The sequence below is a fragment of the Nelumbo lutea genome, chromosome 1 (assembly GCF_056320005.1).
Source record: "Nelumbo lutea isolate HS-2025 chromosome 1, American lotus-T2T, whole genome shotgun sequence".
Classification (NCBI taxonomy): domain Eukaryota; kingdom Viridiplantae; phylum Streptophyta; class Magnoliopsida; order Proteales; family Nelumbonaceae; genus Nelumbo; species Nelumbo lutea.
The window spans coordinates 211,228,827-211,373,005 of record NC_142684.1 but is presented as its reverse complement, the minus strand read 5'-3'; the positions used below and the strand labels follow the sequence as shown (position 1 = coordinate 211,373,005).

The following is a 144,179-nucleotide window of genomic DNA, read 5'->3' as shown; positions in this document are numbered from 1 at the left end:
ATGCAATTTCTGTGTATAGTGAAACCCATTCTTAACAGTGAGACTGCACAGACGAACTTTTTCCTTTATCAGTAACAAGGCACAGATTAGCCGAACACCATACAAGAAACAAAATCTAAAAGTTGTCATAGTTTAATCAAAACCCTATTGATGGTAAAAAATCTTGTGTACTAGAAGCATACCAGAACTTTCTGGATAATGCTTGGCTATTCAACTTGTTCTCTTACTGAAAATGAAAACAAAAAAAAAAAAAAAAAAAAAACAGGATAATAAAGCTCCGATTGATATTTCGCTAATAATTTAAACTCAAAGATCCAAATATCCCCTACAATCAAAAAACAGAAAATAAAAAGACAGTAACCCTAAAAACTAGAAAAAAAAAACCCAGAAATGAAAAAAAAAAAAACGTTGCCATGACTTATTTAGCCCATAATAATTCTTAAAGCAGAACCCAACCATCCAACTTGCTCTCAGTTTTCTCAGGTTAGGAAAAGTACATGGAACTCAATGTGCATTTGCAGCAAGTTTCTTCCCCTTCTTGCCCTTCTGGATGCTTTTCTCTCCCATGATCATCCTTGAGAGAATATCTGCCTGCTTTGTATTTCCCTCTGCATTTAGGCTCCTGATCAAATCCTCACAACTACTTCTATCAGTGATCCCACCTTTCTGCATAATCTTACACATTATTGCATATGCATTGAGGCTCTTTCCTGCTGCTAAAAGTGCACCCAATACCTTATCATAGGTTGAAAAGCTAATGTTACAATCTCTATCCAGACCAAAATCTAACAATTTGAAAGCAGCAATTGTCTTTCCTTTTTCACAGAGAACTGACAGAAGACTATCAAAATCAGGAATGCAGTCATTATTCATCAATAGTTCAATTCGACCCAGGGCTTCCTCAACATGACCCCTCATGAGAAGGGCCTCCGAAATTTTAGGAACCAAGTCAATATTCTCCTTCACCCCTTTCTCTATCATGCATTTCATCACCCGACTAGCAGTTTGAACCCTTCCATCATCAAATAGACTTTCCATAACTGACCTAAACAGTGATGGGTCTGGAAGATGTCCACTTTCAATCATACCATCCAAAGCAGTCTTTGCATCAGCTGGCTCACCTTTCCTCAAGAAACCCTCAACAAGCAACCTGTAGGCATCAGCAACTGATGGTACTGCACGTCTGTTCATGATTATAAGTATCTCAAGAGCAGATTCCGGATTCCCCTCCTTTGAATGACCACAAACCAAGTTATTGAATGCAACCGGATCCTGAACACCCCTTTTCATCAGGTGTCGGAAAAAAGTTTCTGCCTTCCCTGTCTGCCCATTATTGCATAGATACTCAATAATTGGATTGTAAGCACTTGGCTCCATCTCTGATGAACTAGATGGGTTCAATAGAATCTCCTTCTCAATCACCTTATCCAGTAACTTAACAGCCCTGTCAAACGCCCCTGCCTTGCAAAAGTTTTCAATCAAAACACCATAATGTGCTGCTTCTGTTGGAATATGCAATCGAATCATCGCTTTAAGCACGTCATCACCGCACTCCAAATTACCTGATTCGCACTGGGAAGATATCAACCTTAGGAAAACTGAATTGTCCTTTGGGGCAAGGTGTCTTTCCATCATCTCCTTCACAAGGTTTCGGGCTTCAGTCATTTTCTCTGCATCACAGAGTCCCGGCAACAGTGTTGAGTAAGTATTACTATTTGGCTTAATTCCGAAGGAACCCATCTCATCAAACAATCTCAAAGCATCATCAACGCGGCCCATAGAGACATAACCTTTGATCATAGTCGTATAACTAATCACATTTGGAATTAAATTCCTAGCCTTCATTTCCATGAAGAGCTTCTCAGCCTCTTTCAGCATCTTAACCCGGAAATACCCATTAATCATAGTGTTGTATGTGATCACATCAGGATCAATCCCCCGGTTCTTCATGTCATCGAATAACCTATTTGCAGTTTCCACCCTCAACGACAGGAAGAAACCCCACAGCATAATATTGTATGTATGGCGCGTAGGCGTCACCCCTTCTCTGAGCATTGCATTGAAAACCCGTTTCGCCATCATATATCGTCCCCGGCGCATGATCACCTTGAACAAGGCATCATAAGATTTGATCGTCCGTTCAACACCCAGTTCGTTCATCTTCTGAAAAATCTTTACCGACTCCTGGACAATTCCAGCTTGCCCGTAACTATTGATAAGAACAACAAAAAAGTCTTCATCCCATTCGATGCCCTTCTTAGGCATGTCGAATAGGATGCACCGGGCATGATTGAGCTTCGAATGTCGGCCCAGGATCTCCATCATCTTCAAGGTGGTCGAACGGTCATGGCGGTAGCCAGTCTTTACAACCCACCTGAAGAATTGCAGAGCGTGTTCCCAGTTCCGGGCGCCATGCAAAACATTCCAAACAAGCGAGTGATCGAATTGAGGGACCAAATTTCTGATCGAATTCTGCAGTCTAGTCGTCCACTCTCGATTCGCCATCATTCGGCAGATTATATCTTCTAACTTTTCTGGGTTTCGAAGCTTAGCTCTAGGGGTTCTTTTAGGGATCGTTCCTTCTCCGGTCGCCGCCGTATCTAGTTCAGCCCCCACCGGCGGCGGCTCTGAAACTGCATTTGCTTCATTCAAACTTGGGCTTCCTTCGCTGGCAGAGATGGGTTCGCTTGGAGGAGGCTCCGTGAAGGAAATTGTACAAAACCCATGAAGCAAGTTGAATGATGACAAACTGAGAACTTTACAGACCCTAGACGAAATGGAATAACTCCATGGAGATATCATGGTAGCAGATGAGGAGGATCTGTAAGCCATTATCTTCGGGTCCTTGCAGGATCTACAAAGTGAGTTCTTAGGGATGGAAACTGAAACAGCTTTGCATCATTTGATATTTGCTGGGAGGCTACTTCTTCAGTTCTCCCAGTGTTCTAGCCTACCAGGGTTTAAGCTGATGCAGGGGAGGGGAGAGCCGGAGAGCGGAAGAGGGTTTACAATTTGCCGGGCTGGGCTCGTCATAATTGTAAAGTGTGCTGGGCTGGACCAGAATGAACTACAATGGCCTGGCTCCAAGGCCAAGATGAGCCTTGATTTGGTCAATGGCCCCCAACAGCTGGGCTGTACATCTACTGACTACATGTCACAACTTACAACGCGGGCTGCACTTCCATCCGCGTTGTAGCAAGTAGATGGTTTAAGTGGCGTACAAAAAAGAAGTAAAGACGGGAGTGTCTTCCATTACTTATTTTATTTTTTCAACTTAAAAAATAGAAAAGCTTTAAGTTTATTCATAGTTTTTGAACCGTTGTTGAATTGCACGGTATTTAGACAATCAGTTTCGTTGTACTTTAAATCCGGTTTTTGGCCTAAAATCTTTGAATCGGTCAACGATTTTGTTTATCTGGGTGGTCAAATCATCGACCCGTTTAATGATTTTTTGCTATTTTTTATTTTAATTAATTTTTTAAATTTTTATGCCAATCGTTTGAATCGGATGATTGAACTGTCGACTCAAAAACTGGTGGCCAAAATAGACAAAACTGGACAATTGTCCATTTTACTCTAGAACCATTATTTTGCCAAAAATTGTTGATTTGGTCAGCAAACCGTTGACCTAAACTTTTGAACCATCCAATGATTTTTTCCATTTTTTATTTATTTTTTATTTTTTTTGTCAAATGGGTCGTCATCTATTGGAAACCTACTTGGAGACCCATTTTGACAAAAAAATAAAAAAATAAAAAACTGGCAAAACCGTTGGATGGTTCGAACGCCTGAGTTAGCGGTTTGTTGACCAAATCAATAGTTTTGGGCAAAATAACGGTTATGGGGTAAAATGGACGATTTTTCCAGTCTAACAGTTCAGTCCGATCCATTCTAGCCACCAGTTTTCGAGTCAATGGTTTGACTGTCCAATTCAAATGAATGGCCCCCATTTTGACATAAAAAAATTTAAAAAATTAAAATAAAAAATGGCCAAAAATCATTTGAGCGGGTCAACAATTTGACTACCCAGATCAACAAGTCATTGCTTGATTTAAAAGTTTTTGGCCAAAAACCGGGTTTGAGGTAAAACAAAACCCGTTGTCTAGACGGTTCTCAGGCCGAATAGTCTGACTGTCCAATTCAACAGCGGTTCAAAAATTATGAATAAACTTAAAGCTTTTCTTTTATTTTTACGTTGAAAAAATGTAAAAAAAAAAAAAAGTAACGAAAGTTAACACTGTCTTTACTTTTTTTGTACGTCACTTAAACTAGGTAAGTGTTATAACGCGGAGTAACATGTAGAAGGGTAGCCCAGCCGAACCCCAACAACCAAAGTTTTTCCCTGAAAGACTGCTTCTTGGGTCATAAACAATTATTTATTAAATTAATGGAATTTTTCTATACGCATTAATTTGTATTTTAAGATGATTTTCTTAACATGTATTCATTTTCTAATTAATGATCTAAATCAAGTTAAGAGTCTTCATTTTTCTCTTTGGAACTAAAATCCTGTTTTATAAATAATAATAATAATAATAATAATAATAATAATAATAATTCTTTATTACTCTCTCTGGCGTTTGCTCCCTAAATGTTTAAAAGAATCCTAATTTTACATGACAAAATAATTTATGTGGAAGTGTTTTAAATAACCGGTGGATGGCCTTAGGGAAAATGAGTTCAAACCATCTCATTGTTATTATGGCTCAGTTTGGAAGGAGTATAAATGCAAATATATAGACTGCAAAACCTTACATTTTGTATTATTTTGTATGTATTTATATTGTATATATTTGTACTTGTACTCCTTCCAAACTGAGTCTATGAAATAGTAAAGAGGGAGAGAGAATGATATAAATAAGTAGTTAGTTGAATAAGTACTTATTTTAATTATGTATTCAAATAAGTGATTATTAGTGTTTGGGAGGTTCTCTCTCTCTCTCTCTCTCTCTCTCTCTCTCTCTCTCTCTCTCTCTCTCTCTATATATATATATATATATATATATATATATATTTATTATTTTTAGTACTTATTCATTTTGTGATGTTTGGCGAGCTATTTATCACATAAGTACTTCTATTTGGGGAATAACAATTATACCCCTAATTTAACATAGGCATATATTTCTTATGTATGTATTATATTGACACACTTTGATGAAAAAAAAAAAAACAAAGCAAAACAGTACATGGTACCAAAAAAAACTAATTTATTTATAATAAGCTACCTCGAAACCCAAAAATATTAAAAGATCTCATCATGAATTGAGAAAAGAGAAGAAGAACAAAGAAAAGAATATAAAATACATTTTTATTTATATAAAATATTATTGGGTCGGGCTTTTTTGAGAAAATCTGATCCCAGACCAAAAAAAAGTTGGGTTTAGTCTTTTAGGCCCAAGCCTGAGCCTGAGCCCATAGACCTAAAACATGTCCATGCCTAGGAAATAATAGGTCGAACCAGCCAAGCCCGTTGGGCTGCCCAACCCATGAATAAGTATATTTCTAGGTTACCTCAAATTTTATGCTATGAACTGAATTTTCATTCTAATGTTATTCATTTTTATTCATTATTGCCTATAATAAATAAGAATGGAAAAAATGAAGCCTCAAATGTTGTGCAGACTATGGTCCCAACAGGTACACATGATACCTCAAATGTTGTGCAAACTAGGTAAAAGGCTTGACCTACTGATAATGGATTACAAAAAAAATTCCTAGCTGCCAAATTAACATCAATAGCTCAGAGCAAACACTGCCCTCCATCCATGTGGTTGCCAGCATGGATCCCCAACACGGACGTGAATGGATCAAGCAGCAAACCCTTGGCAATTAAGTTTGAACTTTTTGGATGGTGTACACATCAATACTGACCCAAAAAACAAGTTTGAATCACTACCAATTCATTCCAGGCACAGATGATTAGGTACTTCGCACCCTTAACATCGATAGCTTTTATTTCCATTACACTTGTGCATGAGAAATTACAGACAATCCAACCCAATGCTATCCCGACACATGAAAAGCTTTGTACACTCTTTCATGCTATCCAGTTTGGATTTTGTAGGGCCCACTTTTACATGGATAAATGGTCAATAGGGAAGTACCAAACTAGTTGGATCTATTCCCAGAAGCCATGGTTTAACATGCACCTACCCATTATCTCCTCAGATCATGCACCAATAAAGCTTACAACTAATTGTCAAACTTCAACAAGAAGACCCCAATTTCACTTCCTCCCTATATGGAGCGAAAACCCAGAATGCCAGCAACTCATAACCCAAGTATGGAAATTGAAATATTTATAGTTCACCAGCCTTTCAAATCAGCACCAATAAGCTCAAATTGTGTAAACATTCACTAAAAGAATGGAACAAGGAAACTTTTGGAATCATCCCAAACCACCTCACCAGATTACAAAGCTCAAACAACCAAGATACAAGTGGAACCCGCCACTAAAGGCAGAGCAAAAGAGATAAGCTCCGTACAAAGTCAGTATCACTAATGGCTGAGGAAAAAAGAACAAATCTAGATAATGAAATCTAGAGAACTATGGCTCAGGGATGGTGATAAAAACATAAAAATTTTTCACCAGACAACCAACAGGAAAAATAGAAAAAAAAAATGGAATAGAATTGATAAAAAATTCTGATGGAATTGAAAATGGGTAACTGGCTGGCCAAAGGTAGCTGAAATACTTTAGAACCACACGGGCAGTGGAGAGAGTTAGTGAAGACTTTGACCCAACACAGCTACCTGCCCTCCCCTCCACAAATTAAATGAAGAACAAATACAATCACTCTCACAACCATTCTCTCTTGAGGAAATTACAAGGGTGGTTAAACAAAGCACCCCCACAAGGCACCGGGTCCCAACAGATTCACAACCTTCTTCTATCAACAATACTAGGATACACTCAGCAGTGATGTTTTTAATGTGGCACATCACTTCTTCGCCATTGAACACCTCCCAAAGGAAATAAGCAACACAAATCTAGTGTTTGTACCCAAAGCTAGTCATCCAATAAATGCAATTAGCTATAGTCCAATAAGCCTATGCAATATAAGTTACATCAAAGTGGCTGGTCATGAGAATGCAACCCATTATACATGATATCATCTCTCCCTTTCAAACAGGCTTTCTCAAGGACATACAGATCGCAAATAACATATTTCTTACCAAAGAAATTACTCAACAAGGTTCAAAAAATTGATATGGGCATATCTTTTGGGTCCTGAAACACCTTAACCCAACCCTTTTTAATAAAAAAAAAAACCCATTTTTACCTCTCCAAAAACCAAATTAAAAAAAAAAAAACTAAAAAAAAAAATTATTTCTGTGTTTTAAGTATCGATTCACAAAGGTGTATCATACTTTGAACCATGCATTCACATGATGAAGTGCTACACAGAACAAGCTTATCCACAAAATGGTGTAAGCTCATTCACTAGTGAATTAACACACCCACTTTATCCATCAAATTGGGAGGTGATGCACATGGATATTTCCACCTGAAAAGAGGATTTAGACAAGGAAACCCTCTCTCACCATACCTCTTTATTCTTGGAATGGAGGTTCTCACATAGATGCTAAATCAAGCAATAACAAATGGAATTATAGAGGGAGTTAGACCATGTAGAGGAGGCGCCCCCATTACTCATCTGATGTTTGCTGATGATTGCATTCTCTTTTGTAAAGCATACATTTCTCAAGTCAAAGATCTTAGCAAAATTCTTAAGGATTTTGAAGAGCTATTAGGCCAACAAATTAACCATGAAAAATTAAGCCTACTCCACAGTAGGAATGTCCCTAGACAACACTAAAAGTTCCTTTCAAGGATACTTAAAGTTAGAAGATCTTTATAAGATACAAAATACTTGGTATATTGAATCAAATTAAACACTAGAAACCAAGCAACAACAACATAAAATCTTGTTCCGAGTCCAAAGCCGAATAAATTCATGGAACTCAAAAAATGTCCATGATCAATTGGATAAATTAAACTAGCAAGGGATTTCTGGTGGCAAGCTGAATCTCATAACATGAGGCACAATAAATTTTGCTTAGCAAAACTCCAAGGGAGACTAGGGTTCAGGCAGAGTAAAATGATGAATAAGGCCACGTTTAACAAGCAAATCTAGAGAATGATGTCAAAAGAAAACAGTCTATGGTGCAAAATAATCAAAGAGAAGTATTTCTCAAAGACTAGTCTTCTAAATGCAAAAGGACAACAACAGTTCCAAATGGTGGAAACAAGTTTTTAATCTGCTTCCCCATTTCAAACCAAACATCCTATGGTCAATAAAAGAGGGAACTTCCATCTCAGCCCGAGAAGACCCCTGGATTCACACTCTAACTGGCGGAATTCCACCATTGAACATGATAAGCCACATAAGCAAATAAATCCACAATCAGATCTTGAAAAAGATAAAATCATATGAAAGAAAACAAACTCGGGCTTGTTTTTAGTCAAGTCATCATATAAACAATGTCAAGCTACTACGCTCTCGTCCTACTTCAGGTGGGAGCTTTTATGGAATCTACAAATCCCATACAGATGCCAAGTATTTATTTGGAAAGCTTTATGGGAAGGCATCTTAACAAAGGATAAATGTGCCAAATGGCTTCAATGGGAGGAACTACTTTGTAACTTTGTGGATAGGAAACAAAATCCATACAGTGCCTACTTTTCACATGCCCATATGCTCGAGAAATATGGTGTGAAGCGTAGATTGGAATTACTTCTTTAGGCTCAGTTTGGAAGGAGTACAAATACAAATATGTACAATGCAAATACTTATAAAATAATAAAAAATACAAGATTTTGCATTCTACATATTTGCATTTGCACTCCTTCCAAACTGAGCCTTAGTGATGGAGCAAAAGTCAATCAACTTAATCAGCTGAGCAAATAGGAAGTTTCCTGCTACTTTAGTAAAGTTTGTGTAATAGTATATTTAATTTGGAGAGCAAGGAATAAAAAAGTGTTTGAAAATTAGACTCTCCAACCATCAGAAATCATTAATAAATACAACCACATGCAGAAAAAATGATACATGCCTTGTATTGCAAAGCATATCCTTAATTATTAATTATTCATATTGAAGGCTCACTCAATCTTGATACAGGTTCCGCAAGATTTTCTTTTGTCATCCAACACCCCAGGGATGTCTCCACACAAGCTAAAGGTCGGCCATGTTAGGCCATCAACTGTTATGACGCTGAACTGAGAGTTCTAGCAACTAGACTTGAAGCAGCTTCACAACTTTCTGCTAGTACTATAGTAATTTACTTAGACTGTCTACAGCTAGTTCAACTTTTTACTTCCATCAGTAAGCCAACAATATGGATTGAAAAGCTCCACTGGAAAAACATCAGCAACTAACTCTGGTTATTTAAAAGTTATCATTTTGAACATGTAAATAGACAACATAACAAGCTAGCGCACCTTTTTGCTTATTTTGCATGTAAAGGTCAACTCACTATCTCATATAACTCAACCTCTCAAAAGCATGTATCCATTAGTTATGATCAATGAAGCTGCTTCTTCACTTTGAAAAAATACCCTTGTTGTATTTATACTGTACATATTTGTATTTATACTCTTCCTAAACTGAGCCTAAACTGAGAATTAAAACAAAATTTATCACTGATATTGGATGTCCTCATTAAGATTTCACTGATAAAAAGAGAAAGAAGGAAATCCGATATTCAGAGCAGTGTTTTAAAAACCGACTGAGATGCCGAACCGTTTTGCCTGTAAGTCATGGGTCATCGGTTTGATTAGCCGGGTCGAATGGTTCAGACCGTGCCACATCAGCGTATATATATTAAATATATATACATATATACATACATGCATGCATGCATACATATATGTGTATATATGTATATTTTATCAATAAATAATGTATAATTATGTTTTCAGATATTATATATGTATTATTTTATATTTCATTTATATTTTTTAATTCAGTTTTTAATTTTTTATTTGTAAAAAATATTAAAGATTACAATTTGAAGCCAAAAAAGGTTTTTTTTTTAATAGCGAGGAAAGGTGCCTATGGAACCTTGGGACACAGATCTTGAAAAATTTCTCAAAAAAAAAATCACCTCAATTGGGACATCGGAGTGCAAAGTTATGGTCTTTCGAAGTTTGCATACATAATTAGTATGCATCCCATAACCCAGTCACTGGGTTGATTGGATCAACAATCCAACCGTTTGGGTCAAACAATTTTTGACAAAGTCAACAGTTTTTAGCATTTCTCCGAGTGATGGTTTGAACGGCTCAACTAACCTAATCAATGATAGGTTGAAAACACTGATTCAAAGAGAGGATTCTCGTGAAGTTTTACGGGCTACTATGAGTATTTTTGTCAACCTAATGGGCCACTTGATGATAGCTGAAGTTGCTGAACTCAAAGACTTATTGTTAGTGCTTAGTCTTTTAGTGTATAAAATAATAAAATAATAAAACAATCAAGTGTATAGTAATGTACCGGTTTTAGGCATTCAGGAGCTCACAACCTCTTTAAAAACTTATTCACCAAAACATCATCAAAGAGCCCCTAAGACTTGTATATGGGATGTTTTGAAGTGGGTAAAGGTTTTTTTTGGTTTCTAGCCGATAGAGGTAACTTTTCACTCTTAATGTCATTAAAAGGTATGCTCCTTTGAGAATGTCGGCTCTAAGGCATCTTTTTCAAAGAAATATCAGATTGGGGCATTGACATATGAGATGTATTCACGTACCACATACACATTGTATTTATATCATAGAGACAAAATTACCCTCTCCGTTAAAAACCCCCTCCCCCCTCTGGACTGTTGTTAGAAATTAGGAAGTTGGTAATCGCCTGTTGCTCTCTGATGGCTTCCCAACATGGGTCTTTGCTGTAGACCGGAAGTTGCTTTAGTCACCCAGTGCAGCTTTACGAGCTGATGTTGTGGTGGCCGCAGATGGGTTTGGTAATTACATGACCATCTCTCAAGCGGTGACTATTGCTCCAGGAGGTGGGTCGAAGAGATTTGTAATATATGTGAAAAGGGCAGTTTTCAAAGAAACTGTTGAGACTAAGGAGCCAAACATCATGTTAATTGGAGATAGAATCGGTGTTATGTGACCTCTTCGGGGATCACTGGCAATGGGTTCATTGCTCGGGATATGACGTTTGAAAACACAGCAGGACTCCAGAAGCACCAAGCAGTTGCCCTTCGCTCAGGTTCGGATCTCTCAGTGTTCTACCGGTGCAATTTCAAGGGTTACCAAGACACCTTATAGCGCACAGTAAGCGCCAATTCTACCATAACTGCGACATCTACGGCACAGTTGATTTCATCTGGGGAGATGCCATCACTGTTCTCCAGAATTGCAACATCTATGTTAGAAAACCCATGAGCAGTCAAAAGAATACGTGACTTCTCAGGGACGGACAGACCCCAACAAGAACACATGCATTTCAATCCACAATTCACTAGTAACAGCCTCTTGACTTGAAGGCTGTTCAGGGTTCATTCAAGAGATACCTCGGGCGGCCGTGGCAGAAGTACTCGAGGACAGTGTTAATGAAGACATCTCTTGACAGCCTGATCGACCTGGTAGGGTGGTTCGAGTGGAGTGGCAATTTTGCATTAAGCACCTTGTACTATGGGGAGGTCTTGAACACCGGTCCCGGTGCAAGCACAAGTGGGCGAGTGGGCAGGTTTCACGTCATGAGCAAGGCTGATGCCCAAAAGTTCACCGTCGGGAGCTTCTTGGGAGGAAGCTCTTGATTGCAGCTGCCAGAGTTTATTAGCAACAAAAAGATGAACAGGGTTCCATATGAAGAATAAAGGTTACAATAGGGTTTATTTTTAATTTTGGAGAGAGAGGACTAGGATTTCTTATAGTTTTTCATTTCTTTAGAAAGAAGAAGAATGGAGTTTCAAAAGTTTCAGTCGATTAGCAGGAAGAGAAGGCGGAGAGATGGGTTTTCGATACATTTTGCAGAAAAAGAGGAAGAGGGGCAATTTTGTCATAAAAAATGCATCAAACGCATTTCCCATACGTCGGTGGGTGCACCTCGTGTTTTACTGCCCTTTTGTGATATTACCTTGCAAAAGATGCCTTGTCTATGATATTTCACAAAAGAGCTACTTGAAATGCTAATAGAGGTGAAAAGTTAACTCTAAGCTAGAATCCTTTTTTTTTTGTCTGTTTGATATTTTGTATGTCACATGCCTTGCTTTTTTCACCTAATCACATGATACCTAAGGGAGTAAGGGATTAGAGGGAACTTATTCTATATATCCATATATGCCCACGTCACCTTATTTTCTCTCTTTCTCATATTGCTTCCCAACCTCCATAGAATTTTGTAGTTTTTTGAATATTCAAAAAACGAAATTCAAACATGTATCAATTTAAGCTCACCCACAACCAATTTTGTTTCCTTTTTAGTAGAAAAAAATCAATACCGGATTCTGATTAGTTTGTAGCCAGAATCGAAATTGAATTCATCAGAATTGGAATGGTCTATTCCTCTTATATGTTTGGTTTAGATGAGAATTAGAATAAAAATTAGAATCAAGTGGAATAGATTGTCATTCCCAAGAGAGGAGGGAATGACCACTCTCTCAAATGGGAATGTCATTTCACCAATAATGGAATTCCAATTCCAAATCCCTATTCCTATGAATTAGGGATGCAGATGGGTCAAATCATATTCGAATCAGGATATATCTGAATCTGATATGATAATATAAATAGTAGATTCGATTTGATACGATCAAATCTTACAAACACTACTTTGAACTCAAATCTGTTAAGGGCGCTTCACTTGGGGGCATTTCTAGAAAATGAAGGGTATGACTCCAAAATTCAAAAAATTTTATTTGGCGCACCATTCATAATATAGCTCCTTTTTGTAATTCTGAGGACGAAACAATGTATCACATTTTTCTTTACTATACAATAAACAACACAGTTTGGAGATGCATCTCAATTATTTGGACCCTTTGGATGACTCGTAATGATATAGTGTTCAACCAAAGTAGATGGAGTCCCAAAATTAGTGATAATCAACTTCATAGCCAGTTTTTGTCTAGTAGCTAGGTAGAGTTCAGCAGTAATTAAGTCTGGTATTGGTTTGATTGTTCGTGATGACAAAGGAGCCTTAGTGGTTATTGTTCGAGTTATTCCAACTGCTGCTAATTCGACGTTAACTACTGGAGCTTAATTAGCCTTTCTTGAAGGCATTAAACTCACCATGCAGTTGGACTTGTACTCCATCGATCTCTTTTGAAAGTGATGCTGAAGTGTGAATCGATTCCTTGTTGGAGGTTAATCCAAATCCTCTCTCATTTCTTCTTGCAAAAATCTGATAAACCACCTTTCAAACTGTTCAGATCTTGCAATAAGGCAGCCCACAAATTAAGTAGCAAAATATGCATCATCTTGTTCATCCCCAAAACATGGTATTCTGTACCAGTTTTTTGGAATGATGTTTATAACTCAGATGTAACTGAAAGTTTATGATGAATGGATTAGCCTTCGGGCGCTTTAAGAAAAAAATAATTAAAATTGTATTAGGGCACCAAAAATATGACTTGTAAGTAATTACGTGTAAACAAAATTATTTGACAATTTTATTTAAGGGTAAAATACGAAAATCTTCCCTGAAGTTTCTGACAATCATAAAAACCTCCCCTATAATTTCATTTTAACAAATAGCTCCCCTGAATTTTTGCGAAATTCGACAAAAACCTCCCTTCCATCACTGTTTTAGACGGAAAACGTTAGATTAATGCACCATTTTTTTACAAATACCCGTTCTACCCTTTTATAAATTATTTTATATACAAAATTACTGAAATAATCCCATTTTAACTCAACAAGAAAAACATATTTCAGTAATTTTGTATGTAAAATTACTGAAATGATTGTTAAAAGAGGTTTTTGTTGAGTTAAAATGGGGTTATTTCAGTAAATTTGTATGTAAAATAATTTATAAAAGGGTAAAATGGGTTCCATTTGGAACAGTGACGGAAGGAAGGTTTTTGTTGAATTTCTCAAAAATTCAGGGAGGTATTTATTAAAATAAAATTATAGGGGAGATTTTTATGATTATTAGAAACTTCAGGAGAGATTTTTATATTTTACCCTTTATTTAATTTTAAGGACCAGCAATATTTTCGTGTTAAAAGAGATATTACGAGCGGCTTTTGAGTTCAAATTATTTTGTTTTATTTATAGCCAACCAAATAATCAAAGCTTGTTGAATTTTAGGGAATATTATTAATAATTAATATATTTTGAAATTCTCATTGTTTCTTTGAAATTTGTTGCTCTTTATGTGGAATTGTGCACCTTACAACACACATGAGCCGATAAACTCTTAGCCCAAAATGAAGATATATGCGCCTTCAAACCTTGCAACTTGCTGACCATGTCAAACAATTCAACGGTTACTGATCAGTAAACAATATTGACAAGCAGTTCAATGGTAAAGAATGACTGGAACCCTTAACCGAACCAAAATTCCAGTATTGCCCTAGACCTTGGAGATAGATGGGCAAAACTGGAATATTACACCTAACCCCTAGACTCGATATGATACTGCACTAGGTGTCGAATTGGGTTGTTTTTGATATACAATCAATGAGACCCTTAGAGGGGGTCAAAACCTGGGTATGTTGGGACAGTTCGAGAATTCATCTAAGTGGGTGATCACAGTGACAAGATCAGCCCCTTTGTCGAACAAAGTGAATGATTGGGGATGCACTCTCTCTAATGAAACCTAAACTGCCGGCAGTTGATTTCAACCATGAAATTTGTTTTGCAAAATATAAATATATATATATATATATATTATGGTTTCAAAATGTTGGCAAAAGGTTTTAATTCCCAGAATCCATGTGAGTAGAGAGTGCAACATTGTAGTTTGCAACCGAGGGAAAGGTCATCTCTTGTCGGGTAGTGATTGATCATTATGGACTAAGAGGTTAAGTGTAAGACCATTGAGGATTATACTTGATGGGCTAATCTTACATCTGCCCATAATCCTTGGGCCTTCATAAGATAGCTGGACCCAAGAACCATTTAGTGTAAATGTTGGGCCCATTAAGAGCCCATAGTGATGGACTTAGGGGTTCACTGCATTTAGTAGTGAATTCGGCCAAGCTTTGTAACAGAGGCTAGGCTAAAACCATGTGGCTGATGTGTAGATCAATGATAGGGTCCCACGCCATAGAAAAAGAGCCAAGATAGCCAGCATTAAAGTGGAAGTGAGCCTGAAAGCTTAATGGGCCTAAAAGCCCATTTCAAACTGGGTTAATTAGATTAATTAAATAGGTGTGGATCTGGGATTTGGATTAGCAAATAAGATAATGGATTATTTTTATCCACTTAAAGAGTCCAAATCCAAATAAAGATTTGGATCAAAGGAACTCCTAATTTGATGATCTTTATCTGTAGATAAGATAAGGGATTATCCTTATCACTTAAAGAGTCCAGATCCAAATAAAGGATTTGGATTAGGAAACTCCTAATGGGATTAGGAAATTTTCTTTTTAAGGCTATAAATAAGAGAGTAGAGCGAACCTCAAAAGACACATTCGTTGAATATAGAGAGAAGACAACACAGTTAGACTGCTCTTGCCTTCTGGTCTTGATATTGTTTTTTTCCAGAAGAAACAATTTATAAGCTGTGCTCACTGTACCATTTGATTCTTGTTGAAGAATCGCTAATTCTTGGTGAAGAACTACCTGTTGATCCTGCCTCACCCTAAGTTGTGTCATCTTCAGTGGATGGAGGATTTGGTACTCTCTTTGTGCATCAACACCTACGTTGGGAGGAGCATTCTTGCGTGGATTGTGTATCAGGTATATCCCTCCTTTGATTTGGTTTTAGATTTTGTCTGGTTTGGTTACAAGAACGAACATTGAAAATGCAGTTTTCTAAATTGGGAATAGGATTCCGGGATGGGAGTAAAGAAATTTTTTAAATTCCGCCCAACTCCTCTGCAGGGTTCGGCCATCCATATGATGGATCTCCCATCCCTTAAATGGTATCAGAGCCAATTTCAAGTCTTGAACCAAAATAGAACAGATCTGAACCTGCGCAAATGGGTAGAAAGCGTCCTACCCGATTTACACAGTTAGCGCTTTTTCTGGGAATTGGTTCCTAGATTATGGGCAGATGATCTGGAAAATAAATCTTTATTATTCTCTAAAGTTTATAGAATTGTTCTGTGAATTTTTCTTGATTTTTTGGGATGCACATGTGATGGAGTTTGAATCTTTATGGTGCCAAGATTGGCACACCCTGCGATTTCTCTTCTATTCAATTCTGGTCTATAAATAATTTTTTTTTAGAAAAATTATATAGGAATTTGATGTGATGTAATAATAGAAAAATTAGGTTTTTCTATTTTATTTCCATCTGGAGATCATTGGAGCATGCAACAGAGGAGAATAATTTTTTGCAAAAACAAGTTTTGCGATCTACTATTTTGTAGATATCGATTCTGCAATCTTCGATTAGCTGTTCTTTGCAAGTTTGCTGGATATCCAAGAAAATCACAGTGCAACCCTCTGATATTAGTTTCTTGATAATTTGATTATCTTGAATTAATTTATTTTAATATCATTATTCTTGAATTAAATCTTGAACTGGACACCAAAACTTGGGCCGATTTACACCATATTTGGTCTAAACTGGTTGGACCGAATTATTGGTTTGATGGGGTTGGTTTTTGTAACCCTAATTCGATTCAGGCCAGAGAGTTGATAGCCCACTTCAATCTTTAATTCGGCCCACCTCTGTAAAACCTAATTTTAATATGATAATGACTGAATCAGCCCTAAATTAGTTGCTTGGGTCGAACTGCTTTTTGCGGTACAACCCATATACCTAGATAATGTTGTATGATAACATTATGGGCTCTGTTGGGCTGATATTGATTTAATCTAATTAATTAAGTTTTTTATTGATATTCTAACTGAATGGATTAATTTATTTCATGCATGTGATGTTTGAATGTTAATGTGCTCGTACATGGACCATAAGTACTTGGCCCATGATTATTTTGATAGTGGCTCTTTCACACACCATGGCTGAATGCACATAATTTCCAATGGTGTCCATAAGATCATTGGATGATCTCCCCATTTTGTGGGCCCCACATCAGTTTCCTCCCCAAGAGGAACCCTAACTGTTTAGGGCCCATTTAAATATGGCTTTGAGAAAGTCATTTGGTGCCACTTTGTTTGACCTAAATAAAACTAGGGCATAATATTTCATTCCCTCCACTGAAATATGAGTGCATGTGATAGGAAGATTCATATGATGAAGTCTCAAAAGGCCTTCCATCATTAACATGAAGATGGGTCCTTCAGTAATGAGGAAATGCACCATAAAATTGGGCTATCCATTTGCAGCTAGATCTATTAAATTGTTTCATAAGATGATAGGGACCTCATAGACCGATGTAGGAGGGGCCTATCCTAAAATGGAAGACACTCTCATAGTACCTTGGCATTCACGAATATAATGGGTAAACATTCACTGGACATAAAGGTTTAACCTAAAATGGGAATGAACCTTGTTTGACAAAGGCCAAAGGGAAAACTCATGAGATGAGTGGATGTGATCCTTCATAGAAGGTGGTGGGGTTATGCAGCTGAAACAGTTGGCTCTATGCACCCTATGTGGTTTTCCACATTTCTAGAGACGTAGTTCACAGTCTCCGTCACTGAGATATGAGGGAAATCTCAGAGATGAACAAATGAAAATGGAACATAGATTAAAAGACGTATCTATGTAGATAACATGAATCAAATCAAATTGTGGACTAATATTTGTTTTGCCTTTATCAGAAATGGTAAACAGACAATTCGCCAAACTGTTGGACGATTATAAGCTTAAGGGCCCAAATTATGTTAACTGGTATTGTAACCTTATGTCGGTCCTAACGTTCAAGAAACTAGACAAGGTTGCTAAAAACCCTGCTCCGGATCGTCCGGGTGATAGGGCTTTTGAGGCCCGTAGGAGGGAATATCAAGAATAGAAGGAGAAAAACTCTTTTGCCCGGTGCTATATCATAGTCTCCTTAGACAATCAAATGTAGCGACAATTCGACCAGATCGAAATGTCTAAAAATATCTTGGATAGTATAAGGACAATGTATGAGGAGCAGAATCATTCTACTCATCAGAAGGTCATAAAACAATTTATGACTGCACAAATTCCAAGAACTAGCTAGTTCATGACCATTGCCTTAAGATGATGGGGTACATCAATGAACTAGAGGCTCTTGGATCTGGGCTAGATCATGTCACCAAAGTTGATGCCATCCTGAACTCTTTGCCTCTTTCCTTCAATCAATTCATAATGAATTACAATTTGAACAAGCTAAATGTTAGCCTTCAAGAACTCAACAATATGTTGAAGAGGGCCGAAGAACTGATAAAAAAGGATGAACCCATTGCCATGTTTGTTGAAGGTGGCAATCAGGCAAGAAGAAGAGGAAGGCAAAGAAGAAACCTCAGAAGAAAACTAGCAAGCCTAAAAGGTAGAGGAAGGATAAGGCATCAGATGCTTATCACTTCTGCAAACAGGCTGGCCACTGGAAGAGGAACTGTCCTTAGTACCTAGAGACCAAGAAACAAGGTAATTTTGAATCCTATGTCATAAAAACCAATATGTTGGTGACTTTTGCTTCTTGGTGTATTGACTCTGGGGCTTCTACTCATGCATGTAACACATTGCAGGGGTTTAGGACAAGCAGAAGACTGAGTGACGATGAAGTGATTCTTTACTTGGGGACTTCTACAAGCATTGCAGCTACAACCATAGGAACTGTAGAATTGTATTTTAGAGAATGAACAATTACATTATAAGATTGTCTTTATGTACCCAATTTGAGAAGAAATTTGATTTTTGTTTCAAAACTATGTGCGGATGGATATTCTATTCTCTTTAGTAATATGATTACTATCAAAAGAAATAACAAATTCCTCGCATACAGAGAACTTGAGAATGGTCACTATATTCTCCATCATTCTCTGAAAACAAATATAACCGAAACTATGTCGGATAATAACCCCAAGAAAAGAACTCGTTATACAGTTAATCCCATGTGACAATGGCATTACCGACTTGGCCACATTAATATAGATTGTATCACAAGGTTGGTAAAAGATGATCTTTTGGATTTTCTAACTATAGAAGATCTTCCCACTTGTGAACCTTGCCTTCAGGGTAAGATGAAGAATCGACTATTTAACGGTAAGCCTGAAAGATGTACTGGCACGCTTGACCTTATACATACTGATTTATGTGGTCTCATGAGTGTTAGGACTCGTAACCAACATGTGTATTTTATTACATTCACCGATGATTATTCTCGGTATAGTTACGTGTACCTAATGAGACACAAGTCTGAATCCTTTGAAAAGTTCAAGAAGTTCAGACAAGAGGTCAAGAAACAATTAGGGAGAGAAATTAAGACCCTTTGATCGGATCGAGGTGGCAAGTATCTCTTTGACGAATTCAGGGACTACTTGAAGGTCAATAGGATAGTATCACAATTAGCTCCTCCTACTACACCACAACTAAATGGTGTTTCAGAGAGGAGGAATAGGACCTTATTGGATATGGTCCAGTCACTTCTTGTGCACTCAGAGTTACCCACATCCTTTTGGGGTTTCGCATTGGAGACTGCGATATACGTGTTGAATCGGGTTCCAACCAAATCAGTTCTGAAGACTCCCTATGAGCTTTAGACCAGAAAGAAACCAAGTGTAAGACACTTGAAGATTTGGGGTTGTTTGGCACATGTTAAAAGAACGAGTGCAGACAAATTGGAATCTAAGACTAGCCGTTGCCTATTCATAGGCTACCTCAAGGGGTCTATGGGTTATTTATTCTATGACCCAAGAGAACAGAGGGTGTTCTATAACCGAAATGCCCATTTCTTGGAGGATGATTACATCCTAAAAAATCATAGTCAAGAAGTTATTTTTGATGAGGAAAGCTTAGGAGTAGTGGGAGGTGTCCCACAAGTTTCAGGTAGTGACCAACCTAGAAGATCTACCCGGGTTTTCAGGCCTCCAGTCTGTTTTGGTTATGACCAGGATAGTTACCTGGTGGAAGCTATGACTTGTGAGGAGGATCCCGTGACTTAAACGGAAGTTATGTTGGACATAGATTCTTTGAAGTGGGTAGATGCCATGAGAGCTGAGATGGACTCGATGGAGACCAATGGAGTCTGTACTTTAGTAAATCCGCCCCCTGGGGTAAAAGCAATTGGTTGCAAATGGATCTACAAGAGGAAGAAGGGCCCTGATCGTAAGGTTGAGACCTACAAGGCTCATCTGGTGGTGAAAGGGTATACTCAGAAAGAATGCATCGATTATGAGGAAACCTTTTCGTCGGTGGCCATGCTTAAATCCATTAGGATCCTGCTATCTGTAGCAGCATACCATGACTACGAGATTTGGCAAATGGATGTTAAAACTGCATTCCTGAATGAATATCTTAGTGAAGATATCTACATGCAACAACCGCAAGGTTTCAAAGCTGTAGGTCAGGCACATGGTAATCCAGTGAACTTAAGCAAGTTTCTAGGAGTTGGAACATCCGGTTTGACTCTACTATCAAAAAGTTTGACTTTGAGTAGAATCCGGATGAACCCTGTGTTTATAGGAAATCCAGTGGGGATAAGGTTACATTCTTGGTTCTATATGTAGATGACATTCTACTCATTGGGAATGATGTAGGAATGTTGACTACGGTGAAAGAATGGCTTTCACAGCAATTCTCCATGAAAGATCTTGGAGAAGCCTCCTATATACTGGGTCTTCGACTCTATAGAGATAGATCGAAGAGGATAATAGGATTATCCCAATCTGCTTACATTGACAAAATAGTCAAGAGATACAGCATAGAGAACTCCAAAAGGAAATGTTCCTTTCAGGCATGAAGTCACTCTCTCCAAGGGAATGTCTCCCAAGACTCCCGAGGAGATTGAGGGCATGAAGGATGTTCCCTATGCCTCAGCTGTAGGGAGCATCATGTATGCCATACTGTGCGATTGTCCGGACATTGATCAAGTAATGAGTGAGGTAAGCAGATTCCAGGCCAACCCAGGGCAGGAGCATTGGACTGCTGTGAAAAACATACTTAAATACCTTCGAAGGAGAAAAGAGTTTTGTATGGTATTCGATGGTAGTTCACTACAAATCCAGGGGTATAATGATATCGATTTTCAATCGGATCCAGATGATAGAAAGTCTACATCTGGGTATATTTTCACGATAGGATCGTGTGTTATTTGCTGGAAAAGCAGCAAATAGGGGTTCACGGTGGATTCCACAACCGAAACCGAATACATTGTTGCAAGTGAAGCTGCCAAAGAAGCCATATGGATGAAGAAGTTCATTCATGAATTGAGAGTATTTTCATCTAGTAGATCACCCATTCCGTTGTTGTGTAACAACAATGGAGCTATCGCTCAGGCTAAGGAGCTAAGAGCCCACTTGAAATCGAAGCACATCGAGAGAAAGTACCATGTACTACGAGAGATAGTTGGAAGATGGAACGTCTTGATTCAGAAGGTAGCATCGGTAGAAAATGTAGAAGACCCATGACTAAGCACTAACACAAAAAGTGTTTGAGAAACACGTTTTAAGTATGGGACTCCAGCTTATACCAGATTGGACCTAAGTGCAACTAGGAGCTGTTAGGCAGTGTATGCCCTTAGCTCCAATCAGAATGATGTACATTATGACATTTATTGTAAATGAATAAAGTACATATTTGATTCATGTTATTGTGGTGTGTTTCTGTGTAATACCCTTAAACTAGACACATATGAGACACGTGTTAGTTTAGAATGTTGATAGCCATTGGATAAGTCTGAGGAAATTTATCCTGCCAAGGTTGACACTGATGTGCCACCAAGTTGGTTAGGGTGGCTTGTCTCAGCTGCCAGAGTGAACCCGAGGTACATGCAATGTGGGTTTACTTGAAACCTTGAACCGGATCAAAATTCCAGTATTGCCCTAGACCTTGGTGATTGGTGGACAAAACTGGAATATTACACCTGACCCCTAGACTCGATTATGATACTGCACTAGGTGTCGGATTGGGTTGTCTTTGATATGCCAATCAGTGAGATCCTTAGAGGGGGTCAAAACCTGAGTATGTTGGGACAGTCCGAGAATTCATCTGAGTGGGTGGTCATAGTGACAGGATTAGCCCCTTTGTCGGACAAAGGTAATTATCGGGATGCACTCTCTCTGATGGAAACCAAAGCTGCCAATAGCTGATTTCAATCGTTGAAATTTGTTTTGCAATATATATATATATATATATATATATATATATATATATATATATATATTATGGTTTCAAAATGTTTGCAAAAGGTTTTAATTCTCGGGATCCATGTGAGTAGAGAGTGCATCATTGTTCCTTGCAGTCGAGGGAGAGGTCATCTCTTATGGGCTGAGAGGTTAAGTGTAAGACTATTGAGGGTAATGCCTGATGGGCTAATCTTGCATCTGCCCATAGTCCTTGGGTTTTTATAAGGTGGCTTGACCCAATGACCATTTAGTGTAAGTGTTGGGCCCATTAAGAGCCCATGGTGATGGGCTCAGGGGTTCACTATTTCCTACAGTGAATTCAGCCAAGCCTTGTAACAGAGGATGGGCTGAACCCATCTGATGTGTAGATCAATGTTTTGGTTCTACACCATACAAGGATACCCAACTGGGCAGTAGTTTGGAGGAAAAGTGAGCACATGGACTTAATGGGCCTAAAGCCCAATTCAAACTGGTATAATATGACTATTTAAAGGAGGGGCGGTTTTGAGATTTAGATCAATAGATAGGATATGGAGTTATCCCTATACACTCAGAGAGTCCAGATCCAAATAAAGATTTGGATTAGGAAACTCCTAATAAGATTAGGAGGTTGATCTTTATCTACATATAAGATAAGGGTTTATCCTTATCTCTTAAAGAGAGTCCAGATCCAAATAACATTTGGATTAGGAAATTCCTGATGGGATTAGGAGAAGCTCTTTTTAACGCTATAAGTAGAGGAGGAGGGCGAACCCCAGTTCACCCAACAAGATTACTGATACAAGAGAGAAGACAGGCACAATAAGACTGACGCCATCTTCTGCTCTTGCCTCCTCTTGCTGCTGCCGCCATTGCCAGTTCGATCTCCACTTGTAGGAGCGATCAAGAAAGGTACTTGATATCAGTTTTTGGTGAAAAGTTGATATGAAGTCGTGCTCATACACTCTCCATCGAATTCTTGCTGAAGAGTTCAGTTCTTGCTGAAGAACCACCTACTGGTTTTGCTCCACCCTACGTTGTGTCATCTTCAGTGGGAGCAATCTTTGGCGTTTTCCTTAGGCGTGAACACCTTCGTTGGGAGTTACTACTGCTCCATATCAAGTACATCCCTCTCCTACTTTTTAGTTTCAGATCTGGTCCAGTTTAGGTTCAAGATTGATCATTGAAAATGCAGTTTTCTAAAATAGGGAATGTGATTCCCACATGGGAGAGAGAAATTTTTTAAATTTCCCCCTACCTACTTGCAGGGTTCGGCTATCCATATGATGGATCTCTCATCCCTTCACCCCTAGACTAGGTGTTAGATTGGGTTGTCTTTGATATGCCAATTAGTGAAACCCTTAGAGGGGGTCAAAGCCTGGGTATGTTGGGACAATCCAAGAATTGATCTGAGTGGGTGATCATAGTGACAGGATCAACCCCTTTGTCAAACAAAGTGAATGATCGGGGATGCATTCTCTCTGATGGAAACCTAAACTACTAGTAGCTGATTTCAACCGTTGAAATTTGTTTTGTAAAATATATTTATATAGAACATATATATATATATATATATATATATTATGGTTTCAAAATGTTTGCAAAATGTTTCAATTCTCGGAATCCATGTGAGTAGAGAGTGCAACACTGCACCTTACAACCGAGGGAGAGGTCCTCTCTTGTCGAGCAGTGTTTGATCATTATGGGCTGAGAAGTTAAGTGTAAGACCATTGAGGATTATACCTAATGGGCTAATCTTACATTTGCCCACAGTCCCTGGGCCTTCATAAGATGGCTGAACCCAATGACCATTTAGTGTAAATGTTGGGCCCATTAAGAGCCTATAGTGATGGACTCAGGAGTTCACTACATTCAGTAGTGAATTCGGCCAAGCTTTGTAATAGAGGCTAGGCTGAACCCATGCATCTGATGTGTAGACCAATGATAGGGTTTCATGCCATACAAAGAGAGCAAAGATATCCAACATTAAAGTGGAAGTGAGCCCGAAAGCTTAATGGGCCTAAAAACTCATTTTGAACTATGTTAATTAGATTAATTAAATAGGGGCAAATCTGAGATTTGGATCAGTAGATAAGATAAGGGATTTTCCTTATCCACTTAAAGAGTCCAGATCCAAATAAAGATTTGGATCAAAGGAACTCCTAATTTGATTAGGAAGGCTGGTTTTTATCTGCAGATAAGATAAGGGATTATCCTTATCACTTAAAGAGTCCAAATCCAAATAAAAGATTTGGATTAGGAAACTCCTAATGGGATTAGGAAATTTTCTCTTTAAGGATATAAATAAGAGAGCAGGGTAAACCTCAAAAAACGCATTCACTGAATACAGAGAGAAGACAACACAGTTAGACTGCTCTTGCCTTCTGCTCTTTTTCTTCTTGCTCTTGCCGCCCCACCCTATTCGATCTCCAATTCTTGGATTGGATCAAGATTTGATCTTAATATTGTTTCTTGCCAGAAGAAATAATTTAGAAGCTATGCTCATTCTTCCATTCGATTATTGCTGAAGAATTACTAGTTCTTCATGAAGAACTACCTGTTGTTCCTGTCTCACCCTAAGCTGTGCCATCTTCAGTGGAGGGAGGATTTGGTACTCTCTTTGGGTGGGAACACCTACGTTGGGATGAACATTCTTGCGTGAATTCTGTATCAAGTATATCTCTCCCTTGATTTGGTTTCAGATTTGGTCTTGTTTGATTACAAGAATGAACATTGAAAATGTAGTTTTCTAAATTGGGAATAGGATTCTTGGATGGGAGTAAAGAAATTTTTGAAATTTCGCCCAACCCTCCTGTAGGGTTCGGCCATCCATATGATGGATCTCCCATCCCTTCAAGAACGAGATCCCCGAGATGGGGATTGGGCTATGGAGCGATCGGATGTGTTTCTTGGAATGGTTCTTGATTGCGCAAAATGAGTTTTGGGAATGACTTTTCGTACGTTCCCCACATATGGTGCCAATCTGATGCTGTTCGATCCGAGGTGTTCCAAATCAAGGTCGCGGCTAGATAAACCTGCCAACTAGTGAAACCAAGGTGGAAGGATGAAGCCGTGCACCAAGATCAATATCTGAAACCAAGAAAGAGATCAGAGGCCCGAGGAGTTGTTCCCTGGGTAGGCACTCTGACACTCAAGTCAGTAATGGAAGAGATGGGTGGTCGAGCAGAGTAGTTGAGAAGAATTCCTGTCCAAGCAGAAGCAGAATAACAGTATGGAGTCTGAAGAGTCTAAAGTCCTTTACCTTGAGTGGAGGTTACCTATTTGTAGCCGAAGATCCGTGTTCAATTCGGATGAGGCTTCTGAGGTTGTCGGGATGAGGTTGTTCGTCGAAGTCTTCGGGATAAGTCCTAATCCCCGATAGAGTTGTCCTGCTTATCCGCATGAGACTCCTCTTCTTGGTTGCACTCATCCGTCCTATGTGGTGCTGGTGCGGCCGAAAAGATAAGATGGCCAGGGAGGTGTCACGTGGCACCCAGAGCCAACTCAACCATAACCCAATTGGTTAAACCATGCGCTAAAAACACTATATCTTTGTTGTTTGAGCTAATTTTTCATTTCCTTTTATGACTAAACAATGGAACAAAGATCATCCCACCAAAATCTTACTACAAATCAAACATAACCTTGATGGCTGCACAAAGATCTAAATTTTGACCATCCCTAAAATATTTTGCTTGGGTGACAAACTATTAAATTTTTTTTTTCCAGAGAACTAGTAATCTCTTGAATAGAGTAGAGGTGCCTATAATCATATGATATACTCATATAATTAGTGGTGATAGAAAATAAAGAGTGAGGGAAAATTTTCAAGGAATTACAAATTTTGTTAAGAACTTTACCTCAACTTTTTATTTCTCTTATTTTCTATCAAACCTAACATAGCCTAAATGTAAGAAAGCATAGATAAGAGTTTAAAGAATGTCCAAGTAAATTTTTGTTTAATTACCTAGTACAAATGCATGTGAGTGCAAATGTAAAAAATGCAAATTATTGTTTAATTTTGTTTTGGATTTTAATTTATTCTGCTTCATGTCTTAATTTACTTCATTGGTACTGCAATCAAACAAAATAAGCTAAAAATTGAAACAAAAATAGGTCAGAATTTACACTCAAATCATTTGCACTGCCATGATTTTGTACCAGTGCAAATTTATTTGCATTGCAACCAAACACAACCTTAGGCTCAGTTTGGAAGGAGTACAAATACAACTATGTACAGTGCAAATTCATACAAAATACAAAGTATTGTACTCTACATATTTGTATTTGTACTCCTTCCAAACTGAGCCTTAGGCTGTGTTTGGTTGCAATGCAAATTTATTTGCATTAGTACAAATGCATGGGAGTGTAAATGTAAAAAAAATGCAAATTCTTGTTTAATTTTGTCTTGGATTTTACTTTATTCTGCTCCATGTCTTAATTTACTTCATTTGCACTGAAATCAAATAAAATAAGCTAAATTTTGAAACAAAAATAGGTCAGAAATTACACTCAAATCATTTGCACTGCCAGGGTTTTGCATCAGTGCAAGTTTATTTGCACTGCAACCAAAGACAGCCTCAAGAAATAAAATTCGGGACCACTTTCTACACTCAGCAAATGGAATCTCACCATATAAAAGAGTGTGCTGGCTAACGGGTGTTTTTCACTCGTGTGGCACGTGTGAACTGTGAACCATTGTCTCTTATCAAGAAACTTGATAGGTTCCTTCCCAATAGTGGTTGAGTGGTTACTCTTTCCGTCTCCAAGGGAGCTGTTCATCTCAATGTTGATAGTATAGCTTTCAGAAATCGGTATCTTTTTTGGTTACGTTTCCTGCGAAGTATAAACTCAAACCTCTAGACCTAACCTCTCTCTTGACCATTCTCTGTTTCTCTCATTCTTCTCAACTTCTAGGCAAAATCCTAGCCTCTATTCTTCATCTATCTCATGCCTCTACTGTTTCTCTTCTTTGGACTAACCTCCCCACTCTTTTTTGTTCTCCTGTCTCTTTGTCTCTCATTTTTCTTCCTTATCTTTCTTTCCAATGCAGAAAAGGGGGTTCGACTGCTTCTTTTGCTTTGTTTGGTATGATTGTTGATTTACAATTTCACACTCTTGAAATACCGTTTCTTCATTGTCTTCCTTTATTATGTAATCGTGGTTCAGGCTGTTTTGTGAAGATGGATTTTTGAGCCAAAGTAAGGTTTTTGTCCAACCGTACAGTAGGTCTCAATCTTTGCCAATCTCGAAAACAATGTTAGTAGGGTGTTGGAATATATTTTATTGGTATGAATGCATGCATGTAATCCACCCATCTCATGCCATGTGCCTCTTTTTCAAACAATAAATACGTTTTTTTTAGTATTTTGTTTTTTTGCATATATTTGAATGAAATAAAATAAAAATTCAAAATTTCAATTGATGGCTAGGGAGAGAGAGAGAAATCGCTAGCTGCTGATTGCAATTGTAATAATTATTATAAAGCAAAATCCATGTTGTGGCTATTTTAATAGAGTGCACTATATATTTCGCCCAAGCATAACTTTGAAAATTTTCTAAATAATTCAATTAGGTAAATTAACCAAATTAATTTAGTATACTTTTATTTTGGTCTCATCCGAACACTTTACAAGCCAGGTTTTGCCTCTATATTAACATAAAGTGTCTAAGTTTGAGCCCATGCCCAACCTTTATATAAGGTCCAAAACTTGATCTAAGCATAAATAATCTTACCTATGGTGCAATTAATAAGCTAATATTATATTAATTTAATAATAATATATACTTTTAATAAATTAGTATTTAGTAATAATTTAATAATTAATATATTATATATTATTTATTATATATGTAATATTATCAAGTTGGGCTCAAGCTGGGCTTATTTGAGAAAGCCCTAGTTTGTGGGCTTGAAATTTTGTTCAAGCTAGCTCAAGAGTGGGTCTGACCAGGGCCAACCCGCTGGGCTACCTGATCCATGAATAAGTCTACATTAAAATAATTAATAAAGATTTTGAAAAATTACATTATGTGAAATTAAATAAAGTATGATGTGCACTGTTAGACTTTTTTTACCAAGTCTATATTGTTGGAGGGAGGGGAAAAGGGAGAGGGGGAGGGGGTTGGGAGGGGGGAAGTAGGGGTTTAATGGGATTTAGTAGTTTTTTTAAGGAAAATGTTGCATATCCCTATAAAAGGCTATAATAGGGATATAGACATTTTTATTTTGTTATTTTTTATTTTGGATAACCTATTTTTTGTTGATTTATTTGTAGGATACTTCCACGATGGCTCCGTATATCCACAAAATAATTAGGTAATATGTTTTTCAAAATGGTTTTACTTTTGCTCTCAAATAACATTAGATTATATAGATATCATTTTTGGCAATGAATTTAATTTTTAGTTTTCATTAGAATTTTTATATAATCTGAACTTCAAATTTTACAACCAAGGTGGTGTTCTTTTTTAGATTTTGAGAGAGGGGAAAGTTGGTCAATGGGGTTTTAATTCCCATTGACCATGAAGCCCACATTCTTTTTTTAGATTTATGTGAGGACAAGGAAAAGTTTTCCTGGGTATCACTTGTAAATGATACTCATCTCCTAGGTGGGTAGATAATTTTCTCACCTGGGGAGAAAGTTGCTAACACTTAGGCCTTATTCGTCTAGAAAGAGGCCATTTACCCATATAAGTGCACTTACCTAGGCAAGTGTTTCCCAGGAAACATTTACCCGAATAAATGTATTTTCCCATGTTCTTTTTTGTTAAATTTGCCCGAGTAAATGAGCATTTTCAACTTCCCCATGTTCTTTTGCCTTACCCACTTTCCCAGGTAAGAGGTTAATTTTTCTATGTTTTATCATTTTTACCCTTCGGTCAAAGTCCATGCTTTTTGAATTATATTTTTTAAATGAGCATTTTTGACATATTATATTTTGAACATTTACTCTCCACTTGGTACCAAGTGGGAGAAAGGTAACACTTTTCCAAGTAAGTGATACCGAAGGAAAAGGCATTTACTGTGAGTCCCACCTAAATCTTGAAAAAGAACATGGGAGAGCTGGTCAATAAAAATCAAAATCCCATTAACCGACTTTCCCCGCTTCCAAAATCTGCAAAACGAACGAGGCCTTAAATAGAAAAAATGCCCCTTTTAATAATAATTTTTTTATGGTTAAAATGGTCATTGCTTTGTTTATATGAAAAAATAAAAGAAGATGGGTAAATGCACATCCAGGTAACTGTTTTCTCCTAGGAGATTAGAATATACAACTAAGAATATACTTTTTTTTTTTCATTTGTTGTTCTGTTATGAAGATAAGTCAAGTGCATGTTTCGAAAATAAAATTTGAAGAACAGTCGAGAGAGAGAGAGATTAGAAAATGATGTTATTTAAAAGAAAAATCATATTAATCTTGCCTTTCCCTTTACATCGCAGGGGCCACCCTCGCTAGTTTTTCCTTAAAAAAAGGAAAGCTCATCCCACTATTTGGCGGGCGGACAAGTTTTCTAAGTCTGACAGTGACAGATGAAGCACGACTAGAAAGGCAGGACAGTGGCCTGGACCAAAGTTCCATTTGTGCAGAGTCTGTGTGAGAGATGAAGCCATTGCTCATTACACAGCAAAAAAATGTTTTACAGGTACCAATCGCACCATACAAAACGAATTTAGATGAAACCACTCGACCAGCCATCATCTTACATGTACCCGCCAGATAATTGTGCCAGATCAGCCCTCCCGAGAAGCACTCTTCCACTATACAACTTTACTAGACATGTTAGTCGCCACATATTTACATCAAATCATCAATACCTATAGACCAATGTGTCAGCAAATAAAAACCACGATTGTCGCCAATTAACACATGCACCAAAGTGCCCCCATCTTATCTCATTCAAAATCCAAATGAATCATTGCTTTCACCATCTGCATCTGTAAACTTGTCTATTTTCTTCAAGTGTGCACCTTATTGAAGCTTTTTCATTCTTCACAACCCGCTCCCTCAGTTCTTGAGGCCAGCCCTGGTGTCTTGCTCCTTCCTTGGAATCTTGGATGTATACAATTCCTTACTCGACAATGACTAATTTCCAGGTCAGGGTTTATGGATAGAGTATCAAAAATTGCCTGAATAAGACAAGCCAGAATAATCAACTGTGTTTCATCAATATCAATATCACCCCTGATTAAATGAAGCTCTGAGGTTCTCATCTTGAAGAGTCCAAGACAATAGATGCCCACCAGAATCCCCACTCAACAACTGCTTGAGATCACTTGTAAGACGAAGAGCAGTAACTGGATACTTATGGGATTTGAGTACCTTGTAAAGGACCAACCTGTACTCTGGCACCTTACCACTCAGCCCCACTCTTCCCATCCAATTAGTGGCCATCTTGTTCAAGCTGCTAGCCTCATCAGAGGAATGCACCATGTGCCATACCTTGATAGCACCACTTTGATGGCCAGTAACATACCAATTTGTATCCATCCAATCAGAGAATACTGCACTAGTTACTGAGAGAATGAAATCAGACGGAAGTTGGGAGGCGTTGACCACCGCAAGGCAGTCACCGTTAATGCTCCAGACTGAAAACAAAACTCCTGCTGCTGTCATAATCTCTCCTGTAAGATCATTTACATAAATAGCTGAAATTGGTGCAGGAAACTCAGGTAGCTGCTTTATGAAAACCAAGGAGCTAAGGTCCCATAAAATAATGGTGCAATCATCTGAACCACTCACTATCAACATGTAAGGTTGGCTGACATAGAGACATGTGATCTTTGCTGTGTGAGCACAAAGAGCCCGCTCTAAATGCAAGTGTTGCAGACTACGGGGCCCACCGGTACTGATTCTCCAGACACAAACCAACCCATCATCAGCACCAGTGACCAAAATTTTGCCATCATGGCTAACTCCAATACACTGAATCTGGTTGCCCCCATGAAGACTTTCATGTGTAGAGAGGAGTTTGTCTTGATCATAACTAATGAATCTCAAGCTACGATCTGGGAAACCCCATGCAACATATTTGGTGAAAGTCCGGGGTTTAAGCAACTTATTTGCCCCAGCTACAAGGATCTTATCATGAAACATGATGATCTGAGTTATTGAAGATGAACTCTTACGGATTTCATATGGAATAAGATAGTTACAGTTTCGAAGTGGATGAGGAGGAAGCTTCTTGTCACACCGCCGCTTGACATGGGGTTTCAGGAATAACTGCTTTGGTGTCTGCCCAAAGTGATTAATCTGTGCAAGTATGGAGGCCTTCATACTAGGGTCTGTGATAGAGTCAATGTCCACATTGCCTTCGTATGTATAATGGTAGAAAACATTCACAGCTTCTTCAGCCGCCTGTGAATTATTGAAAGAAAATAAAACATTGTAAGAAAAATGAAAATAACAAAGGAATACCAAGTTAAGATGAAAGCTGCTAGCAAGGATAAGTGTAATCTCATTATATGCATAAGGATAAAAGATAAAAACTCCAAAATGCCCAAAGATGAACTTAAAATTATTAAGTGCTTGTGTAGCATATGCAGATGAAAGAACCCACCAATTCATGAATTCCACCTAGGAGAACATATCCTAGTTTAACACCTGAGCCCATCAAAATTTCCAGGCTCCCAATCAACCTCATCTTTCTGAAATGTTGCATTTCATCATTAATGGTCTAACAGAAATAAAAAAAAACTAATAGTTAAGCCATCCCACTCCAATCTCAATCACCATTATGGAAGGATGTCCATTCATTCAATTCCTCTCCAATTTAGTTCATCAGATTATTGAGGTCAGATCATTCCATTAATGATGATATTATTCTTCTATTTTCCTTTTTTTTACTTATAGGTGTGTCATCATGATCTATGATACCCTGATACCTGTACAATGGTTCTGTACCATGTTGCATATCATATCCAACACTGTGTCTAGCAATGTCCTTGCTGCATCTGAGTAACATAAAATTCAAACCACCTCTACCTCTTTCTTTTTATATTTATAATTTGAGCTAACAAATTTGAATCCAGGGCTTGCTAATGGTATTTTATTTAAAAAATGTGACACATTAATGTGCAAATGCTCACATGCTTTTATTAACTGATCATGTTGATACAAATGATAAGCTACTACTTTTGTAGGATATACATGGATCAATAGACATGTATATGGTATTATGTGCATGTACATATACATCATATGCATATGCATATAATATGTATACATTTATATTTATCTTGTTCCTTCACAATGAACATATTTTGATTTTTCCCTCCTATTGGCTTCCACTTCTCCGTTGTGCTTCTTCTCTTGTTTGCAGGTTTGTGGATGTTCTTCTCTTTGTATTTATTATGTTTTGTAGGCCTGTGTATATTCATTTGTTGAATGTCTTCATTCCTTCTGTTCTTGTCAATGTTTTGCAGGTTTGGTTCTATTGTGGCTTCTTCATTGAGTTCATTCTATTTCTTTATTTTTTTTGCAATTAGACACTCCACCTTCTTTTCTGGCCGCATGTTCATTGCTGGAGGTCCCAATTCCTTTCATTCTTCTCAATGTTTTGCACAATATTGTTTTTTTGGAATTGGGATTAGTTCCCAAGTGGCTTCTTCTCCCTGCAAAAGCTCGCTGGTTCTTTTTCTGCAGGTTTCACTGTCACTTATTTCTCCTGTTTCTTGATTGTTTTATGTTTTTATAGCCTCTTTGAACCAAGATAGTATTTTTATTTTTATGAATAATAGTAAATTTTATTAGTTCAAAAGCTGATTTAGAGTTGTGAATTCATACAACATCCCAGCAAGAGGTGCGAGCTGCAGCCCCTCCTTGAATCTTACAAGTAAACTAGGAAAGAAATACAGGAATCACAGCTGAGCCGAAAACAATTCTTCCCGATTTACCCCTTTCTTAGCTAACACGTTGGACAAAGTATTTGCTGATCTCCCCACCCACTGTAAAGAGACCAACATATTCCTTGTCAATCAATTGAATTTTCTGTTAATTTATTCATTATTTAGTCCGGGTTTTTCATGTTTTTGTTTATTACTTAATTTTATTTATCAAAACATAGGTCTTTTCATATGCTATGTCCTACTTCCAAGACTGGTGATGTGATGGGCAAAGGTGGTACCATTCTATCAGCAAATGTTAGAATTGAGAAGGCCTTCCTGGGTGTGATGATAAGAGTGATTGTTATTTCTGGTCCTGATAAAGAAACAACAGTTGGCCATGAGCACAACAAAGAAGATGGTGCGGAAGAGAATAATGAAGCTAAAGTATGATTTTTAAACTTCAATCGAACTCCACTATGTGTTCTTTGGTTGATTATTTGTTGGATTTATTGAATTAGGGGTGGTCATGGGCCGGGCCAGGCTTTGCACTTATGATAAGGGCTATAGCCTAGGCCTGGGCCTGGCCCGTCAGCCCCGTCCTGAGACATAAGCCCTAGCCCAGGTCTATATGGTCCTTGGCTGGGCCAGGCCTGCTTTGGGGCCTATGTCTTTCATATATAAAACATTACACACACACACACACACACACACACACACACATATATATATATATATATATATATATATATATAATATTTTATACTAAATGACATATAACATTTATATAAAATTATTTTATACATTATATAATATAAAATATTATATGATATAAATTATACATGTCATATTATAACATTTATATATAAAATATATAATATAATGTAAAATAACATGTGTACATACTACATATATATACATTATACACAAAATGTGTATGTTTAAATATATGCGGGCCATGCCGGGCTCAAAGTATTAGGCCCAGGCCCAGACATAAAATTTGCAAGCCCGATGTGGGCCCAGGCCGGGCCTGAACACAAAACACATGCCTTAGCCCGGAATTTCTGGGCCGGACTTGTGCGGGCTTGGCTCAAATGATCACCCCTAATTTATTGTGCAAAACAAAGAGGCTAAACAATCTATTCATCTTTTTTTTCCCAATTGTTCATGTACCTATGCTTATATGGTTTGCTTCTTCTGGTTTCAGGTTCAGGGTGAGCAACCATCAGAACTGGAGACAACCTACTGTTTTCTTGATGGATAGAATTGATGACAAGGAAATTGTCACTGGAAGCTTTAAGTTGGATTTCTGTAACTTGCTATTATATTTGGCAGTGAGAAATTATATGGTGTTTCAGCAGTGTCAAACCTCAACTCAATGGGTGCTAACTCAAACTAACAGATCACTAGTAGCCAAGCTCCAGGTGATATTTGCTGTTAACTTCAAAGTCTCTTCTGCATCAGGTCTATAACACTAGCTTACATTTGTTATGCAGTAGCCACCCAAATATTGACTCAGTTTGCATCTGGTCTCCTAATATTGAAGTTGCAGATCTGGTAGGGTACTCAAATACCGATATATTTCATGGGTGCTGCAGGTTGGAGTGAGATTAGAAGTCAGAAAATATATAGGCTAAAGGTGATTTCGATGGTTGTTCAACAGGTTAGAGATAAAACATGGAATTATGTAGCATTTTTTTCTGATTCTCAAACAGCTGTCAAACCTATCAATAGTTCTTTTTTTTTTTGGTTAATCTATTTTGGCACACTCTTGGTATTTATAAATTTTTAAACAATATATCTATTTCTTTTTGTTATGTTCCTAGGTGAGCAGTGAGCTGTTGAACCAGCAGATATAATGGCTTCCTATATGAAAAAACTCTAACATACAGGCCACATATGACAATCCACCATATGTTCCTCTACAGAAAATGCAGGCGCACCTAATTCCTCCAGATACTCCTCCGTAATCATGTCATCTTGTTGTATTTTATTTTAGCGAAGTTATTTTAAATAATTTCTATTTTCAATTAAGATTTGTTCAAGCTGGTTGCCTTTTTTGTTTTTTTGTTTTGATAAATTATTCAAGCTGGTTGTCCTTCCATATCTTACCCCAGTATGACTGGAACATGATAAGATTTCTTCTATGTTAAAGTTAGACTTCAGATTGATGTAATGATGCTTAACGTTTTATTTTCTTTTGCTGCATGGACTTCAAAATGTTAAATACTTCAAATTTAGAGACATGGCAAAACTAAGTAAAAGACTTAAACCTCCCCTCAAGTTTATGCTAAATACTAAGACCTCCCTTACCTTTTCAAAATGGACTAATACCTCCCATGACACATTTTAGCTGTTATGTCCAATGGAATGATTTAAAAGACAAATATGCCCTGATGGGTTTATAGGTTCAATGCTGGGTGAATTTGTTGGATAGTACCTTCCTTTTAGATAATGAAGGATGCAAACTGCTTCCAAATTCCAATGCTCTTTAACAGGCAAGAACAAGCTGGATGCACAACCCAAGCTCTTCATCCATATCGTTCATGACAAGACCATTGAAAGTGGCATTGGCATGACAACATCTGATCTGGTGAAACAATCCCGGTACCATTGCAAGGTCTGAAACCAAGGAGTTCATGGAAGCCTTAGCTGCTAGTTTTGATGTGAGCACACTTGGATAGTTAGGTGTTTGATTTTACTCAACTTAGCAACAGAAGGTTATTGTGACAACGAAGGAGTGAAGATGAAATAGATTTGGGAATCTCAGGATGGTGGGTCCTTCATCGAATCACTGCCACCGGGGAGAAATTGGATTTGGTCCTCACAGCCCCTTGCAGATTGGGGGTGCCTCTTGGGAGAGGTGGGCTGGATTATGCTCTCACCCGACTACATTATGTACAAGTGTACATTATCAGAATCACAAATGAGAAAATGGAGAGAGAGGAGAGCTGATTGGTCAACTTAACACTCATACAGGTGGCTAAAGCAACCTAGGGGCAAAAAAGGGTTTTTGGAAACATTTATCTGTAGGTGAGGTCCCATACAAAGATGGGGGGATGTTTTTGTTCCATGATATCACCCACTAGGGGAGGCATTAATCCATTTTAAAAAGAGGGGAGGTCTTAGTAAATTTGAGGGGGATGTTTAAAATTACAAAGGTGGGGTGAGATAAACCCTCTTAACCCCCCCCCCCCCCCACAAAGGTGGGAGGAGATAGGTGATCCCTTTCCACCCCTTGTTTTAAGTTTTTTTTTACACTAAAACTATTCCATTTTTGCTGTTAATCATATCGGCATCGAACCTTGGAAGTTGGCATTTTTTTTAATTTTAATCCTTGTGCCAAGGTTATTTTAATCTTTATTTTGAAGCCCAAATTTATTTCAATAGTTGGAAATGTGCATCAATAATATCTTTATTATATAGTATATTATATCATGGAATATAGTTTTTTATATATATTTATGTAAAATTAAATTCACACTTCCCTCTCCTTTTTTTTCTTTGTGTTTTGCCTTCTTAAGTTTTTTTTTTTTTTGAGACCCCTAATTTCTTTCTTCCAAACATTTTCGTTCTTCAAATTCTATCTCATCCCTCTTTTTTTGTGTTGCATAACTATTTTTCTTACTTAGTCATGTAATTTCAAATTTAAATGTTTCTTTTATTTACAAAATAATATTTTTATATTGGATTTTAGTTTTTATTTTTTGTATTTTGTTTTGCTTTTACATTTTATGCTTTTAGTTTTACTAGCATTAATTAATAATAACTATTTAAAAATTTACATTCTGGTAAGTTAATTAATTAAGCGCTTCCATTTAATTACATTAAGTAATATTACCTTTAACATTAAGTAATCTTTCTCGGTACATGATTCTATAGTAATCTGTTTTGGGTAATTGCCCGTGCTTAGCACGAGTCCCCCTTGCTAGTAAGAGTCAATTCAAATCCCCAACAAAGTTACAAAAGTTATAATAACGCCCAAAACAACTTTTGACTATGTAACCCTTGTTTTGCTAGAGAATTTGCCATCCCATTTGCAGTCCTTTCCCAATTGAAAGTAATATTCAGCTCCTGTGTGGTGCTCTCTGTTTCCCTAAACTCATGCCTATAGATCCATGGCACAAGCTCTTTATTCCTGGCCCAAGAAATGATCAGCTTTAAGTCTCCCTCTACTTCCAAGTGCCGAAATCTTGATTGCTTAGCAAGTCTCAAGCCTTGCAGCAGTTCCATCAGCTCAGCCTTTAGTGAGTCTCCCAATCCCAAAGGTCCTGAAAACCTAGTCAACACTTTCCCTGTAGAATCTCTAAATACTCCTCCAATACCTGCCATTCCCGTGCTTCCCATGAAGTTTCCATCAAAGTTTAGTTTTACTTTATTAGCTGTTGGGCGTAACCACTCCATAAATAACTTTTCCTTTTCTTTAGAAGAAAATGCCACTCAGTCCATGCCCTTAAGATATCATTCACTGAACAGTCTTTGAAAAGATCAAGTGTCTTTAACCAATATGCTGCTCTGATTTTTATAGCTTCAAAAGTTTCCTCTTTTGATCTACTTTTCTCATTAAAGATCCTCTCATTCCTTTCTTCCCAAATAGTCCACGCTACTGCAGCCCAAATTGCTTTCCACATAATTCTTTCTCTCTTTCTTGATTGTCTTAGGAAACTTGGGCTGAAAAGGCTCACAATATCATGCGGAGAATTCCACCTATAACCAAAAAGATAACAACAAAAGTCCCAAACACTATTGTAACTTTCAAGGCAAAGGAAGCACATGTGAGGCGATAGACATTTATTTGGCCTTCTGTTTTGAAACATATCACAAGTGTTTACTTTCCAAGAAATACATCCCAACACAAAGCCTGAATTTGGCCCTCTCCCAAGGTGTTGGACTGCAAGAGGGCATTGAGAAAAGAAGCACAAGTAACAGCCCCATTAGGAGTACAGGACCACACTCTAGTGTCCTCCATTGACTGATCCAAAAAGGTTAATTGAAGTTTGTCCAACACTTGGAAGTAGAAGTAGACTCAAAACTGGTTGTTTCTTGAGCCAGGAGTAAGTTTCAAGTGCCATGGACCTATAGCCACACTTTTAGAGAAATGGAGAGCCTGTCACAGGAGTTGGATGTTAGCTTCAATTGGGTAAGAAGGAAAGAAAATGGGCTCACTTTAGCAAAACAAGGGGTCTATAGACAGCAGTTGTTCTGGGCACTACTGTAACCTTATTCTAGAAAACTAGACAACAGTTTTGGGCACTACTGTAACTTTGTTCTAGAAAACTAGACAGCAGTTGTTCTTTTTTTTTTTTTTTGATAAATGAATATTGACGGTTAGAATGTTAGAGTGATGTTCGGCTGATAAGAGTTCTTATTAGCCCATTCTTATGTTTAACTTATCTTGTAACTGGGCCTGTGTTAATGGGCCTAATCCTGTTTAATGATTTAAGTCATCTGAGTGTCCCATCAATTTCTTGTACCTTGTACTACATTCATCTATAAATAAAAGACTGGTCGACTGGCTAGTACAGTTCGACATTCTCTTCATTTCAGTGGTTCTCTTCTCTTCTTTGCTACTTCGAGTATAGCTCCTCAGATTACATGGTATCAGAGCATTAGCTCCTTCCTGGTTTCAGCAGGCGCGCTCTCTTCTCTTGCTGTCTTTTCATCTTCTCTCTTCCTTTTCTGGGTTGCTGCAGTAAAGACCTAGGAGTATAAGAGAGTAAAGCAAGTTTGAACCTAGGGTTTCTCTTGGTTGTAGGACTCAAGGGAAGTAGGACCCAGAAGTAGATGTCCTACTAGGTTATTTCCAGCAAGTAGTAGCTATTGGGCTACTAAGAGAGGTCTGTATAGGACAGACCTAGTTGAGGAATGATTTCAGCAGTCCTAGCACTAGCCAAAAGGGGGAGAGCTTCCTTTATAGTTGCAGCTTCGGTGCTCCAGCAAGACTTCCGCAGAACAGTGGTAAAGACTTAGCCTCTTCTACAGTTGCAGCTTCGGTGCATCAGCAAGACTCTTACAGAACTGTGGCAACTTCAGTTACAGATTTTTTTTTTTCAGGTCGGTTACCAGCCCTACTTCAGCACTGCACAGTTGCAGCCTTGAACTTTTACCAGCACTGTGAACTGGTTTAGTTACAGACCTTTACTTGCTACTGTACCCAGCACTGTGAACACTTCTACCAGCACTGTGAACACTGTGACCACTTCGGCCAGTCCTAAACAGAACCACCTACAGCACTGTGAACAACTCTTGGACTGAAGTTATCTGGTGAATTTTCCTCTAGAGATAACAAACCTGTCACAAGGTCCTCAAACCTGGAAAACCCTAATCTGCACAGCTTGCAGATTACAAGTGTGCTGCTGGATGAGTATAACTTCAGAGAGTGGTCTGTCTCAGCAATGCTGTTCATTACCTCTCGTGATCTCACAGACTATTTGGATGGAGACAAGAAACAACCAGAAATTGGCAGTCCAGAATACACCGTGGCGCAAGGAAAATGCCACAGTCATGTCTTGGTTGCTGGCCTCCATGACTCCTCGGGTGGCCAGAACTGTTCATCACTTCCCTACAGCCGCTAAAATTTGGGAGAAAGTATCTAAGACATACGGCCAGAAAAAGAACAATGCTAGAATCTACAGGCTGAACCAAGACATTGCAGCCCTAAGGCAAGGAGACCTGTCCGTGGCAACATACTTTGCAACACTGGAAGGCCTCTGGGAAGAGCTTGACCACCACTTGATTTGGGATTGGGAAAATGCCAAGGATAAGGAGAGGCATGACAAGTAGATTGAGGAGGGCAGAGCCTTCAAGTTTCTGGCAGGCCTTGACCCTGTATATGAAGGTATAAGGTCATAGATTCTAGGGAGAGATGAATTACCTAAGCTTCACCATGTCTACTACCTGGTGAGGAATGAAGAAGTAAGGAGAAAGGAGATGCAAGTTGACTCCCAGACACAGTCAACAGAACTACCTGGAGAACATTCAGCCTTAGTCTCCACTAAGGGGAATAGATTTTCAGACAAGAAGGCCCTCAAGTGTACCCATTGTGGTGGTGAGAAACACACAAAGGAGAAATGTTGGGTCTTGTACCCTCATCTGAAGCCAGTTGCTCTGACAAAGGACAAAAGACAACATAAGGGCCACACAGCAAGGGGGAATCTTGCCACCAACAACAGTAGTGACAACTCACAGAGTACTCAGACAGTGTCCTCTTCCACCGCAAGGCAGGCTGCCGACTCCTCTGGACCAAGTACTTCGGGCTTCACAGCTAGTGAGGTAGAGGTTCTCAGCTGAGCATTAGCCCGTCTGAAGAACAATTCTTTAGCTTCCACCTCTCTTGCCAAATCAAGTACAGCCTTTGCATTTAGTGCAACTAGTTCCATTAATTCTACCTCTTGGGTGATTGATTCCGGAGCCACTGACCATATGACACATATGTCCTCCTTATTCTCTACATATCATTTGTTGTCTGGCCAGGATAAGATGAGAGTAGCTGATGGGTCCCTCTCCACCATCTCTGGAAAGGGGGTGGTTGACCTAAGCAAGGATCTCTCTCTTAAATCAGTCCTACATGTTCTTAGTCTTACCTCAAATCTGTTGTCTGTTTCAAAGCTTACAAAAAATTTGAACTGCAGTATAACTTTCTTTCCTTCTCATTGTGCCCTCCAGGACAGATTGACGAGGAGAACGATTGGGAGTGGTCATGAGTATGGGGGCCTCTACTATTTTGATGAGGATGTCAGCTCAGCGTTGCAAGTTTCTGCTACTACTAGTCCGGAAAGTGTGGAGTCAATAGCTAGGCTGCACTTGTGGCATGCTAGGCTAGGTCATTTGTCTTTTTCTTCTTTAGCAATGTTGTTTCCCGAACTTGTGGCTGCACTTTTGATTTGGTTCATTCTGATGTTTGGGGTCCTTCACCCATTGTTTCCATTGATGGCTTCCGTTACTTTATCAGTTTTATTGACCATTATTCTCGGTACACTTGGATTTATCTGTTGAAAGGACGTGATGAAGTTCCCCAGATAACTATGATGTTTTGCAAGATGGTTGAAACACAATTTGATAAAAAGATCAAGCAATTCTGTTCAGACAATGCAGCTAAATACTTTGAAAGATCCCTGAACTCATTCATGGAAGATGCAGGCATGTTACATCAATCATCATGTGCTTACACCCCTCAGCAAAATGGGGTTGCTGAGCGCAAGAACAGGCACCTATTGGAGACAGCTCGAGCCCTTCTTTTCCAGCACAATGTGCCCAAGCAATATTGGTCTCAAGCTGTTCTCACTGCATCATACCTGATAAATCAAATGCCATCTAAGGTACTGGGTATGAAGACTCCTTTCTCTGTTTTGTGTCCCACTCTTCCAGAATTTCCTCTTCCCCCACCGGTTTTTGGCTGTACATGTGAAGGATCCAAAGAAAACCAAGCTGGATCCTAAGGCTACAAAGGGAATATTTTGGGGGTACTCTCCTACGCAAAAGGGGTATAAGTGTTATGATCCTGTCTCCAAGAAAAAATATGTCACCAGAGATGTAGTCTTTTTTGAGTCTCAACCCTATTTCCAATCTTCTCAGAATCCTCTTCAGGGGGAGAGTAGTGAGTTGGAAGAGGATTCTCATTCTCCCTTCTTTTTTGTTCCCCTTTCATCACCCTCCACTACTCCTAGCTGTAACATTCCGGGTCAACCTAGTGAGACTCCCACTGTGCCAGTTACTTCTCCAGATTTGGCTGATGCTTCTGAAGGTTCCAGTAAACAAGAGAAAGAGATACTTACATACAATAGAAGGAAGAAGGGCCCTCAACCTCATGATTGCAACCAGTTGAACTTAGATCAATCTGTCTTTGCAATCCAAGGTAATTCAGACTCACTCAATTCAGATTTGGATCTTCCTATTGCTCTCCGTAAGCCTGTTCGTTCTTGTACCACTCGGTATCCCATAGTTGATTATGTTTCTTACTCACACTTATCCCCTGCCTATCATTCCTTTGTGTCTGCTTTTTCCTCTGTATGTGTCCCTTCCAGGTATTCAGAGGCAGCATCTAATCCAAGGTGGAAAGAAGCCATGAATGAGGAGATGAAAGCCCTAATGAAAGCAGGAACGTGGGAATTGGTGGACTTGCTAGAGGGGAAAGGCACTGTTGGGTGCAAGTGGGTATTCACAGTAAAGTACAGGGAAGGTGGGTCAATTGAGAGGTACAAGGCCAGACTTGTGGCAAAGGGGTTTACACAAAAGGAAGGAATTGACTACAAGGAAACCTTTGCCCCAGTAGCAAAGTTCAACACAATCAGGGTTCTACTGTCACTAGCAGCAAAATTCTCTTGGGAACTTCATCAGCTGGATGTGAAGAATGCATTCCTAAATGGTGATCTTCATGAAACCCCCACCTGGATATGATGTTGGAAAGAAGGTATGTAAACTAGCAATCTCCCCGGGAATGGTTTGAGAGACTTTGTTTGGCCATGAAGAAAGTGGGGTACACTCAGAGCAGTGCAGATCATACATTGTTTACAAGGAGATAGGATGACAAACTTACAACACTCATTGTGTATGTGGATGATATGGTGATTACTGGAAATGATGTGAAAGAGATGAAGAGGCTGAAGGAGTTCTTAGCTTCAGAATTTGAGATCAAAGACTTGGGAAATTTGAGATACTTTCTTGGGATTGAAGTTGCTAGATCAAGAGAAGGAATCTACATATGTCAAAGAAAATATGTGCTAGATCTCCTAGAGGAAACAGGCATGAGGGGGTGCAGGCCAACAGAAACTCCAATAGAACCAAACCATGGATTACAAGAATCAATGGGTGAGGAATACTGTGATAAGGAAAGGTACCAAAAATTGGTAGGAAAACTGATATACTTATCCCTTACTCGGCCAAACATTGCCTATGCAATGCATGTTGTCAATCAATTCATGCACTCACCAAAGACCCCTCATATTAGAGCAGTGGAAAGAATTCTCAGATACTTGAAGACTTGCCCAGGGAAAGGAATTCTATTCAGGAAAAACAACAAACTTGAAATTGAAGCCTACACTGATGCTGATTGGACTGGGTCTGTTGGAGACAAAAAATCAACCTCAGGTTATTGTACATTCTTGGGAGGAAACCTAGTCATATGGCGCAGTAAGAATCAGGATGTTGTGGCTAGACCAAATGCAGAAGCAGAATACCGAGCTATGGCACACGGGGTTGTTGAACTCTTATGGCTCAGAACTCTCCTTAATGATCTTGGTATCAAGACCGAGGGTCCTCTCAAGCTGTATTGTGATAATAAAGCTGCTATCAACATTGCCAACAATCCCGTGCAGCATGACAGGACCAAAACATATTGAAATTGATTGACACTTTGTCAGAGAGAGAATTATTTCAGGAGAACTCTGCGTGCCTTATACTCCTTCAGAGATGCAGATTGCAAATGTATTAACAAAAGGGCTGGCAACAACAAAGTTCAGGGACATACTTGGCAAGCTAAACATGATTGATATCCATGCTTAGCTTGAGGGAGAGTGTTAGAATGTTAGAGTGATGTTCGGTTGATAAGAGTTCTTATTAGTCCATTCTTATGTTTAACTTATCTTGTAACTGGGCCTGTGTTAATGGGCCTAATCATGTTTAATGATTTAAGTCATCTGGGTGTCCCATCACTAATCAGGGGCATCCCAATAATTTCTTGTACCTTGTACTACATTCATCTATAAATAAAAGACTGGTCGACTGGCTAGTACAGTCTGACATTCTCTTCATTTCAGTGGTTCTCTTCTCTTCTTTGCTACTTCGAGTATAGATCCTCAGGTTACATTGACAAAACATTAAAACTGTTATATAGGGGTGCAACTTGGGCGGGCCCATCCCGAGCCCGAACCAACTCAACCCGGAATTTTACACGGTCTGGGCTCGGGCCGAAGAAGTCAGGTTTTTTTATTTTTCAGACCAGGCTCAGGCCTAGCCCTTAGATAGCCTGAACCTGGCCCAATTATATACATTTATACATATATGTGTATTGTAAATGTTGCATACATATTTACAAATATATATATATATATATATATATATATATATATACATATTTGTATATATAACATTTGTATAAATATTTTGCATACATATTTACATACATACATAAATATATGAATATATATTTGCATAAATACATTTATATATGTGTAATTTTAGAGTGGGTTCATTGACCAACCCGAGCCCGGCCCGGGCCCAAACCCAACCCGAGTGCATCAAATTACAATGCAAACTGGGCTCGGGATGAGATAATCGAGCTTGACCTCGTGCTCAGGCCTTAAGCCCAAATTTTAGGGTCGAGCCTGAGTTGACCATAAACCTGGCCCAACCCGCCTGACTTGCACCCCTACTGTTATAAGCTCCCCTTGGGGGGCACAAGATACAGCCACACCCTTGAGCCCAAGAAACTGAAATATTAGGTATTACAAATCAACCACAAAAGGAATCTCCCTAATAGTCCCTTGTTTAGCCAAGACATTAGCCATAGCATTGGCTGACCTGCTCACCCATTGTATTCTGATTGTCATATTTCTTGTCAGTCACTTAACTTTCCTTAATACACCCCTGTATTTCCAAATAGAAGAATCTGGATCCTGTCACCACCCTACCACCACCTTAGAGTTTCTTCAATACATAATCTGTTGACACGTGGTTGACTTGCAATCTGAATTCCTTGTACAGCAGCTTGCAGTTCAGCTCTAGTAGAATGCCCTGATCCCACTGGGCCCGCCTCATTCTTCAAAACTCCCCACCCACACCTGAGTGCCCCGGATTTCCTTTATTGTTTCCATCGAAGTTCAATTTTATGAACCCATCCACAGGTGGAGACCAATTTGCAATACTTCTGGTGCTTCTTGTGGAGCTATTAGCCACTGCCAACCAGTCTCTCCATAGATCATGAAAGTTATAAGAATGAAATGAGTTAAGGGTTATCAACCAATGTATTTCCCTTGTTAAGATGCACTCCTTAAGTCTGAGAGACTTCTTTCTTTCTCACAGGAAATTCTTCTGTTCCCTTCTTCCCAAATTGTCCATAAGGTGGCTGCTCTAACACTCTTTCACATAATTCTCCCCCTCTTTGTGGGCCAAACAAAAAAAGCCAGCTCAAAAAGTAGGCTTACTTATGTATGTAGGCTCCATCTGCACCCAAACAAAGAGAAAATCCAACTCCAAATAGCTGCAACCAAAGGACAAGATAGGAATAAGTGAGAGCAAGTCTACCCACTAGCTTTGCACAAAAAGCACCTGTTAGGGGACATACACAAGAAAGGTCTTCTCTTTTGCAGGTTATCCAAAGTATTAATCTTTCCATGAAACATTTCCCAACAAAAAGTAAAATTTCTGGGTGGCAATGGCTTAAACCAAAGTTCCTTAACTAGGAAAACCCTAGGAATAGGGTGGGAGCAAAGGGCCTTAAAAAAGGAGGCACAAGAAAAGGTACCTTTTGGGCTAGGTGACCAAAGCCTTCTATCAGGCTTGGAAGGGTCCAAACAAACACTATCAAAAAGAAGCAAGAGTTCAGAAACACAAGAAGCCTTAGCATCCCTCAACCCCCTCTTGAAGCTAAAATCCCAAGTCAAAGACAAAGGAAGAATAGGTGAGGAGAGCAAGTTGGAAACAACCACTTTCCTAATCAAAGAAATGGAGTAAAGAAATGGGAAAAGATCCTTTAAAGACTGATTACCCACCCAAATGTCCTCCCAAAAAAGTAGTCACCAAAACAAACGTCATACCTGACAGTTGAGAAAAAGAGGAAGGATACTATGAATCGCTTTCCAAGGTGTAGCCACAGTAGCTTGACAAGAGACATCAGCACCCCAGCCATTTTACAAAACATCGCGAATACTCACAGCTACCTCATGCCACAACCTATCTCTCTCAAAAGGCCATCCCATAACCACTTTCCTAGCAAAGCAGAGTTCCTAACCCGTAAATTCCCTTTCTTCCTTACTCTAATACACTATCTCCTAGCTGACTAGATGGTCCTTTTTTTACTCCCCTTGTTCCCACAAAAAGTCCCTCAAAGTTTTTCTAGCTTCTTGGCCTACCTTGAGGGAATCCTGAAACACCTTGAGGTAAAAAAGTAGATTGGATAAGGTGGCTATGATCAAGGTAACCCTACCCCCTATGGAAATGCAATTCCTTTTCCACGATGCCAATCTCTTTTCAAAATTTTCAACCACTGGATCCCAAAGCCTACTCTCCCTTGGATTTGCTCCTAAAGTACTTCAGCGGCCAAGAAGAAATGGAACAACCTAAGCAACTTACAACAGACTCGATAACCCCATCTTCCAACTTGAGACCCACCTTGCAACTTTTGTCAAATTAATCTTCAAATTAGAAGTGTTTTGAAAATAAACAATTAGATATTTAAGGTTTCTCACCTTTCGTGGGTTGCTTCCTTAACAAAAAATTATGATATCATAAGCACACTACAAGTGGGTCACTAGCACACCATTTCTACCCATCCTCCAACCACTTATTGCCTCAACCCTATTGGCATTTGTAATCAACCTGCTGAAGACATCAGCCACGAGTGTGAATAAGAAGGGGGCGAGTGGATCACCTTGTCTAAGGCCTCTACAGGCTGGAAAAAATTCCTTTACTACCCCTGTTAACTAAAACCGAGTAGTGACAAGAACTCAGACATCCATTTATCCACTTGCACCATCTATCTCCAAAACCACAATTGTGGAGCACCTCAAGAAGGAAATCCCAATCCACCAAATCATAGGACTTTTCAATATCCAATTTACATGCAATCCCTTGATGGCCAGACCTCATTTCCTCTACACACCCGTTGGCTATTAAAATCTGGTCAGTTATTTGTCTACACAAAGGCCCCTTGAGGTTGGCTAATGAGAGAGGAGAGGACTTTTCTCTAATTCTAAAGGAAAGGACTTTGGCCCTAATTTTGTAAATGCTAGTCACCAAGCTAGGTCTAAAATCCCTAGGTTGACAAGCCCCTGATTTTTAGGAATTAGGGCTATGAAAGTTGCAGCAACTCCGCGACTGATTATATGCTTGTCCTCAAACTCTCTAAAAACCACAACAAGATCTTATTTCATTATATCCAAACAATCCTAATAAAACACCATAGTTGAACCATCTGGGCCTGGGGCCTTTGATCCATCCATTAAGAAAACTCCCTGTTTTATTTCATCTTCTTTGAAATTCCTTTCTAACCAACATAGGTTATCTTGAGTCAATAGTGGCCAATTCACACCTTCCACACTCAACCTAGAACTCAAAGGCCTTCTAAAAATTGACTTAAAATGCTCCACAAAAGTCCTTGCTATTTCATCCTGAGAGAGGATTTCCTGCCCATTGACCTTTAATTTATTCATTGAGTTTTTCCTTCTTTTCTCATTTGCAATAGCATGAAAAAATTTGATGTTCCCATCACCTTCCTTAATCCATCTGTCTTGACTTTTGTCTCCAAGATATTTCCTCTCTATAGAGAACCTCATCTAGCTCTTTCTTCAACTTCCATCTCAGCTCCCTTTTTTGTTCATTAATGAGCCTTAAATATTCCTTCTCATTCAAAGCCTCGATCCAAGAAAACAGGGAAGATTTTTGCTCCTCTATCTACCCAAAATGGATCCTATTCAACTCTTTGATTTTGGAACGGAGTCTTTCAGTTTTTTATGAAATGACTCATTTCCACTTTATCCTTGTTAGCTCCTCATTCCTTGATCTTGCAAACAAAATCAGAATGAATCAACCAGATATTCTCATATCTGAAGGGTCTACGTCTGCTGCTTAGGGGTTTCGGGACTAACTTAATTGGGTAGTGGTCAGAGGTTAATCTAAGCAAGGCTCTAGCAACTAAACCCCCCAAATGAGTCTCGTGACCTTCATTGAAAAGGAACCTATCCAACTTTGAACAGATTGGATGTTCCTGAAAGTTGCACCAAGTGAAGTTGGCCTACAACAAGGGGATTTCCTTTAAATGGAAGATATTAATGAATTCATTGAATCTCCACATAGTGGTTGTTATAGATTGAGTACGGTTATTTGACTCATTACAAAATCTGATCACATTAAAATCTCCTCCCAAACAGTTCTTCCCGCATATCATTTCTTTCTCTGCAACTCTTAGGTCTGTACACATTAGTTAGAACCAGTGAATCCATCCTCACAATTTTTGAGCTTTAAGGAAACTGAAAAACTACCTATTAGCTCTTCCACTGGTTCTACCGCATCATCCCTCCAAAGAGTAACCAAGCCCCCCGGGGCACCCCAAGAGGGAGGCAAGGTCCAATTCACTCCTCTAGCTCTCCACACACTTCTAACACATCTCCTTTCTAACTTTGCTAGCTTAGTTTCCTACAGCATCACTATGCCTGGCCTTTCTCTTCTGAGTAAATCCTTGATAATCCTTCTCTTCCTAGCACTTCCTAGACCCCTCACATTTCAGCTGATTATTTTCATTATTACCAGTCATGTAAGTGACCCACATGTAATTCCTCCAACCCTACTTTAGAGCCTTCTTCCTCCCCCCCCCCCACCCCCACCCCGCACTGAATTCAAGGTCTCCTTCAATGCTAGAGATTAATCTTTCCACTACTGATTTTTTTTTTCTCTTTCTCTCCTTTTCCACATTCCTTTTTACAGTCCCACTGACTACTGCTTCATCAGTGTTGGGACAGCCCCTTGGAGGTTTACCTGGGATAAGGTCAGTCAAATTGGTATCTAAATCTACTCCTTTCTCTATTCCCCAATCTGTAGACTGACAGATTTCCTCCTATTTATACTCCTCTAGAAGAGTACAGATACGCACCCAAATGTATTCAAGCTCCTCCTCTTGTTTCCTTTTAAGAATTCTGACCTCCTCCTTATCACAACTTATAGACACCTCCCTTTCCTCTGTTATTCTCAACTGGGAAGTTGGAGTCTCCGTAACAGGCACGACACACCCATTAGTACAAAAACCGGAAAGGACAAACCTACCTGGGACATGAAGGGAAGGACCAACAACAGGGGGATGAGGCTTATAACCAGGAAGAGGGTCTGAAAACCCACCCACACTTTGCTCTTGCAAGGAAGGAGATTCATGAAGATGAGATCCTTTGTCGTCCCTGACAATTAATGCATCTTTCAGAGGACTTTCCTTTTCTGATGCTTCAGTAAAAAACTTCATAGGTTTAACCTGCCCCTCCTGGAGACGTTGCATCCTTAGATGGACACTCTTTGCCAGTCGAGAGATCCCCTGTACAACATTCATAGAGCCTACCCTCTGATCCAGGCTTTTGTCCACCTCACAGAGATCTCGAGCAATCACATCTTATTCCAAGAACAAGAACTCAATGCAGAAGCTTTCCTCACTGTCTTCTGATTAAAAAAAAAAAAAGCTTTCCTCACTATCGATGAAGTTCTTGGAGGCCGGTAGGTCAACGGTACCAAACTACCAATACTTGTTGTATCTTCTGTATTTGAATCTGAATCACTAATCTCTTCTTCCTCCCTCCAATTCTCCAACCCTACTCTTTTCTAGATCACTACGCCTAACACATCTTGGGCTACGTCTGACCTAAGATAAACACCGCAATCCCGACGTTGGAACCCATTGAAATGAGCTTCTACTTAAAGCGGAGTTCAAGTCTTCTACCGCATGACGAGGAAGCTTCGAAGAGGACTTGGGTTAACTTGAACCACTTTAGCAATCATCCCCTCTGGCCCAACTAAAAGTTGAGGCCCATCCAAATCATGTTGAGCTCTCACGTGACCATTTAAGGGCGCCACTTCCCCAGTTTGACCTGCCGGTTTAAACCTTTCCTTAAACCAAACCCTTCCTTCAAAGCCAAAGAATGGTTCCAAGAATTCAAACTGCTGGACTTGGCACCATCTCCAACTACCTAAGCAAAGGTTCTGCCAGCCTCCAGAGTTTTACCTTGTTCTTCACGTTTTGGACTTTCCATTTTCTCCTTCTTCCATGGCCTTTCCATTTTGTCTGTCCAAAAGTGAGAAACTTCTGATATCACCTGCTGAATCCAATCTCAGCTTGCCACGTAACACCTTATCTTGTACCCATTCATCTTCCTCCTTACGAGCCTCCTTCCACAGAGCAGCTTCTATGAATGAGGCTAACCAGACTGGTACGAATATACCTCCCAATTTGATATCCAATCTCCTTGGAATGTCCTCCGGTCCAACTCTCCCAAAACAGGATAGCTTCTGATCGTAGATCTCCCCAGAAATACCTTCCAATCGAGCTCCACACAGTTCTGCAATAGTGGCTGCTACTTCATAGTTCCAGATATGGAAAAGCAGCCCTATTAAGTGCACCACTACCCCATCTACTACATGAAACTCCTTGGAGTTGGAACTCAGAGAACACTTAGAAATTGTGAAGGTCCCCAGAACATCATGAAAGCAGACAGCTTCTACTTGTGCTGAGTTTTCTAGAAGATCTAAAACAGCTTTGCAACTGCTAAAGGGGGTGAGGATGAAAGTGTCTCTTAACTTCAACTTTACCATCAAGAACTCAGCAACCTTCCTCCAGTCAGTGACAAGGTTGTTTGCTTCAACCACTAATTTACCTGTCCACTTTCCTCCTCCCAAGTTCGCAGCCAAGGAAAACTAATCTTTATTGTGTGCCAACACCAAGAAATCCCAGTTTGAAGTTGTGCACTGCCTTCAGGAGCAGTATAACCAACCTCTTCTACTGGAACCTCTGTTGTTTTAATACTCCGTTGATCCAAAATGTTCATAAGCACACCAGCTACTGCTTACATCCTTGACCCTTTCTTCCCTCGGGGAAACCTACCAGTTGCTTCCTTCCCTTTGTAAAGTATTCCGAGAATGCAATAAAACATCCTTTGGCATTCTTCCGACATTCGACCACATATCTTCTCCCTAATTCTTCCAGTCTATCCTTCCAGTAAGTAGGGGTACTCACGGTTCGGTTAACCGAACCATAATGTTTTTTTTTAAATCGAACCAGTCCTACCATTTTTCCCATATCCCCAAACCGAAACCAAACCGATACTACCAGTTAACCAGTTGGTTGGTTTTGGTTTCTGACCAGTTCAGTTGTTCGGTTTTTTGGTTTTTTTATTTTATAACATATATTATAAATGTATATAATATTATATTATAAACAATAAATGGCATATAGTATATTATAAATATGTATATTTATATTATAAATGTTATAGATATATATAATATATATATTTATATATATAATACATATATATTAAGGTATAATATATAGATAATATGTGAAATATATATATATATAATATACATATAAATACATATTGGTCCGGTTCGGTTCGATTCGGTTTTTCAATTTTTTTTTATGAGCACCCCTACCAATAAGTCTGCTTGCCCTTGGAAGCTGCCTCAGACACAAACGTAGTGAGCCATTTTACTGTCTCTATACCAGTGTTTTAAAAGGCGTGGGAGGCATCCCCAGGTGAGGCGCTCCCAAAACGCCCTGAGGCGTATGCCAGAGGCGCTGACACCTCTGAGGTGTACACCTCAGGTGCAAGAGGCTTGCGTTTTTTTTCATTAGGCGTGCTAGAGGCATACACCTCATGCGCCTCATGCACATCTGATATAAAAAGACAGAAAAAAAAAGAAAAAAGAAAAAAAAGGAAAAGAAAAGAAAGGGAAGGGAAAGAAAAAGAAAGAGAAGAAAAAAAAAAAGAAAAAAGGAAAGAAAAGGCAAGGAAGAAAAGATAAGGGGAAAGAAAGTGGTTTGCCCCTTGCCCCCTTCCTCTTAATATAAAAGATTTTTATTAAAAATAAAGAAAAAAATGAGATCCCCCCTTCCTCTTCATCCTCCTCCTAACCCCCCTCCTCCTCTTAAGGAGGCTTATGCCTCCTTGTGTTCGGGAGGCTTACACCTCTTGCGGTTTGAACTACGCCTCACGCCTCTAGGTAGTGGAACGCCTCGCATCCCGCCTCCGCATTTTAAAACATTGCTCTATACCTTCTACCATGACTATTGCCTTCTTAGCATCCCTTACCTTCACACTACAAGAGCCTTTAATCCTTATTTCATTGAACAAAAGATCTGTTGCTTCTATCTTCAATTTTTTTCTCCATCTCTTAGTCTCCTCGAAGCCTTCTTCCATCTCTTAGTCTCACTCCAGTGGTCTTTCCAAGGTTGTTTACTATCTCTCATTAACTAGACAGCAGTTGTTTTGGGGCACTATTGTAACCTTGGTTGAGGTTAGCTAATATCTTATTCACCAATTAATATAATTAATAAGATTTCTTTTGCTGATAAAAAAAAGTTTGTCCAACATTGATTAAGTGCCTCAGACTCGTTGTCCCTTAACCCCTTCTAAACTCGAAGTCCCAATTTACCCCTAAGGGAGAGAAGATAACAAATTTCGAGACAGGCTACTTTTTAAGTTAGAGAATGAGTAAAGGCTAGGAAAAGCAAACTAAAGGGGGGTTTCATCCCAGAACAATACTTGAGTCCCACATTCACATAATATCTAGTGAACTTAATAGAAGTTGGGTATACCACTGTATTGATTTCCAAGGAGAGAATGATGTTGAAGAAGAGGCTAATTTTGCATCCCATCTATTATTCAACGTCCCGTGAATGCTTGCAATTACCTTATGCCAAAGTCTATCACTCTCCAAAGGAAACCCCCATAACCATTTCCCTAACAGTGTTGTATTCCTGCAAATTAGATTGTCTATTCCAAGCCCACCCTGTGCCTTGGGTTTGCAAATTTGCTCCCACATCACCAAATGGTCCCTCTTCTCATCCCCTAGTTCCCAAAGGAAATCCCTCATGATCTTCTCTAGTTGACCCGCAACTCTAACTGGAATCCTAAAGGTGGAAAGGTAGTAAATAGGTAGGTTAGCTAAAGTTGCCTCAATTAAAGTTATTCCTCCACCCACTAAGATGTAACTTCTTATCCAGTGTGCTAGTCCTTTAGTATATCTCTCTACTATTGGTTTCCAAAAATCTTCTATTCTCGGGTTTCCCCCTAACGGAAGACCAAGATAATCCAAAGGCCAATTCCTCACCTCACACCCTAGAATCTCTGCCAACATTCTTAATTCTTCTTCCTCTACATTAATCCTTGCTACATATCTCTTTCCCAAATTCACCCTTTGATCAGAAATAGGCTCAAAAGTAGCAATGAGTTCCTTTAAATTCCTTAAGTCATTTTTATTGCCTCCTTCACACAACAAGATTATATCATATGCAAACTACAAAAGGGTGACTATCACCTCATTTCTCCCTACCTTCCAGCCTCTAAATAACCTCTCTTGATTAGCCTTAACAGCTGCCCTGCTTAAGACATCTGCTACTAAAGTGAAGAGGAAAGGGGATAAGGGATCTCCCTATTTCAACCCCCGCTTAGCTGAAAAAAATCTCTGGCCACTCCATTTATCAAAATTGAATAATGAACTAAACTTAAACACCCTCTGACCCACATCCTCCACCTATCACCGAACTCAATTTTCGCTAAGATTTCAAGAAAGAAAGACCAATTCACCTAGTCATATGCGTTCTATAAATCCAATTTGCAAACTAAACCCTTTCCCCTCAATCTCTTCTCTGTTGCACATGCATTTGCCACCAAGATTTGATCAATGATCTATCTTCCTTCGATGAAAACTCCTTGAAATTGTGAGATCACCAAAGGCAATATCTTTTTAAATCTTCAGACATGACCTTTGCTATTATCTTGTAGAGACTATCCACTAGGCTTATGGGTCTAAAATCCTTAGGTACTTTAGCTACATTTTTCTTGGGGATCAAAGCAATAAAAGTTGAATTTGCTCCTTGAAAGGTTTCCCCTTCATGAAAAAGCTCATTAAAAACTTCCACTAGGCCATTATGATTTCCTAACATTCTTGATAAAAATCCATGGAGAATCCATTCAGTCTCGAGGCTTTAGATCTTTCCATCAAAAACACTACCTCCTTAATCTCCCCAAGTGTTAACATACTTTCCAGGCTTGCAAAGAGGTCCTCTGACACTCTATCCCAAGCCAAGTCTGGGAGGTTTGACTTCGCACAATTGAGGTGGCAAAGCAAGCCTTAAAATGGTCCACAAAAACTTTGATCACCTCCTCCTCCCTTGTTACCCCTTGACCATCCACTTCAATGCTAGCTATTAGATTCTTCCTCCTTCCACTAGCTAGAGAATAAAAGAAAAATTTGTGTTACTATCTCCCTCCTCCAGCCATTTACATCTAGATTTTTGCCTCCAGGAAATTTCCTCTTGTCTCAATAACTTTTCCTGTTCAAACTTTAAATTCTGCCTTTCGTCTCTTTCCTCTCACTGATTCTCTAACAGCTTCTTTACCATCCAACTCCACTATCCTTGAAGAGATTGTCTTCTTTGTTTCCTTCACCCTCCTAAATTGTTCTTTGTTCCAAGCCTTAATTTTCTCTTTCAACTTTTTCAAGCATTTAGAGAACCTTAACCCCTTCTTTGTACCACTACCCTTAACTTTTCCCTACCAACTCTTACCTTCTCACAAAGGTGGGGTCCTCCAATCACATGTTTTCGCATTTGAAGGGTGAGGGACCTTCATTGGAAAAATTCTGAGCTAGGCTAATAGGGAGGCTACTCTAGGCAAGGCTCGAGAGGCTAAACTTTCTCAAATCTTTTCCAATCTACTAAAAAAAGGAATCTATCCAATTTAGAGCAAGTCGAGGACTCCTATAAATTTGACCAGGTGTACTCTACTTGTAACAGTGGGAGCTCCTCCTTCAACTCAAAGATATCCATGAAAGCATTTAACTTTCTCGTGCTTGTAGTTATTCTTTGGTTAGGTTTGTTGATTCCTGATGTAAACCTTTCGACATTAAAATCACCTCCCAAATACCAAGGCCCCTCCCATAAACCTCTAATTGCCCCCAACTCTTCCCAAAAAAATCCTTGTCTCTATAGGAATTTGAACCATAAACATGTGTCAAAGCCCACTCTCTGCCATCATTGGATCTCCTAATTTTTATTGAAATGGAAAATTGCCCCACCAGTCCTTCCAAGCATTCCAGTTGTCATGTACCATGGAGTAAGAGATTCTTTGAAAGCTGAATTAGTGGCATTACTGCAAGGCCTAAGAATTGCAAAGCAATTGGGCTTCCAACAATTGGAAGTGGAACGGAACTCAAAGTTAGTCATATCTTGGACAAAGTGCATCTGTCATGTACCTCGGACATTCAGGCATGCTTTCAAGGAAGTTGAAAGCCTGACAATGCACTTAAATGCTAATTTCAAATGGGTGAGAAAAACAGGAAACGGGATGGCTCATGCTCAAGCAAAACAGGGGCCCATGAGATGGTAACTGTTTTGGGCATCTTTGTAAACCTCTTATGAATTTGTGTTGTTGGATATTCCAGCATACTTTACTAAATTTAAATTTCAATAATAAAATCTACTTTCCTGATCAAAAAAACAAAATAAAATAAAGTCTTAAAGTAGATGAAAGCATATCCTCCAACTATGACAAATAGTTATCAGAGGATCCATTCAATGTGAGTTAGCTGCTAATCAAATATCAATGCAGAAAAAGGCTTAAACAAAGGAAATTTCAATAACTACCTTTCCCCTCTGTTTATATCCAAAGATAAGATCTATCCAATGATGCAGATTTTCTGAAACATAATCTGATTCCAAAGCTTCCCGGTGCTTCCTGATGAACTCTCTGGCACTACCTTTGGCCCATGGTGGCAACAGAACATCACCAACCTGAGCAAATACCAAATTACAATTTTCAGCAAAATGAAACAAGTCAAAATTTTGCGACCAATGGTACCCTTCAACAGTACAGTTCTCAGAAATATCTGTTAGAAGTCAAAATTAACTAAAGATTAGAAAGCAAAATTAACCTTCTCTCCTGATTGTTTCTCCCCCAAATCAAGATTAAACCGGTTTTCCAGGAACTCGGGCATGTAAAAGAATTCTGGAATGAGCTCTTTCACATCTGATGTATTACCCTTCCCTGCTGCACTTGACCATGTATCTCTTACACTATTGAAAAGGCGATCGGCATGGTCAAATTGGCCTCCTTGCAGCTTCTGATTCTCTGTACTGAATGGTGGAAGGCGTAAAAGATAAAATAGTACAATTCCCGCACTAGAATAATGTGAACCATAGTGAAACTTCGGAACATCTGGGTCATCCCAGCTCTCATATCTGATATAACAAGAGAAGACAAAAAAATAAAATAAAATAAGAACATCAGGGTGGTTGCATAGATCTCTTTGCAGGGAAGATGATATTAGCATCATGCCAGTGAAGCAAGTAGCAGATGATCAATTTATTTAACCATATAGAAAATTTGGTCACAGATGAGAAATAAAAAATAAAATCACATAAAAAGAAAAATAATGGTAACATGATAGATATATGTTATAGCAACCTTTTCTTAAATTCTTCTTCCCCCTCTGTTGTTTGGCATCCCATTGGCTTGTCAAGCTTACGGAATGTGTTGGGATCATCCAAGTTCAGAGTTTTACTCTCATAGTCTGCAAGAATCCATGGGAACACTGGATACTGAGTAAGATCACTATATCCACGTCCTGCTAGGGTGTTGAGATGCATGAGGTATTGGAAATTGCTAATCTCGCCATTCTGCCACCTCTTTGAGAAGGAATTGGCCATAATCTTGAAAAGACGACTTCCTTCATTCCCTTCTTGTTTCAGTGTTCCTGAAATAGTTGTATCTAACCTGTTGCATGAATGGATATTATGAATTTGTTATGATCTTGAGTTCCACAATCAAAAGGGTTTGCTAGAAGCAAGTCAAAGAAAGAAGACAATGAACACAGATAAATCAGAATAATTTAAAGTCACAGATTCAGACAGACAAGCTGCATGTGTTACAATCAGTCTACCATACGCTGCTCTATTGAGCATATGTATTGTTTAACATATTTCCCAGAGAAGATGTTGTGGAATGAATAAACTAATATAGAGATAATGTACTCTCATTAAAGAAACAAAAGGCATGGCAGACCTACTATTACATAGAACAAAATATTCTCTGACTTTATAAACCATAAGAACAAAAATATGGACCAAGACAGCATGGCAGTAAAACAAAGAAAAATACATAAAGAAACAACTGAGCCCTTCAGAAGAGGAGGTTAAGATACATACATGCTATTCCTTGGAAGATTCAAGGAAACCAAATTTTTGAACACTTCCTCTCTCTCCCATTTATGAAAGACTAGAAGGTCATTACAACCATCCATGCTGAATATCTCCACAGCAACAGGACGCAATTGATAATCTCGTTTCAAAAGCTCATGAACACTATCAAGCTTCCACATGCGCCAAGCATGGGGCAGATTACCACTAGTACAAACTTTCTCCTTCCCCCATGCACCACCATTGTATGCCCATGCCCTTCCCCCAACCCATGCCTTAGAAGTTAAACCCCATGAAGAAGGTGATTTTGACTGGAAATCTGCACCTGTAAAATCCTTCTTTACACCCAAAGCCTGATCTATCACAGAGAGCTCATCTTCAAATTCCTTTTCACATATGCACCCAGAGTCATCAATGTAGAAATTCTCGATAACATACAGACAGAGCTCCCCTATGAGAAATATACCATCATGCTTGTCAAGACCTACAACACGCTCACAATTATATCTGAACCTTATCTTTTCAAGAGGTTCAAGGTAAGGCCTAATTAGATATTCACCATTGTCATGCAATTCTTTATCCAACTTATCATCTGTAACTTTCATCTCATCAACTTTTGCAGATGAGAAGAGCCTTGGAGAACCTAGGTCAGATTTTCCATAAATGCTTTCAGTCATTGGGATAGAAACAACACTGGACTTGACACCAAACTCAAGTGCAGAGTAAAGACTAGCTTCATTTATACTGCTACCTCGGTCATCATTCAACCCAATGAAACCATATGCAACATCTCCTTCTTTAACACCATCTGTTTCCTTAAAAAATGACTGATCATACTCAGCACCATCAAATAGCTTCCCTTTGGCACCAGTGGATATGTGGTGAAAAAATGAGGCAGAATCAGTTTCATCTAGACCATTCTCAGTCTTCCCCTGAGATAGCTCCACTTCTCCCAATTCAAACTGTGCAGCAAGAACATTCTGAATTATATCAAGTTTTAATTTGCAATGTTCAAGCTTTTTGCGCATCCGGTAAGGCCCTTCAATGGGACAAAGCTGCCATTCAGGTTCTTCAGTTGAGGTATGCATTGGAAATATTCCTCTCTCATGCACTAGTTGTTGGAGATGAGTTTTCCATTCACTCTCAGCATGGAGAATCCAGCCATATTTGTCTTGGCGAACAACTCTCAATTCAGTTGACATTGCATCGCGAACCGATTCAAGAGACTCGCGCCGCTCATTTATTTGCTCCCAGCGTTTTATATCTAACTTTGATGCATCCTTTGATCTTCTTGTCATTTCTCTCTTACGACGATCCTCCATGCCTTTTATTCTTACCCCAGGAAACTTTGCCGATCCAACAATATACTGCCCCCACATAATAGCTGCACATTGCTCCAGCACCTTAGTGATCACTTGCTCAGAACTATAGAGCCATTCAAAGAACAAGGAGGAAGTTCCAGTCAATAGTTTGTCAAAACCACCACGAAGAACATCAAAATTCTGCCCTTGGTTTGATCTAGATACAAGTAAATCCTCTAATGCTGCCCGACGATGCACCAGCATATATTTAAAAATATCTATTGCCATGTTCTGTGCACTGCGTCTATGGTCACAGAGAAGAGAGATTAAATATATACAAAGACAACAATTTAGATCTGTATCAAGATTGCTAGGGCAGAACACTATTCTCTTATGAGCAACTAATAACTGTAAGACTGTACAGATGTCAACCCTTGACTCCTCTTGTGAAGAAAATGAAGCTAGACTTTTCTTAGGTTTAAGATGCAAGCCTAGAGATGAAAGAAGGTCATCTTCCTTGATGATCATTAAGAAAGATGGCAGGAAACAGTACATTATCATACGATTTGTATTTTTCAGAAGTGCATGGATGTATGTGTCAAGTTGTCTGCTTGTTCTTGTGATGGATAGAAGAACTTTTCCTGGAGCTGCCTCTTCAATTCGACCATCCCTGTTGGCTAGTTGTAACATGGATAATAAGAATTCCAGAATTGCTAGTACACCACGTGGATGAGGAAATGCACCCATGTATACACGATCTACAATCATCCAGCATAATGTATCCAAATTTGCGGTCCACCGACTCCTATCTAGTTTTTTCTCATTTTCCTCGTCGTCACGCAAAAGGCGCCTTTCGAGAAAGTTCACCAGTCTACTTAGGCATAGACCCTGGAAAACCAATATAGACTCTGCATCCACATACAAAGGAACAGTTTCCAAAATGCTCTCAATGAATTGTGTTGCTTTTATTTGCTCCAACACAATATCAGCAAGAACTTCAGCCATGAAATCTAAAATGGCAGTAGCTCCAGCAGAACATGGTCCACCACCATAACCAGATTCATCCATTTCAAGTAAAAGCCTTGGATTAACAGCTAAAACAGTGTAGGCAGCAGATGACAATTGAGGGCTTGACTTTAAATCTTGAGATGCATCAAATTCATTGATGGGCATAGAAGGCACAATGGATGGAGTAGCAACTGGTTGAGCTTTTACTTCACTATTGCTTGTGCTTCCAAGCCAAGATGTCAGAGCAACCACTGTGGATGGTGATGAAGAGGGCAAGAATGAAACTCTAGGATTAGACTTCTCAGATAAAGTGGGAGAATCAGGGACAGAAAGTGAATATGTTGGATGAACAGAACCAGACATCCCATTAATATTGGGGAAATTAAACTCCTTATTGCCTGAAGTGACTAAAGATATCTGATCAAGACTTTCAACATCAAAATTCTGCACAGCCTCACCATCTTCTTCCAGAAGGGGTTTGCTTGATTCCTCGTGAGGTAAAGCTTCCTTTTCATCTACCTTATCACTGACCAAATAACTTTGAGGCCCAGGCACATCTTCAGAACCTCTGGTTTGCTGTCCCTGAGGAAAATTACCAACACTTATGGATGTTTTGGCCGATTGTTCCTGTTCATGAGGCAAGCTGGAGATTGTATTCCGAGAACTGTGGGTTTCATCAGAACCATTCAAGTTTTTCTCCTCTATTCCTACTGAGAGGTCTTTTGCCATCTTCACTGCACAAGCAGCCCTGCAAGGCATGGATATCTATTCAGAAATACAAGCAACTGGAAACTGCAAAAAACTAAACCTTGAGAGTAAAGTGATATCTTTGATAATAGCTGGAAGTGGCTGAACTGCAAAGCTTGTTGCTTTGTCTTTTATTGAATATGTTTTTGAGGTTGTGGGCTCCTTAATGGGTGAAGCTGAAGTTGGGTGGATCACTAGATCACTACACCCTTAAAAATTTTATTGTTTAATTTTATCACTAAAAGAAAAGGCAATAAGTCTTTCAGTTTAGCAACTTCAGCCATTATAAAATGGCCCCTGAGTGCCCTAACAAATTCTAGAAGAAAGCCATGATGCATATCTATAAAAATAGGGCATCACAAGATACACCTTACGCAAAAAAAAAAAAAAAAAAAAAAAAAAGAAATAAAAGACACACCTTACACAAGAAAAGTACAGATCTGTGCAACCTTCAAGAAATTCTGCTCGTCTACATACAGAAGAAAAAGGGGAGCACATTTTTGCCAGATCAACCATGAATCTTAAGATTGAAGTCGCTGCTGCAGGAGCTGCTACCTCTCCACCCATTAGACGTGCTGCATATGTCTTATGCATCAGAGCTTCACCCTGAAGATCTCCTGACATGTCTGTTGTTCCCTCTACAAGTTCAGCCACAAGGCTAGCACTGACCTGTGAAAGATTACCTGTTTGGTGGGCAAGCATTGCATGCATGCTTAACCTATCAAATGTAGATTTTGCCATAGAAATCACAGATTCCAACAGCTCCACAAACTTAAGTTCTACAGAACTTCCATCATTTGGCATAAGGGCATGGAAATCTAACATCCGGACTTCTGGCAATCTTGGATAAACAGGCCTCCCAAATATTAGACAAAAGAGGATGTAGTATATTTCTGGGGAATCATAGAAGCTTGGAAGCACATGTGCCAATCCATTATAACCTGTATTGCTACGATACTTAAGTGAAAATGTAGGAGAAGCAAGACAAACACCAAGAAGAGTCATGATCCATCTCATACTGGTTGGATGAACAGCTTCATCAAGAAAATAAAAGATCAACTTGGAGGAAACAATCTTATGCCACTGCTCAGACAAATCTTCAGAATTTATAGTCACTTGTAAATCAATAAGCATCTCCAGTAACATATTCCGTACAATAACATGTTTCCCCATTGGCTCTCGAACAATTTGTTGTTGTGGTCTTAGTTCAGGGGGATCAAATGTCATAATCACAAACTTCACAACATATTCCAGTTCAGAGGCTAAAAAGCCATCCTCTAAAATGACTCCAAGCAATACAACAAATTTTTCCAAAACAGGAACTTCCACATCGCCCCTTTGCAAAGTTACTAGTAAATGTTGGACAAGGTTGATTCGGCGCAAGACTGTAAGATTATGATTTCTGTACCAATGCATGGATACCAAATGTTCAAAAAATCCAATTAGGGCAATTTGAATTGGAATTGAGGCCATCACCCACAAAGTCCAATCCAATAAGACATGCTCAACCATATCTGTATTTGACAGAACAATACAGTTTGACGTTTCTGTAGGCATATCGGCATTTTCAAGCTCTGAAATGTGGCTAAATGAATAATCTTTCTGCCCAGAAAAATCATCCAAATCTACATGAGATCCAAATGAGGAAATTTCATCAGAAAACTTTAACAAAGTAAGGTCATCATAGACAACATCCTGATTAGCTCCAATAGGAGAGGCAACAGGTTGATTGCCTTGCAACTTCTGTGGTTCAGAGAATGAAGCCTCACAAGCAGCAATCTGAAAAAATATCTCAAGACACTGCATGTCAAACAATGACAACCTACGGCGTAGAAAGAGAGCAAGTAAGTGATATCCTCTGTAGGCTTGCATGTCTCTCACATTCTGAGGATTCTGACGAAGTGCACAGTCAAGTAGTTTCAGGGACATGTGTAACATGTCCCTGGTTTCAGCAGCTTCAACAAGAGCCAGGACAACAGCCATCCCCCCAACTGTGCGGATGCTATCACCAATCACGCATTGCCTACATATGTAAATATCCCCATGAAGACGACCAAAGCGTGGTATACCTGAAAATTACAAAACAAGGAACTTTAATAAAAACTCGGCACGTTTTCCTGAAAGAAAGATCAAATTACAAATAAGTTTGCTGCCAAAGTTGAGGCCTAATAGCATACCCCCAATAGGAGAAGCAGCAGCTGACAATGGATCAACTAAATTGAGAATAGAAAGAGTCCCAGTGGCTCGAAAAGCTTCTGAGGATGTTCCATCGAATGCAAATATAAGCTTCTTTCCAGAAAGCTGTAATGAAAGGTTTCCAAGTCTCTCTAAGTCCCAAACAATCCCACTACCATCAGACTTAGGGTTCCCTTGTTTAGCACCATTGTCAAGCTTTTGAATGTTTGATGTCATAGGTAACTCAGCATCCAATGAATCCAAGATAGCCATGCTACCCCCACCACAAGCATGGTTAGGAACAAATTGTAAAAGATCTGTATCTTGGAAGAGTCCTCTATATCCTCTACCAAGAACATACATTAAGCAAATACTACCTGATGTCAGAACCTCATCAAAAAGATAACAGCAGCGGAGTCTCCATGACAATTCACTAACTTTTGCACAAGTAACTGGTGTCCCAATTGTTACCTGCAATGATTTTCCAGATGGGGATGGTGAATACCCTAATTTTCCTGTATGTCTCAGTTTTCCATTGATATACACATATGCTACACTAGCTTGGAAAAGTCCAGCTAAAGCTTTAGGTTTACTATGGACAACAGCAAGATGATGCCACCTGCCTTCCTCCAATTCCAATCCAGAAAAAGACAAGGAACAGGAGCTGCTGGTAGCAAGAGTTAAAACACCATCATCCTGAAGATAAAATTCTGCATAGAATGTGTTGCTATCATCCACTGCACCAACAGAAAAGATCCGGAGAATATGGCATCCCAGTTGCTGCCCATTAGAGGTACTTTGCTTTTTAGAAGAACCAGTTGGCAAAGGATTTTCTGGATCCTTTGTCTGTAATTTGAAGAAATTTCGATACTGAAACCAACAGACAAATGAATAACCAGCAGCAGGAGGCCATGTTCTTTCTCCCAAAGATACTTGAACAGAAGCATGCCCAATCTTGCTCATATTCATCTCTAAAAATGGTGCTAGAGAAACATTTTCAGAGGCCATATCTTCCATTTGAACTAACTTCTCCATCATTTCAACAAGAATATTACCCGAATTTATCAGCCTCATTTGCAGAATATATCTAACAAGTACTCGGAGCTCTGATGAAGACAACCTATTACAAGAGGGATATTCAGTTTTAAATTTTGTAGCCATAAATTCATCATTCTAAAATAGATTATGCAAAATATACCAGTTACATCGAGCAAGGTAACTACCTGTATGCCCCAAGAACTCCCACAATTTGCAAAGCATGGGTAAGCAATGGGGATGCCCCCATAAGAAATGGTCTCACTGTCTCCAGAAGAAGTCCCACACAACCTACATGAAAAAAATGAGAACAGAATTTACAAACTAAGCAAAGTAAAATAGAAAAACAAACACCATACTCACCCACAGAAGTTAGAGTTTCCTGATTAAATGGCCCAGCATGAGCAAGCTTCTCGATGAAGCTTAGAACTTCTAGCTGTGCCTTTGGGGTAAACAGTAACAAAGACCTAATCAGCACTCCTATGGCACCAGCATTATAGACTCGTTCCCTCTGAGGATTAAGAAAACAAGGTGAAGCACTAAAAAGAAAACTAGCTGACCCAGATTCAATCATATCAGATGATGGAGCAACCTCTGGCATTATGCCAGAGAATGGTGGAAGCACAATCTCTAGAGCAAGTTCCAGCAGCAACTGGATGATCTGGTTTTCATAATCCACACAGAGCAAACCAGATTCAGACAGAAGATCAATTAAGGTTGGAGACGATATAACTGTATGTAGCCTCGTCCTGTTGATGGCATTGCCACACACTCCAGCTGTCACAGCCCGCAATAGAAATGTAAATACCTTCATGTGAACAAGTAAAGATGATTGGCCATCCATCTGTTCACCTTCACTCTGGAAACTATGGAGTATTGTTAGTAGAAGAGAAAATCCAATGGCTTCACCAAAGACCCTCTGAGCAGAATTGTTTACTCCTAAAATGCGCCATAACGCTCCCAAAGTATCACATCTTGCATTATTTTGAAGCTTAAACTGGGATCCAGAAACAGTTGTCATCATTCCACTTTTTAAAACTTCAACCAGCAAACCCAATTCTTCTGGATGAGCCTGGTAAAATGAAAATAGATTGATTATTGACAGAAAATGGTTTAGCAAAAAAATAAAATAAAACTTTAATTTGAGGGGAGTGGAATTTGATGCCAGGTTAGTGGGAACTGCATCCACTGACTTTACCAGATGAAGCGACTGGAACCTTCAATTTTTTGGATACTCTTCATATTGTTAATGGTGATGTATAGTGGATTTTCTCATCAAAAAATTTGGATCATACACATACACTTTTATATAAATGCAGATGTACATGTATATATGCATATATGCATGACTTCTGCAAAAAGATAAAAAGCTCATCTTTGAAAACTAGCAGTCAGACTCATAGAGCCATATGCTTGAATAAGACAAGAGATGAGAACGCAAAAACTCAATGAACATAATTTATCTGATTAAAGTTATGGAGTTGCAATCAGTGTAACATGATAACAAACCTGCTTAACATCTTCGGTAATCAAACAGGATAGTATCCGAAGAACCCCTGGACGGTGAATATCAGAAATTAAAAATGGGAGAACAATGTTCACACCATTAGATGATCGGAATGATGATTGATTGGCTTCAGAGTTCTTCAATAATGAGACCATACAATCCCAAGCAACAGCTATCGTACCCACAGTTTCGAAAAGGGGGATCTTCCCTGAGCTGGATTCAATTAGTTTGGGAGAGGAAATGATAGTATCCTTATTGTCCATGTGCTTCTTGAAGTTGCTTGAATTCTCCAGTTTATTAGGGCTTCCATTATTCTGATCTGAGCCAGAAAAAAAATTGTATTGCTTCAAGCCGTCTATAAGAACTTCCAAAACACCAACTTCTCGCAGAATTTTCTTGTATTGTTGATCAAATGACAAAAGTTTCACAAAGAAAGAAAGAATTGTGTGCTTTAATTCAGATGATGTTGGCTGCTGCAATAAGCAGCAAAGTGAAAGCAGTTCTTGTTCAGGAACACAATTCACAACAGTTACAGCATATTCTAGAATTTTCAAAATTATCTCCTGCAATGATGAAGGAAAGCTTGCCATGTTTAGGATGAAAAGAGGCACTGTACGTAACTGCTGGCACAACTTGTAGTTCTCAAGGTGACTAGAAAATATTTTAAACATTCTATTCAAAACCTCTGCTTGCAGTGCTACATTGTCTGATTTGAGGAAAATATCCTGCAACATTTGAATTGCTTCGAGATCTTTTACTTTTGCATTGCCCTTTTCCCAAGTTTCTTCACCATTCCCATCAGAAGATAATGTATTTCTTCCATGGCCACCTGCCTTGCTATGGGAATATTTGGAGCCTTTTCCTCCAACTGATCCAGTTGGTTCAGTCGGACCAGTTTGTGCTAAATTAACAAGAACATCAAGCAACCTGGAAAGTGATGGAGAAATTTGTAGAGATGAAGCATCCCTAGATTTGTTTTTTGAATCTTGAGTTCCTACACTGTAAGATATATTACCATCTGAAGGAGAATTTTCCTCGGAAGAAAACTTGGAATAATTAGATACAGTTTCCTGATTTTTATGCAAGTTTGAAAGACTTAAAGCAAACTGAACAAGAATCTGGTAGCCATGAGCATTATGAATATCCTCTCTGAGCCTGATACCACCAGCCTCTGCAAAAGACAAAACAAATGTTGCCAAGTTAGTACTAGTCCATGGCTGTACAACTACTAAAAAAGCAATGCAATTAACAAGATGTTGCAGCACTCACTAAGTACTTTATATCAACATAAAAATTACAAAAATCAGATGGACATCAAACCAGAAGGGGCCATAGTCCAAGATTAATCAATTGAACTGCAGTTCACTGGTTCAACTGTGACTAAGTAAAGATCAAGAGAAAGGAAAGGTAGAAAAATATATAAACAAGTTGAACTATTCATGGTGCAACCTCATTTTTACCAAGGTTATCAGATTTAAGGTAGAATCTGGGTAGTCCATATTTTGGACCAAAAATGCCACCAGATCTGGTTCCACAGTTCAACCAGCATTCCAGTCAGGTTTTCAAAATATTGATCAACAGACAAATATATGACATCTATATTGATGATCAACTAGTTATGGTGTAGAACATGGGAAAGTGAATATTGCCTAAAGATATCATTGGTCATGAAAAGCACGAGAAGTAATTAACACTTACCAGGTCTGAATGACAGTTCGACACATTCAAGCAACAAGTCTACAATCCCCATGGTGTAAGCAGAGTCACCACTTTCAGGGTCAAAATCCTTGACAGCCATTAAAAGAACATTTATCTGATCATAATACCAATAAATCAACAGATGAGATGTATTTGAAATAAGAAGAGAAATGAGTGATTTTTAAAAACAAAATTCAAAAGAAAACGACCCCAGAATGAGGAATAAGAAAATTAGGAATTGAACTGATAAAAAAGTTAGAAGTTGGCATCTAAACCTGGAAATAAATGTATACATGACATACCAGATGATGTTTGTGCATGTACTTTGCAGTGCTTCCATTGTCATTGACCAAAAGAAGACCTAATATCTGTAAAGAAACACAAAAACATAGGGAAATAAAATGTTGAATATTAAGCATACCAAACTGAAAAAAAAAAAGAAAGTTACTAGGGCCTCTAGGGCCTCAAATCACCGCACATAAATATGACCATTGATGTGAATACCTGCATGGCATGTCGATGAAGCTGAATGGTGTGCAAGGGTACAAGGCCCTCTTTAAATCGAGAAAAAACAGTCAAAGAGCCATTAGCAACCATCTGAAACAGTAATTGAAGTGAATCATCCTCAATCAAACTCTGTGCAGCTGAAGGATGGTTGCCCAATGCTTTCATAATATGCACAACACTTCCCTCTATCTGCACAATTGCATCATCCAGTAAGCAACCAAATCCACAATTATCTTAGCACTTTCTTCATGGTCAATGTCAATCGACTTAATCCTTTATGAAAAGTAAATTTATAATCTCTTCATTCCATGGAGGCCAACTATGACCTATAATACTGAATACTACTACATACCTAGCATAATGGCATTGGACACAATGCTATGGAGAGTCACTAAAGCTGCAATCTGTTGGACAGCTTGGGAAGAAAGAATTAACAGGATTTTCTCTGAAAAAAGCAGAACTCTGGAGGAAGTGATAGATAGTATAAAAGCAGACCTTGGATTGCTTTCAAACTTTTTCTATATCTGACATCTTAAGAGCTTGGACTGAAGTAGCTCATTCTTCAAGAAGTTTACATAGAGTATGAGTGATTTGGAAACCTCCAGAAGGCAATAAAGTTAATCTGAACTTTGATGGGAGCTCCAGTGGAAATCCGGGAATGGAAGGAATAGGAGGGATAATAAGAAATTCTAAGGGAAGGATTCTGGTATTATTTTCAGGACCGGTTGGCTTAGGAAACTCAATGAAGGCTGAATCGTTGTCTCTTTTGCAAGGCCTCAGATTAGCCAGACAACTGGTTTACAGGTTGATTGAGGTAGAAGGGGATTAAAAAGTAATCATTTCATGAGCAAACACCAGCAGACATATCCCTTGGATTTTAAGACATGTGATGAGGGAAGTGGTTGAGATTGCGAAAGACATAAGGACTGAGTTTAAGAAGGTCAAAAGGAGTGCGAATGGGTTTGCTGGTTTTTTGGCTAAACAGGGTGTAACAAGACATCAGTTGTTCTGGGCTGGTTTGTAATGGGGTTTTGAACATAGGAATAAATGTCCAATGATCGTGTTGTATTAAGTACCTTTTTAATCCATTAACTCGACTTTTTGTTGATAAAAAAACATGGATGCTTCTATAGTATGCTTTATAACAATTAGAACTTAGATAATATGTAAAATGTAAAATGGTATTTATTTAAATCCATAATGTTGAAAGTTTAACTAATTCTTCAAGATACAAGTCCTGAGAAATGACTCTTAGCTTCAAAAATAGATAAATAAACATAATATTAAATGGGATACCTCTACTCATATCCATGTCTGGGATATTAGGAAATGGAGAGTCATATCACCATTTCCTATATCCATAACCATGTTGGTATCCGTATCTGGGCGTCAAAGACAACTAGGACCTGATTAGCTGCATTGCTTAATGATGGTAACCTCCAGAGTCAGTTTTATAGGTTGCTCTCCGATTAGCTTAGATGTATATGTTGATGTTTTTTCTTTGTAAAGAATGACCAAAAGAAGAAATACAATAAATCAAGGTTACACATATCCCCCTCTACAGACCACTCAGTTCCAATGAAGCCTAATGTTTGATGCAGAATACCTCACCAAATTAATCACAAATAGAATTTTCATTAAGAAATTCTATTCCAAAAGGATCCAATTTTTGTGTAGAAGAAATCTGCCATCTGAAGAATAATGCTAACTTACCCAGTGTTTTAAAAGCACAAAGCGCAATAAAAAAAAAAAGGCACAAGGGCCAATTTGCGCCTGAGGCGGAAGGCACAAAATTATAAAAAAAATGTTAAAAAATGAAAAAAAAGTCAAAATTTTCAAAAAATGCCAAAAATTTTAAAAAAATGCAAACAAATCAAAAAAATATATTAAACAATGTTAATGAAAAATATAAACTTAAATTTTAAAATAAATGTTTTAAAAAACCTATTATCTAAAATTAAAATACATAAACATAACATGTAAAACATATAAAAATGAAAATTTAAAAATAAAAGCAAGCATATAAGGCATTTTCAAGCATGTAAAACCCACAATCTCTTTTTTTCCTCAATTGCATTACTTCAAGTAGCTAATGTGATGTAAAGCATATTGCATTCTTGATTCTATGAGTCATCTTTGTACCACCGCCCCTCGAGGCAAGCCCAAACAAGTCCATGTTAGGGTCTTAAATTCTTATTTCTCACATAAAAAATCATGATTTTATAATTTTAATTGCCTTTTAAGAAGATATTTTATTGGAACGAATGAATAAACAATATTAGCAAATAGGGGGTTCTCGAAGCTTCGGTGAGCGAGCGAACCCCCTATTTGCTAATGTTGTTCATTCATTCATTCCAATAAAATATCTTCTTGAAAGGCAATTAAAATTATAAAATCATTATTTTTATGTGAGAAATAAGAATTTAAGACCCTAACATGGACTTGTTTGGGCTTGCCTCGAGGGACATGGGCAAGGGGTCTGGGGACGGGGCCCCGGCCCAGCCATTAGGCTCAAAAAAAAGCAAAAAGCACAAAATTTTTGTAGAGAAGATGGGTCGAATGGCCCATAGGCTGTTTATCCTTTCTTACTGTTTATGTTCCTTTCTGTAATGGGCCTTATTCTGGGCCCATCCTTTCTATGTTATGTTCTTTGTAATTTCTTGCCCAACTAAGGGCCTCCTTGTAATTATTCAAATTTAACTTAATAAAATAGTGTTAGAGAGAGAGTAAGGTTCGAAACTCTCATACTCTAAACCCTTATTGCCACCATCTCCTTCTTCACCCTATACTCCATAGAAGAAGTATTTTCTGTTGTTCTTTTCGATTTCTTTTGATTTCTGCATCTATTCTAAACAGTCCCACACTCTCAAGGACTGTTTTTCTTCTTGGTATCAAAGCAGGCCTGAACTTGGCTTGGGCTCTCATGTGGGTGTAGTCCAGCCAACTACATGAGAGTGTTCTAGGGCTGGAAGCTTCAGCTTGTGTTGCCTGATTCTTGGAGGTCATTGGAGGGTGCCCAAGACTCAAATCTCTTGCAGAGTCGTTCAGTGACCAGGAAGAATCAGAGAAAAAGAACAGTTCGGTTTCTGATTTGGAGCTTAAGTCAGAGATTGTAAGTTGAGCTCAGTTATTTCTGGGTTATTTTTCTGTTTTTGGACTGTTGAAGTGTCCGAAGTTTCTTTGAAAACTGTACAGCTATTCGGCTGTTTTTAATCTGGTTTAACCCAGAGATTTCTGGGTTGTTTTCATTCCTTTCCTGGACTATCAAACTGCCAAAACATCTTTGGATTCAGTGCTGTGAAATGTTGCTTCTATTTGGTTGTTTTTTGGACCCAGTACGGACTGTTCCTGAGGTGTTTCTCACCTTTGACAGTGGGGTCTTCTCTGCTGCCCATGCTGTGTTTGTTAAAAGGCCTCTTCATCAATACGAACTGGTCTTTGCTCTTTTTGGGGTACTTTTTGGTGAGTACCTATAATTTCTGATTAGAAAAGGAGCTTCGGCTGGGTGCACAGTGCTTGGAGGTTTTCTGATTACTTCTTGAAGGCCGAACCAAGCTGTTTAGTGTCTTGCGTAGACAACAAGGTGCGGCTTCAGACTTGGTTCTCATAGTTTCCGGGTGTGGTTTGGCTTTGTGTATTGCTGTTTTGAGGCTGGTTTAACACAGCCCTTGCTCCATCCTCATTCAGTACACTTGTAGAAGTCGGCTGAAATCCTATTTGAAGTGTTTACATGATGGACTCCTCAGAGATTGAAAACAAGAATGTTGCTGAATTTGAACAAGTTCAGGGGACTCCAGTTGATTCTTTATTGACTGTGACCACAGTCAAGCTAGATGGAACTAATTATCTGGCATGGTCACAATCGGTAAAGATTTATATATGTAGTAGAGGAAAGTGGGGCTTTATCTCCGGGAGCAAGTAGGCTCCCCCAGAGGATGATCCATCCTATGAGAAGTGGATGCAAGAGAATTACACTGTTATTGGGTGGCTTGTGAACTCAATGCAGCCACAGATTAGCCAACACTATCTATGGATGAATTCAACAAAGGAAATCCGGGACAGTGTTGCAGAAACCTATTCCCAAAAACTAAATGTGGCTAGAGCCTATAAATTGAGAAGTGATGTGAAGAATTTAAGGCAGGGGGAGAAACCTTTAGCTATATACTTCTCAACCCTGAAGTCTCTGTGGCAAGAAATAGACCTAATAGAAGCTGTAACTTGGGACACCACCAATGATGCAAAGACCTACAGGAAACTAGTTGAAAGAAACAGGGTGTTTGAGTTCTTAACCGAACTAAACCCAGAATATGATATCACAAAACAGAGTATTTTATCCAAGGAGAGTGTCTCATTGTCACAAGCATATGCATTGGTGAGCAATGAAGAGAGCAAAAGGATTGTCCAGGTTCAAGGGGCTGCTATTAGTCATCACTTTGCGAAGATGGGGGTTAAACCCAAAGGAGTTGCAGGGACTTCTAGTGGCTCTGGGAAGAAAGAGGTTGTATGTGAGTACTGTAAGAAGCCAAAGCACACCAAAGACAAGTGCTGGAAATTACATCCTGATCTTGTTCCCATTCGGTTTCAGAAAAAGCATGATAGTAAAAGGATAGGGAGTGCAAATGTGGCTACTGGTCCAGATAGTGACAAGTACTATACTGAAGAGATATCTGCTTGTGCACAGTTGGCAGCCATGAAAGCAAAATATGAAAAGTTTGGGAAGATGATCAGTCATCTAGAGGGTGTGACTTCTTCTTCCAACCCTTCAGGAAATTCAGCTTATTCTGCATTTGCTCATTCAGGTATAAGGGCTTTTGCCAATCATGCAACCACTTCAGGTAATCTTAAGATCCCTTGGATTATTGATTCAGGTGCTTCTGATCATATGACCAACCTTTCTACCTTGTTTGTTTCATATGGTTTGCTTCCTGGACGTGATAAAATCACCTTAGTCGATGGTTCTCTTGCCCCTATTTCTGGCAAGGGAACCATCAAGGCTACAGATTCCTTGTCCCTACCTTCTGCCCTTCATGTACCTCGACTAAATACAAATTTCTTATCTGTAAGCAGTCTAACCAAGTCATTAAACTATTGTGTAACCTTCATTCTTTCCTACCGTGTTTTTCAGGATCTGGAGTCTCTGAAGGTGATTGGGAGTGGCCATGAGGCAAACGGAATATACCTGCTTGATACTCCAAGACAATGCCTTAATCATCCTGGGAATGTTACTTTTGGGTCTGTTTCTTCAGAGTCTATTAGTCGAATTATGTTGTGTCATCTTCGTTTGGGTCATCTTTCTTTTTCTGCTTTGAGTCATTTATTCCCTGAACTGTTCAAGGGAATTAGTTTGTCCAGTCTTCATTGTGAATCTTGTGAGTTGTCAAAGCATTGTAGAAACAATTATCCTTTGAGCAATAAAAGATCTTCTTTTCCTTTTAATATTGTGCACTCTGATGTGTGGGGGCCTTACCACTTACCCTTTATGGGTGGCTACAAATATTTTATCTTGTTTATTGATGACTTTTCTCAGTTCACTTGGATATTCTTGATAAAATCCCATGATGAAGTTCCAAGACTTGTAAGACAATTCCATGAATTTGTTCTAACCCAGTTTGATACCAAGATTAAAATTTTCAGATCTGACAATGCAAAAGAATATTTTGAGAATAACTTATCCTGTTATCTCTCTGACATGGGGGTTATTCATCAAAGTTCCTGTGTCAGGACCCCAGAACAGAATGGAGTTGCTGAAAGAAAAAATAGGCATATTGTTGAAGTTGCAAGAAGTATTTTCTTTGCCTCACATGTTCCTACAAGGTTTTGGGGTGATGTTGTTCTCACTGCTACCTACCTTATGAACCGTATGCCATCCAGGGTTTTAGGGTTTAAGTCTCCCTTCAATCTCCTTCATCCGAACAATGACCTTTTTCCTATTCCTCTTTGTGTCTTTGGCTGCACCTGTTATGTACATGTTCCAAGTGTCCAAAGGCATAAATTTGAACCAAAAGCCCACAAGTGTATCTTCCTTGGTTATTCCCCCACACAGAAGGGTTACTGTTGTTTTGATCCAAAGACTGGCACTCGGTATGTCTCAATGGATGTTACCTTTGATGAGCTTTCTCCCTTTTATGGTTCCTCTCTGGAAGGACATTGTCCACAGGAGGAGGATTTGTCACAGGTGTTTGCTCTTCCTCTTCCTGTCCCAGTTGAGTCTTTTGATGAGTTTGCTTCTACTTCAAATGAATCAAGGAATAATCAGTCGTTCCATTCTCCCTATCCCATTGTTCTTCCTCCTTTACTTCCTCGTCCTATCCTCAATCCCAAGGTGTATCAAAGGCAAAGATCCAGAAATGAGCAGGTCGTTTCCCTTACAACATGAGCCTCATGCACTTCCAGTCACAGATGAGACAACAAGTACTGTTTCAGCCCCCTTGGAGCCATCTTTCCCTGACCTTGATATTCCCATTGCTGTTAGGAAAGAAAAACGAAAGTGTACTACACATTGCATTTCCAAACACCTTTCTTACAGTCTGCTTTCCCCTTCATACTTTGCCTATCTCTCTTTTGTTGCCTCTAACCCTATTCCCAGGTCTGTGTCAGAAGCCCTTAATATTCCAGAATGGAGGGATGCTATGAGATCTAAAATAGATGCCCTACACAAGAATGACACTTGGAAAGTGGTTAATTTGCCTGAAGGGAATGATCCAATTGGTTGCAAGTGGGTCTTTACCATCAAATATCCGGTTGATGGCACCATTGAAAGGTACAAGGTCAGGCTGGTTGCAAAAGACTATACACAGACATATGGGATTGATTATCTAGAGACCTTTGCACCTGTTGCCAATATGACATCTGTGAGGGTTCTTCTATCTCTAGTTGCTCACTTTGACTGGCCCCTTTATCAATTGGACGTAAAGAATGCATTTCTGAATGGTGAATTACATGAGGAGGTTTATATGTCTCTTCCTCTAGGGATGTATGGAACAAATATGTAAGGAAATGTATGCAGACTGAAGAAATCTCTTTATGGACTAAAACAGTCCCTTAGAGCATGGTTTGAGAGATTTAGAACAGCACTTGTTAACTTTGGCTATGTACAGACACAGTCTGATCATACTCTTTTTGTGAAGAGGAGTGGACCTCTGGCAGTATACCTCATTGTGTATGTAGATGATATTGTTGTGACCGGTAATGATGTTTCAGGAATTCATGATCTCAAATCTTTCCTCCATACAGAGTTTGAGATTAAAGATTTGGGGGAATTGAGATACTTCCTTGGCATAGAAGTTGCTAGATCCAAGGATGGGATTCTTATCTCCCAAAGGAAGTATGTTCTTGACTTGCTCTCTGAAACTGGGAAGATGGGTGCTAGACCAGTTGCTACTCCTATTGATATGAGTCATAAGCTCTCTGCTTCAGATGGAACATTGTTAGAAGACAAAGGAGTCTTCTAGAGACTTCTTGGGAAACTTCTGTACCTATGCATGACTCGGCCAGATATTACATATGCTGTCAGTTGCATTAGCCAATTCATGCATGCTCCCCGAGACACTCATATGGCAGCAGCAGAGCGAATCCTGTGTTATTTGAAGGGCTCCCCAGGGAAGGGGATTTTGTTTGCCAAGCATTGATGACAGAAGATCTACTTCTAGGTATTGCAGCTTGGTGGCTGGTAATGTTGTTTCTTGGAGAAGCAAGAAACAACCAGTTGTTGCTTGATCTTCAATAGAAGCAGAATACAGGGCCATGGCACATGGAGTTTCTAAACTATTGTGGCTAAAATCATTGATGGAGGAAGTAGGGGTTGAGCATGACAAGCCAATGATGTTGTACTATGATAATCAGGCTGCCATCAACATTGCTCACAACCAAGTGCAACATGATAGAACTAAGCATATTGAAGTCGATAGACACTTTATTCGAGAAAGGGTCTCTTCGAGTGAAGTATGTCTTCCTTTCATCACATCTGAAGGACAGTTAGATTTTCTCACCAAGGGCATTGCCAAGGCAAAACTTCAGCATGATACTGGCAAGCTTGGCATGATTGACATCTATGCTCAACTTGAGGGGGAGTGTAGAGAAGATGGGCCGAATGGCCCATAGGCTACACCATCTCCTTCTTCACCCTCTACTCCATAGAAGAAGTATTTTCTGCTGTTCTTTTCGATTTCTTTTGATTTCTGCATCTATTCTAAACAGTCCCACACTCTCAACACGCCTGGGCTGAGGTACAAGGTGCATCAAGCACATGCCTAGGTGCACCAGGCATGCGCCTAGGACCTAGGTGAGGTGCATACCCTAAAATGTGCCTCACTTGTGCACCTAAGGAGTGCTTAAATCACTGAACTCACCATGCTCAAAAAAAAATAAAAAGTTTTCCATCAACAGTTAGAAAAGTAAAGCTCCTTGGCAATGTTAGCATTATGGAGAAATGGTCAAACATATGGGTGTTGCCTATCACCTCTTGGTTGGCAAAGATGCACTATCTAACCAAAATTGGTGAAAGGCTGTTTTAGATGCAAGAACAAAAAAGTATGATAATTTAGGGTGCAAAGACAGATTCACATACATCAGAACTGTTTGATCATCAAAGGAGAATTTATTTGAAATTAAAGTTAAAATGTTTTACAACTTTGTGTAGGGGGCTAGAAGTCCCACACTATTACATATTTCTGTCCCTTTTTACAATGCAACCCAAAACAATCGTTGCATCAAAACCCCTTGTTTAGCAAGACAATCAGCTAGCCCATTTGCACTCCTTCTAACCCATTTGAATTCTGCCTCTACCTCCCTTGCAACCTTTTCCACTTCCCTTATTACTTGTTTGAAAGTCCACGGAGTAGTTCTATTGTTTTTAGCCCAAGAGATGATCACCTTGGAATCCCCTTCAACATCAATATGCCTCACTCATAGTTGCTTGGCTATCTTCAATCCTTGTAGCAATGCCATTACCTCAGCTTTTAGAGAGTTGCCCATGCCAATAGGTCAAGAGAATAATGCTAATATTCTCCCTTCAGAATTTCTGATTACTCCCCCAATACCTGACAATCCCGGATTTCCAAATGAACTTCTATCAAAATTCAGTTTAATTCTATTACCATCTAGAGGTTTCCATTCTGTCCTTCTTCTCTTTCACCATTGAAGATTGTGCTACTTCTGTCCAGGATCTTATAATGTTTGTGACTGAGAACTCTTGGAAAATATGCAAAGAACTTACCCAATGAGCTACTTTAACTTTGATTGTGTTAATTACCTCCTCCATTGTTCTACTCTTGTCCAAGAATATTCTGTTATTCCTTTCTTCACATATATCAGAATTGTTAAAATACCATCATCATCATCATCCAAGCCTTATCCCAACTATATGGGGTCAACCACATGAATCGTTTTCGTCATTCTATTTTAATACCATATCCATTGTTATATTATGGGAACTCATTTCTAACTACTTCAACACATATCCCTTTTGGTTTACTCCTAGCCATTCTAGCCCCTTCAAGAAATTGTTAAAATATCAAGGGCCAAAAATAATGTAGCAAAATCATCATTATAAGCATCTGATATAATTCCCCTATTTATGTCTTCAGGAAATGCCAAGCAAGAAAGCAACCAAGATATAGACTGCTTCAGAATGTAGGATGAAGACGATCAAGACTGCTATCAGTCTTGGGCACTAAGGAATTTCAGGTTCGAACAGAAGAGAAAGTGAAGAAGAAAGAGGAGAAAGATTAGTGAGAGAGCAGTAGAACACAGGTTTGAAAGGAATGACAGATTCTGAATGATCTGTCGCCGCCACTTCAATTTAATATTTATATGTTATGCTAGTTACATGAAAGGACATATCTGCCCTTGGTGTTTACATCAATAACACTTAACAATATATTAATGGCTGCTTGATTATCACAATACAGCATCAGAGGCTTCTCATACTCAATACCCAACTCCTCAAGTAGAGATCTTAGCCATAGTATTTCAGCCACTCCGTTGGCCATGGACCTGTATTCTGCTTCAGCATTAGACCGGGAGACAACACTTTGTTTCTTACTTCTCCAGGAGACAATGTTTCCTCCCACAAGGGCACAATATCCTGAGGTAGACTGTCTGTCATCAACACTCCCAGCCCAATCGGCATCTGTATAGACCTCCACCTTCATGTGGTTATTGTTCTTGAACAGTATACCCCTACCCAGGCATCTCTTCAAGTAGGCTAGAATTCTTTCTGCCACAAGAAGATGTGTGGTTCTAGGAGAATGCATGTACTGGCTGAAAACACTAACAGCATAAGTAATATCAGGCCGAGTGAGGCAGAGATATAGGAGCTTTCCTATCAACCGCTGGAACATAACTTTGTCTTCAAGAAGCTTCCCACTCTCTGCACTAATCCTGTGGTTCTGTTCAATGGGTGTATCTACAGGTTTGACACCCAGATTTCTAGTTTCAGCCAACAGATCTAAAACATATTTCCTCTAAGAGACAAAGATCCCCTGTTTAGATTTAGCAACCTCAATGCCCAAAAAATACTGTAGTGTACCCAGATCTTTCACCTCAAACTCTTGATGAATGAGCTGTTTGAGGGACTCAATCTCATGGCCGTCATTTCCTATCACCACAATATCATCAACATATACTGCAAGTAGTGTCAGTGAAGACTCCACCCTCTTGATGAATAGTGTATGATCTGACTGGGCCTGTACATAACCGAACTTTCCAAGAGCTAGTCTGGATTTGTCGAACCAAGCTCTAGGTGACTGCTTCAAACCATACAATGCCTTATTGAGCCGGCAGACCTTCTTACATGTCTCTGTATCATAGTATCCAGGAGGCAACTGCATGTAAACCTCTTCCTGCAAGTCCCCATTCAGGAAGGCATTTTTAACATCCATTTGGTACAAAGGCCAAGTGTGGCTTGCTGCAAGAGATAATAGAACCCGAATGGTGGTCATCTTGGCTACCGGGGCAAATGTCTCCAAGTAATTTATACCATAAGTCTGAGTGAACCCTTTTGAAACTAGCCGAGCTTTGTACCTCTTAATGGATCCATCCGCATTGTGCTTCACAGTAAATACCCATTTGTATCCAACTGGTTTCTTCCCTTTGGGCAAGTCAACTAGCTCCCAGGTATTATTTTTCAACAGGGCATCCATTTCAACTTGCATTGCACCTCTCCACTCTGAGACTGATAGGGCCTCTTGTACTGTTCTTGGAATAGGGACATTGGAAATGGAACTAAGGTAGGACTTGTAGGTAGGAGATAGGCAATCATAGGATAAAAAATGGGAAATACAGTGGGCTGTAGATGTGGTACAATGTCGTTTCCCTTTACGGATTGCAATCTGAAGATAGTGAAATGGCAACAATAAAAGAAGTCTTTGTGGGTCCTAGGACTGTAATGTCTGGACCTGGGGCCGTAGATGAGATTGGAGCTGGCCTGGACTACTAATGATCGGGATCAACCTGCCTGCACTGCCTGTAATAGACCCTCAACTCCTAATCCCTCTGACCATCCTCACCATTGCAGCTCCCCCTCAACTCCTGATCCCTCTGGCCATCCTCACCATTGCAGCTCCCATCACCCAATGGAATAGGTAAAGGAACTACTCCACTCTCACTGCTCTCCCCCTGAGGAGAAACCCGAGGATAATAGGGTGTCTCCTCAAAGAAAGTGACATCCATGGAGACGAACTTCCTCCCTGTGACAGGATCATAGCAGCAATACCCCTTTTGAGTTTGTGCATAACCAAGGAAAATGCATTTGGAGGCCTTGGGTTCAAACTTGGAGTGATGGGGTCCGAGAAGCTGAACAAAACAGGTACAACCGAATGTTTTAAGGGGAATAGAAAACAACTCATGTGATTATAGAAGGGAAAAAGGAGATCGCAAATCAAGAACCCGGGAAGGAATCCGATTAATAAGATATACTGTCGTGAGGATAGCATCACCCCAGAAGCGAATAGGGACATTGAAGGTAAACATAAGACTTCTAGCCACCTCCAAGATGTACCTATTCTTCCTTTCTGCAACCCCATTCTGCTGAGGTGTATGAGGGCAAGAGCTCTGATGGATAACCCCATGAGTAAGAAGGTAAGATGCCAATGACTTAGCAAAGTATTCCTTTGCATTATTAGATCTAAGAATTTTAATCTTGACATCAAACTGGGTTAGGATCATTTGGTGAAAGTTTTGGGTCAGGGCGAGAACCTCATCTCGTGAACGCATAAGATAAACCCAAGAAAATCGGGTATGGTCATCAACAAATAACAAAAAATATTTGTACCCACCCATAGAAGGAATGTGATATGGCCCCCAAACATTTGTATGCACAAGATCAAAAGGACAATTACTCCTTTTATTACTCAATGAATAAGAGTTTATACAATGTTTAGCAAACTCACAGCTTTCACATTGCAACTGGGACAACTCAACAGACTCGAACAAAGTAGGAAACAGACTCTTTAAGGACCGAAAAGACAAATGACCCAATCGGTTATGCTTTGGCATAACCTAACTCACACTTTGGGAAACAAGTGACCTCTTACCCACTAACTCTTCCCGACGAGAACTCTCCCTGAGTAGATAGATCCCATTCGTCTCACGGCCAGTCCCAATCACCTTCTTCGTCTTCAGGTCCTGAAAAACACACCGGTCAGGGAAAAAAGTTACTGAGCAGTTCATGTGTTTGGTAATACTACTAACTGAAATGAGGTTAGTATCAAGCTTAGGAACATGTAAGACAAAAGACAAGGAGATCGTATCTAATAAATTAATGTCCACCTTCCCAAAAATAGGAACCAGGGAGCCATCAGCAATAGATACTTTATCCCTACCAAATGACAAATGGTAAGAGGTAAACAGTGAAGGCAAACTAGTCATGTGGTCGGATGCACCTGAATCTATTACCCAACAAGGTTCAGTAGTACCTGGAGCAGAGGCATGGTAGGTTGAAGCTAGAGTATCTGAATTTACGGTTGTAATCTGACCACCCATCTCAGAAACACTACCATATTTGATGCTCCCAAAGCTACCTTCCGCCTGATTTTTAAACTCTATCTCGGTCAAGTCTTAAAACAGCACTTGGAATACCAATCACAATCAAAAACAGTATAGGCCTGATCTGTATTCACAGTGTATGTGCACAAAACTGGGATAACTCTGATCTGAAATCAACTAACAAACACAACAGTGGCTGTCCATAGAGCTCTAACCCCTTTAAGAGAGTTCGAAAACCCCAAAAAACTCTGAACAACAGCTTAGAAGGAGGTCTGATTTGCCTTTGCAGAATTAGGGTTTTAATCAGTCCTTAAAGTGATCAATTCAGTTGCACAATCTAATCAGTACTGTATAGATAGACTTGCAGTAGGGTTAATATGAAACCCTAGAATCTGATCAATGCTAACAATAAACTTGAGGACAGCTCTAGATAGATCACAAGATTCAGTCCAGCACTAGGTTTTGCCGCAAGATCACATTCAAACTCTAGTGCAGAAAGAAACAAGGCTGAGACAGTTCGGTGTAAAACAGTAGGGTTTTAATCACAGCAGAACAGTAGGGTTTGATGTAAAACCCTGAATCGAAGTGTAAAACAGTAGGGTTTTAATCACAGCAGAACAGTAGGGTTTGCTGTAAAACCCTAGTGAATCGAAGAGATGAAAACCTAGAACGGTTCAGCCTTCCTCTCCAGATAGGTCCAACCTATCTTTTCTTAGAAAAATAGATGACTTACAAGAAAAGAATTGTTCGCTGCCTTCTAGGGTTACCTGAACCCTAGTCTTCTCTGATCCTTCCTGACCACCAATACTCTGCTACCATAACAAAACTTCCAACAGCTGCTAGCACTTCTGGCGATCTCCAAGAATCAGTTTGCGAACTCCACCTTTTCAACTTCTAGTCCTAGGAGATTCTCATGTGGTCGGCTGGTATTAGACTCACATAAGAAACCCTAACTTGGCTCCGATACCATGAAAATGATCAAGACTGCTATCAGTCTTGGGCACTAAGGAATTTCAGGTTCGAACAGAAGAGAAAGTGAAGAAGAAAGAGGAGAAAGATTAGTGAGAGAGCAGTAGAACACAGGTTTGAAAGGAATGACAGATTCTGAATGATCTGCCGCCGCCACTTCAATTTAATATTTATATGTTATGCTAGTTATATGAAAGGACATATCTGCCCTTGGTGTTTACATCATAACACTTAACGATATAAAAAACTGAAAATGTAAATAACAGAACTAGAATAACAGAATAACATAACATATAGACTAGGTATATTCTACCCTACGGATCAGTTTCTCTACATAGGACTGTGTTATAGGTTTGCTTTCAAACTGCTATTTTGCTTAAACCATCCTGTGACGGTTTGACCATCTAAAATTGCCTCTAGATTTGTCACCAGGTGGCAACTTCGTTTTGGTTTCTTTCTGCATACACACCAAAATGGAGCTTTCCATAATTTGGACGCAGAGTTCACATCAAGATTAACAAAAGCTCATATTTGTCTTCAGAAAGAAATAATGAGTATGAACTTTGCATAACTATTCAGAAAAAACAATAAAAAGCTCCTTGTTTCAAAACTATTGCTGACAAACTGGCCAGGGTAGGTTTAGACCTTTTTGACATACTTCCCTTTCTTACCACCAACTCACATTGAGACATGAGTTAGAACTCAAGAAGGAAACATGAATATGTGGAGAAGACTGTGGACTGAAACTGCCTAGCTCTCGAGTCTAGTTGTGCTGAGTAGAATGTAAATTACCATAACCAGGTTTAGACAAGGTGTCAATGCCATATGTTTGTGTCATAAAAATGTTAGAAAAAAATTAAAAATCCAAAATTAAACACCTAAAAGATTTAGCATAATGCATATTGTATAACTCAGCATCATAGTAGAAGATGAAATAGAAAGAAAACTACCTCAAGCCGACGAACTTGTTCAACATCCTCCCCATCATGGCCTTTTTCAGCCAGACCTGATTCTTCTGAGTTAGCTGGTGTTTTCCTTAGGCTGACCTCATTGGGACTAAGAAGAGCATTGAGAATATGAATAAGACAGCACAAAATCCCAGAATCAATGAGAGATTGTTTGTCAACCGGCTGCAAACATGAAGGAATAAAAGATTTCAAAAGTGTGAATAAAGACTACTTATTACATGTATGTGTATTCTCAACTTCCACCAATAACAGAACAATACAAAAGAACAGTCATAAATTCAAAAGGTCATAGTTACTTAAATATAATGCCTTTAATAACTTAAAAAGTCTCTTTTTATCTAAATTGCTTTTCAGCCTTTTCTTAGAAAGCATCTGAATTGCATATTGAACCTAAAAATAATGGAGAACAGAATATAAGTGATCATTGTCAAGACAGAGTATCGGCATTTTTTTTTTGATAAATAGTATCAGAAAAAATTATTGCTAACAGAGTTCAGAATATTTAATATTTAATATATATATATATATATATATGTATGTATATGTATGTATATATTGCCAGCAACATGGGAGAGATACTGGCATGCTCCCAGAATTCAATTTCAGATTATGATAGCCTCATTCAAATTGAGCTTCCTGACGGGCATTACTTCAACCTCAGGATAAGTAGGTAAAAGACATTCAACCTGTTCAAATTAGTTGGCTTCAGTTAAAGGGTCAAACAACAAATCAATGTAATTAATCATTTGTTCTAAGGTCTAATCAGGACCTGCCTAACCCACTTTAACTACCCAAAAAGGCATTTTCAAATTTTTCTACAATTGTCATGCCTTAGAAGAGCATGTCTACTATTGAAACATTCCAATTTTCATTGAAGACTACTCGGTTTAAAATGTCCAGAATCTTCCAAAGTTCATACTATGACAAAACATCATAATCATCACATCAAGTGTTAGGGTTGGATGGATAAGGGCAAAATCAATGTTCAGAGAACTGGACCAGGCATAGAACCGGAAAAGGGAGAGGTTAACAGGTCAGAGGTTCAAGCGGGGTCAAGCCATGATGACGTGGCATATATGTATATATACCGTGGGTCATATAGACACTATATATTATATATTTAACAATGTATATCATGCTTGAATGTGGTGGACAGATGGCAAGTTTCTTACTTTTTAAAGTAAATGACCATGGTTCAAGCCTCTTAACTCATATTTTCTTTAAAATATGTGTATGATAAAGTAATATATACAATAAAGAGTCATTAATTGACACAAATAAAGGAATGAATTAAAGGTAATTGACCAACACACATAAACAAGAGGTCATGGGTTCAAGTCTTGCCATTGCCATTTTGAAATTTCATCTCTGTTAGTGACTCGGATGGTTTTATGAAACTGGTTTACCGGTTATCTAGTTAAACTGGCTGATCATCCGGTTTTGGTGGGTTTTATATCAGATCTGGTTTCCAGTGTATGATCGAACTGCCCAATGCCCCAGGTCATGGTTCAACCAGTCCGACCGGCCAGCCCAATCTAGTTTTCTAAATACTGGGCAAAATCAAGAAAACTGTATTGATTATACTAGGTGTCTAGGTCTCATTTTTACAAGGAGAAAAGAAACAGTTAAGTTCTTCCAAAACCACTATATAAAAAGATAAGAAAAAGAAACGGTTAAGTTCTTCCAAAATCACTATATAAAGTTAGATATGCAAATTTGACAAAGCTCATAGAGATACCTCAGAAACAAGGACTTCAACTGCATGCAATAAATTTGAACCAGGACAAATGTCACCCTGCATAAAAGCATCCATTAACTAAATTCAGGGCACACTTATATTACAGGAAATTGGGGACAACCAGATAAAAGCATCTAAAATGCAAACCTTTGTGACTTTTGAAAAGAACCTCAAGACTTTTAGAGCGTCTAATGATCTTGTTTTGCTACTGATTTTCAACTTCTCAATATCTGTTACAAATGCTCTTCCCACAACAAAAGAGAAAATGTGCGCTTCAACTAACCTGTAGGTTGTCAGAAATTCAAAGATTGGTTAATGGTATTCACTCAAAAAACCAACCATAAAGATTGAGAAAAGACAATGTTTTTTTTTTCTTGTGGCATATCTCACCTGTACTCAAGAAGCAACAAAACAAGCTATACACAAATACAAAACATGTTTTCTGAAATACCTCATATTACATGATAACTGATAAGCATATTCTATACAACAAGGCCAAATTATTTGTCAATCATTTCTCTCAGATGAAGAAGAAAAAATTCAAAAGACAGGAAAAGTAACAGATAAGTCCAAATGAATTAGAAGCATATATTTTCTTAACAGGTTTTCTACTAGAAGTTCATGCAACCTATCATGTCTTTGACATAATTGTTGATTGATTGATGAAGATACTACATACATAGAAACTAGAATTGCTTGTTTGCATAGGTTTTACTAAGCATGATGCAAATGGTACTCGGAGTTTATATGTCAATTTGCTGATCAGAAACTCAAGTTATTAAAGATAAATATTGATGTCTTTCCCTACCTCTACCATTTCTCTACCCATGAATTCATATGTTCTTGGACAGAGAGACAGATCTGACATGGTACAATGAAGTGTGTGACACAAATAGTCATTACGCAGGTCAAGATGTTGCCCAACTAGGCACCTTCCTGACCCCTGGATATGCAAAGGACAAGGCAATACCTCTTTATCTCTAGACCTTGACTTTTATAACCATGTTTTAAGCATAATATTTAACTACTTATGCAACTGATTACTAAAACAATTAATAGTTGTGATTTGGTTTCCCGTACAAAGTGTTGAAGATCATTATTAATGTTCATGCTGCCTTTATGAAATCTCCTCGCCTTCTCCATATGGAAACACATGCTTATATGTGCAAAGATAAGATTATAATTCCATGTATTATTCTTTTCATTATTATTCTGACCTACCATAATAGGAACACTTCCAGGTATACATGGAAAATATTGTTTTGGGGTTTAGCTTGCCACTTGTCACAAGGAACCTGCCTATGTATGCACCATGCTGGCAGATTTCTGTATTGACAACTTTGACACTTACAGAATGGTCATTTCACAAGCAGAATAAAAAGAGGTATAATAAGAAAAATTAGATTAGATTCCCTGTTCACATACTATAAGGTTATAAGCATATCGAAACCAGAAAAGCTCTATATCTAATTCCTTTTTTGTTGAACTTTCAGCAATAAATCGTGCAAACATCAGCACCTTTACAACATGAAGCATAAAAAAATCCCCATTTATGGCAAGGAATAGTTCTTGCAAATTTGGTATGCATGGAACAATGGGTTAAGTCAATTGAGGAAGAAAAGAGAAATGCATACATGCTAACTAACTGAGATATGTTTGTGTGCTGCTTCACTAGTCTACAAAAAACATCTACAGCCATGTTCAAGGCCGCTTCTTTCTCCTGCATGGAAGATTTACAAGCTGTTAGCACTAATTACAGCAACGATTGAATAAATTTCAATGTATCACTGTAAGAGGTAACCTTTTCGGAGCTGGACAATCGGAATTCCTCCCAAAATCTCCTGAAATCCAACTCCAGTTCATGTTTATTTCTGCTTTCACAAATACATCAGACAAGCAAAACAATATTGGATCTATTCATGGCTATTTGCATACAACAAAGTAAAACAATATAAAAGTTTGACAGAGATATAATGAAAAGGAAATAAGCAACCGAAAGATATTTTTTAAGCTTTCATTTCAAAGATATAGGAGACCATAAGAAAGCAAGGAAGTATTTATGTATGAATTGGCTGAGTACAAGTAATGGAAAATAGTGGCATTCTTCCATGGAGCTCCAAGTTTAGGCTATAAAGAAACATGAATTGCACAAATATATGACCCTGAGGAAGAAGTGAAAATGTAAGGAAAAAAAGAAATACTTGGCAGTTTGTACCAATAAATATATTTTTATTTATTAAGTTGTGATAAAAGAATAAGGTCCAAAAATTAGATTGTGCAAAGCAGCCCTTTTTAATAGACTAGTGCTTGCTCTGTACCTGCTCCTCAATCTCTTTCTTTTCTCTTATTTTATTGTAATACAATCATCGCCCTGATTGACAATCCCCCAATACATCTGATTTCTAACATCCCCTTGCCTTGCTAATGCATCAGCTATACTATTGGTTGATCTATGAATCCAGTCAGAACTTTTACTTTCCTCATAGTGTGCCTATATTTCCAGGAACCTATAGTGTTATCCTTCATCCATCCCACCACATCACAGCCTTGCACCAGCAAAAATCTTTCAGCACTTTATCTCACACAAAAAATGTTTTACTATAACCAAGTATTTGCAATAAAGCCAATATTTTCCCATTTTAGAGATTCAAGCTGTGGAATCCACAAGATCAATACCAAGGGTGTATCCCTTATACATGGTTGATATTTCAGTGCCACCACAAATCACGACACACATTTTCTAAATTAAAATTCCTTATTAGCAAATGTTGGGGAAATTGTACTGGTGTTAAGAAGATACTGATAGTCAGTTAGATCCTTCTACAACAAATTAAATGAGATTGAGATCAGTGTTTTAAAAGCGCAAGGGCCAATTTGCGCCTGAGGCGCAAGGCGCAAGGCACAAGGCAAGGCACGTGCCTTTTTAAGAAAGGCGCAAAATTACAAAATAAAAGGCTAAAAAATCAAAAAAAAAAAAAGTTAGAAAATTCAAAATAATGCCAAAAAATTTTAAAAAAATGCAAAAAATATTAAACATAATGTTAATAAAAAATATAAACTTAAATTTTAAAATAAATGTTTTAAAAAACCTATTATCTAAAATTAAAATACATAAACATAACATGTAAAGCGTATTTAAATGAAAATTTAAAAATAAAAGCAAACATATAAAGCATTTTCAAGCATGTAAAATCCACAATCTCTTTTTTTCCTTAATTGCATTGCTTCAAGTAGCTAATGTCATGTAAAATATATTGCATTCTTGATTCTATGAGTCGCCTTTGTACCACACCCCTCGAGGCAAGCCCGAACTCCAAGAACCCCCTATTTGCTAATGTTGTTCATTCATTCATTGGAATAAAATACCTTCATAAAAGGCAATGAAAGTTATAAAATCATTATTTTCTATGTGAGAAATAAGAATTTCAGACCCTAACATAGACTTGTTTGAGCTTGCCTCGAGGGGCGTGGTCAGGGGTCCAGGGGCAGAGTCCCCAGCCCAACCATTAAACTCAAAAAAAAGCAAGGTGCACACCTGCACTGAGGCGCAAGGCGCATCAGTCGCATGCCTAGGCGCACCAGGCATGCGCCTTTTGAAAGGGTGCGCCTAGGACCTAGGCGAGGCGCATACCCAAAATGCGCCTCGCCTATGTGCTTCAAGCACGCCTTTTAAATCACTGGTTGAGATGGTAAATTTTCCAGAGGGCAGTGTATGGAATATTGTTGCTCCTCTCAAAGTGACCTTTTTTTGTAGACTGCAACTCTGGGCAAGTGCTCAACAGCAGATAAGTTGGCTAGAAGAGCACTGAGGGTGGAGCCCAGCAAGTGTGTTATGTGTGCGGAAGTTTCTGAGGACCTGGATCATCTTCTTATTCAATGCAGACAAGCAAGGACTGTACATGTTAAGTTCTGAATGTTTTCTAGCTTCAGTTTTGTTTCCCAAAAAGTTTGATTGCAGAGGTTGCTTTTAGTTCAGTGGAAAATTTTTCCAGTTGTAAAGCTTCTTCTAACATCCAGTGGGTGTGGGAAGGACTCAAGAATTACAGAAAATAAATCTTAGCAGGGTATTGACTGTTTTCAGTCCAGTAACAGCCCCAACAGGTCTTAAACCTTGTCTTTCTCTTTGAGACTACAGCTGTAGGTTGCTATTAGAAGTAGAACATGTCCACAATATCAGGAGAAGTGTCCTCTAAGGACAATAGGACTGGTGGGAGATCCTCAATCCTGGAAAACCCAAATCTACGTAGTCTGCAAATCACCAGTGTGTTGTTAGATGAATACAACTTCAGAGAATGGTCTGTTTCAGCCAAACTTTTGATTACTTCCCGGGAGATTATGGGTTCTATAGATGGACAAAAGAATGAACCTAAAGAGGACGATGCTGAATACTAAAACTGGCGCAAGGAGAATGCTATTGTTATGTCCTGGTTGTTTGCTTCAATGACTCCAAGGGTAGCAAAGACTGTTCAACACTTCCCTATAGCCTCTAAGATTGGGGAGAAGGTGTCTAAAACCTAAGGACAACAGAAGAACAATGCAAGAATTTATAGACTAACCCAAAATATTGTTGCATTGAGGCAAGGGGATATGTCTGTTGCAACTTATTTTACAACCTTAGAATGGCTTTAGGAAGAACTGGACCACCATCTTGTACTTGATTGGGAAAATGCAAGAAATAAGGAGAGGTATGATAAACAAATAGAAGAAGGCAGAGCTTTTAAGTTCTTGGCTAGCCTAGACCCGATAAATGAAAGTGTAAGATCCCAAACTTTGGGAAGTGATGAGCTTCCAATTTACATCATATTTGCTATCTTGTAAGGAATGAAAAAGTTAGAAGGAAAGAGATGCAAGTAGACACCCACGTGCAACCTATTGAGCATTCAGCCTTGATTTCTTCCAGCCAAAAAGGGGGCAAGGGTTCAGACAAGAGGTACCTCAAGTGCTCTCATTGTGGAGGAGACAGACATCTGAAAGAGATCTGTTGGATTCTTTATCCTCACCTGAAAAGCCAAACAGCAAGTGGAAATGTTGTCATAAGTAAAAGTGTTGAAATCCCAAAGAACACACCCACAGTTGTACCTCCTCCAACGGGACAGACCACTAGTTCCCACACATCAGGATCCTTTTTTGATTTCACAGCTGATGAGGTAGAAATCCTTAGCCGAAATCCACTTGCATCCACCTCTCTTGCCAAATCAAGTATTATCTCTGCTCACAATGTGACTAATCCTATAGTATCTAACTCTTAGAGTTATTAATTCTGGTGCTACCAACCATATGACACACATCTTCTTTATTTTCTTCTTGTCGTTTGATGTTTGGACAAGATAAGATGAGAGTTGTTGATGATTCCCCCTCCACCATCTCTAGAAAGGGGGGGGGGGGGTTAACCTAGGCAAGGATCTCTCTCTTAAATTTGTTTTGCATGTTCCCAATCTTGCTTCAAACCTATTATCTGTTTCTAATCTTACAAAAAACTTAAATTGTAGCATAACATTCTTTCCTATTCATTGCGTCTTTCAGGACAGATTGACAAAGAGAATGATTGGGAGCAGTCATGAGTCTAGAGGTCCTTATTATTTTGATGCAGACATCAATTCAGCTTTACAGTCATCTACTTTTAGTGGTTGAGATAATGAGGAGCCAATAGCTAGGTTACATTTGTGGCAAGCTAGGCTAAGTCATTTGCCTTTTTCTTTGATGCAATGATTGTTTCCTGAGTTGTTTAAGTATGTTTCGAGTCAGAGTTTGGTCTGTGAAGTGTGTCAACTGTCAAAACAATGTAGAATTCTTTATCCAATTTCTAGTAATGAAATTCAATCTCCTTTTAATTTAGTTCATTCTGATGTGTAGGCCCTACACCTCTTGTTTCTATAGATGGTTTTCGTTATTTTATCAGCTTTATTGATCACTATTCACGATTTACATGGATCTACTTGTTAAAAGGGCGTGATGAAGTTCTCCACGAATAACCATGGTATTTTATAAAATGACTAAAACTCAATTTAGCAAGAAAATTAAGTAGTTTCACTCAGACAATGTTGTTGAGTATTTTGAAAGCTCCTTGAATCTATTCATGAAGGATGTAGGTATTTTGCATCAATCATCTTATGCCAGTACCCCTCAACAAAACGGGATTGCTAAGCACAAGAATAGACACTTATTGGAGATAGATTGACCCTACTATTTCAGCAAAGGTTTCCAAGAACTATTGGTCTCAAGCAGTCCTTATTGCATCGTATTTAATAAACAGAATGCCATCTAGGGTATTGGGTATGAGAACTCCGTTTTCTATCCTTTGTCCTAACCTCCTAGATTTCCCTCTTCCCCCCAGAGTCTTTGGTTGTGTGTGCTTCATCCATGTCAAGGATCCTAAGAAGACAAAGTTGAACCCTAGGGCTATAAGGGGGGTCTTCCTAGGGTACTGTCCCACACAAAAAGGTTACAAATGCTATGATCTGGTTACCAAGAAAAAGTATGTCACCAAGGATGTGGTGTTTTTCGAATCTCAACCTTATTTTCAGTCCTCTAGGAAACCTCTTCAAGGGGAGACTAATAGGATGGAAGAGGATCCTTCCTCTCCTTCCTTATTTGTGCCACTTTCAGCTTCAGGTCTTCCATCTTCTCCTCCTGATCCCCCTAGGTCTAGCTGTCCAGGTGAATCTAGTGAGACTCCGGTTGAACCTGTTACTACTCTAGATGTTGAGGATGGGACTGATCCCATTAATAAATAGCAGAGAGATATGAGAATTGTCTACAGGAAAAGGAAAAGAGATCATCCAACTTGTGGCAACAACCAACCAGACTCGAATCAATTTGTTATCTCCTTGTTACTATTCCTTTGTGTCTGCTCTTTCTTCTGCCCATGTTCCTACTAGATACTCAAAGGTAGTATTTAACCCAAAAGGGAAGAGCACTGTAGGGTGTAAGTGGGTGTTCACTATGAAGCACAAGGAGGACGGCTCCATTGAAAGATACAAGGCCAGGCTGGTGGCAAAAGGGTTTACTCAGAAGGAGGGTATTGACTACATGAGGAGGTATTTAAGAATCCTCCATCTGACTATGATTTTCATGGGAAGGTATGTGGGCTAAGGAAACTAGGAAAGCATTATATGGGCTTAAGCAATCTCCTTGAGCTTGCTTTGAGAGGCTTTGTGGGGCCATGAAGAAAGTGGAATACATTCAAAGTGGTGAAAATCATACCTTGTTCCTAAGGAAACAAGGTAATATGCTTACAGTCCTCATAGTCTATGTGGATGATATGGTAATTATAGGGAACAGAGAATGATTCGAAAGAGATAAAAAGATTGAAGGAGCTCTTGGCATCTAAATTTGAGATTAAAAATTTAAACCATCTAAGGTAGTTCCTTGGAATTGAAGTTGCGAGGTCACAAGAAGGCATATATATACATATACACACACATACATACATACATACATACATACATATATAAATATATATATATATCAAAGGAAGTATGTTCTCGATCTTTTAATCTTTTAGAAGAGACTGGTATGATGGGGAGTAGACCAGTACATACTCCAACAGAGCAAAATCATTGTCTCTAGGAATCGGTTGGTGAGGACTACTCCAATAAAGAAAGGTACCAAAAGCTAATGGGAAAACTAAGATACCTATCTCTTACCTTACCTGATATAGCTTATGCAATGCATGTTGTCAGTCAGTTCATGCATTCTCCCAAGATTCCCCACATGAAAGAAATTGAAATGATCCTTAGGTATTTGAAGACATGTCCAGGGAAAGGAATTCTATTCAAGAGGCACAATAAACTTGAAATAAAGGCATATACTAATGCTGATTGAGCTGGATCGATTGGATATAGGAAGTCTAATTCTAGATATTGCACATTTGTTGGGAGGAATTTGGTTACTTGGAAAAGTAAAAAGAAATATGCTATTCATTTGTCTATTGCCGAATTATTATGGCAAAGGAACCTCCTAGGTGAGCTCGGGGTGAAAGTTGATGGTCCTCTCAAGTTGTATTGTGACAACAAGGTTGCCATCAACATTGCAAATAACCCAGTACAACATGATAGAACTAAGCATATTGAGATTGACCAACACTTTGTAAGAGAGAGAATTGTCTCGGGCAAACTTTGCATTCCTTATACACCCTCAGAGATGCAGATTGCTAATGTTTTGACAAAAGGACTGTCTTCAATGAAGTTCCTAGGCTTATTTGGCAAGCTAAACATGACTAACATCGATGCTTAGCTTGAGGGGAAGTGTTAGGTCGAGTGATTAAGTGTTGGTGGCTTATTTATCGTTCTATGTTTTAGTTCTATGGTCTATTATGGGCCTTTAGTTATTGGGCCTAAGCTTGTTTTATTTTGTACTGTCTAGGTGTCTAGTGTCCCATCACTAATTAGGGGCATTCTAGTCTTTTATTGTAATATCTTAATGTTAACACATATACTAGCTTCTAAAGCCATCTGAGTAGATTGCCGCCCATTCACTGATCTCTCCTCTTCTCTTCTCTTCTTCCTCTTCTACTTCTCCACTTCAGCAAATAGGTACCAATGGAAGATTGAGTCCAGATTCGACTATCAGGTTTGGAAGGATCCAGGAAAGCCCCCTCAAGTATTTAAAGCAAAGCCGAGATATTTGTTTAGTTTCAGACCTTAGACCCCTTCTCAAGCCCAAATCCCAATCAAAACCAGTGTTTGAACTAGAAGGAACAAGAAAAATGGAAATAGGCTCATCTTTGTAACTTGAGAGGGCAAACAAAAAAGGAAATTGATCTTTCAAAGCAAGATCCCCCACCCAAACATGTTCCCAAAACCTTACCAAATTACTAGAGCACAAATCATACCTGATACATGGTAAGAAGGAAGGAAGGAAGGAAGATTTTACTAATATAAGAAGTGAAAGAGAGGCTAGAAGCCCGCTATACAAAAACAATTAAGGCCATCTGATTCCCTCTCAATAGAATCTTCCTTTTGATCGAACCCTCTAACCACCATTGTATCGCTAACTTTCTTGAAATCCTTGATCAAATTCACCTTTACATTCTCTGGGTTTAAACCACCGACAAACCTATCATCGCTATTTCCTTGAAGTGCATCAACTTCCTTGTATTTGTATCTTATAGTATACCATAGGAAGTCACCTTCCTCTCTTACCTCAATCTCCTTGCTAGCTAAAACCATCACTCCAGATAATATTTCTTGACTTCCTTTTGATTGAGAGAATCCTTTCTATTTGGTTCCTCATTAAGACTTTGAACTTGGGCATTACTTGGGCCAACCCACTTATCCCCTCTAGTGGACCCAAGTAAGTTAGTACACCTTGTCAGCCCATTACCAAAATTCCTTTTAAAACTTCACCCCTCTAATTTCTCGTAGTTACTTTTTTACCCCCATTCACCCCTAACCTTTCAACTTCATCTTCAACCTCTTTCCTTGCCTTTTCATCTTCCCCTTCCCCCTGCAGAACTCTAGCCCTATCCTTTAATCTCTTTTTCATTCTCTTAGTAGAAGGAAAATCAAAGTCAAGTGGAATCACTGCCTTCCACAACTATCCTTAGTTCAAAAGCTTCCCTAACATAGAACAGGTAGAGAATTGTGGGGATCAACTTGGCATCCTCAGTTTCAACCAAGCTTCGAGGTTGGAGGAGAAAAAAGTGATTTTGTGTCTCTTAGCAGCGCGATGGAGAAATATATCAACTTGTTCATCTGGCTAGAGAAAGCTTTATTATTATATTGAGGCTCAATGCCTAATAGTGGAATGAACATTCCAAAGGCAACGGCATCCAACCATATATTCCATTTCCATCATTTTCCAGTAATTCATCATTATCCACAATACCTAATCATCTAGCCCCAATTATGGACAGCTACCCATAACTTGAGCATGCCTCGTACAATTATATTAAGATCATCTGCTCCAACTGTGGGGCAATGGATAGGCAATGGCCTGTGGCATTTCTAAAAGTTGGAGGTAGCAATGGAATTGGTGCCTGGAGAATGGGAAGGAATTCCCAATCTGCAAAGTAACGTAGTTGGGGTTTCTAAAACTCTAAAAGATAGAGAGGAAGTTGTGTCCTTCCTCTGAGTGTGTAAGGCGGTGGAGAGCTCTAAGGCCTCTCTGGATGTCTGAATATTCTGGAACATCTGGAATGGAGAGAATGAAGATGATTGAGGTGTCTCTGATTACCAAATGGGAGATAGACTCTTATCCGTATTATTACATATTAGTGCCTTGGAAGGTTCTTGATCGACCATTTTTTTTAAGTCATTCTGCCTTTCTGCATGTCCTTGGGTGTCACGAGAAAGGTGAGGGTCTGATTAGCACAAGAATATCCTTTATCAGAAAAGCATCTTAGTTAGTTATGCCAGGGTCAACATAGTGGTTACAGGAAATGCACAAGGAAACTTGGTGCCAAATCGGATATCTTACCCAGGTCTTTGTGTGTTTTCTTAGTGCCAACCCAGCTATGCACCACCATCTAAAATTCCGTCTCCCATGTCAGGGCATCCATGAGAAGGTTGAAGATGGGCTCTGGAAAGAGGCTGGCTTCATCCATTGAAGCTGGGCTCTGGAAAGAGGCTCGTTGGGGAGGAAGATGAGAAGGTTGAAGAAGAAGAACTGCGTGGCAATAAAGGATTGGTTGGTGGCAGCAAAGGATTGGGGTTTCTGCACGGAAAAGAAAGTTACACAAAAAAGGGCGAACATAATTTGAGAAGTTCAAAAGATTTGCAGGAGGAAAGTTTGGAATGTGCTCTACAACGAAGCTGCTGGGCCTCTGACAAATCTTATGTCCATGCAGTGACAACTGGCTTCAGTCCTAAACCTTCAATCACACTTGCTGTTCTGCGAGAAGACCAGAAAGGGTTAGGAAAACATGCTGAAGTTAGAAAGATTAAACAGGTGGGTCAGGGGGAAAAGACAAATCCAGACTTGGGGGCCCAGAACTCAAAAATCTGGGCTGACTAAGTTGGGAGTGGGGATTAATGGGTTTTATAAAGGAGGCCCTTATAAAAGAAAAGGGGCGGAAGTGTTCAATGGACCTCAAACTTTAAGCCCATATAAGGTGGGTCAGGCGGACATAAGGAGCCCATTTCAGGGGCCCAACTTAAAAGAGGAAGTGTTAAAGAGGCACGTGACTAAGGGTGCACGTCTGATAGATGGTAATAACCATCTATTTTCTTCCTCTTCGAGCTCAGTAGACCGAATAGCAGGAAGTTCGACTTCTGCGCATGCTAGAGGTTCGAAGCAGTGAACTGCGACAACAAGATTAAGAAAATCGTCGCCCAAAAAGCGTAACCCAATGTGTGTTAGACGAAGTGATCCAGAGATAAGAGATAAGAAGGAAGGACTTCTCTGAGTTTGAAGATCTTAGTGATTCAGAATCGGACGATTCTGTGAGTCTGGGTAGCATCGACCTAAGCAGATCAAAGGACATCTCTGAGGAAGACAACTTCGGAACAAAAGTTTTATTTCTGGAGGAGGAGGGAGATGGTTCTCAACGTTTCGAGGGAGAACCAAAGTTTATGATGGATCAGCAGAAGGATACTACGGATGAGACCCAGGTTCTGTCGTTACCCGCAAGGGAGGCCAGCCCGGTAGCCCAGGACGAACAGGTTTTTGGTTTGGAAAGGAAAGGCTCTACCGAAATAGTCTGTAATGTCTCGCCTGAATCCAGACAGCAGTGGAAGCCCAACTCAACTGCGGAAGGTGGCAAGGTGTTGATCTCCTACGAAAAATCTCCTATGCAGTTCAAACCATAGGAAACAGGTTTAGACTTGCTTTCCTATGCTGGTCTGACTCCCTTGGAAGAAGCTCACCTGGTCCCCAACATTGCAGGTATTTTTGTTCATTCAGATTTAGTTACTGATACTCTTCCTGTGGTTGAAACAGATACTCCAGCATCCCGAGAGGATTTATTAGGCAGGAAGGAAAGCAGAGAGATGAATACGGGTGAAGGTGAGAGGAGTGAGGGAGAGTTGGAGGTTAAGAGAAAGCGGGAGGAAGAGTTAGAAATAATATGGGAGCAGATCTGTGCATTATTGGAGGATTATAAAGCAAAGGAGGAGGGACTAGAAGGTGGGGAACATGAAGCAAACCCTCAGATTAAGGAGTGCTACAAAAGCCCTAGGATGGGGGGGAGGTGGCCCAAGTGGGTGGAATCAGTGGGCCAGCTAAAAAGATAGAAGGGATTGTCCAAAGGAAAAAGAAAAAGAGATCAGAAGTGGAGAGATTAATCTCAGATAGGGGTGTCAGAAAGGAGTTTTATAATGAAAATCAGTAATTGGAATGTGAGAGGGTTAGGGAGTGCAAGACAAAGAAGGGCAATTAAAGACCTGCTTAGAAGAGAGAAACCTGACATTGTCATGTTACAGGAAACCAAGTTGGCAGATTTGGATAGAAGATGGGTCAGAAGTGTGTGGAAATCAAGAGGAGTTTGCTGGACTTTAGCTCCTTCTTGGGAAGCCTCGAGAGGGATAGTTACCTTGTGGAGGGAGGATGTTGTAGAATCAGCGGAAGAACTTATAGGGAGATTCTCTGTGTCTTTAAAATTCAAAAATGTGGAAGACGGATTCACTTGGGTGTTAACTAATGTGTACGGGCCAAATAGTTATAGAGAAAGGAAAGAAATGTGGGAGGAGTTGTATGGAATACAAGGCTTGTGGGACAGTCCGTGGTGCCTTGGGGGGGGGGGGTGTTTCAATGTAATCAGGTTTTGTAATGAATCAAATAATCCCCAAAGAACGATTACTACAAGCATGAGAAATTTTAATGACTTAATTAACACCTGTGGTTTAAAGGAATTACCCTTCCTACAAGCTAATTTTACATTGTCTAATTTCCAAGAAAACTCCTTGTGCTCCAAACTTGATAGGTTCCTTTTTAATGTAGAGTGGGAGGATCATTGAGGGAATTTGGTGGCTAGATCTCTTCCTAGAGTTACATCTGATCACTGCCCTATCCTATTAGGTCAAGAAACTCTAGGCTTTGAACCTCGACCCTTTAGATTTGAGAATATGTGGCTGACTCATCCAGATTTTGTATGATTGGTGAGTGAATGGTGGAATGAAGATTTGAGAGGGGTAAAGTGGAAAGGTGTAAGGTTTCACAAAACGTTGAAGAGATTGAGAGCCAAGATTAAAGAGTGGAATCAGGAGCACTTTGGAAGGATAGAGGATCAAAAGAATAACCTGTTGTCCAGGATTGAGGATCTAGATTCCAAAGAATCTCAATGAATCATGAATGAACAAGAAAGGAATTTGAGAAGAAGCTCAAAGAGGAATTGAAAGAAGTTCTTCTTAGGGAGGAGATTTCCTGGAGGCAAAAGTCAAGGCATAAATGGATCAAAGAAGGGGATGGCGATACAAAATTTTTCCATGCGTTGGATAATGGGAGGAGAAGAAAAAACTGTGTGACCAAATTAGAAGTGGACAGAGAGGAAGTAACAAACCAAGATGAGATAGCCGAAGTGTTGGTGGATCACTTTAAATCAATTGTAGGGAAGCCATTGAATAATAGACCAAGCAATCAATCTGGTTAGAGAAGAGCTTTGAAGAAGAGGAAATTAGGCAAGCAGTTTTTTCTATGGATAGATCCAAAGCTCCTGGCCAGATTGATTCACCCGGGAGTCAATGCTACTTTCATAGCTCTAGTCCCTAAGAAGAAAGAAGCAAAAAAATCCTAAAGATTTTAGGCCGATCAGCTTGCTGGCTAGCATTTACAAAATCCTGGCTAAAGTGTTATCTTTGAGGATTAAAGTAGTGTTACCCTCCATCATTAGTCAAGCCCAAGGAGCATTTGTGCAAGGGAGACAAATAACAGATCGGATCCTAATAGCTAATGAGTGTGTGGAATATATGAGAAAGTCTGGAAATCAAGGTTTTGTTTGCAAGTTGGATTTAGAAAAGACCTATGATTTGGTGGATTGGAGTTTTTTATTAGAGGACATAGGGTGTTGTGGGTTTGGAGCAAGATGGTGTAATTGGATAAAGAGCTGCATAAGTTCTTGCCATTTTTCGGTCTTGGTTAATGGGGTAGTTAAGGATTTCTTCCCAGCTGTTAGAGGATTAAGGCAAGGTGACCCCCTTTCCTCTTTCCTTTTCACCCTAGTTGCAGATGTGTTCAACGGTTTGATTTCTAAGGCACACTTGGAAGGAATAGTGAGAGGTTGGAAGATAAGAAGTGGAATCAAGGTGACCCACTTACAGTTTGCTGATGACCTAATAACTTTTGTGAAGGGGGTGACAGGAGAACAGTAAGGAATCTTAAGTCTCTGATAAAACACTTTGAGAGAGTTTCAAATCTAAAAATAAACTTGGATAAGAGTTGTGTGGTGGGTGTGAATTTGGATGAGAGGACTATTGAGTCTGTGGCTGAGTGTCTAGGTTGTTCCATTTCCTCTTGACCCTTACAGTATTTAGATCTCCCTCTAGGAGCCAACCCTAAGGAGAGCAACTTTCGGGCCCTGGTTTTAGAAAATTTTGAGAAAAAGGTTTGCCTCGTGGAAAAGGAACTACATCTCATTAGGGGGTAGAGTAACCTTACTGAAAGCTTCCTTAGCAATCTGCCGGTATACTACTTCTCTGTGTTCAGTTGGAGAGATTAATGAGAAATTTTCTTTGGGAGCCAGGGGAGGATAAAAAGGATCATTTAATAAATTGGGGAATAGTATGCAGGAGGAAAGAGGAGGGTGGGCTGGGGTTAGGGAATTCAGTTTTGAAGAATAAAGCTCTCTTAGGCAAATGATTGTGGAGGTGGCCCTTCGAACAGGAGAGACTGGCATGAGGTGATAGAGAGTATACAAGGTAGTTCGGGAAATAGATGGGATGCTGGTGTATCGCGTCGAGCCACTTTGGCAACTCCGTGGAAGGCAATTCAAAGTATCCTCCCTTTTTTTCCTCAACTTTATCAGGTATGATGTCAATTTTGGTTCTTCTGTTTTATTTTGGGAAGACATCTAGGTGGGCAATTCTGCCCTTAAGGACAGTTTCCCTTCTCTTTATTCCCTTTCTTGTTACAAGAATAAAGCAATCTCACACTTTCTTCCAACTTTTATTTCTCCTTCCTCTCTGAATTGCCCTCTCAGATCTGATGTAGGAATTTGGTCCCCTAATCCAAAAGGTTACTTCACGTGTGCCTCCTTTTTTAAGTCCATTTGCTCTTCCTTGGGACATTTGGGTTTTCCAGTTAAGGAGATCTGGTCTAGACCTGTACCTCCTAAAATAATAATTTTCTGCTGGGAGGTGTTCTATAGGAAAATCAACACTTCAGACCTACTGCATAAGAGAAGGCCTTCCATGTGCTTGTCTCCTAACTGGTGTGTACTTTGCAGGGTTAATGGTGAGGATTGCTCTCACTTACTTTTAACCTGTTCCTTTTCTATTGCTATTTGGAGCTGGATCTTTGCCTTGTTTGGGTGCAGGTGGAATTTGGCTACAACTGTAGATCAGCTCTTTGACCCCTCCTTCTTTGTGTTGCCCACAAAAATTGGTAAAACAATGTGGAGATGCATTAGAGCTGCTGCTCTGTGGACAATTTGGGAAGAAAGAAATGTGAGGATTTTCCAAGAGAATGAGAGAAATATTCAGAACGTAAAGGACTGCATTCTGACCAGGACAATCCATTGGCTCAGATCTTTGGAATCCTTTAAAATATACTCCTTTGATGACATATGGAGGAATTGGATAGTTGTGGCTAGTAGCAGAACAAGGAAGAGCAGGGTACCAGCAGTGTGGGTGCCTCCTTCTGAAGGCTGGACAAAGATGAATTTTGATGGTAGTGGCCAAGGTAATCCAGGCCCTTCAGGAATAGGAGTGCTGAGAGATAAAGACAGCAATATCTTAGCTTTATTCTCCGGCTCCATGGGTATAGGAGACTCTATTAGAGCTGAGCTTCTAGCGACGGTACAAGGTATTCAGATTGCAGATCAGTTAGGAATTCAGAATTTGCTTATTGAAGGAGATTCCAAAGTTGTTGTGGGTTGGTTAAAAAATCCAGATTCAGTTATTTGGTGCTACAGGGACATTATGAGAAAAGTTAAGTGGTTTTCAAGGAACATGATTGTTAATTCTCAGTGGATGGGTAGAACAGCTAATGCCATAGCGGATGGGTTAGCTAAGCAAGGGGTATCAAGGGAACTTCATTTTGGGCAGCTCTGTAATTTTTTTTCCAAGCCTAACGTAATACTTTGTTGTTGTTGAGGAGAGGAACTAGCTCGTGCCTCTCCTCGGGCAGTCTGTTTTGTAACATCACTTTATTATCTTTGAATAAATTACCCTTCATTTATCAAAAAAAAAAAAAAAAAGGATGTTAGGTTGATTACTAGAACTCTAGGTTATCACTTCTATGAGAATAGCAAACCTAAGGTTCTCCTTTGTCAGGTATTAAGAAAACACTATGGAGCTCACCAATAAAAGAACCATCATCTCTATGAGAATGGAAAAAATAACAAATATAGCAAAGCATCATCAGTTTCAGGGCAGGAAACTGAAGGAAAGCATGGGTTTACATGTTGTAGAAGAATCAATGAGTCAAATGTGAAAAAACCAAGACCATTTTGATCTTGCTCCTGACTTACAGAGTAAGAAAAAAATGACAGTGTAAACATTAACTGACAGAAGGAAGAGAAAGGCCAAAGAAGCAAATAGATAGAAGTATCAAATATTTGTAACATAAGTACTACTTGTTCAATTAAATAATGTAATTTGTATACCAAAAATTAACAGGATTTATAGGAACTTGTAAAGGGCCTATGCAGATTATGAGAAGCCGAAAAAGATCTATCTAGTTCACTTCAATAAGTTCAAGCATTCAAAATTATTAATCCTTTGTGTTGTAAGTACAAAAAAAAATTGAATCTATATTTGACACACTCATATATGTCATGTTTCTTTGAATAGATTTATTCACATATTATCTTTTCTTTCTGTTCTTTGTAATTGATTTCAAGAAACTACTTATTGATCAAAAATCCTCAAATTACTATCTACTTTTTTTTTCTTTTTTGTTATCAGTAGAAAAATGATTTTATTAAAATTTGGAAAGAAGAAATAATAAGTACAACTTTTTAGCCCACTTTACTATTCCAGATTAGAATGATGCCCAACACAGTCCTTGCCTCATAGCCCCTTGTTTAGCTAAGGTGTCAGCTAAACCATTTGCCCTCCTTCTAACCCATTTAAATTCAGCCACTATTTCTTCTGCAATTGTTTCCACTTCCCTTAGAATATACTTTAGGGACCAAGGAATACTCCTATTGGATTTAGCCTAGGATATGACTGCTTATGAATCTCCTTCCACCTTAATCATCCTAAATCCCAACTGTGTAGCTAATCTGAGGCCTTGCAATAAAGCCATCACGTCGGCCTTCAAAGAATTTCCAAAGCCAATTGGTCCTGAGAAGATAGTCAATATCCTCCTCTCTGAATTTCTAATAACCCCCCATTCCAGTCACACCCGGGTTTCCAAGAGAGCTCCCACCAAAATTCAGTTTTACTTTGTTTCCTTCTGGGGGTTTCCAATTCATCCTGATTTTGTCCTCAAATTACTATCTGTAATTCAAGGAAGGAGTATCACAAGTTATAAAGACATATTTGCAATGACTTTCCAGAAACCACTTCTGTACTTTAGTAAGTTCCAAAGAACCCTATTATAATAAAGAAAGTAAGGGTCAATTTACTTCAACATCGCAACTGTAGCCCTTAAGAACTGCATCCTATCTTTGATTTTTTTCTTTTTTTTATAATTATCTTTGATTTTATTCTCATCTCAAACTAATAAACCGCCATTATTTCTTTCAAGTTAAACTTGGGAGACTTGAAATCTCCGATCATTATTTCTTTTACTGCGGAATCTAAATACAAAAGACATAGTTGCATTTTTTATTTCAACGCTGGTGAGATAATATGTCAATGGTCAGTCTGACCCGTAGACCGACCTTCCCATTGCTTAGATTCTCTAAGGAACAATGCACTGAAAAATGTGAATTTTGGTTAAGAAAACTAAAGTCTCTATTCTCTACAGAGATTGAGATGAAAGACAAAATACCAAAAAAAGATAGAACCTTGAATGAGAGAACAAGGAGGAAGAGGACGACGACGATGCAGCGAGATCATGTTTCGCCAACGATACAGCTTCTCTACCGGCGACAGCGGATGGAGACGAAGATGTGGAAGAATGTTGAGATAGCCCGACCTTCTCTTTGAAGTCCTTAAGCAATGTAACCCATTTCATTGTTTTCCGAGATGACTGAAACGTGCGAAGTTGTCATCTGAAGAAGTTACTCCTCCAACGATCCATCAATACTTGAAGAAAACCCCTCAGATCCTGGCCTTTCACCACGATCCACAAGGTTTTCAAACTTCAAAAATATTTTCTTAATTTCTTCACCTAAAAAATCCAAATGTATACAGTTAATTAAATTAATAGGAGTCGTAAAACAACAGATCGAACAATTGAAGTGATCGATCGAAATGGATAAAGGATTTTAGAGCAGAAAGATCTGAATTTTGGTGTTCGGTTGTTTTGTCCTTTATTTTTTCTTCGTTCTTCTTCTTTCCAGCTACTTTTTTTTTTTCTTTTTTTGTTTTTTTTTTATTTTATATTTTCGACGATATATGTGATATTTTGATGTATAAATTAAATTATGTTAAAAAACAGCCTCTAATAACGGTTAATGCAATTTAGACAAATGGCAACCTATTTTTGATGTAAGAGTACCTCGCATAAAAGCCAAGAAAAGTGAGAACAGTCAACTCCACTCCCAGAAAAAGTGCTAACAGCATACATGTGGCTATTTATATATATCTATACTATATATATAAAATAAGGTTATTATGTCACATGACCACTTCTTTTTCCAAATCCCACTTCTTCTATTCTCCTTAACTCTCTCTCATTCCCACCATTCAATACCCACCGTTAAACCACATGGCTGGGCAGCTAAAATTTCCCTCAAAATCCCCACCCATTTATTTTAATTCATGTGAAAACTAGTTCAATATTTTAGGAGCATAAGGCTTAATTTGGGATGTAAAATATATAATATTTGTATTTATACTCCTTTCAAACTGAGCCTAATAAATTACCTATAAGATTCTTTATGGTCCATCATGTTCTCTCCATGCCAACGTAAAGAGACATGTTGCAGGCTTTCCCTATTATAACACCCATAGATTTCTCTCCATTACTATTAATCTCCGTTAGATTTTGATAAATTTACTTTATTTTTTTCTTTTCAAAATATCGCAAAATACAAATTCCTAATTCTCCATTCTTAATACTTTCTCGACTCTCAAGGAAATAGTAACAGAGAAAAGAAGACTTCTCCATCTCAACTACGGACCTACTATGACTACAACCTCACCATTTGATCATAATAGTGTTTCAAGAGGGAGTAGATTAGGTGGACACAAAATCATGTACAACGAATTTGGCTATCTATCACGAGTAAACACACTAATGTTCAATACAGATGGGCCTGAATGTTCACTCGTTATTTGTCTCATCTTTTGTTTAGATACAACATTGTTTACTGTGTTGAATGGGTATAGTGCTTAGTTCATTATATTCTTCTACTTACTGATCCTAGGAGTCCAAAGAAGATGGGACAGACCTTTTTTTTTTTTTATACATTGGGGAAATAAGAAGAAAAGAACCAAGGGATGCCAATGAATTCACAATGGAATATTCTCGATTGGTGGGGCCTCCAAGAATTGATAAGTGACTTAAAAACTAGCCTTCAAGGTGAGTCAGATTTATAACATTTTCGGTGAATAATAACTAATAAGTACGGAAGATGTTCTCAATGCATGGTATGTGTGTGTGACGGCACCTATAAGATAGCAGGTGTAAAAAGCAGATTGGATCTCATCTAAAGGCTATCTATTGGGAAGGGAGAGATTCATTTTTGAATATTTTATTATTCTTGTTCTTCCATAGGAACCAGAATAAGGTCATTACCCTTTCTAGAATCCAGAGCCTGGACTCGTACCAGTTTGACTCCAAAACCTTGCTCCACCAAATCATTTAGGTTCCAGTTAGCCTCCTTCATGAGGATTTCATTAGTTTGATAGATTAGGCTCCAAACTTGATCTTCCACTTGGCATTTGTCTATATGTCTCTATCTTCCACCTGGTCACAGAAAGGACAGCTTTTCTCAATGGATAGCCCTCTTCCTACCAACATTTTCTTGGTTGGGATCTTATTTTGAATAAGGAGCCAAAGGAATATTTTTATTTTTTCAACACAGGATATAGCGAAACTCTTTATTAGCTTAATCATTTCAGCATTCGAGTTAATATTGTGTCCCAACAAATTATAGGCCGACTTCACAAAGATCTTACCACTTGGGCATCATCCCCATACTTTCACATCATCTCCGTTCTTGAGTGGGATATGAATTGTCGTTATCTTTGTTACACAATCCCCATGAAATGTTGCTTTTAATTTTTCAAGGTCTAAGCTATTGTTATTCCTATCTATGAAGTCTCCCACTTTTAAGTCTGAGTTAACTTGAACCTGAGCCCTTTCAGCACAAATTTCTTTTAGAGATTGTCCTCCACCCAATTATCCTCTCAAAATTTGCTTTTGGGGGTTTATGATTTAGGAATTCTTCATTTCTCAAGTAATTCTTGGTCACCACTTGCACCCAAAGGTTGTTACAAACTATTATGACTTTCCATCATAGCTTCATTAGATTGGTCACCACTACATCAATCTGATTGAGCTAAGGGCATACACTATCTAACAACTCCCACTTGCACTTAGGTCCAATCAGGTACAAGCTAGAGTATCATATTGTCCACGTGTTTCTCAAACACTTTTTGTGTTAGTGGCTTTCTCAACGGGTTTGTCACATTCTCCACTGATGCTACCTTCTGAATTTGGATGTCTCCTCTACCAACAATCTCCCGTAGTACATGGTACTTCCTCTCGATATGCTTTGACTTCGAGTGGGCTCGGGGTTCCTTAACATGAGCAATGGCTCTAGTGTTGTCACACAACAGTGGAATGGGTGATGTGTTGGATGGAACTAATCCTAATCCTTGAATGAACTTCTTCATCCATACTACTTCCTTGGTAATTTCACTTGCTGCAATGTATTTGGTCTCAGTCGTGGAATCTGTTGTGGACCCTTGTTTGTTGTTTTTCCAACTAACTGCACATGACCTCATCGTAAAGATGTAATCAAATGTAGACTTTCTATCATCTAGGTATGACTAGAAGTCAGCATCGATATACCCTAGGATCTGTAGTGAACTACCATCAAATACTAGACAAAATCTTTTGTCCTTCGAAGGTATTTGAGTATGTTCTTCACATCTGTCCAATGCTCCTGTTTTGGGTTTGATTGATATCTACTTACCACATTCACAACATGAGCAATATCTGGCCGGGTGCACAACATGGCATACATGATGCTCCCTACAACTGAGGAATAGGGAACCTATCTTATGCCCTTAATCTTCTCGGGAGTCTTAGGAGACATACCCTTGGAGAGAGTAACTCCGTGTCTGAAAGGAATAAATCCCTTCTTTGGGTTCTCCATGTTGTATATTTGACAATCTTGTCAATATAAGTATATTGGATAATCCTATTATCCTTTTGATCTATCTCTATAGAGTCAAAGTCCCAATATATAAGAGGCTTCTCCAAGATTTTTCATGGGGAATTGCTACGAAAGCCATATCTTCGTCATAGTTAACATTCCTACATCATTCTCAATGAGTAGAATGTCATCTACATACAAAACCAAGAACGTAACCTTATCTCTCAATGCCTTCTTGTAAACACAGGGCGTATCCGAATTCTGCTCAAAGTCAAACTATTTGACAATAAAGTCAAATCGGATGTTCAAACTTCTAGAAGCTTGCTTAAGTCCATAGATGGATCGGTTAAGTTTACACACCATGTGTCCCTGGCTTGTAGTAATGAAAACTTGCAATTGTTGCCTATAGATATCTTCAGTAAGATCTCCATTCAGGAACACAGTTTTGACATCCATTTGCCAAATCTCATAGTCATAGTTTGTTTTTACATCTAGTAGGATCCGTATGGATTTAAGCATGGCCACTGGCGAAAAGGTTTCCTTATAATTGATTCTCTCTTTCTGAGTGTACCCCTTCGCTACAAAACGAGCTTTATAGGTCTCAATCTTCCCATTAGGGCCCTTCTTCCTCTTGTTGATCCATTTGCAACCAATTGCTTTCACCCTAGGGGGTGGGTCTACAAGAGTCCAGACCTTGTTGGTTTCCATCGAGTCCATCCCATCTTTCATGGCATCTACCCATTTCAAAGAATCTATGTCCAACATAGCTTTCGTATAAAATCATGGGATCTTCCTCACTAGTCGTGGCTTTTATCAATTAATTTTCATAATCATAGCAGTAACAAACTGGAGGTCTAGAAGCCCAAGTAGATCTTCTAAGTTGAGTGTTATTTGGAACTTGTGGGACATCTCCCACTACTTCTGGGTTCTCCCCATCAAGAACAATTTCTTAATGATGATTATCCAGGATGTAATATTTTTTCCAAAAAAATAGGCATTTTGATTGCAAAACACCTTTTGCTGTCTTGGGTCATAGAATAAGTATCCTATAGAGCTTTTGGGGTAGCCTACAAATAGGTAACAACTGATATTGGATTCCAATTTGTCAGTACTTGTTCTTGTAACATGTGTCGAATAACATCAAATCTTAAAGTGTCTTACACCCTTACTGGTCCAAATCTCATAAGGAGTCTTAGGAACGGATTTGGTTGGAACTCGGTTCTGCACGTATGTCGTAGTCTCCAATGCATATCCCCAAAAGGTATAGGTAGTTCTGAGTGGACAAGAAGTGAACAGACCATATCTAATAGAGTTCAATTTCTCCTCTCCGATACACCATTTAATTGTGATTTTGCAGGAGGAACTAACTGTGATACAATCATGTTGTCCTTTTAAGTAGTCCCTGAATTTGTCGGAGAGATAATTGCCTCTTCAATCTGATTGAAGGGCCTTAATCAGTCTCCCCAACTGTTTCTCGACCTTTTGTCTGAACTCCTTGAACTTTTCAAAGGATCCAGACTTGTGTCTCATTAGGTTCACATAACCATATCGAGAGAAATTGTCGGTAAATGTTATAAAATAAACATGTTGGTTATGTGTCCTAGTATTCATGATCTCACATACATCAGTATGTATCAGGTTAAGTGTGCCCATAGATCTTTCAAGCTTTCCCGTAAATGGTCATTTCATCATCTTGCCTTGAAGGAAAGGTTCACAAGTTGGAAGATCTTTTACAGTTAGAAAATCCAAAAGGTCATCCTTTACCAACCTTGTGATATGATCTATATTAATGTGGCCAAATCGGTAATGGCACAGGTACGTGGAATTAACCGTATCATGTGTTCTTTTTTTAGGGACAATTTCTGACGTAGTTTCAGTTATATTTGTTTCTAAAGAATGACAGAGGACAAAGAGACCATTCTCAAGTTCTTTGTAAGGGAGGAACTTGTTATTCAGTTTAATAGTAATCGTATTACTAAACAAAATAGAATAACCATCATTGCACAATTTTGAAATAGAAATTAGATTTCTTCTCAAAGTAGGTACATAAAGACAATCTTTAAGCCTAACAACTCCTCTAAAAATTAAATCTACAATTCCTATAGTTGTAGTTGTAACTATCGTAGAAGTCCCCAAGTAAAGTGTTACTTCATCGTCACTCAGTCTTTTGCTTATTTTGAAGCCCTACAATGTGTTACATGCATGAGTAGAAGCCCCGGAGTCAATACACTAGGATGTAGAAGTGACCAACATGTTGGTCTCTATGACAAGAGATTCAAAATCACCTTCTTTCTTCTTGGTCTCCAGATACTGAGGACAATTCATCTTCTAGTGTCCGGTCTGCTTACAGAAGTGACATGCATCTAATGCCTTGCCCTTTTCTGCTTTTTAGGTTTGCCTACTTTCTTCTGAGGTTTCTTCTTATCCTTCCTCTTTTTCTTGCCTGACTTGCCACCTTCAATAAGCATGGCTATTGCCTTATCCTTCTTTATCAGTTCTTTGGCCCTTTGCAATATATTGTTGAGTTCTTGAAGGCTAACTTTTAGCTTATTCATGTTATGGTTCATGATAAACTGATTGAAGGAGGGAGGCAGAGAGTTTAAGATTGCATCAGTTTCAGTGTCATCATTTAGCCTAGAACCAAGAGTCTCTAGTTCATCAATGTAGCCCATCATTTTTAAACAATGGTCATGGACCTGTTGGATCTCAGTCATCTATGTGGTCATCAATAGTTTGAGGACCTTCTGTCGGGTAGAACGATTCTGCTCCTCGTACATTATTCTTAGACTATCCATGATATCCTTGGACACTTCGATCTTATCGAATTGTCTTTGTATCGGATTGTCTAAGGATGCTATGATGTAACACCGGGCAAGAGAGTTCTCCTCCCATTCTTGATACTCTTTCTTATGGGCCTTGAAAGCCCTATTACTTGGACGTTTCAGTGTAGGATTTTTGACAACCTTGTCCAATTTCTCGGATGTCAAAACCAACATAAGGTTATGAAACCAATCAGCATAATTAGGTCCCTTAAGCTTATTGCCATCCAACAAGCGAATTGTCTGTTTGCCATTTCTGATAAAAGGCAACATAAATTGTCTGTTCCATTTCATTTCTTTATCTCTAAGATTTCTCTCCTATCTCAATGACGGAGATGCGATTATGTCTCTGGAAATGTGGAAAATCACATAAGTGCATGGAGTCAAATGTTTCAACTACAAAACCCCACCACTTTTTGTGAAGGATCTTATCCACTCATCAAATGAGATTTCCCTTTGGCCTCTGTCAGGCAATGTTCATTGTCATTTTAGGTTAAACCTTTTTGCCCAATAAGTGTTGACCCATCATATCGTGGACCCCAAGGTACTATGAGAGAGATCCATTTTAGGATAGGCCCCTCTCACATCGGTCTATGACGCCCCTATCATCTTATGAAGCAATCCAACAAACTGGACCAGTAAATAGATAGCCTAATTTTATGGTGCATCTCCTCATTGCCAACACATTCCATCCTCATGCTAATGATGGAAGGCCTTTAGAGAATTCATTATATGAAATTCCCTATCACTTGCACTTATAATAAATGGGGGGAACAAATTAAAATGTCCCTAGTTCTGATTTAGGTCAAACCAAAGTGACTCCCACTGACTTTAATAAAGTTAGAGTCAAATGGCCCCAAAATGGGCTATGGTTCCGCACGGTTCTTCTTGGGGAGGAAGTTGATCTGGGGCCCATTGAGAAGGGAGATCATCCAATGATCTTATGGGCATCATGGCAATGATGTGCATTCAGCCATGATGTACATAGAGAGTCACATACGGTTAAACATGGGCCAAGTGCTTATGGCCCATGTGCAAATCACATTCAGCACATCACAAACAATCATATCCACAAAAAGATCTAATCAATTAAATAATCTGTAAACCCTAATTAATTAAAGTTAACACATTATTAGCCCATTAAGGTCCATGTATCATCAAATTATATCATCTAGGTATATGGGCTAAACTGCAAAAAGCAGTTCGACCCATATAGTTGTTATGTTGAAAATGGGTTGATGCTGCTTTAACTTAGAAAAACATGGTTTTATGGGTATGGGATGAATTGCACCATGTGATGGGCCATCAAAATCTTGGCCCATTACCAAATTTGGGTCACCTAAAATGTGACCCATGGGGCTAAGAATAGACCCCATCGAACCATGAATTCGGTCCAACTAGTTTGGACCGAATTAGGTCAATTCGACCTAGGGTTTGGTGTCCAAAACATGTTGCAATTTTTCAAGATTATGATCTGAAATTAATTACAATTGATTATTGACATTCAACCACAACAAGAAACAAAAGCACTAGGGCTACAAGCGTGATGGTCCTAATCTGATCTGGACAAACTGCAAACCTGCAGGAAAAGGGTTAATCGTAGATTGTAGATTTCTTTTCTGCAAAATCTTCTTCTTCTTCGCATGCTCTAACAAATCTTCCAACGTAAAAAAATAGAAAAACCTAATTTTCTATTAATTACATCAGATCGAATCCTATACATTTTTCTAAAAATAAAAAATAAATATATATATATATATATATATATATATTTATAGACCAAAATTGAATAGAATGAAATTACAGGGTGCGCAAATCTTGGCACCATAAAAGAATTCGATCTCCACCACACAAACAACCCAAAAGTTAAAGAAATAATCATAGAACCATTCCAAAATTATTGTATAATAATAAAGAATTAATTTCAGATCAAGCGCCCAAATCTGATAACCGAATTCTCAAAAAAACTACTAATTTGCTCAAGTCGGGTAGAATAGCTCTACCGATTTGGCCTGCTTTAGATCTGATCTAAATTTGATTCAAGACTTGAACCTAGGCTCTAGTACCATTGAAGGGAATGGAAATCCATCATATGGATGACCGAACCATGCAAGGTGGCTGGGCGAAATTTCAAAAATTTCTTTTCTTCCATCTGGGAATCGTATTCCTAGTTTTAGAAAATTTGCATTTTTCAATGGTCGTTCTTGAAACAAACCAAACCAGATCTAAAACCAAAAGAGAGGGAGAGCAATACCTAATATGGAATTCACACGTGTAGCTTCCAATGTAGGTGTTCACGCCCAAAGTGGGTACCAAAACCCACTTCCACTAAAGAAGACGCAATTTGAGATGAAGCAGGTTCAGCAATGCAGTCCTTCAGCAAGAACTGCAATCCAATGGCTTGGATCAACCAAGGGAGTGTAAGCACGAAATCTAATATGATTTTCTTGCAAAATCAGAGGTAGGAACTGATCTCTATCAGTCCAAGAAACTAGAGATCGAATTAGGGTTTGGGCGACAAGAATAGAGGGAGAGAATTGAGAGTAGAAAAGGTGAAGACTGAAGCAGTTCACCCCCTCTATTTATAAGCCTTAAAGATCAAGTTCTCCTAATCTAGTTAGGAGCTTCATAATCCAAATCTTTATTTGGATCTAGACTCCTTAAGTGGATAAAAATTATCCTCTTATTCTATTGTTGATCTAAGCCCATATCCATACCCAAATTCTCCCAAGTCACATAACTACTTAAGTTGTCATGTGACTTCTTAATTAATCCAGTTAATTGTGAGCCTTTGGCCCATTAAGCTAGCAGGCTCATTTCCCCTTTTAATTGCTATCTAACTTGGCTCTCTTTGTATGGTATGAGACCCTAACATTGACCTCATAAAAGCCATATGGGTTCAACTTAGCCTCTGTTATAAGGCTTGGCCAAATGCAATGTTAAATTTCCCTAAGTCTATCCAATGGCTGAGAACATTCTAAACTAATATGAGTCTCATAATTGTCCAGTTTAATGATAATTACACAAAAATATACCAAGTATAGCATGAATCAATTATGTACTTTTATTCATTTACAATAAATGTTTAATGCACATCAATCTGATTGGAGCTAAGGGCATACATTGTCTAATAGTTACTCCAAGCCATGCCTTCCCGATTTCTAATGTGTGCTTGGAGCACCATTTTCTATGGAAAAATGGTTCCAAACAAAAGGTTGTTTCCTGGAGCACCGTTTTTTCCTACATGGCGCTGATGTGGCACCGTTTTCTGGAGCGACATCAATAGTTTCGAATAGACGCTAGGTAAACCAAACTTGTTTATTTGGTATTGAGCTAGATTTCCAATGATGGATTTAAGGAGAGTTATGTTTCCTCCTAGAGAGAGTTTTGCTCTTCTAGCCTACTAGTCTGGTTTGAACTTTCTCTTCTAGATCCATAAAGGTGGTTTTTTTTTTCACTCTCTTAGTGATTAGGGGGGCACCTAGGTATTTTACCTCTCTGTTCAATCTTGGACTCCTAGACATTCTTGCTAGAATTCTTTGAAATCTATTTGGTACATTTCTTGAGAGCATGTTTATTGATTTGTTGTAGTTTGGTTTCTACCCTGATACTTTGGCAAAGTCGCTTAAAATGTTATTAACCAATTGACCCTTGTTCCTCTCCTTGAGATTTTAAACCCTATTTTTGTTTTTCTCTCTTGGTCCTCTCCTTGAGAATTAAGCCCCCAGATGACTTGAGAGGGCTTCATTACAAAGGAAAAAGAGGTAAGGGGAGAAGGGATCTCCTTGTCGTAAGCCTCTAGATGGAGTTTTAAATAATCCCATTTTCAATAGGAATCTAAAGATGAATTTAATTATGACCACAACCCAATCGGTTAATTGTTAGAAAATTATAACTTGAAACCCAATAACTAATAATAAAACTAATAATGACCTAATAAGAAATGTCATAAGACCCCCTTCTACTTAGGGATGGTCATTTATAACTTAGTCTAATCCGGCTAGGCATATTAATTTATGGCCTCAAGCAACTATTTTCTTCTGAGGTAGAGATAAATTGGATCTGCACTAAACACACACATAATGCGGGTAACAAGGCTATTATTGGATTCAACTGCATCCTCTGTATCTGATTATGAAATCTCTAGATTTGCATGCATCCACATTTCATTATTATGTTGAATTTTGAATTTAATCCCATTGTGTTTCAAATGACCAAAAAAGTTAAAAACTAATTATTTTAAAGTATATATGTATAATAAATGTATATAAATATAAAACATTACATTTATCTATTATAAACTTTATATAATTATAAGTATCTATATATATACATAATTATACTACATATATACATGAAATAATAATTTTTTATTAGGCTAAAATTTTAATAAGATCGGATGGGGTTAAAAACACATACAATCAAATTATTAATCGGATGAAAGGTCTAACATCCAAATTTGGAATAATCAGATATAGAGTCTAATTGGATATGAGTCTTTTGAAATCCACTGACAGTCCTAGTGGACAGACCCAAGCTAAGCAACCCCTAAGCTTGACCTGGAAGTTATATACATATGTAGTAAATAGTATTATATAATATTTAGATAACAAATTTTATATCAATATATAGACAGAAAATTTTATAGTAGATTAAAATTATATGCAAATTTTAACTTATAAAAAAATCATAGTTTTATAATTAACACGAACAAGTTTGTCGCTGTCTTAGGCCTAGACAAATCTTATTACACTTGTAGTATGGGTTGGATTGAACCAAGCAACCTTAAAAACTGTTAATACACTATCAAAATTTAGCATGAGATCTTTTACCTTTTTGGTTCATTGGGCTATGTAACGGGGGTAGCCAATCCCCATAGCTTCTTTGGCTCCAATGCTATCTAAAAACAGTAACACAAAAATAATGCATGCATATTTTGAGTTCAATTTGGCTTGGTCCAATTATGAATGTCACATTGTTATTAGGGTGTAACTTGGGTGGGTTGGGTCAGGTTGAAGATCAACCCAAGCCTAACCCAAATGCTTAAACCTCGAGCTCTGGCTAGATTAATTTATAATTATGACTACAACCCAATTTTATATATTTACTAATATTTACAAAACAAATTATAGACTGAATTATTAAAAAATAAAATAAAACACTAACATATAATATGGAAAATCAATTATTTTATAAGTAATTAATAATATTTTTTTTAAAGATTATTATTATAATTAATCCAAATTACTAAATTATTTTTTGTAACAAATTACTAAAATAAAGATTAATTATTTTAAACAACAATACATTCCTTCCTTAGTTATCAATTTCTATTGTTTCACTTTCTCTTGACAAATCCCGTGCATCGCACGGGTCCCAAATAGTATATACAAAAAGTTCTCACTTTTTTAATTTTTCCAATATAATTTAATAATTCAAATAAAAGTCTTGTGACAAATTAAAGCTGATTTAATTTATAATAATATAAATGATGAATCTCAAATAAAATGATATGAGACCCATATTAACAATGACTAAAATATGTAATTGAATTTTGTCTTAAATTAATCCATGGATGTGAGTTTCTTTCTGTTTCTAATTTTCTATTGCTACCGGTATTTGTTGGAGAGGTTGCTGTGAAAGTTTTGGATGACGTCGGTTTTGATCCAGGCCCAAATGGAGAAAACAACATATCACTCGTTCTAATACTCACTATTTGTTCCAACTCTGCTCGTTTACATATGTCTGTTGGGTCTTGGTCAATTTTGTGAGACATGCTTTTGGGGTTTGTCGTGAGACTCTATTTGTTTAATTTACCTTTGAACGCTTAAGATGTTGGATCAGTCAGTGCAAGTCCCATTCGAACATTCTTTATAGCCTTGCATTGAAAATATCTTCTCATGAAATAAAGCATAGAAGTATGGAGATGTTCCCAATGCAAGGCTGTTCAAGGTGTGGCTGAATGAACATGATCAGCAGTGTGTTGTGACTAGCATATTCAAACTCTTTTTTATTGGGGGGACTCATTCCTTTATTAGATTAGTCATGCTTTTTTTTTCAAGCAGGTTTGATTTGCAGGAGAAGATCTTGGGCCCTCTTCTACATTCACATATAGTTTTTCCATGGGTTGGGGGATGCCATGGCACCTGCGTTCTCTATATCCCTCTTGTGGAGTTGTGGTCATATGTTGTTGGTCCAGTTTCACATGGTGGGACGAGTGGGCAACACACTTGCTGAATTCATCTCTATTGGAGGCATATTTGGCATTTCTTAAGCTTATGCCGTTTGCAGAGATTTCCCGAATTGTTTTTCTCCAGGTGCTCTCGGTTACATGCTTTTATCTTAACAAGTTTAGTATGTTTTCAAAGTTGTATTTTTCACTTTTTTGCTGTTTATTTTTAGAGGTTGTATTGCCTTTAATCATAAAAAAAAATCTCTTAAATCAAATAGAAAATTATATAGATATTGAGTTCCAAATAAAATATGTCAAAATAGAAACCATAGTAAGTCATGGGGTGGGGGCTCATATATAGTTTGCTAGCAAAACAAAACCTACATTTCGTTGGGAAAGAGGCAAAGAAGAGAGGGGAGAGGGAGGGGGACAGCCTTGACTAATTTTAAAAGATCTCTCCACGTCTTTGTTTTTGGGTTTTCTGCCTATAATTTTGACTTTTTTGCCACGCTCGTGAGCATTGGATCCACCACTTCGGATATCTCCACGTGACGTGGCATTTTGCAATGGATGATAAAGACTTTCTATCTCTTTTACATCCATCTTTATATTTTCCCCCCATTTTTATGAGTCCAGATCTCTTGCCCACGATAACTCTGATCGCATCTACCCGCATATCATCGCAGTCACACATGGAGAACATTTCATCCTCCTACAAAGTATTATACACGGGGGATAGTGTATTGTGGGCAGGAGACCCAGAGTCCATTTTTACTTGCTTGGGTTTATGATGAAAGAGATTGTCTAGATAAGCTTCAGATTTTGAGGATTTTGCATCTTCATGTTCATAGAGGGTTTGGATAGTGACTTTTCCAAACACCCAATCTGTCATTTTAGATGGATTCCCATAACTGAATTGCGTGACAGATGGGTTTGCCCAATTTAGGGGTGGGAAAATTTTTCTTCTTTTTTGCATAGTGACTTTTCCATGCCTTTATAAATCCCAGAGGGTTTTTTATGTTTTTTGGCTATTGACCATATTTGGCATTGCTATACATCTTATACATCCTCTCTACCCCTTTTTTAAATGAAATGTGAGTTACTCTTTTACCAATAAACAAGGGTCTCTCTCTCTCTCTCTCTCTCTCTCTCTCTCTCTCTCTCTCTCTCTCTTCTCCCATTTTTCTCTACCTCTCACTCTCTTCTTCCTTCCTTTCCTCTGTTCCTCTTCTAATCCCATTCCTTGCAATCGAGTCAAACATCATTAGAATATGGTAGTTTGGGCATTTACAAAACTTTTAAACCGCCAGATGAGAATCTTTTTCAAAGTTAATTGACAGAACACTAACAAAGGAGGGGTCTTTGTCTAACAGCTAAAGTTCAAGGGGGCCTTTTTGGTTTAGACAGAAATCTAAATGGGAATTGGAATCAGCTGGAATAGGATTTCATTCCCAAAGAAGGGGGAGGGACTGGCATTCCCTTAAATGAGGGAATGCCGTTCCACTAGGAATGGGAACGAAATTCTGATTTCACCCAACCAAATAATTGAAATCCAGTCCCCTATTCCCGTAAACCAAATGAGCCCTTATACTCTACATTAGTGAAATATATTTAAGCTGTAGGACACATCACTCCTACCTTTTAATTTTTCTTGACTGTGCAAACAGATTTATATATCCATTTAATCATATCGGAACAGATCAAATTCCAAATTTTTTGAAGTGTTCATATAGTATTGTGTTATTTATACAAAATTCAAAAAACGCAAGTTAAAGGAAGTAGCCATTAAAGGAGATAATTCCACTAGGTTACTCTAAGATTTAAAGGGTTTTGTTCCTTTCAAAATTCTCAAATGAATTTTCCAAAGGAAGAGGCTTTTAAGCTGCGCTCTCCGCAAGGTAGTTTACTTTTTTTTGAAGCCAAAAAGGCAAAGTTTCGTTCATAAAATGCTCATATTACAATTACAAGGAGAACAAACAGCAAGAAGAGGAAACGAAAACAACATTGTAAGACAAATTAAACTTGCTATGCAAAGTAGTAACCACGAGAACCGAGTGTGAAATTTAAGAAAATCTCTGCAAATGGCACAAAGTCAAGAAATGCCGAAACGAAGGCATTTAGATAAAGTAACAAGAGCAACTCCTTTAGTAATAACCAAGGTTTTTAAAACCGAATTAGACAATAAACCAGTCAGGGGTCCGGTTCCCGGGTCAAATGGTCCAACCATTCAAACCGAACAAACAGCCTGTTCTGACAAAAAATAAAAAAGTTTAAGAAAAATAAAAAAAAAGACGAAACTGTTGAATGGTTCAAACAATTCAACCGCTTGGGTCAGCGATTTGTTGATCAAATCAATGATTTTTGGCAAAATAACGGTTCTGGGATAAAATAGAACTGGTCACCTGAACGGTTCCCAGTTTTTCCAGTACAACCGTCCGGTCCGGTCCGGTTTGAAAACCATAATAACAACAGTAGAAGTAGGTGTAAAGTCCTTAAGCTTGGGGCTTAATTTGAAGAAAACAAAGTGCCATGGCAACCTAAACCATAGCAAAACCATAACACCAGGGCCCAAAATCTCCTCTTGCAAATACGGGCCAGATGCCCAATAATTCAAATTGTACCACCAAATCCAACGCAGAGAAGAAAACGTGCTTTGGAAATGCCTTGAAAATAGGAGCAAGGCCACTATCTTGCCAATTTAAAAGCTCCTTAAAAAGGTAGTTCGTGATTAAGGAGGAAAACAACCATTTCTAAAACCTCTCTACCAGTGCGAATTAATGCTTGTACCCAAAAGAAAGCAATGGACAAAGCTATCAGGCGATCATTAGTCCTGGCCTCCTGGGCAACGAAGAAGAGAGTATCACAGAAACAAGCCATCATCCTTGGCCTAGAAGTATCACATTAAAGAGCCAAAACGTGATGAAGAGTCATCCATGCTTCCACAAACATGACTGTTTCCACCTTAACTTGTGCATTTTGCAAAATAGTAGAAACCCGCTCAATTCCATTCTCCGCCATAGAGTGACCCCGCTTCACCAGTTACATCAAAGGAGAAAAAAAAAAAAAAAAAGAGAAACCTCACACACAGGCGTGAGGAAAACTCACCCATCGGGTGAGAGGGAAGCCTCGCACACAGGCGAGAGAAGGCAAAAGTCGTGTATAATAAAGCAATTTGCAAGGTTTAGTCTGTAATCGAATATTTAAAGGTGCCAACTGGCTCAGTTGGTGGTATCGTCCCTCACTGGTTCTGATTTCTGAGGACTTGGGATTGATTACCACCTTCACCCGGGTTGGGGAGATTATGGCATCCGAGGGGGACCCCTCATTGTAGAGCCCAAGAAGCCAAAGAAGTCTAAAGTAAAACCTAATTAATGGCTTACTAATTCAATGGGTTCTCTAAATTCAATATCCAGCATAATTTACGTTTTTCTTTCCTTTTCTTTTCTATTTAAATTGTGTGCTTCGAATTTGAGTTAATTGCCAGAATATTCTGTAGATTGTATTTGAGATTCAGTACCATGTCTGTTGGAAGATTTGCTGAGGACCTCGCTCCATTATCATTGAGAACCCCAGAAAGAAACTTTTGAGCTGTTAGGGACAGAAAATATGTACCTACGCGCAAAGTTCAAGAGAACAGTATCTCACTAACTTGGTTCTTGAGAATGAGGCATCAAGGAGATGTTCCGTGCTGTGTCTGCATTCCTTGTATAATCTTCTTACTCTTAAGCACATATCAAACCACAAGTGGCGAGAAACTCCTGATTTTCTAGCCAACTTCCGTGGAGTTGCCAATCCCAAATTTTCACCTATCCTATAGGCTGGAACTGGAAGGTAGAAACATTTCCTCTTCCGTTGTTTCTCAATCTAATGCAAAAAAAAAAAAAAAAAAAAAAGTTACTTTGAAACTACATGCCTACAGAATCCAATTTGAATGGTCGCATATCAGACCAGATGATCAGATACTTCATTTTTCACAATTGCTCTATTTTTGTAGTACTGCAGATATTGGCATCAAACCATAATTTGCCAAGCACAATGTAATAGATATTGGAGCTTGGTTTTTCTTTTTATCAGCCATAATGGTCATAGGTACCCATGTATCAAAGAAAGCTCTCAAGAAAACAAAGAGAGAAAAGAAAAAAAAAAAACAGTGCTTTTGAGTGTCCATAGACCATAGGTGCAGCCATACAGGACAAATAGCTCGTTAAATGAGGATGAGTCCAACCACGACCGCCTCTTAAGATGCAGAAGCCTGATCCCTAAAATGTGAGCTTGCCTCAGTCCATCACAAGCCAAACAACGAAACAGGGTCAATAAGATGAAAAACCCCTTTGAATTAGCAACGTTACAACTAATAGTAAGGTTCAGGTGGTCAACTGGATACTGGATAAAGTTCTGTAATGCAGCTCCCCATTGCAACTTCCCCTCTTTTTGTGGAGCAGATTGCGTACCACTTAGTTGCAATCTAAACCTAGCATGGACTCCATTAATTCACAAAAAGAACAGAAAACCATATATGCACTCTAAATTGCAAAAACAAGCACCAATATTGAAAGGAAGCTCTCCTCTAACCTGCTCCAAAACAAGCCCTCTTGTTGGCTTGCATCTCTAATTCTAAACCAGTTACTACTTTTTGCAACTTCATTAGGTGACTTGCAACTGATTTGAAAATTGAAATTGCACAAAAAAATCTGATCATATCCAGGGAAAACTACATGATTACAGTTTGGAAACGGATTAGATATGTTTGGTGGCACTATATGAGATGATTTAACACTGAGCTTCAGCTGCTAACTGGGTAAGGTATCAAGTCGAAGACAAGGTAACAAACCTTCACATTGGAGTTTCTACTTCTGAATCAGTTCCAATAGGTTCTGTAACCACATTATTTCCACCTCTCAGTCGTGAAGATACATTGTCAATGGCTGAATTGAGTTGGCTTATCTTTTCATTCAATGTCTGCCGAGTCTTCTGCTTTTTGGATTAAAAAGAAATCAAATTAAAGTAAAAGCATATTTTCATTTGGAAGCATATTTTCAATTGGATCCAAACAGAGATGTTCTTACCTCTAAGCCTTCATCATAATATATTGGTTGCTTAGCCCTTTTGAACCCATATTCATCCTCATTTAGAAGAGACCGCCTAATCTGCTCTAGCACAATGAAGAACAACTCATGTTGGATTCATCAGGATCAAATCAAACTAACAGCTAAAAAGAGAAAATTCTGGAAAAGTAAGCATAGGCAGCTAATATGTGAATCAAGTAAAAAAAAAAAAAAACAGCTTTCTGAACTGTACAATTGAATAAAGAATTGGCATTACTTTTTTTCTCATGTACATGACAAGCTTTTCAAGATGGATTTGCAAAGTGGAGACAGATTCGTGTGGAGAAGATGGAGGATAGTTATGTAATTTTATCTTTCCTTCTTGTATTTTAGTAGGTGTGTACATTAGTGTACAGCTGCCTTAATTCTTTTGTAAGGACAAACTTGTCCATTGGTTCGATCAGATTGATCAACCCTAACAGACCTGGCCTAACGGATTTCCTCTTGTCTCTTCACTTTCTCATGAACTAACATGGTATCAGAGAAGGCTGTTCTCTGATCCATTATTTTTTTTTCCAATCTGTTTGAGAACTATCCTCATCGTCGATTGGTTCTGGACTGTTCTGATAAACCAGTTTTCTGTGTTGTGCATCCAGCAAGAGAGATTTTATTGGATCTCTCTCTGAAGACATCCGTTTGTAGTGAAAATTGAAAGTGTCACCTGGTCTTCTTTTTCGTCTGAAAGTTTCATCAATATAAGAGAAGTACTGAGAGAGATCTATGCATCTCTTATGGGCGGCAGCAACCAAAGAAATATTGAAAGGAAGTGTCGCCTGGTCTAGACTGCTAGCCAGAGATCAGCTACACATGCATCTCTGTCTACAATATAAAAAGGCAGAGAAGTATTCTTTTGTTCATGATCTCTCTGTCTATAATACTTCTCTGGAGCATGCACAGGTACAACAATATCACAAGATCACAATCATGCTATATACCTAATTCTCAGAAAGCCTACAATATAAAAAGGCAGTTAACCATCCACTGCTCGACCTACACATGGAAAATGGCATTTTACCATGAATATATTTTCTTGGCTAGCAGTCTAGAAATCCCACAAATTTCACTGAAAAGGCTTGAAATGTACCTTCTTATGGATCTAGAAATCTTAGGTTACCCTCCTATCAGAACTAGAAATAACTCATACTTGGTGATCAATTATGCACGGTATTTGCCAACTAAAGGAAAATAGCAACCCTCAACCATGGTTTGCAATTTCAATAATGGAAATTTTGCCATGCATAGATGGGGAAATTTCAGGGATATTTCACTAAATTTGCTAAGATATCTGGAAAATTCAAAAATTCAATTAATTTTCTAAAACCATGAAATTAGTTAATAAACCTTCAAGGAATCATTAGAAGTATAATCACACAGTTAAGGCCCAAAAAACCATGGCAAACAACTATATAAATCAAAAAAGAGAAGATTAAGAGATTTAAATAGGTATCATTCTCTGTCTTACCCTTTGGTCTTTTGGCCATCTTATCTTCTTTATGTATGCCATTTACTTGCCATTTTGAAATTTGTCTTTTCTGTTTCCATATGTTTTGACTAGATTGAGAATCTTCTTTTGTAGTTGTGTGCCTTTAAACATTTTCTTTTGAACTGCAGTGATTTATTAATTGAATCATAAAGCCAATCATCCAATCACCAAAACCCTATTGTTCTTTTAAGAAAAGATTTAGAAAAATGTGGTGATTTTAATGAAAAATTGGAAAGTTTCTAATAATATAGCCTATCAGTGAAATCTGAAATATCATTGTTATTGGCCAAATATAGGAGATGGAGAAGATACTCATGGAAAATTTCATACTGCCACAGAGAAAAATGGGGAAATTTCACCGATATTTTGAACTGTCCCTCCTTCCCCCAATATTTATTGGCAAAGTATAGGAGGTATTAGGAAAATAAAAAAGATTCTTGGAAAGTTTTGTATTGCCACCAAGCAGAATGGGGTTGATATTGTGAACCATGTATTAATGAAGAATTGGAAAGTTTCTAATAATATTCTAAAACTTTTAAACCTCAAACATATATTCCATGAATAAAATCTGAAATGTCACCAAAGTATTGGAAAAATATAGGAGATGTTAGGGAAAAAAGATTCTTGAAAATTTTTGCATTGCTACCCAGCAAAATGGGGAAATTTCAACGAATCTTGTCAATATTGTGAACCATGCCCTCCTCCCTTGAACTATTGACAAAATATAGAAGGTATTAGGAAAAGAAGATTGTTGGAAAATTTAGTATTGCCAGCAAGCAAAATGGGGAAATTTTGCTAATCTTGTCAATAATGTGAACCATGCCCTCCTTTTCTTTTAAAATTTATGTGATTATGAAGAAATTATTATCCCATGTCTCTGTTCCACAGCCTTTCATTGACAACTTTTGCTTTGATTGGTAACAGAAAATTATTGCAAATAAAAAAGAATGATAAGCATTTACACTGATGTCAAGCATCCCTTACAATGACCAGTGTAAACCATCCACCCCCTATCAGATTGTATTTAAATTTAACACTTGATATTAAATGTACTGAGATGGTTTGGTAATGTGCATAGAATGCCACCTAAGCAAGTGTTACAAAAAGTGATTTGTTAACAAGTTAAAGGGGCTAGAAGAGCTAGGGGCAGACTGAAGAGGACTTGGGTGGAAGTAATAAGAAATGATTTATGCGCCCATAATTTAATGTGGATATGGCACTGAACAGAATGGAATAGCGAAACAGGACTCACGTGGTCAACTCTGTATAGTTGGGAGAAGGCTTAGATGATAATGATATTAAACCAAAATAAAGATGTCTTTTTCTTTGATAAGTATTTATGAAAAGAATGTCTTCATAAAAATATGCCTCTTCCTCCACCTCTCCCATTGAAAGATAATTGTAAAACAACAATTTCCAATGCCAGCCATTTAACAAGAGACTCAAAGCATTGCTATCTTCTCCCTCATGTATTTTGTTTCAAGTCATCTTCAATCAATTTTTTTCATTGTTACTCATTAAATATTAATTTTGTTCCTGTTTATTTTTATTACATCTTTCTGAAACCTTGACCCCTAGTTGTCGCGCCTAGGCGACTAGGCGCTTTTCAAAGAGCGCCTCGCCCAAACGCCAAGAAAAAATGTATTAGGTGAAAGCTTAGGGGACTGAAACACATATATAATATACAATAGTTATTACATAAAAATAAATATAAAGTATATAATATTTTATTGGTTGGTTTTAGTTTTTATAATAGGACATGTTTCATGTTATCACGTTTTTGTTGCAAGTAAAAACAAAATAATGTCAAGGATTTCACTTTGACAAAAGAATCTGTAGAGAACACTGATGTGGGCCCCACAGCAGTGGTCCCCACTGTGTTCGTAGGACAGCATGTGTAGTTATTTGTTTCAGTTATAGTAGTGTCAGTTTGGGTCAGTTTGTTAATTCAGTTGTTATTTATTTCAGTTTTTATTTACTTTTATCATGTAAGTACTAAGGGCAGATCTGTCCTTTCCATTATGTACTGAACATAACCTATAAATAATAAGAGAGTGGCGGCAGCAGATCTGTTAGAATCTGTCCCTCCTTTCAACCCCTTGTGTTCTCCTGTTTCTCTTCTATTCCTTCTCTTTTCTCTCACTTTTCTTCTGTTTTGTAAACCTAAAACCTATTAGGATTCAAGACTGATTACAGTCTTGATCTTCTACTTGGTATCAGAGCCTATCTAGGGCTTCTCATGTGTGTCTAGTCCAGCCGACCACATGAGGACTAGCTAGGGCTGGAAGCTTATGAATAAGTATTCGGTGGCTGAATCTGGGAGGTTACCAGGAGAGGTTTGCAGCAGTTGAGGACTTGTCGCGGCTTGCAAAGAGTTGGTAATCAGGAAGAAGTAGCGAAGGTTAGGGTTCAGGTAACCCTGGAAGGCAATAAACCAAAATCCATAAGTAAGTCTTTTTTATTTAGTTTCAGAGACTGCAATCAGTCGAGATAGGTTGGACCTATCTAGAAGGAGAGGCCGAACTGTTTTAAGTTTGTTTCTAGGGTTTGACTGTTGGGCCGAACCCCCCCCCTCTTAGAGGTGATCAGTTTTAGGGTTTTATATTGACCCTACGACAAGTCCCACTTGTGCGGACTGCTTGGAGAGTGCAGCTGAGCACTTATTTCAGACCTACAGTTGATACCCTAATTCTGCTCTCGCAGCAGTGGGCCCCATAGTAGTGATTTCAGAAAACAGCATCTCAGATTGCTCTTCTAGAGGATAAAACCTTGACATGCTGCCTGGTACTGTGCATGCCGATTGATTTTAGATAAGATTTGAGTTGATTTCTTGCATATACTGTGATAGGCGATTGATTTCAGATCAAATTTGGGTTGGTTTCAAATCAGATTTCAGATCAGATCAGATTTCATATCAGATTTGTGTTGGTTTCAGATCAGATTTCAAACCTGCTTGATTTCACTCTGTTTTCTGGTATAGTGGCTCTAACAGTTTGTAGCCACTGAATCTTGATCAAAGATGGAGTTTAAGGGTCAGGGAGAAAGTAGTTTTGGAAACAACAGTTGTGATAGTGTATCTGAAACCGGGTTTCAGATTACAACTATGAGATTTGATGGGTCAAATTACTTGGAGTGGGCTCAATCAGCCATGATGGCTATTGGAGGAAGGGGAAAACTGGGTTACCTCTTGGGAGATGTGAAAGAACCTTCCAAGGAGGACCCAACATACACCAAGTGGGTTCAAGAGAACTATTTGGTTATGGCATGGTTGTGTAATTCTATGCAGCCACATATCAGTCGAAATTACTTGTGGGCAAAGACAGCCAAAGAGATATGGGATGTTGTGAAAGAAACCTATTCCCAACCCCTTAATGTTGCCAGAGCCTATGAACTAAAGTGTGAGGTGAACCACCTTAAACAAGGAGAGAAGCCAGTTTTTGTCTACTTCTCTACCGTGAAATCCTTGTGGCATGAGATTGACCATCTAGAGACCCTTAAGTGGGAGAGTCCCAAAGATGCACACTCACAGAAAGCAAGTCGAGACGAATAGGGTATTTGAGTTTCTGGCTGGTTTGAATTCAGAAGATGACATTGTGCGACAACAGATATTGACAAGAGATAGTGTGACCCTTTCTCAAGCATACTCCCTGGTGCATAATGAAGAGACCAGGAGGAAAGTCATGATGCAGCCTTAGCCCCCTTTCCCAGCCCTGACAGCTATTAAACCTAAGTCAGAGGGTGATCCAGAAAGGGACCGGAAGAAGGAAGATAAACGGGATCTGGTATGTGAACATTGCAAGAAACCCAAGCACACAAAAGATACTTGTTGGAAGCTACATCCTCACTTGGTCCCAACAAAACTAAGAAATAAGAAGGGTAATGCTCATGTGGCCGTGAACACTGATTCAGCATCCTCATCAGGCACATCCCTAGAGACTTTAGTCGTTGTTCGGGCTGCCCTCATATAGTTGGAAAAGGAAGTTGGGAGTTCAGCTCAGCCATCTCAGTCACCATCAGCTCCTACCACATCTGCATTTGCACATTCAGGTACTTGAGCATCGGCTTACCATGCTTCAGCTCTAGGTAATACTGACCACTACTGGGTAATAGATTCAGGTGCATCCGACCATATGACTACCTTGCCATCACTATTCACTTCTTATCACTTGTCCTCTGTCCGAGATAGAGTATCCATTGCTGATGGCTCTCTTGTTCCCATTTCAGGCAAGGGGGACATCAAGCTATCGGATACTATCTCTTTATCTTCTGTCTTGCATGTTCCTAAGCTTGATACTAACCTACTTTTAGTTAGTAGTATTACCAAACACATGAACTGTTCAATAACCTTTTTCCTTGACCGATGTGTTTTTCAGAACTTGGAGACGAGGAAGGTGATTGGGACTGGCCATGAGACGAACGGGATCTATCTGCTTGGAGAGAGTTCTCGTCGGGAGGAGTCAGTGGACAAGAAGTCTTTTGTTTCCCAATCAATGAGTCCGGTTATGCTTTGGCATAATCAGGTCATTTGTCTTGTAAGTCTTTGAAGAGTCTGTTTCCTGCTTTATTTGAGTTTGTTGAGTTATCAAAGTTGAGGTGTGAGAGTTGTGAGTTTGCCAAACATTGTAGAACCCCTTATTCTTTAAGTAATAAAAGGAGTAATTCCCCTTTTGATATTGTGCATACTGATGTTTGGGGGCCACATCATATCTCTTCTATGGGTGGGTACAAATATTTTCTACTGTTTGTTGATGACCATATCCGCTTTTCTTGGGTCTATCTTATGCGTTCTCGGGATGAGGTTCCTGCTCTAACCCAAAACTTCCATCAGATGATTCTCACTCAGTTTGGAACTAAAATCAAAGTCCTCAGATCTGATAATGCAAAGGAATACTTTGCTCAATCATTGACCTCCTACCTTCGTAGCCATGGAGTTATTCACCAGAGCACTTGCCCTTATACACCACAGCAGAACAGCGTTGCCGAAAGGAAGAATAGGCATATCTTGGAGGTGGCTAGAAGCATTATGTTTACCTCCAGTGTACCTATTCGCTTCTGGGGTGATGCTATCCTCACGACAGTTTATCTCATTAATCGAGTTCCTTCCCGGGTCCTTGATATGAGAACCCCCTTTTCCCTTCTTTACCTAGACAAGGAGTTGTTCATTGTTCCCCTTAAAACCTTTGGTTGTACCTGTTTCGTCCCGCTTCTCGGGCCTCATCATTCCAAGTTTGAGCCTAAGGCCTCCAAATGCATTTTCCTCGGTTATGCACAAACTCAAAAGGGTTATTGCTACTATGATCCGGTTTCAGGGAAAATGTTTGTCTCCATGGATGTCACCTTCTTTGAGGAGACACCCTATTATCCTAGGGTTTCTCCTCAAGGGGCGAGCAATGAGAGTGGGGCTGTTTTGAGTTTCTTTCCTCAGGGGGAGAGCAGTGAAAATGGAAGTGGGGCTGGTGGAAGTGGGGTTGTTCCTTTACCTATTCCACTGGGTAGTGAAGGCTGTAGTAGTGAGGGTGGTCAGAGGGAGCAGGAGTTCAGAGTCTATCACAGGCGATGCAGGCAGGTTGATCCTAGTCATCGGCAGTCCCGGCCAGCTCCAGTCCCTTCTGCGGCTCCAGATCCAGAGCCTATTGAGACACCCCCCATTGTTGCCACTTCCCCTCTTGTGGATGACCTTGATCTCCCTATTGCCATTCGCAAAGGGAAACGACATTGCACAACTTCTACAGCTCACAGCATCTCAGTTCTTATCCTATGATCGTCTATCTCCATCTTACCGGTCCTATCTCACTTCCATTGCCGATGTCCCTATTCCAAGAACAATGCAAGAAGCCTTATCAGTTCCATAATGAAAAGATGCAATGCAAGTCAAAATGGATGCCCTGTTGAAGAATAATACTTGGGCACTGGTTGACCCATCAAAATGAAAGAAACCGGTGGGATGCAGATGGGTGTTCACTATGAAGCATAATGCTGATAGCTCCATTGAAAGGTACAAAGCCCGGCTGGTCGCAAAGGGGTTCACTCAGACTTATGGTATAGACTATTTGGAGACCTTTGCCCCAGTAGCCAAGATGACCACCATCCGAGTTCTGTTATCCCTTGCAGCAAATCATTCTTGGCCCTTGTTCCAAATGGATGTTAAAAATGCCTTTCTGAATGGAGACTTACAGGAAGAGGTTTACATGCAGTTGCCTCCTGGATTCTATGATACAGAGACAGGTAAGAAGGTTTGCCGACTAAACAAGGCATTGTATGGTTTGAAGCAGTCACCTAGAGCCTAGTTTGATAAGTTCATATTAGCCCTTGGAAAGTTTGGTTATGTACAAGCCCAGTCATATCATACACTATTCATCAAGAGGGTGGAGTCCTCTCTGACACTACTTGCAGTATATGTTGATGGTGGTGACAAGAAATGACAGCCATGAGATTGAGTCCCTCAAACAGCTCCTTCATCAAGAGTTTGAGGTGAAAGATCTTGGTGCACTACGGTACTTTTTGGGTATTGAGGTTGCTAGATCCAAGTAGGGGATTTTTATCTCTTAGAGTAAATATGTTCTAGATCTGTTGGCGGAAATTGGAAAGTTGGGTGTTAAGCCTGCTGATACACCCATTGAACAAAATCACAATATTAGTGCAGAGGGCGGGGAGCCTCTTGAAGACAAAGTTATGTTCCAACGGTTGGTTGGAAAGCTCCTATATCTCTACCTCACTCGGCCAAATATCAGTTATGCAATTAGTGTTGTTGGCCAGTACATGCACTCCCCTAGAACTTTTCATCTTCTTGCGGCAGAGAGAATATTAGCATACTTGAAGAGATGCCCGGGTAGAGGTATACTGCTCAAGAACAATAATCACGAGGGTGGAGGTCTATACAGATGCCGATTGGGCTGGAAGTGTTGATGACAGAAGGTCTACCTCTGGATATTGTGCCCTTGTGAGAGGTAACCTTGTCTCTTGGAGGAGTAAGAAGCAGAGTGTTGTTTCCCGCTCCAGTGCTGAAGCGGAATACAGGTCAATGGCTAACGGAGTGGCTGAAATCTTATGACTGAGGTCACTATTTGAAGAGTTGGGTATTGACTATGAAAAGCCCTTAATGTTGTATTGTGATAATCAGACAGCTATTAATATAGTCACAACCCAGTGCAGCATGACAGAACTAAACATATCGAAATTGATCAACATTTTGTGCGAGAGAGGGTCACATCACAAGAAGTGTGTCTTCCGTATATCACATCTAATATGCAGCTTGCAGATATCCTCACCAACGCTATACCAAGGAAGAAGTTAGAGACAAACCTATCCAAGTTGGGAATGATAGATATCTACTCCCAACTTGAGGGGGAGTGTAGAGAACACTGATGTGGGCCCCACAGCAGTGGTCCCCACTGTGTTCGTAGGACAGCATGTGTAGTTACTTGTTTCAGTTATAGTAGTGTCAGTTTTGGTCAGTTTGTTAATTTAGTTGTTATTTATTTCAGTTTTTATTTACTTTATTTATCATGTAAGTATTAAGGGCAGATCTGTCCTTTCCATTATGTACTGAACGTAACCTATAAATAATAAGAGAGTGGCGGCGGCAGATCTGTTAGAATCTGTCCCTCCTTTCAACCCCTTGTGTTCTCCTGTTTCTCTTCTATTCCTTCTCTTTTCTCTCACTTTTCTTCTGTTTTGTAAACCTAAAACCTATTAGGATTCAAGACTGATTACAGTCTTGATCTTCTACTGAATCAAACTGAGGAAGAGGAGAGAACAACAGCCCTCCATCGTTCCGTTACATTCCTCTAAGTCAAGGTGAGTTAATCAGTTTCCTCCTTCGTTTTGTTCACTTTTTCCACTGGTTTAAAACAGTGGTTGCACCCCATTTTTCTCCTCTCCCTTTTTGTTGGAATAAAACCATTCTTCTTTCCTTGTTTGAATCATATTATTGGACTAAAACAGGGGCTCCATCCCCTTCTTTTGTTCTTAAATTTCTTGTGTGTTTTCAGCTTTTTTTCCCTCATTATTGGTGTCTGAAACAGGGGCTCAGCCCTTTCTTTTATTCACCATATTCTTCTGTTATTTTAGTTTTTTTTCACCATCTTTTCTGTGTCTCTAGAACAGGGGCTCCGCCCCCTTATTTTGTTCTTAACTTCTTGCATTTCTCAGCTTTTTTTTGTTCTCATCATTGGTGTCTGAAACAGGGGCGGAGCCCCTTCTTTTCTGCTTCATATTTTTTCTTTTATTTTAATATTTTTTCACCAGCTTTTCTGGGTCTAGAACAGGGGCTCTGCCCCTTACTTTTCTTCTTCATTTTCTTCTTTTATTTTAGTAATTGTTCTCATCAAGAAACACTGCAAGAAACACCAGCACAAAAGAAAGTGCAGAATACATAAAACCAAAAAAAAACTAGTTCAGAAGGGGTAGAAATCCATCGGCTTCTTATTTTTAAATTCCATCGCCTTTATCCAATTATTACTTATTAGACCACAATTGCAAAGGAGAGTTAACACCCCTCCCCCCCACCCCCAATAACAATGAGAAATGAGAGCTGACAACCAGAAAAAGGAGAAGGATGGCTGTCCATCTAACAACTTCACATAGGAATGTATGCTAGTGATAAGATTAGTCTGGCATGGAGACGGGGGAATGCAGAGCAGAAAAATCCATTACACTTCATATAGCACATGATTTCTAATATACTTCGGTTCATGTGTGCAAATATGAAAAATATATAGATGATATGGAAGTAGTTGAAACCATGAAATATTTGATAATTGATAATATATAGTTGGGACAAAGCTTAGATGATGATAATGATGATGGTATACTTTCTCTTGAAACAAAGCCATGCATGAGCAATCAACATGGTCATCAATCTTCACAACATGGGCTATTCATTTTACAGAAAGGACAAAGAAAAATACTGAGAATTCAAATGTTTTTCTTTTTTTGTTTATTTGGGGGGTGGGGCTATGATTCCTTCTTTTGTATCTTGTCCAAAGAAATCTAATAAATGGATTAAGTCTAATCACCTGAGGAGCAAAGATATATGCTAATGTTCCAAACACAGCACCTCCTAGAAGAAAGCCAGCAAGAAAATCACCACCATCAACTTTTCCACCATCACTGCATTAAAGAACAAAATATGAGGAACAAAAACCATTAATGCAGAGAATCAAAACAAGCACACAAGATGCTTTTTAGAAGTTCAAACCTGCAAAGATTAAAAAAAAAAAAAACACAACAAAGCTGTAAGTCAATCTCCTAATCACAATCAACATGGTTGGCTAGAGCCACACCCCCACCCACTCAATTTTTTTAAGTTAACCAAGAAATTTATAATACAGATACAGAGGGAACAATAAACGAGAACCAAGGTTTTATAAAATATAAAGCCAAGGTGAGCAAGAGTCTAAACGAATCATAGATTCCCAAAGAAACAGTACAAAAGATCAGTGTTTAAAAGCACAAGGCGCAAAAAAAGCGCAAGGGTTAATTCGCACCTGAGGTGCAAGGTGCAAGGTGCAAGGTGAGGCGCGCGCCTTTTAAGCAAGGCGCATAATTACAAAAAAAAAAAGGTAAAAAATAAAAAAAGTCAGAAAATTCAAAAAAATGCCAAAATTTTTTAAAAATGCAAAAAAAATAAAAAAAAAATATTAAACATAATGTTAATAAAAAATATAAACTTAAATTTCAAAATAAATGTTTTAGAAAACCTATTATCTAAAATTAAAATACATAAACATAACATGTAAAGCGAGTTCAAATGAAAATTTTAAAATAAAAGAAAACATATAAAGCATTTTCAAGGATGTAAAACCCACAATCTCTTTTTCTCCTTAATCTCTTTTTCTTCTTGATTCTATGAGTCGCCTTTGTACTACGCCTCTCGAGGCAAGCCCGGACAGGCGTGCACCTTTTGAAAGGGATGCACCTCGGACCTAGGCGAGGCGCATACCCCAAAATGCGCCTCGCCTGTGTGCCTAGGCGCACCTTTTAAATCACTGCAAAAGATGGCCCTAAATTCCAATAAAGAGGTAGCATAAAACATTGGATAATGGCATTTTAGGTAGCCTAAAACATTGCACTCTATCATTACCCCCTCTAAGAAGGCTATTGGATTCGAATGTCATAATGGTAGTGTGTGGGCACCAGGAGACCAATGGGCCAACAACGGTTCCATAAACTCCACCCCCTCCTCTTTTCCATCTCCCTGAAGCAATCTGCAGCCAAAAGAAGGCCGGTTTTCCTAAGGAACTTACAGAAAATGGGACTACTCAAGACCCAATCTGCCCATTTTGTATAATGATCCCTATCCGATTCACAGCAATGATAGACTATTTTCTTCCAAAAATGGTTTCAAACTCACCATTCACAGCAACGGTAGCTCCAATTGCTTCTTCTCAAGAGAGGCAATCTGACTATGCATGTACTGCATATTGATGCCCTTCACGAACTCCTCGAACAGGTGCAGACCAGAGGCAGGGACCTCATGAACCTTTGAAGACGAAGAAGCAAATAATGCTGATTGTGACATCCTTGCACGAGAAAAACCAATGAACAGCCCAGGCAGAAACTACAACAATCTGTGAACAGAAGAAGATGAACAGTACCCAAACCCTCAAACACAGACAGATTTCTCAAACTGCCAAATCAAGCCCACACCGCAATCCCACGTGGGACCTTGGGGTTAAAGACATACCCCCAAGTAATGATTTAGAAGGGTCTCCAGTTTACGAAAATTGTAGAGACACCCCTGTCGATCCCATCACTCACTGACGAACATTTATTGGGCATGCGTGCTACATGCTGTAATGGTGGTGGTAATGATTAGATACACCATTTAATCTGGAAGACGTTAATAGTTGTCATGCTGTTGCACGCGCCACACATCAGGACACAATGCACCACCAGCACTCAGCAAGACAACTTATAACCACACAGGACACAACGCACCGCCTACACCAATCAAACTTATTCATCAACAAAATCACTTTTGTCAATAAGCAGGGGGGCTAAACTTGTAAGCGCAACAAATCATAAAATGATTGGACCCATCTTTTCTCAGCGCAGAATTTTGCTTATCAACAAAATTACTTTTGTCAATAAGCAGGGGGCTAATGTAAGTACATGCACTTAGGCCTCGGAGGTGCTAAGACAAGCGTCTGCAGTGCACCACCCAACTCTGGACTTCTGCACAGAGAAAAGAAAGAGGGAAGCACAAAAATCTACGCGTGAAATGGACTCAGGACACCTTGCAATCCACAACAGCGTGACCACCACCTTCGATGGGTTCTTGATTAATTCTTGGTGATTTAGTGATTCTTGAATTGATTGAGTTTCATTTGAAATTCTTTTCCAAACAATTCCTCTTTGAATTCTTTAGTGCAAAAATCTATTTTCTGCTACGTTCTTTTCAGTTCTTGCATCTATAGACCAAAAAGCCTTGTCATAACAGGAAGGAAGAGCATTTTTTATTAGTAACAATAAATTTTATTAACTGGAAACGAAATAATGATCTGTATAGCAAGTTTGTGCCATGCACCCTAATAAATGGCCTAGCCCCTGGTAGCCTCCCCAATATTTTCTTTATTTCTTGGTAGTAAAAAAATATTAAAAAACAAAAAAGAAGAAAGATACAATATGGGAAAAATTGGTTCAAACTCAAATGGGCCCAGCAAACCCAACCTACACATCCTGTACAAAATGGATCACCAGAACCGTGCCCCACACCCCTAAACCGTCAGCGAACAATAAACCAGAAAAAACCATGCATCACTACCCACAAAAGGAACGACAAAAAACCCAGATCCAGAATCTTGAGGACAAAACTGTAGAACATCAACACAAGCCATCAACCACCTAATGAGCCTTCTTATCTCTTCCATCCCTACCCCTTCCCCTTGCATTTTCACCCCTCTTGGGCCCACCAGCACCATCTTATCCATATGTCTACCAATATTGAGCTTCAGGCTTCTAGGGAGACCCCCATGCTCATACAAGTCCAAGTCAGAAAACCAGTCCCTTGTCAGCAAGTCTCTCACATCCTTGGACGGTGCCTGGCAAATCTCCTCTTGCTCCAACTCAGAGAAAATTTCTCTTGCCCTGCAATATTGGCCATCATCATGTTCCTTTCCACTCACTTATCACGTGGCACATCACATCAAACACCACTTGAACTTCTTTGCTAACAATCTGCCACTCCAAACCAGATGAAACCTCAGCAGAACCTTTACACCCTTCCCCTTTTATTTCACTTTCTTCCTAGGCTTACTCTGACCTTTAACCCCAAACAAGGATTTTAGCCTTCACTTTCATGCCTGACAGCACATTTGCAAATTTTTCTATAACCCGTTATCAAACATAAGTTTCACACAAGATTATTTGTGCATGACCTTCCAAGGGGCAATTTCCTCTTCAATATGTCCCAAATGCTAGAGACTGGGACCAAAGTCAAGGTTTAGCTAGAAATGGGCCTAGGATAAACCAACATAGAACTAACAAAGTCAGGCCCATCATTGAATGAATTAAGCGCACTACATCCACTTGACAGGCCCTTGAACATAGGCTTAATAACAGACAAATGAAATGACCCATCATTCAACAAAGTAAACACAAGGTCCATATTTGAGCTCAAATTCATACCTAATGTCTCTTCATTCTTACCCAACGACAACTTGACATGGGATGCTAAGTGTTCAATTAGAAATTTGACTTTGAATGCCCCACCAAATGCATCGGAATTAAGGCTGCTCACTGTTTGGTTCAATTCAGTTACACAATATTTTGGCAACTGAACTGAGCATCTCGGGTTGGCTATTATGCCAACCGAAGCTGACCAAAAAGTAGCAAAAACTGACCTATAATAATATACTATATAGGATGCTTAGTTTGGCCGGTTTAAACCAAACCGAGATCTCCTTGCTTTGATTGATATGTTGTTCCTTTTTTTTTTTGTATTTTTGTGGTCTTCTTGCAACTTGCAACTTGGGGCTCCATGTGAAATGGCGTAGAAAATTTAAAAGAAAGAAGACAAATCAATGTTTTTATTAATTATTCTTTATTGATCATACAGTTTTAAGACAAAACAAAACAAAATGGTAGGTCACTGTCAAAGTCTGATGAGTTTAGTATGGATCGCAATTTACGACATTCGACACAAGAACGAATTCTTGGCAGATTTTGAGCATTGCGACAATTCTGGTGGAAGTTATAGAGGTCCAAGAGGTGCCAACTCTGGTTTCTCTATGCATCACAGGGAGGAATTACAAATTAAAACTTGTCATGGAAGGCTCATACCCACTAAGATGGCTGAATCATTTCGAAGAAGGGAGGGGAATGCAAGACTGGAAGGAGCCTAACTGTAAAAGAGCATTTTGATCTGGTGAACAGAGAAAGAAGTTGAAAGGGTAGGGAGAGACAGAGGTAGACAATGAGGGCATTCCTGGTATTTTAGAAAAAAATTAAAGGGGCTATTTCAAGGGGCCATTATGAAGGTGGTGGCCTCAGCTGAGCGTGGGGGGTCGTTAGAGAAGGATGGAGGTCTGAAATCACTGCAGAAATCGAGGACGAGAAAAGCTGGGAGAAATAGGGGAGGCTGTTGCAGGACGCGATATTGGTGGTTAGGCAGAGAGCAATGTTGGTGACTTCTTTTGTTTTGAGGAGGTGGTGAAGGTTAGAAGATTGGGTGTTGGTATGGGTCAAAGGGGCAAGACTGAAAAGAAGAAATTGATTAATGGAGAGACTTGCAAGAAATTGTACGGCTTAAAGAATCCCACTGCAGTGCATGTAAAGAAAATCTTCTCTAGGCTGAAGCTTGGTTTGGTGGTTTTTTTTTTTTCTTGTGTGTGTGTGGGTGTGGGTGGGGGGGGAAGGGAAGCTAAACAAAAAAGCGCCGGGGAGAGGAGGTGAGGCTTGGAACGAGGATTCTTCAAACCAGGAGGATGAATTTGTGGATGAAGACTAAGCCCTATACACTGGTGCATCCTTCGTACGAAGAATGGGGAGACTTGTTATCACTTATTGGTTTCTTACCCATTTGTTTCAGAAATCTGGTGTTGGTTTTTCTATCTTTTTGGTTGCAGGTGGACCCCCCCCCCAAATGTACAAAGCCTATTCTATTCTACTACTGTTAGGGGGCTGAAGAAGAGAGGGAAAATTTTGTGGTGTGTAAGAGAAGCTGTATGTTGGACAGTCTGGGAGGAAAGGAATCAATGGACCTTTCATGGGAAAGAAAGAACTAAGGTTGTAATCATTGAACTAATTTCCATAAGGGCGATTCATTGGATTAAGACTTTGCAAATTTTTTAAAACTATTCAGAAGGAGATCATCAGGAAGTGGAAAGAAGTGGCTTGGTCAGCTCCAAGAAAGAATGTATCTTACCCAGTTTGGTCCCCTCCAGCTTCAGGGTTCACTAAACTAAACTTTGATGGTAGTAGCGAAGGAAATCCAGGTCTGTCGGGTATAGGGGGAGCTTTCAGGTCGAATTATCGCATTGTATTCTGGTTCTATTGGATGGGGGGACTCTCTTAGAGCTGAAATATTGGCTGTTTTGGAAGGGTTAAAAAGAGCTCAAGAGTTAAATATCAGAAAAGTGATAGTGGAAGGTGATTCTAAGTTGGCTATAAATTGGTTAATGAAGGATACTTCTAGTCTATGGAAGTTTCTGAATGAAAAAAAAAGAAAGTTAGACATCTCATACAAAATATGGAAGTCAAGTTTCAATGGACTAAGAGGTGTGCCAATTCCTTGGCAGATTCATTGACCAAACAAGGGGTGGGAAGAGTTAATTTTTTCTAGGCAACATTGTAATCTGAACTGCTTCCTTGGGAGGGTTAAGAGTTTTTACCCCTCCTTTTGTATCTTTTTTATTAATATCTATTAATAAAAGTCTTTGTTATCTATCAAAAAAAAGACTAAGCCCTATACCAAGCATTTCAAAGCTTTTTTGTTTTTTGATCAAGTTTGTTTGTCAAGCCTTGGTTGTGTTCCTCTTTCAGGTGATATCTTATCACCTTCTTGTAATCATTCTTTTTCCTTTTTAATGAAATTTTCTTTTTATCCTTCAAAAAAAGTTTTTTTATGGTAAAATAAGATTTCATTAAAGAAAAGAAGATAGCATACAGTCTAGCAAGTGAAAAGGCATCACTCACAAACAAAACAACAGAAAAACTACTAGAACACAATTAAATTAAACTTTCCAAGTTACATAGTTGAAATCCCAGTATATCCCCCAACTAATTCCCCCAGATCCTCCTTAGCAACTTCACTAAATTCTGGTGATATTAGAACCCAATCTGCAATAGATTTGCTAAAAACTACCACTATCTTGCCCAAACTCCAAGATTTGTCTTAAAAAATTCTTCTATTTCTTTCCTTCCATATATTCCAACATATTGCAAATGATATGTGACTCCAAATCATTCTTGCCTTTTTGCTTCCTCTTATCTTTGGCCAAGTAGAAAAAATATCTGCAGAAGATATTGGATGAAAGTTTGTTACCCCAAACATAGCAATGAACAACCTCCACAAAACCCTGGCAATCTTGCAAGAGAAGCGTAGATGACCAACAATTTCCTCCTGTTCTTTACAGAGGAAACACATGTTAGCCAAATTGAAGTCTGTAGATTTCAAGTGGTCCACAGTCAATATGTTGTCCATGGCCACAAGCCAAATAAAGGCTGATGACCAACAATTTCCTCCTGTTCTTTACAGAGGAAACACACGTTAGCCAAATTGAAGTCTGTAGATTTCAAGTGGTCCACAGTCAATATGTTGTCCATGGCCACAAGCCAAGCAAAGGCTTCAACCCTAGGTGGAACTGGATTTCCCCATTCACCATCCATATAATTTGGATCTGAATTATCCCTGCTAAGAGCCAATGTAGCAGGACTTTACAAGAATTTCCCATTTCAGCACTCTTTCCAGTTTCCACCAAAGTTCAACCCTTGACTAAACTGAAATCTTCACCCCCTCTAGTTTCTCCAATAATGTTATGCATTCATTCACTTCTCTATCTAGAAAAGACCTTCTGAGCTTTGGGCACCAAATCAATTGTTCACCCTTCCTTTCATAACAGACTTATAGGTACTTCCGGCTTAGACAACCCATACAGTCTTGGACATATATCACTTGACTTGCCTACCCTGTACCAGTCATCCTCCCAAAACCTGATTCTTGCTCCACCTTTTTTTTTATAGATAATGATAATGAAAATTTTATTAATTAAAGAACTAAGTATACATCATACAATTCCCCACTAAGAGGAGCGAGGTGCAGCCTCCAGACTACATCATGAAGCTTAAAATTGAGCCCAAAAGGGATGGTTCCTATGTACTCCTTGTTTATCTAGGAAGTCCGCCAGTCCATTTGCCGATCTTCTTTCCCATTGAACTGTGACTGAAATATTTGAAGTTAGCCACTTAAATCTTCTCAAAGCCCCCCTGTAGGGCCAGGCTAACATCTCTGGTTCTTTTAGCCATCCAATAACCAATTTGGAATCACCTTCAATCATTAAATGCTCCAGTGCCAACTCTTTTTGCAATTTCTGCTCCTTGTAACACAGCTTGTAGTTCTGCATTTACTGAATCTCCCTACCCTATAGGACCAGAAAATAGAGTTACAATCTAACCCTCATCATTTCTAAATACTCCCCCTATTCCAGATAGCCCCAGGTTGCCCAAACTACTTCCATCAAAATTTAGTTTAATGACACCTGCAACAGGAGGCTTCCAATCCACCACAGGCTTATCTAGGAAGTCTGCCAGTCCATTTGCCAATCTTCTTTCCCATTGAACTGTGACTGAAATATTTGAAGTTAGCCACTTAAATCTTCTCAAAGCCCCCCTGTAGGGCCAGGCTAACATCTCTGGTTCTTTTAGCCATCCAATAACCAATTTGGAATCACCTTCAATCATTAAATGCTCCAGTGCCAACTCTTTTTGCAATTTTTGCTCCTTGTAACACAGCTTGTAGTTCTGCATTTACTGAATCTCCCTACCCTATAGGACCAGAAAATAGAGCTACAATCTGACCCTCATCATTTCTAAAGACTCCCCCTATTCCAGATAGCCCCAGGTTGCCCAAACTACTGCCATCGAAATTTAGTTTAATGACGCCTGCAACAGGAGGCTTCCAATCCACCACCGGCTTGCTTCTGACTGCGGAACTTTTAGCTAGTTGTTCCCAATTCCTCCTTGCGTCATCAAAAGTGTAGGAAGAGAACAGATCCAAGGATTTTACCCAACTTATGGCCCTACGTAAGATACTTTCTAACACACATGTTTGATCCCTCTCCTTGTCATTAAAGATTCTAGCATTTCATTCCTCCCACACAGTCCACACCAAAGCAGCTCTAACACACCTCCACAAAACTCTTCCTCTTCTCTTTGGCCACCTGAAAGTTGTAGGATAAAAAATATTGCAAATCTGCACCGATTCTGTCCACCTGCACCCAAAAGGAGCAAAAAGCTTTTCCCAAAGGCCTACAACAAAAGGGCAAGTGATTAGTATATGGTAGCAACTTTCCTCGTTTGCTTTGCATAGGGTGCACCAATTAGGAGAGATACAAAAGACTGGGTCTTCTTTTTTGCAAAACATCCAAAGGGTTGATTTTCCCGAGGGAGACTTCCCAACAAAGGACTCCCACTTTAGGAGGGACAGGTTTGGACCAAACTTCCTTGCTATGAAAAGGATGAGACAATGGAGAGGAGCACAAGGGAGCACAAGAAAAGGATCCCAAAGGTAAAGGCTTCCAAATACGGGAATCTACAGAAGGAGGGTCCAAGTAAACAGGATCAATAGTTTTAAGGAGCAAAGCAACCTGGTCAAGCTCAGAATCTCTCAAATCTCTTCTAAAACCTAGATTCCAGTTTATACCAGAACAAAAGGATGAGGATGCAAACTTTGAATTGGCTTGTTTTTAAAACACGAGATGGATTACAAGGAGGGAAAAAGGTCCTTTGAGGGCACAGTCACCAATCCAAACATCCTCCCAAAACAAAACCCTATCTCCAGTACAAACATCATACCTGATCGGGTTCAAGAAAACAGGAAGAATATAGTATGAATAGCCTTCCATGGGGATTTCAGCGTAGCACGCCAAGAAACACCAGCATCCCAACCATTGTATGCAACCCATTTCCTACTAAAAAACTTGTTAAGCTTCTGAATTCCTGGTTGAATCTCATGATCCCCTTCCACACTCACCCCATATGAAGGACCTCGCCTCCCTAGATTCCCACCCATACCTCACCCATGGTTTAAAGTATCGATACATCCAATACGCACGAATAGGCATATCGGGTGTGTTAATACTTTGTAACTTTTTTAATTTTTTTGGGGTCCGTCTAAGGCTTGCCTACCCCTTGAAAAGGCCCAAATTCCGAAGCACCCCTTATTTGGGGTTTCAGAAAGCCACTGAACGATACGAAAAACCTGATATGGGGCATATTGTATCAAAATTTTGAACCTTGACTTCACCATCCCATACTTACCCACCACCACTCTTCTCCATAATGAATTTTCCTCCCTCCCTAAACCAAATCTCCATAACCACTTCCCTACCACGACCTTGTTAAAAACTCTCACCCTTCTAAAGCCCAAACCACCCTTCTCCTTCAGCCTACAAACTCTCCCCCAATTTACCAAGTAAAACTTCATTCCCCCTCCTTCCCTACACACCCCTTCCCATAAAAAATCCCTATGAACCTTCTTAATTCTTTCAGCCACTTGTGTCAGTATCTTTAGTAACAAATGATATCTAATAGGTTGGTAAACTTGAAAGGACACTTTTGATAAATGTTATCCCCCCAATATTAGATATTTTGCTTTCCATCTATCCAACCTCCTTTCAACCCTCTCCAAAATTGGCATCCATAATACACCTGAATTTTAAGCTCCTCCAATCGGCATCCCCTAGTAGATGAAAGGAAGTTCCACAATTCTGCATTCAAAATTTTCAACACACTCCAATAAAACCTCCCTTTCAACTTCCACAACTCCAATCAATACACTCTTTGAGAAGTTACCTTTCAACCCTGTTAAGAACTCAAAGTTTGCCAAAATTGCTCCCAAGTTTAAGACCTGGTCAACCAAAGCATCCAAAAAAATGGTCCATTTCTGTCCACCTTAAAACCTTCAATCAGTCCCAACTGTCTACTTCTCTCCAATAACAGATCCAGCACTTCCTTTACCAACACAAAGAGCATAGGAGAGATTGGATCCCCTTGCCTCAAATGTCTTGGAAAAACTCTAAGGATATACCATCTATGAGTATAGAAGATGAGACTGTAGAAATGCAAGCAAACATCCAACTTCACCACTTCTCTCCAAATCCCATCAACCTTTGAATCTCTTTTAAGAATCCCCACTCCATGTGGTCATAGGCTTTCTCAATGTCAATTTTACAGACCAATCCAGCTCTACCACTTCTCAATCTAGAGTCAATACATTCACTTGCCACTAGAACTCCATCCAGAATCTACTTTACACAAAAGTCATCTACGATTCCCCCATAGCCTCGTGTAGTACTTTTCTCGGTCTTTTTGACAATACCTTGGCCAACAATTTGTATTGGCCTGTAATCCTTCAACTCCACTGCACCATCCTTCTTTGGGATCAAAGAGATAAAACTAGCATTAGCCATTTTCTCCAAAGCTTTCTCCCAATAAAACTCCTTAAACGTTAGATCAAACTCTTTTTTCAACACATTCCAACATGCCTTTATAAAAGAGAAATTGAAACCATCTAAGACTCAAGGCCTTATCCCCATTTATATCTTTTAATGCCTCCTTAATTTCCTCCATTCCAAACTCCCTATCAATTCAATTTGCTGAAACATCACACAATTTCTTGGGGACCATCTCCCCAAGGGGCATCCAGCTCCAAATTCTTGAAGTATATAAGTCCTTATACCCCACCATAGCACCACCTTCTCCTGAATTTCATTCCAGAACTCCACCATCTCTTTCCCCACTTGAATTCTTGAAATAAAATTCCACCTCCTAGGCAATGTAGGACCTGAGACAACACTATCAATTGAGTGTTACAACACTCTCAAGTCCCACATTACCTAAGAGTTAGGTTGAAGGCCTTGCCTTCATTTATATAAGGATGGACGACTCTAGAGAACAAGTTATTCTCTCCTATGTGAGTTGGCTCATGTGTCAGCACAGATATTTATAGTGTATATTAAAATATTTAATATAAAAATAAAATATATCTATAGATATAATATAATATATATAGTTTATTATACATAATGCATAATATAATATTTTATAATATAAACATATTATGTATATTATATACATATTATTAAATATATAATATACATTGCAGCTTGGGCTCAAAAGGATCACACCAACATTAAAAGGCAGGCAATTGACACTGAAGGAAATTCAGCCCTTCCTCCCTGTCATCAATGTCAAAGAATTACTGAATTTTTTGTCTTTTTTACCAATAACTGCAAATTTCATTAAAAATTTAAAACAGAGGACATAAAAAGCAAAGAGGAGAGGTAAACTCACTTGACTCTCCTCAAAAGAATTACTGAATGTTGACAAGTGACAGTGATTCAACCGCAAAGTATCAAAAATATTTGGTAGGTCTACAATGATACTAATAGCCTTTATTAGAAATGGAAGAACAGATATCATATATCAAAGTTAAGAATGTTATACTTGTATTCTGCACAGACAGATGATTTGCGGTTAGGTCCCAACTGATTTGATTTCCTTGGAAATGCCACCCTTGTTTGGTGCCTTGAGGTATTGAGCTTTGCAGACCAAAGTTTACTTGAATTAAGATGAGATGCACCTGTAATGTTATCATAAAAAGAAAAAGTTTATTGAAAGGAAAAAAGAAGAGAGAATATACCACAAGAGAATAAAAATGTAGTATTGACTATTGGGACCAAACTGAAGGAAACAATACAAATAGTACATTGATCACATAGAACATTATAAAAGTCCCTTCCAACTAGTTTCTATAATCTGCCCATTTCTTCAATATCTGGGAGAACCAAAATCTAATAAAAAATAAGCTAACCAATACTGGACCGGCACATAGCTTGGATATAGCAACATGAATAATTTTAACAATGGATATGAAAGTCAACCCCATATAATTGGGATAACACTTGGATGATGATGGTTAACAACATGAAAGAAATATTCTAAGTAATGAGGAATATGAACTTCAAATTTCTTTCTCTCCAAATTTGAATACAAAGTTTTGCATAAACCATTTTATCAATAAGACCATATTATTCAATCTTTAACTATCATAAATATCTAGGGACCACCTTTATTTCTTCCTTTCATTAGGTGGAATGTCAGCATGGAGAACCAGAAAAGATTATGTGAATTAACGGTGAAGTGCCAATTTGATATGGATGACGCATGAGTGTTAAAGGATCAGTTAGAGTGGGGTTGTCGAGGGCCAGGCTGTAATTTGCAACTTGCTAGTCTTTCTTTTCATTTATATTTAGCTTCAGCTTTATACTTGACCTCTTATTCCTTGGGGGCCTGTGTTGTATTATGAGATTTTTTCACTTCCTTAAATGAATGAACTTTAATTGTTCCTTATCAGGGAAAAAAATCAACTATGAAGAGAATTTCATCTTGTTCCCAACTTTGGATTCTTTCCCATGCAAATGGATATCTGAAGCTCTTATCCCATCTAAGGTCTCCTTCTTTATGTGGATTACAGCCCTTGACGCTTGGCATATCATAGATCACTTAGTCTTGAGGAGTAGACCTATTAAAAACATTTGAACATATTGTTTCAATGAACGCCAAATATTAAAGCCTTACTTTCTAGAAGTGTAGTTATTATTTATTAGATCCAGCTTTTTGGGAGAGATGTGATTGCAAGTCAAAGAATCCAAATTTGCATTATATTGTTATGTTTGTTGGTTTGTCCGGACCTCCTCATTTTCTTTATTTCCCCTCTTTCCCTACTTTTTCCAATAAAATATCCTCCTTATTGATTCAAAACCATTATAGTCTACAGCACCTACACATCTAGGCATCACTATGTCCGAAAAATCCGACCTGTTTTTCGAACGACAGAGCAAGATCTAAACAACCTTGAAGAAATACCACAAACCATAGAGCACATCAAAAGAAAAAGAAAAACGAAGACAGACAAATCATAAATTCGAAAAATAACATATCCATAAGCAACTTTAGTCATTCTTTAACGATAGTAACAAGTAATCAACAACAACAAGAACACAACCAAGGACAATAAAAAAGGGAAAAAACGACTTATCAATAAGCACAATTTGAATAAAAAAACATAGACATCAAAATGAACAAGGGAGACATGAGAAACTCAAACCAAAAGAAAAGACATGACAAGTTAATACTTCAATCAGCGATCTTTACCAGTAATCGAAACCGCAGTACAATAAGCTGCCATGGTCAAGCTCCGCTGAGAGAGAGAGAGAGAGAGCAAAACTGCAAAAGGTTAACAAAAAAACGTAAATATCATCATCGGGAGGGTTCACACATCTTCACCCCACAAAGGGCGCCCCACAACGTCCTACAGCACATCCCCGCTGTGCATAAACATCTTCGGATGATACACCAAAATCGATGATGTCACGGGAGATATTCTCAATGCACGGTGCAAATGTATTGTAAGACATTGTGGGGCGCAGATCTAAATTCCGGTGGAAGAGGGGAGAAGCGTAATTACATATATTACGATTTACGATAATTAGGGCCGAAAGCGGATCGAATCGAATTGGATATATCCAAACAAATTTGTTTTGTTATACCGGATTCGAATCCAGCCAATTCTTATGCACTATTTATAACAGATACATTGCAATCGGATAATCATTAATAAATTAATTAAAATAATCAAAAAGGGCGGATAATCATTAATAAATTAATAAATTCTTATGCACTGAAAATGACCTTTCATATTATCTAAAAGGGGCGGTCTCCCCTTTCGCCAAATGGCAGTAATTTAATTACTGTCATTAATGATTATTAATATTGTTATTTAATAATTACTGATCTATTTATTTTAATCCAGTTTTAATAATTATTGATTATTACAGTAATTTAATAAATATTTAATTAGTGATTATAATTAATAATTACTGTTATTATAAATATTGTTAATAAATAGATATTTATTTTAATCTTATTTTAAATTAAAATTATA

At 38.8% G+C, this 144,179-nt stretch overlaps 3 protein-coding genes and 1 pseudogene across 11 annotated transcripts; 1 reads left to right on the top strand and 3 right to left on the bottom strand.

Moving 5' to 3' along the window:
• Positions 1 to 267: 267 nt before the first annotated feature.
• LOC148880807 (large ribosomal subunit protein mL102 (rPPR5)-like) lies at positions 268 to 3,118 on the bottom strand. The gene has a single exon (XM_088962853.1). The coding sequence runs from the start codon at positions 2,830 to 2,832 to the stop codon at positions 505 to 507; it is 2,328 nt and encodes a 775-aa protein (XP_088818979.1). The 5' UTR covers positions 2,833 to 3,118; the 3' UTR covers positions 268 to 504.
• LOC148880806 (pectinesterase pseudogene) lies at positions 2,876 to 11,775 on the top strand (annotated as a pseudogene).
• A 17,936-nt stretch (positions 11,776 to 29,711) lies between these two features.
• Positions 29,712 to 102,466, bottom strand: LOC148880805 (protein SPIRRIG-like). Of its 4 annotated transcripts, XM_088962851.1 has the most exons (20): positions 94,646 to 94,919; positions 94,318 to 94,554; positions 85,700 to 85,769; positions 85,533 to 85,618; positions 84,046 to 84,181; positions 83,899 to 83,955; positions 82,143 to 82,322; positions 67,237 to 67,428; positions 67,035 to 67,100; positions 66,733 to 66,847; positions 65,037 to 66,205; positions 63,891 to 64,599; positions 63,716 to 63,818; positions 62,495 to 63,612; positions 60,736 to 62,386; positions 57,271 to 60,318; positions 56,531 to 56,839; positions 55,998 to 56,304; positions 55,711 to 55,857; positions 29,712 to 31,689 (listed from the first exon to the last, which is right to left on the bottom strand). In XM_088962851.1, the coding sequence occupies exons 4-20, from the start codon at positions 85,595 to 85,597 to the stop codon at positions 30,511 to 30,513; spliced, it is 10,551 nt and encodes a 3,516-aa protein (XP_088818977.1). In that variant the 5' UTR covers positions 85,598 to 85,618; positions 85,700 to 85,769; positions 94,318 to 94,554; positions 94,646 to 94,919; the 3' UTR covers positions 29,712 to 30,510. The 4 variants fall into 4 exon arrangements, with proteins under 4 accessions (XP_088818977.1, XP_088818975.1, XP_088818978.1 ...); XM_088962849.1 differs by lacking the exons at positions 94,318 to 94,554; positions 94,646 to 94,919 and adding an exon at positions 101,948 to 102,466; XM_088962852.1 differs by lacking the exons at positions 94,318 to 94,554; positions 94,646 to 94,919 and adding an exon at positions 101,932 to 102,000.
• A 15,477-nt stretch (positions 102,467 to 117,943) lies between these two features.
• On the bottom strand, positions 117,944 to 143,563 carry LOC148880804 (uncharacterized). 6 transcript variants are annotated; one of them, XM_088962848.1, is made up of 6 exons: positions 143,390 to 143,561; positions 141,680 to 141,815; positions 130,030 to 130,123; positions 119,491 to 119,571; positions 119,256 to 119,395; positions 117,944 to 118,288 (listed from the first exon to the last, which is right to left on the bottom strand). In XM_088962848.1, the coding sequence occupies exons 1-5, from the start codon at positions 143,421 to 143,423 to the stop codon at positions 119,258 to 119,260; spliced, it is 483 nt and encodes a 160-aa protein (XP_088818974.1). In that variant the 5' UTR covers positions 143,424 to 143,561; the 3' UTR covers positions 117,944 to 118,288; positions 119,256 to 119,257. The 6 variants fall into 6 exon arrangements, with proteins under 6 accessions (XP_088818974.1, XP_088818972.1, XP_088818973.1 ...); XM_088962846.1 differs by lacking the exon at positions 117,944 to 118,288 and adding an exon at positions 118,351 to 118,895 and having other exon boundaries at positions 143,390 to 143,563; XM_088962847.1 differs by lacking the exon at positions 117,944 to 118,288 and adding an exon at positions 118,351 to 118,889.
• Between the last annotated feature and the right edge of the window lie 616 nt (positions 143,564 to 144,179).

Excerpts from the sequence above, each read along its gene's own strand:
- LOC148880805 (XM_088962849.1), bottom strand. The coding sequence starts at position 102,117 with ATGAAATGGGTTACATTGCTTAAGGACTTCAAAGAGAAGGTCGGGCTA. Across the intron at positions 83,956-84,045 it reads TCTTTTCAAAAGTCACAAAG|GGTGACATTTGTCCTGGTTC; the intron begins GTTTGCATTTTA and ends GCTTTTATGCAG. Across the intron at positions 63,819-63,890 it reads GGAAACTCTAACTTCTGTGG|GTTGTGTGGGACTTCTTCTG; the intron begins GTGAGTATGGTG and ends TTTTTCATGTAG.
- LOC148880804 (XM_088962846.1), bottom strand. The coding sequence starts at position 143,423 with ATGGCAGCTTATTGTACTGCGGTTTCGATTACTG. Across the intron at positions 141,816-143,389 it reads TACTGCGGTTTCGATTACTG|GTGCATCTCATCTTAATTCA; the intron begins GTAAAGATCGCT and ends ATAACATTACAG. Across the intron at positions 119,396-119,490 it reads ATTATGATGAAGGCTTAGAG|AAGACTCGGCAGACATTGAA; the intron begins GTAAGAACATCT and ends TCCAAAAAGCAG.
- LOC148880807 (XM_088962853.1), bottom strand. The coding sequence starts at position 2,832 with ATGGCTTACAGATCCTCCTCATCTGCTACCATGATATCTCCATGGAGT.